Source organism: Labrus mixtus, chromosome 23 (assembly GCF_963584025.1).
Source record: "Labrus mixtus chromosome 23, fLabMix1.1, whole genome shotgun sequence".
NCBI classification, from domain to species: domain Eukaryota; kingdom Metazoa; phylum Chordata; class Actinopteri; order Labriformes; family Labridae; genus Labrus; species Labrus mixtus.
Genome location: NC_083634.1, coordinates 17,028,001 through 17,164,943, shown reverse-complemented (window position 1 = coordinate 17,164,943; position 136,943 = coordinate 17,028,001). Strand labels below are relative to the sequence as shown.

The 136,943-nt window shown below is 41.1% G+C and overlaps 11 protein-coding genes across 17 annotated transcripts; 9 read left to right on the top strand and 2 right to left on the bottom strand.

Moving 5' to 3' along the window:
- The first annotated feature begins 690 nt into the window (after window positions 1-690).
- On the top strand, window positions 691-9,559 carry tox4b (TOX high mobility group box family member 4 b). 2 transcript variants are annotated; one of them, XM_061031714.1, is made up of 9 exons: window positions 691-800; window positions 3,505-3,573; window positions 3,721-4,011; window positions 4,087-4,341; window positions 4,427-4,699; window positions 4,803-4,883; window positions 6,385-7,035; window positions 7,134-7,288; window positions 8,348-9,559. In XM_061031714.1, the coding sequence occupies exons 1-9, from the start codon at window positions 795-797 to the stop codon at window positions 8,403-8,405; spliced, it is 1,839 nt and encodes a 612-aa protein (XP_060887697.1). In that variant the 5' UTR covers window positions 691-794; the 3' UTR covers window positions 8,406-9,559. The 2 variants fall into 2 exon arrangements, with proteins under 2 accessions (XP_060887697.1, XP_060887695.1); XM_061031712.1 differs by lacking the exon at window positions 691-800 and adding an exon at window positions 2,417-3,290.
- A 1,245-nt stretch (window positions 9,560-10,804) lies between these two features.
- supt16h (SPT16 homolog, facilitates chromatin remodeling subunit) lies at window positions 10,805-22,090 on the top strand. 2 transcript variants are annotated; one of them, XM_061030971.1, is made up of 24 exons: window positions 10,805-11,061; window positions 11,985-12,077; window positions 12,167-12,337; window positions 13,225-13,377; window positions 13,458-13,604; window positions 13,715-13,866; window positions 15,477-15,649; window positions 16,046-16,136; window positions 16,237-16,310; window positions 16,387-16,499; window positions 16,597-16,662; window positions 17,203-17,319; window positions 17,688-17,797; window positions 17,894-18,047; window positions 18,139-18,266; window positions 19,193-19,455; window positions 19,547-19,665; window positions 19,974-20,212; window positions 20,306-20,381; window positions 20,909-21,078; window positions 21,173-21,302; window positions 21,404-21,530; window positions 21,643-21,717; window positions 21,954-22,090. In XM_061030971.1, the coding sequence occupies exons 1-24, from the start codon at window positions 10,996-10,998 to the stop codon at window positions 22,058-22,060; spliced, it is 3,114 nt and encodes a 1,037-aa protein (XP_060886954.1). In that variant the 5' UTR covers window positions 10,805-10,995; the 3' UTR covers window positions 22,061-22,090. The 2 variants fall into 2 exon arrangements, with proteins under 2 accessions (XP_060886954.1, XP_060886955.1); XM_061030972.1 differs by having other exon boundaries at window positions 10,807-11,061; window positions 17,203-17,301; window positions 17,682-17,797.
- A 5,962-nt stretch (window positions 22,091-28,052) lies between these two features.
- Window positions 28,053-32,064, top strand: LOC132958944 (macrophage mannose receptor 1). The gene is made up of 6 exons (XM_061032022.1): window positions 28,053-28,119; window positions 28,971-29,309; window positions 29,596-29,649; window positions 29,890-29,978; window positions 30,074-30,164; window positions 31,785-32,064. Exons 1-6 carry the CDS (start codon window positions 28,053-28,055, stop codon window positions 31,820-31,822), a joined length of 678 nt encoding a protein of 225 aa, XP_060888005.1. The 3' UTR covers window positions 31,823-32,064.
- Window positions 32,065-33,613: 1,549 nt separating this feature from the next.
- LOC132958517 (macrophage mannose receptor 1-like) lies at window positions 33,614-38,023 on the top strand. The gene is made up of 7 exons (XM_061031420.1): window positions 33,614-33,794; window positions 33,897-33,932; window positions 35,378-35,713; window positions 36,325-36,681; window positions 37,233-37,324; window positions 37,519-37,636; window positions 37,801-38,023. The coding sequence occupies exons 1-7, from the start codon at window positions 33,761-33,763 to the stop codon at window positions 37,806-37,808; spliced, it is 981 nt and encodes a 326-aa protein (XP_060887403.1). The 5' UTR covers window positions 33,614-33,760; the 3' UTR covers window positions 37,809-38,023.
- A 484-nt stretch (window positions 38,024-38,507) lies between these two features.
- Window positions 38,508-44,291, top strand: LOC132958670 (sterile alpha motif domain-containing protein 9-like). The gene is made up of 2 exons (XM_061031643.1): window positions 38,508-38,589; window positions 41,635-44,291. The coding sequence occupies exon 2, from the start codon at window positions 41,670-41,672 to the stop codon at window positions 43,764-43,766; it is 2,097 nt and encodes a 698-aa protein (XP_060887626.1). The 5' UTR covers window positions 38,508-38,589; window positions 41,635-41,669; the 3' UTR covers window positions 43,767-44,291.
- A 2,132-nt stretch (window positions 44,292-46,423) lies between these two features.
- Window positions 46,424-50,952, top strand: LOC132958406 (macrophage mannose receptor 1-like). Its single transcript, XM_061031217.1, has 7 exons — window positions 46,424-46,505; window positions 46,608-46,643; window positions 48,091-48,426; window positions 49,038-49,394; window positions 49,945-50,036; window positions 50,448-50,565; window positions 50,730-50,952. Exons 1-7 carry the CDS (start codon window positions 46,472-46,474, stop codon window positions 50,735-50,737), a joined length of 981 nt encoding a protein of 326 aa, XP_060887200.1. The 5' UTR covers window positions 46,424-46,471; the 3' UTR covers window positions 50,738-50,952.
- A 484-nt stretch (window positions 50,953-51,436) lies between these two features.
- On the top strand, window positions 51,437-56,731 carry LOC132958943 (sterile alpha motif domain-containing protein 9-like). Its single transcript, XM_061032021.1, has 2 exons — window positions 51,437-51,518; window positions 54,564-56,731. The coding sequence occupies exon 2, from the start codon at window positions 54,599-54,601 to the stop codon at window positions 56,729-56,731; it is 2,133 nt and encodes a 710-aa protein (XP_060888004.1). The 5' UTR covers window positions 51,437-51,518; window positions 54,564-54,598.
- Window positions 56,732-58,382: 1,651 nt separating this feature from the next.
- zgc:92594 (uncharacterized protein LOC436996 homolog) lies at window positions 58,383-68,137 on the bottom strand. Of its 3 annotated transcripts, none has more exons than XM_061030797.1 (8): window positions 67,846-68,137; window positions 65,322-66,149; window positions 65,107-65,215; window positions 63,493-63,591; window positions 62,702-62,935; window positions 62,561-62,583; window positions 60,007-60,155; window positions 58,383-59,773 (listed from the first exon to the last, which is right to left on the bottom strand). In XM_061030797.1, the coding sequence occupies exons 2-8, from the start codon at window positions 65,969-65,971 to the stop codon at window positions 59,481-59,483; spliced, it is 1,557 nt and encodes a 518-aa protein (XP_060886780.1). In that variant the 5' UTR covers window positions 65,972-66,149; window positions 67,846-68,137; the 3' UTR covers window positions 58,383-59,480. The 3 variants fall into 3 exon arrangements, with proteins under 3 accessions (XP_060886780.1, XP_060886783.1, XP_060886781.1); XM_061030800.1 differs by having other exon boundaries at window positions 63,493-63,588; XM_061030798.1 differs by having other exon boundaries at window positions 67,926-68,137.
- Window positions 68,138-69,423: 1,286 nt separating this feature from the next.
- Window positions 69,424-74,155, top strand: LOC132958568 (glutamic acid-rich protein-like). 3 transcript variants are annotated; one of them, XM_061031493.1, is made up of 6 exons: window positions 69,424-69,530; window positions 71,051-71,146; window positions 71,701-71,934; window positions 72,053-72,075; window positions 72,391-72,539; window positions 72,773-74,155. In XM_061031493.1, exons 1-6 carry the CDS (start codon window positions 69,432-69,434, stop codon window positions 73,063-73,065), a joined length of 894 nt encoding a protein of 297 aa, XP_060887476.1. In that variant the 5' UTR covers window positions 69,424-69,431; the 3' UTR covers window positions 73,066-74,155. The 3 variants fall into 3 exon arrangements, with proteins under 3 accessions (XP_060887476.1, XP_060887475.1, XP_060887477.1); XM_061031492.1 differs by having other exon boundaries at window positions 71,048-71,146; XM_061031494.1 differs by lacking the exon at window positions 69,424-69,530 and adding an exon at window positions 70,530-70,713.
- Window positions 74,156-74,674: 519 nt separating this feature from the next.
- mrpl48 (mitochondrial ribosomal protein L48) lies at window positions 74,675-78,497 on the top strand. The gene is made up of 8 exons (XM_061030815.1): window positions 74,675-74,834; window positions 75,142-75,176; window positions 76,917-76,948; window positions 77,095-77,174; window positions 77,515-77,684; window positions 77,811-77,913; window positions 78,019-78,108; window positions 78,219-78,497. The coding sequence occupies exons 1-8, from the start codon at window positions 74,814-74,816 to the stop codon at window positions 78,294-78,296; spliced, it is 609 nt and encodes a 202-aa protein (XP_060886798.1). The 5' UTR covers window positions 74,675-74,813; the 3' UTR covers window positions 78,297-78,497.
- Window positions 78,498-81,630: 3,133 nt separating this feature from the next.
- On the bottom strand, window positions 81,631-129,124 carry LOC132958168 (astrocytic phosphoprotein PEA-15). Its single transcript, XM_061030816.1, has 4 exons — window positions 128,675-129,124; window positions 88,990-89,164; window positions 88,150-88,305; window positions 81,631-86,829 (listed from the first exon to the last, which is right to left on the bottom strand). Exons 2-4 carry the CDS (start codon window positions 89,159-89,161, stop codon window positions 86,765-86,767), a joined length of 393 nt encoding a protein of 130 aa, XP_060886799.1. The 5' UTR covers window positions 89,162-89,164; window positions 128,675-129,124; the 3' UTR covers window positions 81,631-86,764.
- Between the last annotated feature and the right edge of the window lie 7,819 nt (window positions 129,125-136,943).

The window sequence follows — 136,943 nt, the reverse complement described above, 5'->3', positions numbered from 1 at the left end:
TATGTGTGTGTGTCTGAGAGATTGTGTGTCTGTGTGAGAAAGAGCGCTTGATATCAAAAGAGCGGTAAACTTAGAGGTGTTTGATTCCACTTTAATGCTTTTTTTTTTTTTTTTTTTTTTACAGTGTTATCGTGCAGGGATTCTTTTCTGTTCATTGTTTTTACCTAAACATTTGTTTTCTTGCTTGTACATAAAGACGAGAAAGATCCCAAGTTTTATCTTTTTTTAATTACATTAATATAAAAAGAAAGCATAAAAAACTTTGCTTGAAAAAATACTGGAAGAAAATAAAGACATTTTGAAAGAAAATTTACAACTCTGGTGAAACTCTTTTGTATGACCACATAATCACCCATTTTATATTTTAAGTACATGATATAACCTACATATTTATAACATTTACATAAGTGCATGATTGTTACATTTGAAACTTTTGGCTTGAGACCGGATATTAAAAAAAAAAGAAAGGCTAAAAGATTTTAACTGGAATAATACGTTTGTTTTTTTTTAGAAAATTAAATAAAGAAGTCTATTTTTTACTCTTATTTTTAATGCTTACTTTTATTTATTCTGTTTGTCTGGTTTTCATTTCGTTTACACAGAAAAAAAATAAAAAATATAATTATTCCGGAATGACGATGATCAGATTTCTTCGCGTGATGACGCCACTTCCACTTGTACGTACAATCCGGAAGTCGGTTGCCTTGTGATATTTGAGGAAATCCATTCTGGCCGAAGTTCACTTGCAAAAAGTGGGATAAACACAAAATATAATCACTTTTCGGGGGGTGAGCATGGAGGTAAGAGTAGTTGGTATTAGAATCTTGTTGACACAATAAAATAATCACATTTTTCTTGACGTGATAATTAATTACAACATCTTTTGGTTGTCACAAACACAACGATGGCCTTGTTGTCGCGACCGTAACACCGGCTGTCTCATACATTTTACCTTTAATAAGTTACAACAACTTAAACAAACTTCATTTTCTCGCCCAGAATTCATACAAATAAAAGTTTTAATGTTAAATTTAAATTAAACAAATCAGTAGTCTGAAACCTCTCCATGTACTTAACCAGAGGATTGTATTGGACCGTACCATTGTTAAGAACTGGAGGTGAGTTGGACCGTACCATTGTAAAGAACTGGAGGTGAGTTAAGCTGCCGGGCGCAGGAAATAATTTATGTTTTTTTAGTTTAATTAAAATAAATAGTTTTTATAAAAGTATTAATGTGTTTGATTTGCAGTTACACGCAAAAATGTGTCATGAAAACGATGACATTTAAATGTATTTAAATCAGGTTGTAGATATATTAGAAACATTATATTAAAGATGCTTCCTGTCACGGCTTTCAAAATAAACATACAAAAATCTAACATTTTTTTCCAAGATCGCCACAATAACTTAATTAAATCATAATTTGAATCAGAAAATTATTATTATTATTTATTTTAAATTATTATTATTTATTTATTTTTAAATTATTATTATTTTAATCATTATTATTATTTAAAAAAAAAATATATTATTATTTTTATTATTATTATTTAAATTTCTTTTTAATTATTATTATTGTAAATACTTAAATAAAAAAGAACTACAGCTTTAAACACTGAGCTCATAAATGTGAAGTCAAATATTTTGCGTTAGGGTCAAGCCTGTGATATTATTTGATTAATGAGGGTTTGGTTTTATTGACAAAAACTGTTCTTAAATGACCTCAAACATATTTGTATTTCTCTGGTCTGCTTCTTTTTACTCATTATGCCAACAAATGCACCGCTTCCTAAAATAAGCTGAGTTTAAATTGCCTCACAGTTAACCCCCATTTGATTTGTTCAGAGAAATTAAAGGAAAAATAGGATTACAAATTACATCCATATTAATGTGATGTTATTTATATATTGTATTTGCCTTTTACTTTTGTTACCTAACTAGAAAATGATGGATTTCTGCTGTGGTGGGTCGCGTTTATGTCTTTGCATAGTTAAGATGGTAACTCACAAATACTGAACATTTGCGAGTCTGTGGAAGATCATGTTGCCCCCGAAGATGAAACATTTTTAAATCCTTTAACGTGTGTGTTAAGAAGATCCTGGTGTCTTCTTGTTGCTCCTGTATGTCGTTTTGGATCCAGCACCCTCTAAGGCAGGGGTTCCCAAACTTTTCAGCTTGCGACCCCCATTATGATGATGATAGGTACTTGGGACCCCACATTTGACGCACTGTCAAAACACTAGCATTAGGACAGAAAACACCATCATATTATTTTTGTAATTTATTGTAAGAAACTACTTTTTTTACTTACTGTATTTTCAAATTAATGGGTGAAATATCCAATTTTTAACCATTTTTATATGTTTTCGGAAGGAATCTCACGACCCCCCCAGTGGGCCCCGACCCCCACTTTGGGAACCACTGCTCAAAGGGATGTAGCCTACGTGTCCTTTTTTTAAAATTGTATTTTCTGTTGTAGCTGTCTGATTTTATTTTGAAAAACATGTTACCAAACATCCGGTGCTGTCTTCGCGTAAACTTGACTGCTTTGTGCGCTGACTCAATCAATGATCCGTTGCTCGGGGTTTCGATTGAGCAGCCTGGCCCGGGCCAACACGAAGCGATAATATGGGGAGTCGGGTCTGCCCGTCTTTTCTGTCTTTCACCTTTACAGAGTTTATCATCGTTACCTGAAGCTGTCTGCGTTTAACCCGCGTGGCTGTGTTCTCCGTTCACCGCGGCTGTTTGTTCGATGTCGCGTTTGAGGACCGTCCGTCAAAGCATCACCTGGCGTCTGCCGGCGGAGTGAAGAGCGCCGCAGCCTTGCGTCAAAGCCAGCTAAAAGCTAAACCGTGGGTAGGACAAGTCAGCAATAAAGACCGGCAACAGCCACGTTACCCCGAGCTAGCCAGCCAGCCAGCAGACGGGTTATTTTTGGCACGGTTGCGTACACATGCTCCGTTTTAGACGCTAGTCCAAACATCTGTGCAGAAGCTGTAAGAACAAAAAACCTTTCGAGTGTATTTTAGGGTTTGTATATCATCTCACCAGGTACCTGAACATAACTCTGTTTTTAAAGCACAGGTAAACAAAAAAAACCCCAGTTAATTGTGATTAATTGCGCAACATCTGGTTAAAAAAAGGGGCCTCATATCTAACACATGAGGCCCGGTTGAAAAAAGATGGACCTGAATTTTTATTCGGATTTGACGGACGGTACCGGGCAGCACGACGGGGATCCAGAGTTCCTGGATCCGCATTCATTCAATGGATTTGACTCTGACAACAAGGTGACTCTCTGGTTTAATGGTGGTGAACATCCCTTAAAATGACTGTCATTGAACGCATCTTGTTTGTAAAGATGTCACCTTTGTTTTCAGTCTAGAGGACACTAAATGAGGTTTATTATTACTCAATGTCTGTGTTGTAATGTTATAATAAAAGGAACAAGATAGTTTTAAAAATAATATATTTGAATAACTAACGCACCTTTTAATGTTTCAGTTCCCTGGAGGAAGTGACAACTACCTGACAATCTCCGGGTCCAGCCATCCCTTCCTCTCGTCTTCAGAGGTAAACTGAAAGATCTGATCAAACAGTTTATGTTTTCTTATGATTATCGATCAGTATGACTTAAAATTGTAATGATGATAACCTTATAAATGCTGCTTTCAAGTCAAGTCGTGAAAATGAAAACTAGACCTCCTCCCTTCCCTCCAGACCTTCCACACTCCCAGCCTCGGCGATGAGGAGTTCGAGATCCCCCCGATCTCTCTGGACCCGGACTCGGCCCTCACCGTGTCGGACGTGGTGTCGCACTTCGGGGAGCTGTCGGACACGGGACCCTCGGACAGCGTGGTGGTCCCCGGGAACGCCGTGGTGGAAGGGGACGACCCGTCGTTCGCCTCCACCTTCGTCAACGCCCCCTCACAGGGGCTGGAGCACCTGAGTCTGGGGGTCATAGGTCACCAGTCGGGAGGCGGCGCTCTGCTGGGGTCGTCACTGGGGATGGTGAGAAGGGGGCGGGACTTTTAGATTTTAAAGTTCTTTCGGTGTAAATGTCTCTAAATGTTTCTCCGCTCGCAGGACCTCGGCCATCCGATCGGCTCTCAGTTCAGCAGCTCGGTCACCATCGACGTCCCGCTGGGCGACATGAGCCAGGGCCTTCTGGGCTCCAGCCAGCTCACCACCATCGACCAATCGGAGCTCAGCGCTCAGCTGGGGCTCGGCCTGGGAGGAGGGAACATTTTGCAACGCTCCCAGTCGCCCGAACACCGGCTGTCGGCCACGGCGTCGCCCACCAGCTCGCTGCAGGACGACGACATGGACGACTTCAGGAGGGTCCGTCTCAAAACGTGTGGAGGTTAATTACGCGATGTCTACGCTCCTGTTTCATTATTCTCTCTCCTCGTCTCTCCCCCATCAGAGCGTCCTGGTCGAGTCCCCCGTCTCCCTGGCCGTCTCCCCCGGCGTCATCTCCCTCGACCCCTCGCTGTCGGCGCCCCCTCTCTCCGCTCCGGCCTCCAGAGAACAACAGAAGAGATACCCCAACGAGCATCAGAAACCCGTGTCGGCCTACGCCCTGTTCTTCAGCGACACGCAGGCGGCCATCAAGGGGCAGAATCCCAACGCCACGTTCGGGGAGGTGTCAAAGATCGTGGCGTCCATGTGGGACAGCCTCGGGGAGGAGCAGAAACAGGTGAGAGAGGACGAATCTGATCGCAGTCGTGACCTCGCTGTGTCAGCTGGATGAAAGCAGATTCAGTAACCCCCTCCCCTCCTCCCCCCCGTTTGACTTTCAGGTTTACAAGAGGAAAAACGAAGCGGCAAAGAAGGATTACTTGAAGGCGATGGCGGAGTACAGAGGCGGACATTTTTCTCAGGTAAGAGCTCAAAGGAACGCTGAAAGAAGGTCAATGTGTGGTGTCATGAGGTCAGTGTGTGATGTCATGAGTTCAATGTTTGATGTCATGAGTTCAATGTGTGATGTCATGAGGTCAGTGTGTGATGTCATGAGGTGAATGTGTGATGTCATGAGGTCAGTGTGTGATGTCATGAGGTGAATGTGTGATGTCATGAGGTCAGTGTGTGATGTCACGAGGTGAATGTGTGATGTCATGAGGTCAATCTGTGATGTCATGAGGTCAGTGTGTAATGTCATGAGGTCAATGTGTGATGTCATGAGGTCAATGTGTGATGTCATGAGGTCAGTGTGTAATGTCATGAGGTCAATGTGTGATGTCATGAGGTCAATGTGTGATGTCATGAGGTCAATGTGTGATGTCATGAGGTCAGTGTGTAATGTCATGAGGTCAATGTGTGATGTCATGAGGTCAATGTGTGATGTCATGAGTTCAATGTTTGATGTCATGAGGTCAATGTGTGATGTCACAAGGTGAATGTGTGATGTCATGAGGTCAGTGTGTGATGTCATGAGGTGAATGTGATGTCACGAGGTGAATGTGTGATGTCATGAGGTCAATGTGTGATGTCACAAGGTGAATGTGTGATGTCATGAGGTCAGTGTGTAATGTCATGAGGTCAATGTGTGATGTCATGAGGTGAATGTGTGATGTCACGAGGTCAGTGTGTGATGTCATGAGGTCAGTGTGTCATGAGGTCAGTGTGTCATGAGGTCAATGTGTAATGTCATGAGGTCAATATGTGATGTCATGAGGTCAGTGTGTGATCTCATGAGGTCAATGTGTGATGTCATGAGGTCAGTGTGTGATCTCATGAGGTCAATGTGTGATGTCATGAGGTCAATGTGTGATCTCATGAGGTCAGTGTGTGATGTCAAGAGGTCAGTGTGTGATGTCACAAGGTCAGTGTGTGATGTCAATGTGTGATGTCATAGGTCAATGTGTGATGTCATAGGTCAATGTGTGATGTCATGAGGTCAGTGTGTGATCTCGAGGTCAATGTGTGATGTCACGAGGTCAGTGTGTGATGTCAATGTGTGATGTCATAGGTCAGTGTGTGATGTCATGAGGTCAGTGTGTGATGTCATGACTCATCGACTGAGCTGTCTGAGAGTTTTGTTAAAGTGAGATGAGGCGTTCAAAGACAGCAGCAGTGTCGTTCTTTTCCATCATTGCGACTATAGGGAGACACTGAGGAGGATGATCTACGGTGCGCCTTAAGGGGACAAAAAAGCATGAGATTAATCGTGATTTAAAAAGTGTGTGCTTTTATTTCAGACCTTATTAATGAAGATGAATGTCTCTACGGGTGTTTGACACGGTTAAGTCCGGATGAATATGATGTAACTGAGGTTGTAAAGACTCCGCCTCCAGCAGACAAACATCCGTCAGTAAATCTTTAATCTTCACTTCACAGCAGGAGAGATGTTCTAACTTCTTCTTCTCTCTTTTCTCTCTTCAGGCTCCGATTGAAGTCATGGACACCTCCCCGTCGCCCCCTCCTCCAGCCCCCGCCCCCTCCATCAAGACCTCCCCCGCCTCCACCCTGTCCGCTCGCACCACCCGCTCCCAGCACTACAACCCCGAGGAGAACACCATCACCAACATCTGCACGTCCAACATCATCCTGGACCTCCCCCAGGTCACGACGCGCTCTCGGACCGGCGCCATTAAACCCCAGCCTCCACCCGCCCCCCCGCAGAACCCCCCCGCCGTCACCAAAATCATCATCAAGCAGACGCAGCTGCCCTCCGGCGGCGTGTCCGTCACGGCGACGGCCGCCTCCTCGCCGCGCCAGCCGCCGCCCCTCCAGCAGATGCAGAGCAACCCTCCTCCCCCGCGGCTGCAGCAGATGGTGCGCGCTCAGGCTCCGCCCCCTCTGCAGGCCAAACCGCGGGGAGGAGGAGCAGCAGCTGCCGCCGCCAAGGCCCCGCCCCCGCTGCAGATCAAAGTCGTCCCGTCGGCGAGACAGTCGGACGCGAGCGTGCCGATCATCGTGACGTCGTCGGGCGATGCGCCCACATCGGTGTCGCTGCTGGGTCTGAGGATGGAGGTCGGTCAGTCGGGCGATGTGGAGGCGGGAGGAGAGGAAGTGGTGGAGGCGGAGGAAGGGGTGAGACTCATACTGCCACAGTGCTGCATTCACTGTCTCAGAAGAAAAATCGTAAATGTCTGTATTTGCAACGTTCTTTTTTTTTTTTTTCTGTCCAGATGGAGGTGGAGGTGAACATCGCCCCTGTCCCCAGCTTGACCCCCACCGCCAGCCGGAACGTGTGCGTGCGCGCCGGCTGCAACAACCCGGCCGTGGAGAGCAAAGACTGGGACAAAGAGTACTGCAGCAACGAGTGTGTCGCCAACCACTGCAGGTCGGTTCACCACAACGTGCACGACGACCTCATCAGAAAACACAATGACACAAGATGAGCAAAGACAGAATTATTAATATTATTATTATTTCATTTAAATTATAATATACTCACTTATTTATGTAAACACTGTAAATGACTCATCTGTCACATAACTGCATTTTTCTTCTCATGTTACTTCAGCATCTTTTTGCACTGTTTCATGTTTAGTCATGTAAATATTACATTTTTTATTATGTTTATTGTTGATATTTAATGTTGTACCTGTACATAAGAGAGCACAGATCACTGAAGTTAAATTCCTTGTGTGTGTAAACATATCTGGACAATAAATCTGATTCTGATTCTGACAGAAGAGGAACCGTTTTGTCCCCAGGGGGCGCCAAAAAAACCAAAAGTTCCTCATAGATTAATTTTCTTCATTGTTGTCCGCATGATTTCAACCGACAGCTGCAAGTGACAATCACATGGTTTATTATTTAATTTAGATAATCAGGGAATTTGTTTCTCAAAGAATCAAACATAAAAAATGCTCTTCAGGACATTCTTAGATTTGCTTGTTCTGACACAAAAACATTCAGAGTCTGATTTATTTGTATTTATTTATTTTACAGGGACATTGCATATTGATAAACATTTCTGTAAATATAATTTTCATCTGTTGTTCATCATGACACAGGAGGAAATACATAAACCATGCAGGATGCACATAAAGCAGCAATTGGTTAATATAAAAAATGTATATCATGCAGGACAGACATGGAGCAGACGTAACAAAAGAAAAAACAAGTATTAGTAAAAAGCACGTATCCAATGATTTCATTGTATGTCAGCGACGACGCTCGTGCATGTAAGTGAGGGGGCGTGGCTTTTGAGGGAGCACAGAGGGGAGGGGGCGGGTGCAGACGGAGCACTGAGGGAATGCTACTTTCACCTGAACAACTCTGCCTTTAAAAGAATAATATTCTAACCCCCTTTTTTTTCTAATCTGCCTCTACACTTCTGTACGTCTAAAATAACCAGTTGAATTGACCTCTCTTGTTGTTGTCTCCTCCACAGAGATGTGTTCATGGCCTGGTGTTCCATCCGAGGGCAGAACTCCACCACCGTCACATAGGGAAGAAGAAAAACTGACGAGCAAAAAAAAAAAAAAAAAAACCCTCGCCAGTTTATACGCTTCACGGAGAGGAAACACGGACAAGGAACAAAAAAAATAATAATTAACACGAAGGAATGAATGATCAGGCTCAGGTATCGGCACATAATCATGAGAAGAAAACAAGAACTAAGAGGAAGACGCACCTGCAGGGGAGAAAAAAAAAGCTGAAAGTCACTAAGATGCTTTTTTTTTTTTTTCTGGGATCGATTAATCTCCCCTGGCGGCGGCGTACTTCCTGCAGCGGGAGCAACGGCTCACAGTGAGGACGCAAATAATGCACCAGAGGAAACTAAAGACTGGACTCTGACTTCCCTAATGATCCTCTCTGTTGGGAATCTGCATCACAGACTTCTATATATACACAAATATATACATAAATATATCAAATGGATCATTTTTTATGGACTTGGTGTGTTTTTAATTGTCATGAAAAGATTAAAAAAAAGCAGGAAATCATGACCCTGCAGATAAATTCAGCTTCTTGGCTCTGCCCATCACAGTCGCATCGAGGACGGATTCATGTCAAAGAAATCTGAGAAGACGTTATTGTTTCATTTTTTTGTCGGCGGCTTCTTAAAGGGACAGACGAGCGACGATCTGGACGAAGCACAAACGGTCTTAAAAGGTCTCGTTTGGAGGCGAGGTGTTTGTTGCCTTCTGAGCCGCTCGAAGACAAAAAAAAAACGACCGTTGAAACCATTTGAGAGGAAACTTTCCAAACAGGTGCTAACATTCAGGAAACTACAAACTGTTTCCTCAGTTCTCACTTTTCTGCCGAGTCACCTGAAAAACAACAACGCGAGAGTTTTAAAGGTGCAGATTTTGTGGTGTAATGTGTTTGAGGGGGAAAAAAATAAGAAAATATATGAAATAAAGACACCAGCTTCAACAACACTTCTGTAAGAGGAGGGGGAGGGGAGGGGGTGTTAAGGGAATCCAGTGTAAAAGCTTTACTTTTTAAACATGACGGTGTTTTAATTTAAAGAGCTGCCTTCAGGGCGGTTTAATGACGGAGGACAGGACGGTCGATGATGCAGTGATCATGCTGGTTGATTGTAAATATCCTGGAAATGTTTGTAATTGTGAAATAAAATATTTTATGTTTTAATATACATTTTTTTGGGACGCACGTTTTGGCCTCACAAAGACAAGCTGCAGTGACGTTTATCTGTTTTTTTTTCTCAGTGATCAAACAAAATCAGTGCTGATGGATATTTTATATGAATTTAAACTTTCACTGAGATTTAATTTGGTTTCTCTAAATATCTTGAAGAATTAGGAGATTTTAAATCTTCATAGAAGTTTGAAGCTCATTGGGGTGCAGATGGCCTAGCGGTTCGGACGCCCCCCCCCCCAATGGATGGAGTCTTCCAAGCAGGTGGCCCGGGTTCAAGTCTGGCCTGTGTCTCCTTTCCTACATGTCACCCTCCACTCTCTCTCTCTCTCACTGACTTCCTACTCTATCATCTGTCCTTTCAAAATAAGGCAAAAAGCCCAAAATCTTTTGAATATTAAACTGAATCAAATGTTATTATCTTTGTCTTGGAGAATAATTCTATTTTCCTTATTTTTAATGTATGTCATTGATTAAAAACGCCAAATAATACCACACTTAAAAAAAAAAGTGTAATAAAACTCAAACTTTATTCCCAAAAATTATAAATAAAGACTTTTCTTCTTCTTCTTCTGCTTCTTCTTCTTCTTCTTCTTCTTCTTCTTCTTCTGCTTCTTCTTCTTCTTCTTCTTCTTCTTCTTCTTCTTCTTCTTCTTCTTCTTCTTTTTCTTCTTCTTTTAGACATCCCGGCAGTTTAGACCACATCTGGGCGAATCACTGCCCTCCACAGGCGCGGTTTCTATCGCGAGATTGACGTCGGTGCAAAGTTTGATGACGATGGCGGGAAAGGCCACCATGGCGGGAAAAAGCAGCGTGGACCACAACTAGTGAGAGGAGGCGCTGTTGCGCAGTGCAAAACCTGCGCTGAAAATGCGCCACAAAAACCATCAAATACAATTATAAAATATTAAGGATTAAAGGAGAACGAGAACAATAATTGTTTTATTAATTTATTTTTTAATTTAAATGAAGAAATCTTTATGGTAAATAGTGTTTCTGATGAAAGGTGGTTATGTGAAGACTTAGGAGGGGGAGGGAAAAGGAGCCGAGGAGGAAGGGAAAGGAAGGAAGGAAGGAAGGAGGGAGGGAGTAAGGACTAATTACAACAGATTGGAGTGTGCGTGGTTGTTCAGGTGGAGAAAAGCCAGATTGCGTTACATTATATGTTTTAAAAATAAGATTTATTTTAGCGGATGGATTTTGGGATGAAGCTGTTTGTGAGGTTTGTGTTGCATAAGGAAAAAGGCTTTTATTAAAGGTGTGTGTGTGTGTGTGTGTGTGAGTGAAGCAGGCGGGGAGAGAAAGTGCGTTTTTGTTGGTTGACACTGATCATCATCATCATCATCATCATCATCATCATCATCCTCATCCTCATCCGGCCTGCGGAGCAGCGAAGAAGAAGCCGGGAGCTGGAGTTTGAACACGGGACTCACCATGGCGGTAAACCTAGACAAGGAAGCATACTACCGCCGGATCAAGAGATTATACGGCAACTGGAAGGTAAAGCTGCTCGATTCTGAGTTAAAAAAAATATTTTTGTTGGTTAAAAATGTTAAAAAAGTGAGCTGCTGGAGGAAGCCTCAAAGCTAGCGGAGCGAGCTGACAGTGTTGTCGGCGTGAGCGGTGATGATTCCCCGCATGACAAAGCACCGACACCCGGGGACGCACGGAGGGCCTCACTCACCCTAAACCACTTTTTTTTTTTTTTTTTTTAATCCGCCGATTCTCTCACACAACCCCGAACTTGCTCACAAAAACCCCCGCTCCTCCTCTAAACTATAATGCAGTGCTAACTCATGTTAGGCTAATCAACCCATTCACCGCGTTAGCATGCCAGCTAACTTAGCCCGCTCGATAGGAAGTTTGTGCTGGCTGACTTGGCAGTAAAGCACGCTGAATGTGTCAGGAATCAGCGTGTGGTCGTTCAACAAGCACATGGTGGTTCTAAAAAGCAAGGTGTGATTATCGTAACTCTGCTGAACTGTTTAATGTGTCGCTGTATGCTAATGTTAGCACGCTAATTAGCATCAGAATCCAGCATCACAGCAACGTGTGCAGGATGTGCTGCAGGATTACTAGATTTGAAGTCTTTTATTTTTTCTGTGTTTGAGGTAACTTTAGAGAATGTGTGGCAACTTTTCAAAGGGGTCTTCATCTTTTCTTGTTGTGTTTTCTGTGATATTGTGGCTAAAAACACTTAATTTAAGCAGCCTGGTAACAAAGCACTGCTCACATGAATCCTCCTAAACACTAAAAGTTTGACTTAAAAACTTTAAAATAAAAAGCTTTTTGGGACATGCAGCTCCTTTGTGTGTTTCAGCATCAGGTTGTGGATGTTGCCAACTTTTCACAGATGCTCCCAAACTCAGGCTTTTCCTCTCATCTCATTGATTATTCTGTGTGTGTGTGTGTTGTTGTTTCAGAAAGCAGAAGATGAGTTTGGCAAAGTGGACGCCATCGTGGTGTCTGTCGGAGTGGACGAGGAGATTGTTTACGCGAAATCCACCGCCATACAGGTAACGTGCACGTCCCATCAGCAGCAGCATCACTCAGACGTCCCCGATGAGACTCCGTAACTTTTCTGTGTTTTCCTGTTCTTCGTCAGACTTGGCTCTTCGGCTACGAGCTGACGGACACCATCATGGTGTTCTGCGACACCAAAATCATCTTCCTCGCCAGCAAGAAGAAGGTGGACTTCCTCAAGCAGGTCGCCATCACGAAGGGCAACGAGAACGCCAACGGAGTCCCGCCCATCACCCTGCTCACCAGAGAAAAGGTGAAAACAGCTCAAACGCATCGTGATTCCTTCTTTTATTATTTTGTTCGGTGCAAAATTCCCCCCCCCCCCCCGTTTTTCACGACTCACTCACTTAAGTCGGCGTGATCACACTTCAGCGCTCACAGAACTTATCGTCGTGCATCACAGCTGCTTTATAAATATTCACAATTTGAATATATTTCATTTCATATTTTATGTTTGGTTTCAACATCATAAAACACAACAGAAACATATTTTCTCATAATCCTGAAACACTGTTCATGAACAGGAAGAAGAAAACTTACAATACCTGCCCCCCCCCCCCCCCCCCCCCCCCCATCATTTAACTCCGTTTACTGAGATACACATTTTGTTTTTAATGTAGTGCGTGTAAAATTAAAAAAAAATATATATAATCGAATTCAAAAAATTAGAAGAACATTCGGATGTTAAAATTAATATTTCTGGGGGGGAAATATGCAACTTGGACAAATGCGATCCGATCCTAATAGTTAGGCATATTTAATGACTGCAGGTACATGAAATTCAGGGTGGGAGAGTGCTGGTGGAGGAGGGGGAGGGAGCCAGGTGATGAAGAGTCTGAAGTTTGATTTAAATTTGAGTTGATGTACAGAAAACAACACAGCTTTATCTGTTCAAATCTTCTTTTTTAAAATTTTTAAATATACTCTATACTCTAGAAAGAAAAATGTTTATTTCCAGTATAGATCAGCCCTAATTGAAATATAATAATTGAATAAAGCAAGAAGTTTTAACTGTTGTGCTTGATCACAAATCCATAAATAAAAAAAACATCCAGGTGGTGGAAAGTTCAATCTGCTCATCGTGAACTCTGGTCAGATCATTTCCAAACTCTTAAAGCCGTCTGTGTTTGTGCCTCTCAGAACGAAAGCAACAAAGCCAACTTCGACAAGATGATCGAGGCGATCCGAGGCAGCAAAGAAGGGAAGACGGTCGGCATCTTCAGCAAGGACAAATTCCCCGGGGAGTACATGAAGAGCTGGAGCGACACCATCACCGCCGAGGGCCTGGAGAAGGTAAGACGGCGTCTCGAGTTAGGGAGCTTGAATAAAGGAGTTTGGGAGTGTTTTTAAAGCTCCGCCTCTGACCTCTGCAGGTGGACATCAGCGCTGTGGTGGCGTACACGATGGCGGTGAAAGAGGAGGGCGAGCTGTCCCTGATGAAGAAGGCGGCGGCCATCACCAGCGAGGTTTACTCCAAGTTCTTCAAAGAGCGCGTGATGGAGATCGTCGACGCAGACGAGGTGAAACGACTCGTCCTGAAGGGAACTTTAAAGTTCTCATGGATTCAGTTTTCAGATGTTCTGACTCCCCCCCCCCCCCCCCCTCCGCTCCGCTCTCTCGTGTCCTACAGAAAGTGCGTCACAGCAAGCTGGCGGAGTCGGTGGAGAAGGCGATCGAGGAGAAGAAGTACCTGGGCGGAGCGGATCCGTCCACCGTGGAGATGTGTTACCCTCCAATCATCCAGAGCGGAGGAAACTACAGCCTCAAGTTCAGCGTCGTCAGGTAGAATCTCCTCGCTCGGCAGGGACGCACTCAAGCGGGGGGACTAAGTTTCCGTCTGTCACCTGTGGAGAATTTTTTATTTTTTTTTAGCCAGTCGTTCAAGTTGCAAGCTCGGCAAAATAATATATATATTTTTTAAGATTTCTTTCTGGGGGCTTTTTGCTTTTATTTTGAAAGGACAGTGGATAGAGTAGGAAATCTTGACGAGGGAGAGCGAGGTGTGGCATTTCTGAAAGGGCAGCCACAGGTCGGACTTGAACCCAGGCGTCCCACTTAGAGGGCTACACCTCCGTACGTGGGGGGGGGGTGGGGGGGCGGGACCTAACCGCCAGACCAGCTGCGCCCCAATCAGAGAATATTTGAACTACAGTGAAGAAGACGGCGAGCAAGACGTCTTTAAAAATGAATTCTTGTGGCCAATAGAAGGTTCTGACTCGTATTTCATTCATCATCGGGTTTGGACAAAGAGACTCGTCAAATCTCCACTTTAGACAACGTGGAACGGGGATGATTATCTGGGTAGAAAAATATGTTTTTTAAGAATAAACATTCGGCAAAAAAAAAAAAATTACATGAAAAAAAAAAACACGTTTAAGATGATATAAAAAAAAGGTCGTTTCTGTGATGCTATATTTCTTCTTGACCCCCCAAAAAATGCAGCAGAGGAGTCGGTAGCTTGGCGGTTATGTTGCACGCCACATGTACTGAGGCTGCACAGCGGCCCCGTGGGTTCGAATCCGACCTCTGCCCTTTGCGGCATCATCCCCCCCCCCACTCTCTCCTCCCATCACTTCCTGTCTCTCTTCCGTTGTCTTATCCAATAAAAAGGCCCAAAATGTCTCTTTAAAAAAAAATGCAGTTGCGATCGTAGAAATAATAATATTTTTTTCTGTTCTAATACGAATTTGGTGAAGAAAAGGTTTCCACTCGGAGTGTACACGTGTAACCGGTTAGTAAATCATAACCGTTAAAGAAAAATCAGTTTTTTAAAATTATTTTAAAATGTTTTAGAGACACATATTCAATCATCTCTGAATGACTAAAGCTACAAATGTTCCACTTTGACAACGTTACTGCGCTCGCAAATGCACGTGATAAATGTTGGATAACTGACCAGCGGGCATTACGTCGGTTACGTCACGTAAACGAGTAAGTTTCACCTTTGACCTGCGATGGAAGCCAAGACTACTCAGCGAAGTGCGGCGTGGAGGAGCCGCACTCCTGGGGATCGACTCTAGTGCCGGGCGATTGTTTTGGACCGTGCCTGTGCGGGTTCTGGCTTTCCATGTCGCACCCCCTTTCGCAGCGGCGGTAACCGGTTGAACGTAAGTCCGTGAGCCTCTCTCAACTTTGAGTGGCGGCAGTGATGTGGAGGAATCTTTCTGTAAAGCGGCCGCACCCTCCGTTGGTTGTATAGCGCGACTGCGTTCCAAACGGTTAACCGTGTACACAAAAAAAATGACGTTGTGTAACCGTTTACAATTTTTTGTTTGTAGCCGTTCACACCCCTAGTTTCCACTGTCATGTTTTGTTCCTTTTCAAATGTTTGACAAGATGTTGAAGGTTAGCTTAGCATTAAGTTTAAAAAAAACGAACGTCTTCTTTTCCAGCGATAAGAACCACATGCACTTCGGCGCGATCACGTGCGCCATGGGGATCCGCTACAAGTCGTACTGCTCCAACCTGGTGAGGACCCTCATGGTGGACCCGCCCCAGGAGATGCAGGACAACTACAACTTCCTGCTGCAGGTGGAGGAGGAGCTGCTCAAGGAGCTGAAGCACGGTGGGTTCAGGGGCCCGGCTGGGAGAGTGGGAACTTCAGGCGTTTGTCACAGAAAGCTGGGAACTTGTTTGAAGTTACAGGTCAGGTGTAGATGTGTCATTCAGGTTCTTATTTATTAACTATCTAATTATTTATTTTTTAATCATGGTTGGAAGAAGTAGATGGTGCAAAGTTGATGATTTCTTGGAATAACTCTAAATAAAAAATTCAGAGGTTAAATTTTAGAAGCTTAAAAATGTGAATTTGGTTCCTTTTTAAAAAAAAAAAAAAAAAAAATCAGACAATCGTCACTTCAAAGTTCTGTTAACGACCAAACAATTCACCAAGGTGGAACTGATAAGAGAGGAGGGACACAGCCGAGCACGTTTTTAGATTTAACCTCCGTCTCCTCCACAGGCGTCAAAATCTCCGACGCCTACAACGCCGCCGTGGAGTACGTGAAGAAAGAGAAGTCGGAGCTCGTCGCCAAGCTGACTAAAAACCTCGGGTAAATGCACACCTTGTTTTTGTTTTTTTCTTACATCAGCACTTTTTTTTTAGACGTCTGATAATCACCTCCACTTGTCGTTGTTTTTTTTTTTTTGCAGCTTCGCGATGGGGATCGAGTTCAGAGAAGGCTCTTTGGTTCTGAACGCCAAAAACCAGTACAAGCTGAAGAAAGGTGAGCGTTTGACTTCAGTGTCTGTGTCGACGTAACTCCGGTTTTGAAGGCGAGCTTTAACGTGCGTCTCCTCCAGGCATGGTGTTGAGCATCAGTTTGGGATTCGCCGACCTCGTCAACAAAGAGGGCAAGAAAGACGAGCAGAAGAAGTACGCCTTGTTCATCGGGGACACGATACAGATCAACGAGGTAAGATGCGCGCCGAACATCGTCAAACCGCCAGAGTGTCGCGGCACGCTCTCGTTGTAAACGCATTTATTACAAGCCGACATGTTTTGTGTCACAGGAGGAGGCGGCGACGATACTCACACCAGTCAAGAAGAAGATCAAAAATGTGGGAATCTTCTTGAAGGTGAGTCTCCGTCTAAACTTTTTCACTTTTTGTAATAAATAAATAAAATAAATAATAAAAAGTACGCTTGGACCGAGGCGATAAAACGATAACGATAATTATTGTGGTGTCATATTTGTCAACATAAAAAATTTGATAGATTTAACCTGTAATTACACCATTCAGCCACCGGGGGAACAGCAGGGCGCTAATGCCCCTTAAGCGCTAGTTGCCACCCGGCATTAAATAGAGAAGACGATGAACCAATCGTGTCGCAGGGATATGGGTAGGCGGGCTTTACAGAGACGTTTAGAGCGGAATGGAAACAGCCGAAATTAGCGCTAGCCACGCTGAAGAAAACGCCGAGCGTACGGCTCAAAGCGGGAGGAAACATCATCGACAAGACGACGAGAGAGGACGCTCCACTTCAGGAGTTTAAAAGACATTTTGGCGTTCCGTCATCACTTCCAAATATGGTCACAACCCCGCCCCCCTCCCCACTCTCTCTGTCTTAATCTTCACATTTTTGAACGCCGCTTGTTTGTTTTGTTTCCATCTCAGAACGACGACGAGGAGGACGAGGAGGAGGAAGGAGACGATGCCGAGGAGCTGCTGGGGAAAGGGGCTCGGAGCGCCGCCCTGCTGGCAGACAGAACCAGAGTGAGTCCAGACGAGCGCGTGCGTGTGGTTGATTGTTATTCTGTCACCTTGACTTGAGGGTGTGTAACTAAGAGTGTGAATGTCTTTGTACTCTATCAGCTACTGGGGAAGGTAAGTATTTCTCGTTTCTACTCAAACCTCATCAGCTGTGGTTCAGTTCTGAGAATCCACGTTCTGAGGGGAAAACGTTTTTTGTCCTTTTTTCGTTTGAGTGACTCGTTTTTTTCAGTTTTTTTTTTTTTTTTTTTCTGACCATCCGCGCACATGCCTGTAAATCTGCATGTATTTTTTTTATGATTTGATCCCATTTTCTTGTAACCGTTCGTGCTCCCGGGTGCCGGTGTGTGATCACTCAGTTGTTGTCTGTTGTCAAAACTCAGAACGAGATGACGGCGGAGGAGAAGAGGCGGGCCCATCAGAAGGACCTGGCCAACCACCTGAACAACGAAGCCAAGCGTCGACTGACGGAGCAGAAGGGGGAGCAGCAGATCCAGAAGTGAGTGTGGAAAGTCGGCCTTGTTGAATATTTAACCCGAAGTGAACCCGTCGTCTCGACCCACGTTTATTAACCCGACCTTCTGTTTCCTCTCAGGGCCAGAAAATCGAACGTCTCCTACAAGAACGTCTCTCAGATGCCTCGAGAAAAAGACATCCGAGAGATGAAGATCTTCATCGACAAGAAATACGAGACGGTCGTCATGCCCGTGTTTGGTATCGCCACGCCGTTCCACATCGCCACCATCAAGGTTTGCCCAAACGCTCACTCCTCACGCTCACATTTATTTATTTTTTTGTTTATCACAGTGACTTTGACGTTTTCTCCTCTTCCCTGTTCAGAACATCAGTATGTCGGTAGAAGGAGACTACACCTACCTGAGGATCAACTTCTACGTCCCCGGCAGCTCTCTGGGGCGACAGGAGGGAAACATCTTCCCCAACCCCGACGCCACGTTTGTTAAAGAAATGTGAGTCTCAACTTAAAAATGACCGAACCTTTCATTGAAGGTTTCCCAAATTAGCAAATTCAAAGTGACGGTGAAGAGAAACATACTGATATCTCAAGGATTCCTTCATTTGTCTAAAAAATAGAAATGTTTAATTCAGGTAATTATTCAGATTGACACAGTTCAGCAAATTCTCATTTCCAGTTTGTTGTTGCTTTGCGTTTGATCAAAGACAGTACGGGAGTGAACTCCATCCCCGTTCTTACTTATTATAACGGTCAAAAACAATCAAATTATATTAAAGGTGACATATCCTCCTCCTTTTTTAAAAAGTGTAAATAAGTCTCAGAGCTCCTCAAAACATGTGTGAAGTTTCTTGTTCTAAATCCACTCTGATCCTGTATTTGATCATGCCTATAAACCCCTCTATTTCAGCCCTGCTCAGAACAGGCTGTTTCTGTGTCTGTACCTTTAAATATGTAAATGAGCTGTGTCTGACCACGCCCCCTCTCTGGAAGGGCTTGGGTGTACTCGGTGCTTTCTCACTCCATGTCCTATTGTTTACGGTGAGAAGGCAGACTCAGAGGGCAGAACAAACACCTAGCTGTGGGAGTGTCACCCACCTGGGGGAGGGGCTACTGCCCTTTGTGATGTCATGAAGGGAAAATCTCCAAACGGCCTGTTTGAGCACACATTTTCTGAAAAGTGGAGCAGGCAGAAGACGGAGAGGATGGACTTTTCTCATCATTGGGGGGTTTTTAAACAGACTAGGGACACATAATAGAGTTAGAGGAACATGGTGAAGAGGATTTTACAGAATATGACCTTTGACCTTTAAGTATTCTCAAACTGAAAATTTGTTCGAATTACGAAAAACCCTCCAAACTAACCGATTTTAGATCTTTAAACCTCCTTGACGTCTTTTAAATGTCGCTCTTCCCCCTCAGCACATATCGAGCGTCCAACCTGAAGGCGCCCGGCGACCCGTCGGTGCCCTCCACCAACCTGCAGAACGCCTTCCGCATCATCAAGGAGGTGCAGAAGCGCTACAAGACGCGGGAGGCCGAGGAGAAGGAGAAGGAGGGCATCGTCAAGCAGGACTCGCTGGTCATCAACCTCAACCGCAGCAACCCCAAACTCAAAGACCTCTACATCAGACCCAACATCGCTCAGAAGAGGATGCAGGGCTCGCTGGAGGCTCATACCAACGGTGAGACAGCGGGGACAAAAAAAAACGTCTCGCACAGACGAGTGTTGGGGAATTTGAAAAATTATAAAAAAGAGGGCTTCTTCTCTCTCAGGTTTCCGTTTCACGTCGGTACGCGGCGATAAAGTGGACATTCTTTACAACAATATCAAGCACGCCGTCTTCCAGCCGTGCGACGGGGAGATGATCATCGTTCTGCACTTCCACCTAAAGGTACGTCCAGATCGCTGAGTGTGTATACAGATGGACGACGCGCCTCTGCCTTCTCTCGGGGGAAGCCAAAATATCCCCGCAACGAGGGCTGATATGACGTTCTGATGATGTCATTTGTAGCCGGAGTCTGCGCATTAGGGATTGGCTTGTGGGGCTGCAGGAGTCCCGCCCCCACCGCCAAACGAAACGCACACAAAACTAACCGATAAGATGACCAAGATCAGATTCTTGATTCAGTTTTGAAGCAGACTTTATGGAAGAAGAAAAAAAAATAGTTTGGCCTCATTCAGTATTTATTTTCCCCGCAGAACGCCATCATGTTCGGAAAGCGACGCCACACGGACGTCCAGTTCTACACGGAGGTCGGCGAGATCACCACCGACCTGGGCAAACACCAGCACATGCACGACCGGGACGACCTGTACGCCGAGCAGATGGAGCGCGAGATGCGGCACAAGCTCAAGTCGGCCTTCAAGAACTTCATCGAGAAGGTGGAGACGCTGACGAAGGAGCAGCTGGAGTTCGAGGTTCCCTTCAGAGACCTCGGGTGAGTGAAGCTTTTAGAAAACCCCCGACCTTAAAACAACGATATGGAAAGCTTCACAAACAGCTGGAACTGAATCTTTCTTTTCTTTTTTAGGTTCCAGGGCGCCCCCTACAGGAGTACCTGTCTGCTACAACCCACATCCAGTTCACTTGTTAATGTCACTGAATGGGTGAGTACGCAAAGGTGGTCAAAATGTTCAAAACGTCGATACCACATGTTTTAAAACGATGCTCTCTGTCGTCTTAAATATCGAAAAAGCACCGACGCTTTACAGAAACTCGTTCGATCTTTTAATCCAGAAGCTGCTGTGAAAGAGAGAAAACTGTTTTCATCAATATCTACATTTGTGCAGAAGTTCAAAGTATTAGAACCCGACCGATTTATCAGCCAGCCGATAATATCTAATTTGATTACAGATATTTCTCGATTTATTCATCAGACAAAAATCATTTAATTTGAGTTTCATTGTATTACACCAACAGTTCTCTTTGACCAGCAGATGGCGCTAATGCGATGTCTGTTTTTATATCATCTTTCATAGATCTAAGAAAGATATCGGCCGATAAATCGGTATCAGATTTTACAATTACTTTTTTTTTTTTATTATTGAAGTGACATCGTTTAAGAAGCTGTCGTCCAAACGTCTCTCCGTTTCTCGTGATTCATTTGCTCTTCCCGTGTCCCCGTCTTTCTCAGCCGCCGTTCGTGGTCACCCTGGACGAGGTGGAGCTGGTCCACTTTGAGCGCGTGCAGTTCCACCTGAAGAACTTCGACGTGGTCATCGTCTACAAGGACTACAGCAAGAAGGTCACCATGATCAACGCCGTGCCCGTCAACTCCCTGGACCCCATCAAAGAGTGGCTCAAGTACGGAAACCGACGCGGAGCAGATTCTGTGATCAGAACCGGCGGAGTTTGGAACGATTCGCTCTAATTCGGGTCCCACTCTCTCTTTTCTCAGCTCCTGTGACATCAAGTACACGGAAGGAGTCCAGTCCCTGAACTGGACCAAGATCATGAAGACCATCGTGGACGATCCGGAGGGCTTCTTCGAGCAGGGCGGCTGGTCTTTCTTGGACCCGGAGAGCGAGGTGCGTACTTCTGCTCTGAGAAACACATGAACAAGTTCTTCAGCAGAAAGGGAGTTATATATATTTTTTTAATTTCATGGATTTTGCGTTTTTGTTCTCAGGGGAGCGGTGCGGAGGAGGACTCGGAGTCCGAGATGGAAGACGAAACGTTCAACCCGTCTGCAGACGAAGAAGAGGAGGAGGAGGAAGACAGCGACGAGGACTACGACTCGGAGACGGAGGACTCTAGTAGGTTTTTTTTTTTTGTTTGTTTGTTTGTTTTCAGGAGGTTAACTCTGGATTACTGTGATGTGCGGTGAGAGGGGGAGGGGCTTACTGTGTTTTGTTTCCTGTGTGGTAGATTACAGCGAGTCGGTCGGCAGCGAGGAGGAGAGCGGTAAAGACTGGGACGAGCTGGAGGAAGAGGCCAGGAGAGGTCGGTACCTGAATGTGTTTACTCGTCACTTAGCTGCAGACGGAACGTGTTTTTGTAAAGTTAAAGCATGAGGAAACTGAAAACAAAAACCATCTTAAAGCAAATCGGGTCTGCAGCCGTTTGAAATAAGAAGACGTGGAGATGATGTTGCTGACCCTTAAAGTCTGATTTGTATTTCTTTGTTCTATGTAAAAAGAAAAAGTTCAGTGTTAAAGTTGTGATTTGTCGCCCTCTAGCGGACAAAGAGAGTCAGTACGAGGACGAGGACACGTCCAACAACAAGAAGAGGAAGGTCCGGTCAGAGCCTCCGCCGCCGCCCAGCAAGAAGAAGAGACGGCACTAAATGTCTCTCACACACACACACACACACACACACACACTGCCAAATCTAGTTCACCCTTGATCCTTTCTTTAACCCCAACCGGCTCTTTTGACACACACACACACACACACACACACACACACACAGAAAATGTGTATATAGATGTTAGAAGCCCCTTTTTTTTGGTGTTGGTCAGTGATGATGATACGAGAAAGACAGACACACACACACACACATTTGTCATTCATGAGCCTTTTTTTCCCTCCTCATTCTCTCTTTTGTTTCCTCCTCTCGTCTCCATCCTTCAGCCGTCAGGTTTGTGTGTGTGTGTGTGTTTAAGTGGGTTTTTATTGCAAGCGTCCATTTTCTGTTTCTTGACTGACGGATTGATAAATGAAAAGACTTGCGAATATTCTGCCAAGTGTTTTTATATAAAAACAGAAACTTATAATTCCCCTCCCCCCCACTGACCTCCGTTTCACTTTCCCCGCTTCTTTCTTTTCCTTCAGTGTTTGTTAAATTGCGCTTAAAAAAAAAAAAAAGATTTGACTTTTGTCTTTTTTCCAGGGAGGGGCAGATACATTTTCTGATCTTTCTTTTTTTTTTTAAAAGGGGTTTGTAAAGGCACACGCATACATACACACCGTCTCCCTCGCACTCGTCCCCTTCTCCGTTTCTCTCTTTTGTTCGTTTGGAGTAGATTCTGTCTGTTGTTGTACTATTCATTCTGAAAAAAATCCTGTTTTTGTAATAAAATTAAAAGGAACTCTAGTTATTTTTGATTGTCTGTTTTTTTCTTCTTCTTAAAAACTTGAAGGTGTCTCTAAATGTTCACCTCGTTTTCAACATTTCTTTTTTTTTATCGGTTGTCTGAATGTAGAAACTCAGGGAAAAAAACCAAATTGGCTTTCTATGAAACACTTGAGGAAGGCTTGAAAAGTTAAAGTCAACATTTACAACTTCTACGCTTCAGAGGTGATTCTGTCCAGATGGTTTTTATCCATCTATTATGAAGGCACTTTGATTTTATTGAAAAATGGCTTTTTAAATTAATTTTGCTTGTAAACTAAGAACTGTTTCCCTTTCATAAAACTGAACGTTCCTCTCCGCACAAATTATTGGAAATGTTTTTTATTTGCATTTTGTTTGTCTGAATACATAGACATTTTAAATCACACTCTGCCTTGGATTATTTTATTAAACTTTTGGAGTGCGCATGATTTCTGAACTAAGTTGAAAATGCAAAAAAAAAATGTTTTTTTTTCTAAGGTAGGAGAGAAAATTTGTGTGACTATTTAGACTTTTTATTTCTATTGAAAGCTTTTGATTTTTTTTTGTGAACATTTTTTTTTCTCAATAATTCTGAAAAAAGAAAAGAGGTATCTTTAGGTTTAAAGAAAATAAAGAAGCCAAATTATTTTTTAAACAATTACATTTGGGGGTAATTCAAAGTTTTCTGACTTCAAAGAAATGTTTTCACATCAAAAAGTTTTAAGAGTATTTTCTTTTGTTTGATCTTTTTAATCTTTGATCTTTGTTTTATTTGAAAGTCCCACCAGCTGCTTTAAAAAAAAAAAAAAAAAAGTTTAACTAATTTTTAGTGTTGGCAAAATTACAGTTTTGCCCTTTAAACACCTTAAATCAAATATAACTTCTTTTTTTTTTTTTTTAAATTTCTCCTTAGATTCCAACTAATTAAAATGAAAATGGTGTACTGTAGTAGGCCGGCGTAAAAGGGAATGGTTAATGAACAAGAAAAGAAAATTAGCTAATAAAGCCGTAAATCGATTTAAACTGGGCCGTGGTTAAAATGATTATTCTGAAAGGTTGTAAGAGAAGAGCAGCCTTAGTGAAAATGATGAAAGAGGAACCCTCAAAGCCATTTCTTCTGTCCTAGTTTCTCACAGGATCTTCTTTGATTTTTTTTTTTCCATTTCTACAAACTATCTCTTTTGGATGGATTCATTCATTTTGGTTATTTTGTGTTTCTTGTACTTGGAGAAATCAGAGGACCTTTACCCCTTGCCCCACAGCATGCGCATTACACAGTCCCTAACCTTTCACATCCCAACACTGATGCACACGTCGTAATATTCATTGATATCTGAATTGTCCTGCTCAGTTTTTACATGCATTGTTTTTATTGTCTAGTACTTGTACTGTTTTTCACATTTGCACAACTTTAAAAAAAAATTGATAAATGGTCATATAAGAGGAAATAATTCTACACAATATTGTTGCCAAAGTACAACATGCAACATCAATGAATTCCCTTGTGTAATGTCACAATGACAAAATCCAAATGTCCTTTAACAAGTACCCCCCCCCCCCCCCCTACATGTAGTTGTTGTTGTCTGTCCCACCTGGTCTTTTCAAAACAACTCGCCCCCTCATGCTCAGACAAACAACAGTAACCAACAGTAACCAAATGTCTGGTCCAGACATCATGTAAACACTGTAGAGGTCTACTGCAAACCAAAGTTTACAAAGAAACGTCACTCCTACATGCAGACACTTACGACCACATACACGTGTCCATGCCCATCCCCTAACTTAACCAAAACTAAATACCAACCTTCAACTGTTGGCTTTTTCCCATAAACTGTTTAGAAGTACACAAAAATATGAATTTCTGAAAAACAAACGGCATATGACAAGCGCAGAATTTAAACACCTTTATGAATGAACATTTGAAAACGTAAAAACATTAAAGTACACCTAAAATCCGGTGACGTCATGAGCACAGCAATAAGGGTAAATGCCCTCGCTTTTCAGAGATCTCCTCGTACTCCAGAATCAAAAATCCCCAACGGTCCCCACAAAGACATAAGAAAAAGCAGACGCACACTGTTTTCATGAAAGCATTCATTCCCCACAAACTAAATTAATCTTTACCTTTGAATCCTTGATTTTGGAATTAATGAAAGTAGCGTAAGGGGAAATGTCCTCGTTTAGCAAAGTGTCCTCACTTTCAACAATAAAAAGCGTCATTGGTCCCCACAAAGATACATGCACAAACATACACCTTCACACATGCACACTTTTTTCCAGACCTCATTACTTCCCCACAACCTAAATGTGGTCTTTACCTTTGAATCCATAATGTTGTAAGGATTAAAAGTAGTATAAGGGGAAAAGTCAATCAATCAATCAATCAATTTTTATTTGTATAGCATCAACTCATAACAAGTGTTATCTCGAGACACTTTACAAGAAACAGGTAAAATACCTTACTCTTTGTCTGTTAACATTACAAAAGAGCAGGTAAAAAGACCTTATTCATTGTTATGTTACAAAAAGCAGGTAACAGACCTTACTCATTGTTATGTTTCCGGCCTATCCATCATGAGCACTTTTAGCAAAGCAGCAAAAGTTACAGTGGTAAGAAAAAACTGTCTTATTAAAAGGCAGAAATCTTCGGCTGGATCCCCGGCTCATGACGAAACAGCCATCACAGGCCTAGACTGCGCCGGGCTTGGAAAGGGATAGGGGGAGAGATGGGATAAGATGCAGGAAGAGGGATAGGGAGCAAGGGTCCTCACTTTGCAAAGTGTCCTCACTCTCAAGTATCAAAAATCTCATCGGTCCCCACAAAGATACATTCACAAACATACACCTTCACACATGCACACGTTTTTTCTTGAATTCCCCATACCCTAACTCCGGATTTTACCTATAAATCCATACTGTGGCCATAATCTTTCATGGCACATAAGAAAGAAAAATCATGCAAATAGACACAACACACGTTTATATTTACGTATTTACAACACCCCCTGAAGTTTAAAAAATACTACAAATACCGATAAACACTTTATTAAGGCTTCAAACAGATTGGAAGATATGAAAGAAGTCATGAATAGGACTGGGATACTCATGGCTAGAAACAAAAACAAAAAGTACACCTTACAAAAAGTTCTTTTTTATCACTTTTTACCGGTTCCAGTTCCAGTTGACGCCTGCATAATTCAGCATATCTGTACTTTTGTTGTGTTATTTGCATGAAGTCACCTGTGTACTGTCAAATTGGTAAAGATGTTTTCACTATTTGCTTGTTTTTGTCTATTTGCATCTTGTCATCTTAAGTTGGCAGCATGCTGAGCTGTAGACATGTTCTCACATTGAACAAACATGTCTTCTCTGACTATCTTAAACAGACCATCGTTCTCACCAAAAGTGCAAAACTAAAACACACAACCACTGTCCTGTGGTCACGGACCATTTAGTATCCAAACTTGGGAGTCAGGTAAGGAGACTCGAGAGTAAATTTTCTTCAATTTGAAGACACAACCAGAGAAGGTAAGGCAACATTCACAGAGATGCAAGACCTCTGTGTTTGAATTTTCTTTTATATTGCTACATTTGGGTTTTTTTTGTCTGATGACTGCAGAACATGGAGGGACGTTTGAAGAGTCTGCTTTTCTTTGGTTTGTACTCCTCTTATCACCAACTTTGCAAAAATTAAGTAACCAGTTTTAGCTATTTTTAAAGAATACAATCTTTTTTTATTCAAACGCATTTTTCTTGAAAATGGATTTGACATGTAATTTGCAGGGACCTTTTTCATTATTGTGGCAGTCATCCCCAAGACGGGTAAGAAAATACTTTTTCTGTCTAGTTTTCTGAATATTACCGTATTGTTGATAACGATTTGAAATGAAGTCATATAACTCAAAAACCGTTGATGGGTTAAAGGTTAAGTAAATATGGTGACATTAATTTTAAGGGCTTTACACCACAACAGCAGCTATTTCACTACCAATTCCAACACTACCGTTTATTATGTAAATACAAGAGAAAGTCAAATATTTTAGCCCAGTTTTAGTCGTGACTGGCGTTCCACATTTTATATCAGTATCATTAATCTGAATGGATTCAAGAAATTAACACATTTACACAAATTTGAGCCGCATTTTAATGTTGTCAAGATGCAAACACATTTTTATACTGTTGGGTAATGAAACGTCTAAACCAGTGGTGTCCAAACGCGGGTCAAAATTGTTGTGTTAGAATCGCTCGCGGGCCACAGGTTTTGTTTTTTAAAATATAGTTGAAAAAATAGTAAGGCTTTGTAGATCAGAATCAAAAGGCTCGCTAAAGAAACCCTTTAATAAAAGGAAATCAAATATTTTAATTTCTTCGTTCCACTTTATTTGTTTTTTTCCTCAGAGCCTGTAACGTGGTTCATGTTTTTTTGGAAAAGCTTTCTGCATTTAGCTCAGGTCATTAAATGGTTAAACAACAGTCCACTTGTTTGCAAAAACTGTGCATACGTTGTTTTTCATAGTTTACAAAAAAATGTGGAAAATAGTAAAAGCTGTAGATTTAAAGAACAACAACAAACATGTTACTGAACATTTTCTATTTTAGGGATATTGTTCAGCCCTTGTTAACATGAAAAAGAAAAATAAGATAATGTGCCAATCTTAATCAAAACCTTCTGATTCTTCATTTGAAGTCACGGGCCGCAAAAAATCCCCCCAAGGGCCGCAAATGGCCCTCGGGCCGCACTTTGGACACCCCTGCTCTAAACAATGATATCTGAAAAAAAAAAACATAGTTATATGTTTTTTTATTCTCCTTTTTTCTCTCTTAACTTTTCAAATCTTGCAAACTTTAATGACCTGAAAGAGGAACTACACTGCCACATTTTCAACAGTATTTCAAGGGCAGCAGAAAGAGTAACGTTTTTATTCCCAATTTAGACTCCATGTCCGTCTTACATGAGTACACTCTCATCACCAACTTGAAGCTGAACTGGACTGAGGCCCAGAGCTACTGCAGAGCCGAGCACGATGACCTGGCCACCATTTACAACGAGGAGGGAGTCGACGCAATTCACAACATGGCCGTCAACTGGACCACGTCCTTCTGGATCGGCCTGTATGGTGATGTGAACACCTGGAAATGGTCTCTGGTGGGCGAGCAGTTCTACGCAGGACTAGATCCGGACTACAGGCAATGGGAGGAGAGCGGGCCAGACAACGCGGAGTCAGGCGAGTACTGCGCCTCCATGACGGAAAAGGGCGTCTGGACGAACAACAGCTGCACGGTCGAAATGCCTCTCGTTTGTTTCAACGGTGAGCTGTGCGTACAGGAGAGAGCACTCAACTGAATGATTAAAAATACTAATTATCTGTGTGCCATATTCACAATATTCACATGTTGGCCATTTTCCCTTTTGATGTTACGCTGAGGGTGGGAAGCATAGGGGCTATTATATGTTGAGCTGCTGTGTTTATGGCTGTACAGATGACTAATTGTTTTAATTGAACCTCTTTTGATTGATCAGAGACTGAAGACTTCATTGATAATAATAATTTGCGGGGATATTTGCTTTATTTAAAACATTTAAAAAAGATACCTAGGGCTGTCAAACTGATGTTTTAATTTTGATCACAGAAAAAAACACTTACGCAGATAGATGGTACTCTGATGTCATCTGCAGTTATACAGCTACAATTCACTCAGCAGACGCTTTTTATCCAAAGCGACGTACATCAGAGAGTAAGAACAACACAAGCAAGGATCTAGAAAAAAGGGAACAATGTCAGTAAGAGCAAACGATCAGCTTTGAGTCTGATTGGACACACAGGTGCTGACAGGAAGTGACCAGAGGCAAAGCACAACATTGAGGGCAGTTCTTGAGAGCTCTAATCAGTATAGAAACCATCTTATAAGTCGTCGTTATCAAACAAAAACCATCGTCATTACCATCATCATCATCAATAATATGGAGACCATCATCATTAAGTTAGTAGGTTAGCAGTACAGCTGTACACAGCGATTTTGTTAATATGATAAAAATCCACGATTGGTTAGAAAAACAGAAGCCGTTTAAAACAGCAGCCACTTTGCGTCCGGTTGTCGTCCCGCCCTGTCGTCGTTCTATTTCGCAAGTTACATGGTTTTCCTTTTTTCCTCCATATAGATGGTGGTGATGATCACTATGTGCTGGTGGTCGAAGACAAGAGCTGGTTTGATGCTCGACACTTCTGCAGGCAGCACCACACAGATCTGGTGAGCGTGAGGAGTCCGGCAGAGAACCTGGAGCTGAAGCGCAGGCTGCAGGAGGGCATAGGTGTGCAGGAGGCCTGGATCGGCCTGCACAGGGTCCCCTGGAAGTGGTCGGACGGCAGCAGCTCCTTTTTCAGAAAGTGGCTGGCATATCAGCCCAGTAACGATAACAACCCTCGGGCGTGTGTTACTATGCAAGACGGGGGATGGGACGACTGGAATTGTAGCAGCAGATTCAACTTTCTGTGCCACAGTAAGCCCAGACGCAACAGACACTTTTGTACTGTTTGTTTCTATTCGTCGCGCAAAGAACATACAGCGTTTTGGAAACCTTTTTCACTCGCTTAAAAGTTGCTGAAAAAGTCTTTCAGCATGAGGTGAAAAGTCTTTAAAGAAAAAGCTTCAACTATCTCTAGTTGCCTTTTAGATGAAGCTTTGATTCACTATGACCTGGACGACTGAAAACCTTCACAGACAATCGATGGACCAACGCTGACTCGCTTTCTTTTGCACTCTTCATCTTTTCTCTCCTCGCTCAGAAATTACTGAAGTCACTCCAGCTCCGATCCCTGAACCTGCCACCATCGGGACAGGTAAATATTCTTGATAATAAATAGTTTAAACTCATGTTTGTGGTACGGTCTGGACAGTTAAAAAGTTTTAAAAGCTGCACATCTACACTTTTTAAAGACATATTTTTGAGCTTTTTGCCTTTATTTGAAAATGGCCCAAAGAGAACTTTAAATAAAATAGTTTACTATTGGAGTTCATACAAGATGCTCTGTAGTTATTGTTATTAAAGATGTTATGATATGGTGCCACTGTGTTTCCAGATGTTCAGAGAAGGACTGTGATAAAGATGAGGTTGCTGACTAACTTAGACCTCACAGACCCAACCAACCAACTTAAATTCTTCCAGCAGGTACAAGAAGCAGCAGTGTACATGTTTGGCTATCATTTGACCTTTAAATTCACGTGTCACCAAAGACTAACAGTTTCTTTCGTTTTGGCTCTTAGTTTGAAGCATCTATTATTGACCGGCAGGTATTCACCGACATCACTCTGCTCAGTTGGTCTGTGAGGGCAGAGACACAGCCAACAGAGCGAGGTAACCAGAGATTTCATCCTAAAGTTCATATTACTTTACATCAAATTAACCTCAAGCATGACCATCAAGAGATATTCTGTTATATAGCTGGCCAAATCAAACTAGTTTCATTGCTTTTGTCATTGTGCGGAGTGAATTGGACAGATATATTTAGCATCCTTGCAGCATCCACTTTACACATTAAATATCCCATGTGGTGGTTCGCACAAGACTCTGAAACAACTTGCTTAGGTTTAGGAAAAAGATAATGGTCTGAGTTTATTAAAGGTCATATGTAGTCCCAAAAGTAACGCGAGTATGTCATGTTACTTAGGTTTATGTGTTATGTAACAAATGTACTCATATTACCTAAATAATGTAAGCTATATGACTTAGTCAACAGCAGGTCTATACCTCGCTCTTTATTAAACCAATTTATAAAGACCAGGGGTGGGGGAGGGGAGTCTAAAGCATATGGCCATTCACACCAATAATACAGAGGAACCTACGAGACAAGGAAGCTCAGGCACTCCTGAACATTATGGAAAGTGACAGGCAGTAATATGATGTAAATGCACAGAGAGAGAGAGAGAGAGAGGGAGAGAGAGACAGGAGCTCAATGTGCCAGCTCCCCCGGCAGGCGGCAGTCTAGGCTTATAGCAGCATTATTAAGAGCTGGTCCTTACCTGAGCCAGCCCTCAAACTATAAGCTGCTATCAAAAAGGAAGCAGGGGTTTTAAATCTACTAGAGGGTGTAAGTGTACAGAGGGTGTCTGCCTCCTGGACCCTGACTGGTAGATGATTCCAAAAGAGAAGGGCCTGATAACTGAAGGCTCTACCTCCCATATTACATTTAAGCCCCATTTCCACCAAGTTGTCCGGTCCAGTTCGGTTCGGTACGGTACCCATTTATTGGCGTCTCCACAGTCAAAAGTAGGTAATGGTATCAAAATAACGGATCTGTACCGTCCTACTTTTTTGGTACCCTTCTGTTGGTGTGCCAAGGGTACCGATCCGACCCTAAAGGGATCCCTTGTTTACTGCGTCCTTGTTCTTCTTGAACGTTTAACTTAATTCATAACGGGCTACATTGTGTTGGGCTGCTATGATGTCACATTATTACATAGCTGACGCGGCTATCTCCATCTCTGCCTTACACTCCGCTTACTAAATAAGAGTACAGTTGGCTGTGGAAACGCAAGCAAGTTCAGGGTTTACCGTACCGAACTGTACTGAACCAAACCGGACCGCTTCGTGGAAACAGGGCTTTAGAGACTGTAGGTACCACGAGCAGGCCTGTAATCTGGGAGGGTAATGTTCTAGAGGGGCAAGACGGCACCATTAGCTCTTTAAGATAAGATGGTGACCATTATGACCAAGAAATAATACCCATTTTGCCTTTGATTATAAATGTTTAAAAATGCAGAAAATTGCATAATTTTTCCCATTTTTTCCAAGAAGGAACCCTTGACTCCACTATCTTAGCCCCCCATAGGAATTTTGGCTTGCATGACGCCCCTGTGTAGGCACCATGAATTATTATGAGTACTTCAGGAGACAGCAGCATGTCCGTGTGACAGTTACGGATGAATCGTGCAACTTCCTCGTGATAAAAACCTGCTGTGTTTGTTTTGCCAACAGATGAACGTGGAGAAGAAATTAAGAAGAAACTCAACTGAGGCGTCTTTAAAAACAAATTGAACTACAGGGAAGAGTTGGGAAAATATTAATCAAAATAAAACAAAATATATTTCCCCTGTTAGCAAACAATTCATGGTTTTAATTTCTAAAATACTTCAAGTAGTTATTATATTTGTTGATTTTTTTGTTGGCTTACCAACCTGATACAATTCCTTGGAATTGGCAGAATTTGTTGAAGTAATTATGTATTTATCTTTTTCATTATACGTACCTCTTGATTAATAAATCTTTAATCACTGGTATTTTTTGGCTTCTTTTATATGATTGTTCTATGCAGATAATTCAATAATATGTGTCACCTCATTGTACACTTTCCTGCTTTCTTGTATATTGTATATGTAATTGTTAGGGGGCGGGGGGCATTGTTATCCCCCCAAAACGTGACTCAAACACACTTAGTGAGTGTTTGCTTAGTCAAATCGATTATACAAATCTTTTGCCTCAAAAGCAGAGAAGACAACAAGTCAAGGACATTCAGCGGAGATTGACGGATCATGAAGGCACTTTGATTTTATTGTAAAATGGCTTTTTAAATTAATTTAGCTTGTAAACTAAGAACTGTTTCATTAAATTTTGGGTTTCCCTTTCATAACACTGATCATGCCTCTCCGCACAAATTATTGGAAATGTTTTTTATTTGCATTTTGTTTGTCTGAATACATAGAAAGTTTGACCGGATTTTAAATCACACTGCATTGGATTATTTTCATTTAACTTTTGGAGTGCGTGTGATTTCTGAACTAAGTTGAAAATGCGAAAACAATTGATTTGTTTTTTTGTGTGTGCGAAAAATTCATTTTCTCAATAATTCTGAAAAAAGAAAAGGGGTATAGTTAAGTTCAAAGAAAATAAAAGAAAGAAGCCACATTTTTTAAACAATTAGATTTGGGGTAATTCAAAGTTTTCTGACTTTAAAGAAATGTTTTCCCGGTGTGGGCCAAAATATGTAAAGTGGTCTGGTAGCTGGAGAGGGGCCAGGGCACTTCCTGAGTACTGCCGAGGCGTCCTTGAGCTCTCCGAGTGGATATGCATTTAGATCCACTCGCATCGATTACTATAATTCACTTTAAGTTGGTAGCACTCAGTCGTGCCTATCCCATCTTCAGCTCATACTAAATTCAGCAGCCAGAGTCCTAACACGGTCAAAAAGGAGGGATCAAATCACTCCAATTCTTACTACACTGAGGATTGATTTAAAAAATACTGTTGGCTGTGTTCACCGCATTAAATGGACTTGCCCCAGCTTACCTCTCAGATCTCCCGTCCCCATATCAGCCTGTAAGAGATCTAAGTTCATCTGACCAAAACCTTCTGTCAGTACCTAGATCCAGGACAAAGTGCAACAGGGATCGCGCTTTTTACATTGCAGGACCAAAATTGTGGAACTCTTTACCTACAAACATCCATTCCCTCATTAATTAATAAAGTAGATGTAAAAATAAATCAATAAAATAACACTAGCAAAGTAATGCCGACACAAAACAACACAAAGGTGGGGAACCAAAGAAGCTTGTTTGACCACCTGCTGCTGAAGGACCATTAGTAACCAAATCCACTCGTGTCTTCCTCGCTGCTGGCCAAGGTTTTTTGCATAAAACATGAAAAGTAACACAAATTTCCATGAATCCCCCCCCCCCCCCCCCCCATCGTACTTCCTGGACTTCTTGGTGTGGTTAGTCCTGAGAGGTCTCAACAACAAAGGTAGGTCCATGTTAACAAAAAAATGTTTACTTTTTGTAAAAATCCTCCATGCTGTATATCGTATACAACCACGCAAATCATGCAGTCTGGTGTTATGTGATAACTGGATGTTGATTATTCTTTTCTTAAAGTTAAGTGCTCAGTATGTGAAGTCTAAAACAACGCTAAAAATTAAAAGATGTGTAACTTCATTTGTATTCTTCTGACTCAGAGAAATGGCGTGGTTACATTGGACTATACCCTTAATTGGTAAGCTCAGTAAATAATTCACTGTAGCTGATTGGCTTTAAATTCTATTGACACTAATGTATGATAAAAGATGAAACTACCTCAGTTTGCTTTTGTCCACAGGGCTTCTCTTCTTGTTTCAGAGGACCACTCAGCTGAGTATGTATCTTTTCATGAGAAACATATCCTAATTGTTTTTTTTTTTAATAAATTGTAGGTAAATACTTGTCACACTGGTCACATTAATGTGGACAAGTTGTGAATATGCAAGATATTTGGAAGATGCTGTTGCATTAAAAGAGTCACATTTTGAATTTGGCACCTTTTGCATGTAACCATCCATTGACACAGATTTCATTCACATCATTGATGAGATCACAACCTTTCAGATTCGAGCGATGAAGAGACAAACTGAAGTATTTTAAAATCACAGCATGGCATGAGTAAAGTCAATGGGAGTAGATGAGGTTTTAAATTATATTATTTGAACTTTTCTTGGTGTTGTTCATTTTGATTTCAATCAGACAACCTACTACGTTTGTATCGTTTAAAACAGTGGTTTCTCAACTGGTGGGTCGGGGACTTAAAAGTGGGTCGCAGGGGCGGTTTTAGTGGGTCGTGAACATGTGACTGGAAATTGTTTTTGTTCATTCTCTTTGTTCTGTCCAAACTGCACTATTTTTCATTCAATAAATCTGACTGTTTGAAAATTTGAAATTTTGGTTGTTGGTGGTGGATCCTTAGGCTAGACCAGTTGAGAAACCACTGGTTTAAAATATTCATTGCGTCAGAATAAAGTTTGTGTTTGCCGTTTAGGCTTCGACCTCATCACTCCTCACAGTTTTATTTTACATGCAGAAATTTGAGGAGTGATGGGATGATATCTTAAACCCCCGCAGTCGGAGCCTACAGGTGGATGCTGGGGTGGGGGGGTGGGGCTGAGCGAGAGTGCAGTACTGGTTCAGGTCAGAACTGGGAACGACGGAGCACAAGGGAGAGACAGGAAATCTCGCAGCTTAAAGGCTTTATATGTGATTTTTTTGATCCAGCAGATGTCGCCCTTGAGCACCAGCATGAAACCAAAACAACTCGCGGTGCATTGTTGTGTTAGCATGCTAACGCTAGTGATCTTTATTATGCTCGTATCTTCACACTGCATGTAAATTTACCTGAAATGAGCGTGATCTAGAAACACAGTTAAGCAGTGAGTACAGTATGTTATTCTTCTTTTCTCTAGTCCCTCAATTAAACAACTTTTATACGTGAGGGGAGGAGTCAGCCGGCCGTCCTGTCGATGTAAACAAAGTGAAGATAGGACTCTGAAAACTCTGAAAACATCACAGACAGTGGGACTCGGGTGTTACACCCATTGTAGACAGTCATGACTCACAGAGTTATTTTCAGAGGATATACTTGAGCGCATATAAAGGCTTTAAATAGGCCGCTAATTGGAAGGAGGTGTTGTCAGGTGATTGTTGAGAATGAGGCATGTCAGGTGTGAAATCAGAGCAGCTCGAGGCGACTGCCTGAACTAGCTCGCGGGCGGCGCCTCATTGTTGGCAACACAATGTGATGTAAATGTTCCAACTTTTCTTGCCCAAAAGCATCTCAGCAATACCACCTCATCAAAAGCCACCGGAGCTGGTATGACGCTCAGAGGTTCTGCAGGGTGAAGTACACCGACCTCGCCACCGTCGGCAACATGGACGACAACGACGAGCTGCTGACGGCGCTGGGCCATGACTGGACCTACAGCTGGATCGGGCTTCAGAAAGGAGGTGCTCGCAGGTGGATGTGGTCGGATGGCAGCGGCCCAGCGTCGTTCTACAAGTGGCATGACGGTGAACCTTCGGGCGATGAATGGTGCGTGGAGATATCTGAGAAAGGCGGCTGGAACGATCTATCCTGCGCAGACACAAAAGGTTGCGTGTGCTATGAACGTGAGTCGAAGACACATTGTGAATTACGAAGCATGCTAGTCACACATTTCTGATTATTATTGTTTGAATTTGGATTGGATGCCCGTGAAGCTCTTACCAAAGACCTATCCAATGAGTTTATCGTGTTACTATTACGAAAAAAAAACTATACAATAGGCGCAGTCTTTTTAAGTTTTTTAACTGTTGCTGTAACCATGACAACCACGTACGAATTTGGCCCCCGGAAGTCCCTGGCATTCTATGGGATCGTGCTACCCATCGAGACGTGCGTGCTAAGCTGCAACAGGGCGCATTAATTGACGTGGGGCTTTTTGTCTATCGAGAAATGCCTCTTTTAAAATCTTAAAAATAAAGAATTTATTGCAGAGTATAAAAACACGCCTCCCGTTTCTTTACATTGCAAATGCTGTGAGTAGTGGTGGTAAAGTAGGAAAAACAGAAATGTGCTGTTTGCGCTGGAAATATCAGGAGTTTTTCTGGAGTTTTGTGCATGTGTGAAAGCTCTTTATCTTATCCATTTAAAGCAACTTATTTCTAGATTTTTTACCCTGTATCTCCCGTTGACTTTCTTCAATCTTAGCTGCTGTCTCTTTTTCCGTTTGTCTCTTTAGGTCAAATCAATGGTGACAAAAGGTATGTTTATCGTTCTGATGCACGTAGCTGGGCTTACAGTCTGGAGCTGTGCCGAAGTGAGCACACTGACATGGCCTACATCAACAGCGAGCAGGATATGGCTGATGTCATCCAGACAATCAAAACATGGTATGGTAGCATCATTCTGGAAAAAAAAGTGTGGATCGGTCTGTTCAGTGATGCCTGGATGTGGGCCGACGGAAGTCAAACCTCCTTCAGGAACTGGCTGGCTTACAAGCCGGATCGGGAAAACTGCGCTGCAGTTTCAGTTCGTTACAAGGGGCGCTGGGTCGACGCTCAGTGTAACCAGGAGAACACATTCGTCTGTCAGGGTGGTGAGTATCTGATTAGAAAGTTGAATAACTTAAGTGACTTGTTAGCAAACCTTTCATTTCATTTAATTCACAATTTGATTGTTGGTTGAAACTTTAACATCTAGAAAATGGAATTGACCAATTGGAAGGCTTGAAATCGTGATTTTAAAAATGAGTTTAGTAACAGAAATAAAGTATTAAGCCATAGGTATTGCCTTTTTTTTTATAGAACATACCATACTTTATGTGTTCATATTCAACATTTATTTATTATGAAAGATTTGTGCCATGTAGAGATTTATAACCCATAAGATTAGCACTCATGCACCTTTTCTTTTTTTTTTTTTTTGGCTATCACGTATTTGGTTTACTTGTCCTTCTAATCAGCTCCGACACAGCAGGCAGCAGTTTTTAGGAAAACCCTTAAAGATCCACTGTACTTGGAAAATACCAAAGGGTGAACAGCAGATGTTTGTAGCAAGCTGTTGGGGAGGGAAGTGGCAAATTGGTAAATCAAAACTGAATCAAGTGTAAATATTAACCGATTAACTGACTTTGCCTGGATTCCGCAGGTCTCAAAGTAAAGAAGATGGTGATGAGGATGATGGTGCGCTCAGATTTGAACCTGACAGACTCAAAAATACGGGACGCTCTCCTGAAAGAGGTACTAAAGAATGCAGAGGTTTCCTACTGACATTGCAAAAAGTGCAAATTTTAATAGGGCCCCCTACTGGTCCGGGGGCCCATAAGCAATTGCCCCGCTTTGCCTGTTGACAAGCAGCGCCTCTGGGTTTAGCTTGTCAGCATGAAAGTAGAAAATGAAGCTGTGTGTTTTGTAACGCTGGTTTCTTCTCTAAGTTGGAGGCGCGCCTAAGACTCCGGTCGGTGGACGACTTCATTTTAAGTTGGAGAAGTGACCGACATGGACAAGTCTTCCAATACTATGAGGAGTTGAAGGAGGAGGTCGCAGAGACGGGTGAGACTCGCTTCCTAATCCTCAATGTCATGCAAAACCTCAGACTTTTAACACACATGAAGAACATGTTGGTGAATCGGTCGAAATAAAAAAAATATGTTTTTTTTTTTTTTTTTACTATGCATTAAAACGAGTCATTTAATTATAATATTTTCTCTTTACAGGATGCTGACTGTTGAGCAGAGGAACACCTTTTTGATTCAAATCAACTGGCAGGAGGAATTCTTATGTTAGACCATTGTAACACTGTATTTAGCTTCATTCGATAAATGTTTGAATCTGCATCATAAGAAGTCGTAAACGTATCATCTTATAAAATATGTTGTGTTGACGTATAAAACTGTCTCATGAAGGTCAGTGAATAAAGAATAAAGAAGTGGTTTAAGGTGTCAGCTTTTTATTTGGTTAAACTTCCCATACACATGATTTACATTTACATGTACTCACTTCTGTTGATAAGAAATGTAAACTGATTGAAAGACTAAAAACAAAAGTAATGCAGGCTGATATTGTAAGCGTGTGATACACATTCAGGTCTAAGGAGAACATTTATATTCCCACCTGTGGAGTGATGAAGCAGAGAGACTTTACTTCCATTTCTTCGTTAATCTAACTTGAATGTTAAGTTGTGTTTTGTGTTTCAAGGTGTGACTAAAAAACAAGTATCAGGAAGTTAGTATTCTGGGAAACCAGAAGATTCTTAGATAAAGATAATAATGGAATGGCATCTTGTCCTTCCAGCCCGTGGCATTAAAGTAATTATTAATGATGCAATCAATAGAGCCTATGTTGTAATTATATGCTGTATCACCACAGAGAAATGAAACTCAGCACAATGAGATACGCACAATAGATACAGATTTACAGTATGCAAAGGGTGTGGCTAAAATCTGCTAATAAATAAACTGCCTTGGACTCACAGGTCACCCACACAGCGGCTGGAACTCAAACAGGTAAGAAGATTTGCATGTACAGTTTTTATTTGTGTTTGATGGATTTTAACTCGCAGTGTAGATGACGGTGTTTTGCTGTTTTTTACCTGTAACGTTACCTTCATGCTGATTTGTGGCTGCTGATATGATTTTATGTAAGCTTCATTAGGAATTTTAGATAATCATTTAAAAAAAAAAAACATTTCAGTAATCTTGATCTAAAACAACAAAAAGAGCTGTAGATATTTAAGACAATGATAATCATAACCACAGTAATAATGAAAATGACAAAATAATGCAAAGAGAGAAAACATGAACAATACTTTATTTATGAGGATTTATGAATTTTTGAAGTAGCATCGAGATTACAGCAGGGAACAAAGGAAACACACACACACACACACACAATGTAATCTCATGCTGATAAATCCACAAGTCATCACTTTATTGTTAAGTTTTGTTGCTTTCATTATGAGATAATAATAAATCCCACACTGTAAAAAAAACCTGTAATATTCTGTTAGCTGGGGCTCCAATAAATTACTGAAAAAAATATATCTAGGACAAAACAAAGTTGTATTTTAGAAAACAAGTTTACAAGATGCATTTAAACATTTTTAAAAGCGTTGAGAAAAATGTACAAAGTAAAGAATCTTTCTGGAAAGGGAATGTGCTGGAAGTGATTTAGTGAGCGGTCAATTTGTTTGTTTGGACTGAAGACTGCGTTAACTGTCTCAGGTGGGTTCAACAAAACAGACAAAACCTCATTCAGTCACCATAAACTCTGTTTGACACATTAAACAGAGTCTTTCTGCCAAAACTAACTCACCCATTGAATCACTTCAGACATTTGGTACTTTTCCTCCTCTATGAAATTCTGTTGTTTTTAAATTAGTTTCAGCGCTCGTAAAAATGTTTTGCATCTTGTACATTTGTTTTCTAAAAGGTATCTAATAAAAAATACAGCAATTTTCTGTAATTAAAATACACTTTGCAACTTTAATTTTAAATGGGATTTTGTGTATTTTAAGGTTTAATAAAAAAATGTTTCAGGAAAGAAATGTACATGACGTTAAAAAAAAATCTAAAATTATGTTTACATAAGTCACAATTTACTTTTGTAATTTTATCATTATTTTCCCATCATTCAAAAGTAAAAATATGTAAAATAAACAGGATTTTTTTTTTTTTTTTTACAGTGCACTTTTAAATTATAATGCTGAGTTCAGATAACTTCTATTTTTTAGGTTACAACAAAAGTGTGAATGAGGAAGAAGAAACTCTTCTTGTGGCTTCATCATGCAGATAAATATCATGAATTTCAAGATTTACAGCATTCCACTCTCTGAACCCACATCAGAGCACATTCAAAGTCTCATTCAGAATGAATGACTTATTAACGTACTGTAATCTTTAACATGGTTATCCAGAAAGTTAAGCATTGTTACATGTTCAAATCAGTTTTTAATCATGAATAAAATAAACATTTAGGCATTCAGGGAATCAAAGAAACTCTTTCATAAGTCACCATGAGTCAAATCAGTGAAACACTTTTAGTTTTTTTCACTTTCTGTTTAACCAAAAAGGCCTTCAGCAAAATGAGTCATGAAATCATCTGTTACAAATAAGAATGAAACAAGTTTACACACGTCATATATGCAGCTACAAGGTTGTTTTTTTATGACTTAAAACTTGATTTAAACGCAGACAAAACCAAATCATGACGTTGTCTAATCCAAAATCTAAACCATTTTACCTCCTTTCAATCTCCCCTCTCATGGTACACACATTGAGTGTGTTTCCAGATACAGATATCTTGGTATTTTAATTGACGAGTCCCTCTCTTTTACACCTCACATTCAGCAGCTGGTAAAAAGGTTAAAAATGAAAACTGAGGTTGTAGAATCAAATCCTACCTCTCTTTTGAATCTAAGAAGAGGTTTCTGCCACTTTTATGTCTGTGCTGGACTATGCATATGTTTTTTTTACATGTCTTGGACAAAACATCGACTGGTTCTTCAATTCTGCAAATGTGAGTGAATCAATATAGACGATGAATGAAGTTCAGAAATTAGACTGTACAGTTTATTTTTCAAATGGAAAATTACAATAAACACTATTTTTATTACTAAGTGGTGGACTTGACAAACATTTTAAAAGTGGTAGCCAATAAAATTTACATCGTATATATTGTATTATCAATAGAATAGGATAGTGGCCATTTTGGAGTCTTTTGGGACCCTTGTGAAAAATATCTCTAACCAGTGTTCATCATCATTATGTTACAAATAAAGTGACACCATGTTTTATTTTCCAAAGTTCACATTAGTATTATCAATACAACACACATTTGAAAAATAAAAAATTAAAGGGGACGTATTGTGAAAAATCTACTTCTACAGTGTTTTTGAACATATATCTGGGTAACCTGAGAGTCTACTGACCCACAAAATGTGAAATAAACCCATCCAGTCTTTTGTTTGGGGTCTGCATAAGTCTTACAACACAGAGAAACATGCTCTGTTTCAAATGTGCTCCCTTTGTGACATCACAGTGGGATTCTGGTAAAAAAAAAAAAAAAGAAATCCCCTCCCCTCCTGTGTTGTCTCCAGGAGCCATGTTTTTCCAAGGGGGCACGCTGATAAGTTGCCATGGTAGCTCAAAGCTGAACTCGTAAGCACCGGTCGCCGGCAGGGGGGTTAAGGGGGAAGCTCATAGCACTTAAAGAGACACACACACCAAAACGGAGCGTTCTGAGAGAGCTGGTTTATACAGGGTCACAAACCTCCTCTGGTGCTTGATTCATGTTATATTTTGACCAAAGCACAGCACAGATGTTTCATTTAGACCACAGGGGGACTGTTTGAAAAGGTGGAAAAGGGGGATAATATGTCCTCTTTAAAAGATGTCATGTATACCTTTGTGATCTACTGAAAAAGAGCCAGTGCCCGGGGCAGCATTCAGTCAGTTACCTTTATATTAAAATGTTACTATCAGCTCCACTTATCACTATCTTGCCCTCTTTTTCCTCCTTTGACATGGGCTCTGTTTTTATCATCTCTTTAGGGTTGTTTGCCTTTTTGAAGAAGTGAAGACAAAAAATGGATCACCACTCAACAGAAACTTTGACATCTGACAGCGGAGATGAAACCTCTTCGGATGGTGAACAGATGACACTGGAGGAAGCTGATAAAGTCAGAGACTATGTGAGAGAAAACCCAAACTCCCCCAACACGCAACTGTTCTCTTTTCTGGTGCTGCTGAACACCTACGTTCCTGGGTCCTTTCTTCTGATGTCTGAGTGTCAACAGATCCTTGGACCTCCTGATCCCATCCATGGAGGTCCCCCCTTTGAAGAAAGAATGGAGCCTTTTATCAGCTTCATAAACATATCCAGTCCAAACCCTGACCGCATGTGTCACATTAAGCCACTGTTAACAACTGAAGCATTACAGCTACTCACTGACTCAGGAATTTCAAGGAGTAATATTGTGAAGAAATTCATGGATTTACTCTGCAGAGATGAGGCCCAACCAACAACAGTAGAGTTCATCAAAGATTTACTGACCAAGAGAGAAATGGGAGAAAATGGCAAAGAGAAGTTCTCACCGTTAGTTTTAGATATATGTGAGCAGGAGAATTCTTACAACGCTATCTCTGTCTTGAAAACCGCATCAAATATAATGACACAGAACCACATCTATCCCCAAACTCTTTCCCGTTTCTATTACATAAAGAGAGGTATCTATGACAGAGCTGAAACTTGGGCAAAGATAGCCATTAGCAGAGCTCAAAACAACTCTCATGTGGCTGACACTCTTGGCCAGGTTTACAAGAACCGTTTACTGAGGACAGCCAATCAACTGGAGGAAATCTTAGACATGGCTCGAGAGGCCTTGACGGTGTTTAAAGATGTGGGAACAAAAGCTGACAACGAAGAAGGGACTGAAATGATAGATTCAGCGGGCAGCGTAAACATTTCAAAAACTTTTAACGACAGAGGATTGTTTGGCTTCCTCCAAGTGGCAAACATAGCCTTTGAGAAACTCCAAAAGATAAACCGTGATCCTCGATGGACACACCTCCACAATTTGGAAATGGAAGTTGAAGCCAAATTTGGCTTTTTTGAATGGTACCTTGGCTACTCCAAGCCCGACGAGACAACCTCAGAGCCGCCCTACTTCTGGAAAGACGTTGCTCTCTGCTACAAACACTATACCAGAAAAGACGCAGCGCATTCCACCAGCTTTCCGGGCCTCCTGGAGCGTTTGAATCACGGCCTGTTCACGTCAATGGGAAGACGCGCCGGGTTTTTGGAGGCGCAGGAAACCACCTCTGATTTAGAAGCAATCTGCGACGATTTGAAAACCACCCATGAGACAGATGTTGGAGATGTCGAAGCGGCTGGGAGGTACATTCTCTCAAATATCATCTTGAGCAACAAGAAGCATAACTCCTCGAAACTCACTCCTGTGAATGAACTCAAGACCGTTCTGTTCGGATTCTTGGACACTGAAGTGGGGCGTAGAAGCCCTGAGTTTTATCTTTTGGTGCTGCTGTTGTTTTGGCCTGAGGAACATCCTCAGTTGGTTGAAGAAGAGGATGAGGAAGTGAAACAACCGGCAACAGAGGACAACGGGTCAGAAAACGAGACCTGGGAGGATGAGGACAGAAATGAGCAACAGGAATCAGAAGGAGAGCCTGCACAACTGTCGCTTGACGTGATTGGACCTGATCTGCAACAACACATCACATTCATGGAGAAAGCATTTGAGAGAGATGGGTATGCCAAGTACCTCCGAGGTCGATACCTTGTGCCTCTCTTTTTTCTGGGAAAGGGCTCTGGACTGAGCAAGTGGATTCACAAATCAAGGTTGGACGCTATTGTGGAGAGACAGGTCGATGCTGAGCTAGCCGATAGCCGACACAACAGAACAAAGGAGAAATGGAACCGGATCAATGACTTGTGGAGCAAAGGGAACGTGTGGCAAGTCCCAGAGATACAAGACATCCTTCTTCCAGTTAGGACTGAGCTCACACCTCCACAGGAAACAGGCCAGCAAATGTCTGTTTTTCTTAGAGGGATTTGGGTTACGACTGAGTTTGAATCACATGCTTCAGCGCATAGACGTTCCTATCTTGGCTTAACCATTCAGGGTCCAGTTGTCTTGGGGGAGGGGGGGGATGTCCAGATGTGATGGGGCAGGGATACTGTAGATGTTGAACATTTTGGGACTTTAATAGAGATGAAACTTTTTATCAATGTAAGTGCATTTCTTATTTAAACTTGATTTTAGTTGGTTCGGCTTAACCCTATTATTCTGTTAATAATTACATGGGAACCCATTCAGTAGTTGCTGTGATATATTTACTTGGGCCAAAGAGGTGGAGTTAAATCGTCTTAGGTACAGCAATGCTGCTGGAACAAAAGAGTAGTGAAACTTTGTTCAGTTCAAATATTAAGTCATGTTTTTTTCTCCTCTACTTTCCTTTATAGAGTCTATTCAACTTATTCATATTTATACATCTTTGTTCTTGGTTTTATTGGCTGTTCTAATCTGTTCTGTGTATTGTGACATAGATCAATGTTTTCTTTTGAAGAAACAGATTGTGAAAATGAATGAAATGCATGTAATTGGATATCATTTATGTCGTTTTTTTGATCAAATAACAATGAATTTGAGATTTGTTTGTGAATTAAACTAAATTGATGCTGAAAGGTGCCTTGATGTTTTGCATTATTTTCTACATTTCAGCATCTGTATTACTTGACGTATGATCAGCTGGAGTCGGATGTTAATGTTCAAGCCATCTTTTTTTTTAACAGAATAATATGAATATAAATAAGATATTCACATCTGATTGGTTGTTATCGTAATGGTAACAACTCCATTTCATCAAATCTTAGCCACACATTAAGTCGGGAAAAGAAAACATTATAAAGTCATTTCGTAGACCATAATGATGCAGTGATTTGACATCATGCGGAAGATGTATCGAGACAAGGTTAAATAGGCAACATAAAATCTACTAATGTTTTTATAACCTGTAATATTTATCTGATATGACAGGATGTTTAAATAAATCTTGTGTCAAGATGAAAAAGTAAGCAAAAGGAGAAATCCTAACACGCTTGTATTTTTCTGAGGTTTATTAATCACGTAAACATTTTTACTCCTGTCGTGTCTTTTTGAAAGTGTTATTTTGATGTTGATGCGGGAACTACATGGTCTTACAAAGATATGACACTAATAACTTATGTCGGCCACTCTTGCACATAATGGTTACAACGTAAAATAAAATAAAATACTAAACTTCTGATGTGATAAAAAAAGTGTATTGTTCGTGGTGCGTTTACTGGAACTTTTTTCCCCCTCTGAAAATACCAACGCTCTATTAGACTATAAGATACCACTTGAATTTTACTTTTTTACGCTCTCCTGAAAGAGGTACTAAAGAATGCAGATCATTCTGTATATTTCAAATGCATCTGAATTTAAGGGGGAATGGGACTTCAGTCGCTGTTTTGACCTGTAGCCACAATCATGGTAAAAGTATACTACCTGCCTCCTTTCTCAAAAAACAAGAAGAAGAATCAATACAGATTTTTAAAAACTTTATTTAAATGTATCAAAGATCAAAGATGACTTCCTGAGTGTTGTCAGACGGGGCCCCCTTAGGGAGGTTTCCTACTGACATTGCAAAAAGTGCAAATTTTAATAGGGCCCCCTACTGGTCCGGGGGCCCATAAGCAATTGCCCCGCTTTGCCTGTTGACAAGCAGCGCCTCTGGGTTTAGCTTGTCAGCATGAAAGTAGAAAATGAAGCTGTGTGTTTTGTAACGCTGGTTTCTTCTCTAAGTTGGAGGCGCGCCTAAGACTCCGGTCGGTGGACGACTTCATTTTAAGTTGGAGAAGTGACCGACATGGACAAGTCTTCCAATACTATGAGGAGTTGAAGGAGGAGGTCGCAGAGACGGGTGAGACTCGCTTCCTAATCCTCAATGTCATGCAAAACCTCAGACTTTTAACACACATGAAGAACATGTTGGTGAATCGGTCGAAATAAAAAAAATATGTTTTTTTTTTTTTTTTTACTATGCATTAAAACGAGTCATTTAATTATAATATTTTCTCTTTACAGGATGCTGACTGTTGAGCAGAGGAACACCTTTTTGATTCAAATCAACTGGCAGGAGGAATTCTTATGTTAGACCATTGTAACACTGTATTTAGCTTCATTCGATAAATGTTTGAATCTGCATCATAAGAAGTCGTAAACGTATCATCTTATAAAATATGTTGTGTTGACGTATAAAACTGTCTCATGAAGGTCAGTGAATAAAGAATAAAGAAGTGGTTTAAGGTGTCAGCTTTTTATTTGGTTAAACTTCCCATACACATGATTTACATTTACATGTACTCACTTCTGTTGATAAGAAATGTAAACTGATTGAAAGACTAAAAACAAAAGTAATGCAGGCTGATATTGTAAGCGTGTGATACACATTCAGGTCTAAGGAGAACATTTATATTCCCACCTGTGGAGTGATGAAGCAGAGAGACTTTACTTCCATTTCTTCGTTAATCTAACTTGAATGTTAAGTTGTGTTTTGTGTTTCAAGGTGTGACTAAAAAACAAGTATCAGGAAGTTAGTATTCTGGGAAACCAGAAGATTCTTAGATAAAGATAAAAATGGAATGGCATCTTGTCCTTCCAGCCCGTGGCATTAAAGTAATTATTAATGATGCAATCAATAGAGCCTATGTTGTAATTATATGCTGTATCACCACAGAGAAATGAAACTCAGCACAATGAGATACGCACAATAGATACAGATTTACAGTATTTTAATAAAAATTAAAAGATGTGTAACTTCATTTGTATTCTTCTGACTCAGAGAAATGGCGTGGTTACATTGGACTATACCCTTAATTGGTAAGCTCAGTAAATAATTCACTGTAGCTGATTGGCTTTAAATTCTATTGACACTAATGTATGATAAAAGATGAAACTACCTCAGTTTGCTTTTGTCCACAGGGCTTCTCTTCTTGTTTCAGAGGACCACTCAGCTGAGTATGTATCTTTTCATGAGAAACATATCCTAATTGTTTTTTTTTTTAATAAATTGTAGGTAAATACTTGTCACACTGGTCACATTAATGTGGACAAGTTGTGAATATGCAAGATATTTGGAAGATGCTGTTGCATTAAAAGAGTCACATTTTGAATTTGGCACCTTTTGCATGTAACCATCCATTGACACAGATTTCATTCACATCATTGATGAGATCACAACCTTTCAGATTCGAGCGATGAAGAGACAAACTGAAGTATTTTAAAATCACAGCATGGCATGAGTAAAGTCAATGGGAGTAGATGAGGTTTTAAATTATATTATTTGAACTTTTCTTGGTGTTGTTCATTTTGATTTCAATCAGACAACCTACTACGTTTGTATCGTTTAAAACAGTGGTTTCTCAACTGGTGGGTCGGGGACTTAAAAGTGGGTCGCAGGGGCGGTTTTAGTGGGTCGTGAACATGTGACTGGAAATGTGTGTTTTTGTTCATTCTCTTTGTTCTGTCCAAACTGCACTATTTTTCATTCAATAAATCTGACTGTTTGAAAATTTGAAATTTTGGTTGTTGGTGGTGGATCCTTAGGCTAGACCAGTTGAGAAACCACTGGTTTAAAATATTCATTGCGTCAGAATAAAGTTTGTGTTTGCCGTTTAGGCTTCGACCTCATCACTCCTCACAGTTTTATTTTACATGCAGAAATTTGAGGAGTGATGGGATGATATCTTAAACCCCCGCAGTCGGAGCCTACAGGTGGATGCTGGGGTGGGGGGTGGGGCTGAGCGAGAGTGCAGTACTGGTTCAGGTCAGAACTGGGAACGACGGAGCACAAGGGAGAGACAGGAAATCTCGCAGCTTAAAGGCTTTATATGTGATTTTTTTGATCCAGCAGATGTCGCCCTTGAGCACCAGCATGAAACCAAAACAACTCGCGGTGCATTGTTGTGTTAGCATGCTAACGCTAGTGATCTTTATTATGCTCGTATCTTCACACTGCATGTAAATTTACCTGAAATGAGCGTGATCTAGAAACACAGTTAAGCAGTGAGTACAGTATGTTATTCTTCTTTTCTCTAGTCCCTCAATTAAACAACTTTTATACGTGAGGGGAGGAGTCAGCCGGCCGTCCTGGCGATGTAAACAAAGTGAAGATAGGACTCTGAAAACTCTGAAAACATCACAGACAGTGGGACTCGGGTGTTACACCCATTGTAGACAGTCATGACTCACAGAGTTATTTTCAGAGGATATACTTGATCGCATATAAAGGCTTTAAATAGGCCGCTAATTGGAAGGAGGTGTTGTCAGGTGATTGTTGAGAATGAGGCATGTCAGGTGTGAAATCAGAGCAGCTCGAGGCGACTGCCTGAACTAGCTCGCGGGCGGCGCCTCATTGTTGGCAACACAATGTGATGAAAATGTTCCAACTTTTCTTGCCCAAAAGCATCTCAGCAATACCACCTCATCAAAAGCCACCGGAGCTGGTATGACGCTCAGAGGTTCTGCAGGGTGAAGTACACCGACCTCGCCACCGTCGGCAACATGGACGACAACGACGAGCTGCTGACGGCGCTGGGCCATGACTGGACCTACAGCTGGATCGGGCTTCAGAAAGGAGGTGCTCGCAGGTGGATGTGGTCGGATGGCAGCGGCCCAGCGTCGTTCTACAAGTGGCATGACGGTGAACCTTCGGGCGATGAATGGTGCGTGGAGATATCTGAGAAAGGCGGCTGGAACGATCTATCCTGCGCAGACACAAAAGGTTGCGTGTGCTATGAACGTGAGTCGAAGACACATTGTGAATTACGAAGCATGCTAGTCACACATTTCTGATTATTATTGTTTGAATTTGGATTGGATGCCCGTGAAGCTCTTACCAAAGACCTATCCAATGAGTTTATCGTGTTACTATTACGAAAAAAAAACTATACAATAGGCGCAGTCTTTTTAAGTTTTTTAACTGTTGCTGTAACCATGACAACCACGTACGAATTTGGCCCCCGGAAGTCCCTGGCATTCTATGGGATCGTGCTACCCATCGAGACGTGCGTGCTAAGCTGCAACAGGGCGCATTAATTGACGTGGGGCTTTTTGTCTATCGAGAAATGCCTCTTTTAAAATCTTAAAAATAAAGAATTTATTGCAGAGTATAAAAACACGCCTCCCGTTTCTTTACATTGCAAATGCTGTGAGTAGTGGTGGTAAAGTAGGAAAAACAGAAATGTGCTGTTTGCGCTGGAAATATCAGGAGTTTTTCTGGAGTTTTGTGCATGTGTGAAAGCTCTTTATCTTATCCATTTAAAGCAACTTATTTCTAGATTTTTTACCCTGTATCTCCCGTTGACTTTCTTCAATCTTAGCTGCTGTCTCTTTTTCCGTTTGTCTCTTTAGGTCAAATCAATGGTGACAAAAGGTATGTTTATCGTTCTGATGCACGTAGCTGGGCTTACAGTCTGGAGCTGTGCCGAAGTGAGCACACTGACATGGCCTACATCAACAGCGAGCAGGATATGGCTGATGTCATCCAGACAATCAAAACATGGTATGGTAGCATCATTCTGGAAAAAAAAGTGTGGATCGGTCTGTTCAGTGATGCCTGGATGTGGGCCGACGGAAGTCAAACCTCCTTCAGGAACTGGCTGGCTTACAAGCCGGATCGGGAAAACTGCGCTGCAGTTTCAGTTCGTTACAAGGGGCGCTGGGTCGACGCTCAGTGTAACCAGGAGAACACATTCGTCTGTCAGGGTGGTGAGTATCTGATTAGAAAGTTGAATAACTTAAGTGACTTGTTAGCAAACCTTTCATTTCATTTCATTCACAATTTGATTGTTGGTTGAAACTTTAACATCTAGAAAATGGAATTGACCAATTGGAAGGCTTGAAATCGTGATTTTAAAAATGAGTTTAGTAACAGAAATAAAGTATTAAGCCATAGGTATTGCCTTTTTTTTATAGAACATACCATACTTTATGTGTACATATTCAACATTTATTTATTATGAAAGATTTGTGCCATGTAGAGATTTATAACCCATAAGATTAGCACTCATGCACCTTTTCTTTTTTTTTTTTTTTGGCTATCACGTATTTGGTTTACTTGTCCTTCTAATCAGCTCCGACACAGCAGGCAGCAGTTTTTAGGAAAACCCTTAAAGATCCACTGTACTTGGAAAATACCAAAGGGTGAACAGCAGATGTTTGTAGCAAGCTGTTGGGGAGGGAAGTGGCAAATTGGTAAATCAAAACTGAATCAAGTGTAAATATTAACCGATTAACTGACTTTGCCTGGATTCCGCAGGTCTCAAAGTAAAGAAGATGGTGATGAGGATGATGGTGCGCTCAGATTTGAACCTGACAGACTCAAAAATACGGGACGCTCTCCTGAAAGAGGTACTAAAGAATGCAGATCATTCTGTATATTTCAAATGCATCTGAATTTAAGGGGGAATGGGACTTCAGTCGCTGTTTTGACCTGTAGCCACAATCATGGTAAAAGTATACTACCTGCCTCCTTTCTCAAAAAACAAGAAGAAGAATCAATACAGATTTTTAAAAACTTTATTTAAATGTATCAAAGATCAAAGATTACTTCCTGAGTGTTGTCAGACGGGGCCCCCTTAGGGAGGTTTCCTACTGACATTGCAAAAAGTGCAAATTTGAATAGGGCCCCCTACTGGTCCGGGGGCCCATAAGCAATTGCCCCGCTTTGCCTGTTGACAAGCAGTGCCTCTGGGTTTAGCTTGTCAGCATGAAAGTAGAAAATGAAGCTGTGTGTTTTGTAACGCTGGTTTCTTCTCTAAGTTGGAGGCGCGCCTAAGACTCCGGTCGGTGGACGACTTCATTTTAAGTTGGAGAAGTGACCGACATGGACAAGTCTTCCAATACTATGAGGAGTTGAAGGAGGAGGTCGCAGAGACGGGTGAGACTCGCTTCCTAATCCTCAATGTCATGCAAAACCTCAGACTTTTAACACACATGAAGAACATGTTGGTGAATCGGTCGAAATAAAAAAAATATGTTTTTTTTTTTTTTTTTACTATGCATTAAAACGAGTCATTTAATTATAATATTTTCTCTTTACAGGATGCTGACTGTTGAGCAGAGGAACACCTTTTTGATTCAAATCAACTGGCAGGAGGAATTCTTATGTTAGACCATTGTAACACTGTATTTAGCTTCATTCGATAAATGTTTGAATCTGCATCATAAGAAGTCGTAAACGTATCATCTTATAAAATATGTTGTGTTGACGTATAAAACTGTCTCATGAAGGTCAGTGAATAAAGAATAAAGAAGTGGTTTAAGGTGTCAGCTTTTTATTTGGTTAAACTTCCCATACACATGATTTACATTTACATGTACTCACTTCTGTTGATAAGAAATGTAAACTGATTGAAAGACTAAAAACAAAAGTAATGCAGGCTGATATTGTAAGCGTGTGATACACATTCAGGTCTAAGGAGAACATTTATATTCCCACCTGTGGAGTGATGAAGCAGAGAGACTTTACTTCCATTTCTTCGTTAATCTAACTTGAATGTTAAGTTGTGTTTTGTGTTTCAAGGTGTGACTAAAAAACAAGTATCAGGAAGTTAGTATTCTGGGAAACCAGAAGATTCTTAGATAAAGATAATAATGGAATGGCATCTTGTCCTTCCAGCCCGTGGCATTAAAGTAATTATTAATGATGCAATCAATAGAGCCTATGTTGTAATTATATGCTGTATCACCACAGAGAAATGAAACTCAGCACAATGAGATACGCACAATAGATACAGATTTACAGTATGCAAAGGGTGTGGCTAAAATCTGCTAATAAATAAACTGCCTTGGACTCACAGGTCACCCACACAGCGGCTGGAACTCAAACAGGTAAGAAGATTTGCATGTACAGTTTTTATTTGTGTTTGATGGATTTTAACTCGCAGTGTAGATAACGGTGATTTGCTGTTTTTTACCTGTAACGTTACCTTCATGCTGATTTGTGGCTGCTGATATGATTTTATGTAAGCTTCATTAGGAATTTTAGATAATCATTTAAAAAAAAAAAACATTTCAGTAATCTTGATCTAAAACAACAAAAAGAGCTGTAGATATTTAAGACAATGATAATCATAACCACAGTAATAATGAAAATGACAAAATAATGCAAAGAGAGAAAACATGAACAATACTTTATTTATGAGGATTTATGAATTTTTGAAGTAGCATCGAGATTACAGCAGGGAACAAAGGAAACACACACACACACACACACAATGTAATCTCATGCTGATAAATCCACAAGTCATCACTTTATTGTTAAGTTTTGTTGCTTTCATTATGAGATAATAATAAATCCCACACTGTAAAAAAACCCTGTAATATTCTGTTAGCTGGGGCTCCAATAAATTACTGAAAAAAATATATCTAGGACAAAACAAAGTTGTATTTTAGAAAACAAGTTTACAAGATGCATTTAAACATTTTTAAAAGCGTTGAGAAAAATGTACAAAGTAAAGAATCTTTCTGGAAAGGGAATGTGCTGGAAGTGATTTAGTGAGCGGTCAATTTGTTTGTTTGGACTGAAGACTGCGTTAACTGTCTCAGGTGGGTTCAACAAAACAGACAAAACCTCATTCAGTCACCATAAACTCTGTTTGACACATTAAACAGAGTCTTTCTGCCAAAACTAACTCACCCATTGAATCACTTCAGACATTTGGTACTTTTCCTCCTCTATGAAATTCTGTTGTTTTTAAATTAGTTTCAGCGCTCGTAAAAATGTTTTGCATCTTGTACATTTGTTTTCTAAAAGGTATCTAATAAAAAATACAGCAATTTTCTGTAATTAAAATACACTTTGCAACTTTAATTTTAAATGGGATTTTGTGTATTTTAAGGTTTAATAAAAAAATGTTTCAGGAAAGAAATGTACATGACGTTAAAAAAAAATCTAAAATTATGTTTACATAAGTCACAATTTACTTTTGTAATTTTATCATTATTTTCCCATCATTCAAAAGTAAAAATATGTAAAATAAACAGGATTTTTTTTTTTTTTTTTACAGTGCACTTTTAAATTATAATGCTGAGTTCAGATAACTTCTATTTTTTAGGTTACAACAAAAGTGTGAATGAGGAAGAAGAAACTCTTCTTGTGGCTTCATCATGCAGATAAATATCATGAATTTCAAGATTTACAGCATTCCACTCTCTGAACCCACATCAGAGCACATTCAAAGTCTCATTCAGAATGAATGACTTATTAACGTACTGTAATCTTTAACATAGTTATCCAGAAAGTTAAGCATTGTTACATGTTCAAATCAGTTTTTAATCATGAATAAAATAAACATTTAGGCATTCAGGGAATCAAAGAAACTCTTTCATAAGTCACCATGAGTCAAATCAGTGAAACACTTTTTGTTTTTTTCACTTTCTGTTTAACCAAAAAGGCCTTCAGCAAAATGAGTCATGAAATCATCTGTTACAAATAAGAATGAAACAAATTTACACACGTCATATATGCAGCTACAAGGTTGTTTTTTTATGACTTAAAACTTGATTTAAACGCAGACAAAACCAAATCATGACGTTGTCTAATCCAAAATCTAAACCATTTTACCTCCTTTCAATCTCCCCTCTCATGGTACACACATTGAGTGTGTTTCCAGATACAGATATCTTGGTATTTTAATTGACGAGTCCCTCTCTTTTACACCTCACATTCAGCAGCTGGTAAAAAGGTTAAAAATGAAAACTGAGGTTGTAGAATCAAATCCTACCTCTCTTTTGAATCTAAGAAGAGGTTTCTGCCACTTTTATGTCTGTGCTGGACTATGCATATGTTTTTTTTACATGTCTTGGACAAAACATCGACTGGTTCTTCAATTCTGCAAATGTGAGTGAATCAATATAGACGATGAATAAAGTTCAGAAATTAGACTGTACAGTTTATTTTTCAAATGGAAAATTACAATAAACACTATTTTTATTACTAAGTGGTGGACTTGACAAACATTTTAAAAGTGGTAGCCAATAAAATTTACATCGTATATATTGTATTATCAATAGAATAGGATAGTGGCCATTTTGGAGTCTTTTGGGACCCTTGTGAAAAATATCTCTAACCAGCGTTCATCATCATTATGTTACAAATAAAGTGACACCATGTTTTATTTTCCAAAGTTCACATTAGTATTATCAATACAACACACATTTGAAAAATAAAAAATTAAAGGGGACGTATTGTGAAAAATCTACTTCTACAGTGTTTTTGAACATATATCTGGGTAACCTGAGAGTCTACTGACCCACAAAATGTGAAATAAACCCATCCAGTCTTTTGTTTGGGGTCTGCATAAGTCTTACAACACAGAGAAACATGCTCTGTTTCAAATGTGCTCCCTTTGTGACATCACAGTGGGATTCTGGTAAAAAAAAAAAAAAAGAAATCCCCTCCCCTCCTGTGTTGTCTCCAGGAGCCATGTTTTTCCAAGGGGGCACGCTGATAAGTTGCCATGGTAGCTCAAAGCTGAACTCGTAAGCACCGGTCGCCGGCAGGGGGGTTAAGGGGGAAGCTCATAGCACTTAAAGAGACACACACACCAAAACGGAGCGTTCTGAGAGAGCTGGTTTATACAGGGTCACAAACCTCCTCTGGTGCTTGATTCATGTTATATTTTGACCAAAGCACAGCACAGATGTTTCATTTAGACCACAGGGGGACTGTTTGAAAAGGTGGAAAAGGGGGATAATATGTCCTCTTTAAAAGATGTCATGTATACCTTTGTGATCTACTGAAAAAGAGCCAGTGCCCGGGGCAGCATTCAGTCAGTTACCTTTATATTAAAATGTTACTATCAGCTCCACTTATCACTATCTTGCCCTCTTTTTCCTCCTTTGACATGGGCTCTGTTTTTATCATCTCTTTAGGGTTGTTTGCCTTTTTGAAGAAGTGAAGACAAAAAATGGATCACCACTCAACAGAAACTTTGACATCTGACAGCGGAGATGAAACCTCTTCGGATGGTGAACAGATGACACTGGAGGAAGCTGATAAAGTCAGAGAGTATGTGAGACAAAACCCAAACTCCCCCAACACGCAACTGTTCTCTTTTCTGGTGCTGCTGAACACCTACGTTCCTGGGTCCTTTCTTCTGATGTCTGAGTGTCAACAGATCCTTGGACCTCCTGATCCCATCCATGGAGGTCCCCCCTTTGAAGAAAGAATGGAGCCTTTTATCAGCTTCATAAACATATCCAGTCCAAACCCTGACCGCATGTGTCACATTAAGCCACTGTTAACAACTGAAGCATTACAGCTACTCACTGACTCAGGAATTTCAAGGAGTAATATTGTGAAGAAATTCATGGATTTACTCTGCAGAGATGAGGCCCAACCAACAACAGTAGAGTTCATCAAAGATTTACTGACCAAGAGAGAAATGGGAGAAAATGGCAAAGAGAAGTTCTCACCGTTAGTTTTAGATATATGTGAGCAGGAGAATTCTTACCACGCTATCTCTGTCTTGAAAACCGCATCAAATATAATGACACAGAACCACATCTATCCCCAAACTCTTTCCCGTTTCTATTACAAAAAGAGAGGTATTGTGCACTATGACAGAGCTGAAACTTGGGCAAAGATAGCCATTAGCAGAGCTCAAAACAACTCTCATGTGGCTGACACTCTTGGCCAGGTTTACAAGAACCGTTTACTGAGGACAGCCAATCAACTGGAGGAAATCTTAGACATGGCTCGAGAGGCCTTGACGGTGTTTAAAGATGTGGGAACAAAAGCTGACAACGAAGAAGGGCCTGAAATGATAGATTCAGCGGGCAGCGTAAACATTTCAAAAACTTTTAACGACAGAGGATTTTTTGGCTTCCTCCAAGTGGCAAAGATAGCCTTTGAGAAACTCCAACAGATAAACCGTGATCCTCGATGGACACACCTCCACAATTTGGAAATGGAAGTTGAAGCCAAATTTGGCTTTTTTGAATGGTACCTTGGCTACTCCAAGTCCGACGAGACACCCTCAGAGCCGTCCTACTTCTGGAAAGACATTGCTCTCTGCTACAAACACTATACCAGAAAAGACGCAGCGCGTTCCACCAGCTTTCCGGGCCTCCTGGAGCGTTTGAATCACGGCCTGTTCACGTCAATGGGAAGACGCGCCGGGTTTTTGGAGGCGCAGGAAACCACCTCTGATTTAGAAGCAATCTGCGACGATTTGAAAACCACCCATGAGACAGATGTTGGAGATGTCGAAGCGGCTGGGAGGTACATTCTCTCAAATATCATCTTGAGCAACAAGAAGCATAACTCCCCGAAACTCACTCCTGTGAATGAACTCAAGACCGTTCTGTTCGGATTCTTGGACACTGAAGTGGGGCGTAGAAGCCCTGAGTTTTATCTTTTGGTGCTGCTGTTGTTTTGGCCTGAGGAACATCCTCAGTTGGTTGAAGAAGAGGATGAGGAAGTGAAACAACCGGCAACAGAGGACAACGGGTCAGAAAACGAGACCGGGGAGGATGAGGACAGAAATGAGCAACAGGAATCAGGAGAGCCTGCACAACTGTCGCTTGACGTGATGATTGGACCTGATCTGCAACAACACATCACATTCATGGAGAAAGCATTTGAGAGAGATGGGTATGCCAAGTACCTCCGAGGTCGAAACCTTGTGCCTCTCTTTTTTCTGGGAAAGGGCTCTGGACTGAGCAAGTGGATTCACAAATCAAGGTTGGACGCTATTGTGGAGAGACAGGTCGATGCTGAGCTAGCCGATAGCCGACACAACAGAACAAAGGAGAAATGGAACCGGATCAATGACTTGTGGAGCGAAGGGAACGTGTGGCAAGTCCCAGAGATACAAGACATCCTTCTTCCAGTTAGGACTGAGCTCACACCTCCACAGGAAACAGGCCAGCAAATGTCTGTTTTTCTTAGAGGGATTTGGGTTACGACTGAGTTTGAATCACATGCTTCAGCGCATAGACGTTCCTATCTTGGCTTAACCATTCAGGGTCCAGTTGTCTTGGGGGGGGGGGGGGGGGGGGGGGGGGGGTCCAGATGTGATGGGGCAGGGATACTGTAGATGTTGAACATTTTGGGACTTTAATAGAGATGAAACTTTTTATCGATGTAAGTGCATTTCTTATTTAAACTTGATTTTAGTTGGTTCGGCTTAACCCTATTATTCTGTTAATAATTACATGGGAACCCATTCAGTAGTTGCTGTGATATATTTACTTGGGCCAAAGAGGTGGAGTTAAATCGTCTTAGGTACTGCTGGAACAAAAGAGTAGTGAAACTTTGTTCAGTTCAAATATTAAGTCATGTTTTTTTCTCCTCTACTTTCCTTTATAGAGTCTATTCAACTTATTCATATTTATACATCTTTGTTCTTGGTTTTATTGGCTGTTCTAATCTGTTCTGTGTATTGTGACATAGATCAATGTTTTCTTTTGAAGAAACAGATTGTGAAAATGAATGAAATGCATGTAATTGGATATCATTTATGTCGTTTTTTTGATCAAATAACAATGAATTTGGGATTTGTTTGTGAATTAAACTAAATTGATGCTGAAAGGTGCCTTGATGTTTTGCATTATTTTCTACATTTCAGCATCTGTATTACTTGACGTATGATCAGCTGGAGTCGGATGTTAATGTTCAAGCCATCTTTTTTTTTAACAGAATAATATGAATATAAATAAGATATTCACATCTGATTGGTTGTTATCGTAATGGTAACAACTCCATTTCATCATATCTTAGCCACACATTAAGTCGGGAAAAGAAAACATTATAAAGTCATTTCGTAGACCATAATGATGCAGTGATTTGACATCATGCGGAAGATGTATCGAGACAAGGTTAAATAGGCAACATAAAATCTACTAATGTTTTTATAACCTGTAATATTTATCTGATATGAGAGGATGTTTAAATAAATCTTGTGTCAAGATGAAAAAGTAAGCAAAAGGAGAAATCCTAACACGCTTGTATTTTTCTGAGGTTTATTAATCACGTAAACATTTTTACTCCTGTCGTGTCTTTTTGAAAGTGTTATTTTGATGTTGATGCGGGAACTACATGGTCTTACAAAGATATGACACTAATAACTTATGTCGGCCACTCTTGCACATAATGGTTACAACGTAAAATAAAATAAAATACTAAACTTCTGATGTGATAAAAAAAGTGTATTGTTCGTGGTGCGTTTACTGGAACTTTTTTCCCCCTCTGAAAATACCAACGCTCTATTAGACTATAAGATACCACTTGAATTTTACTTTTTTGTTCTGTTTTTTACCCTCATAATTCTGACTTCAAACTCAGAATTCAGAGAAAACAAGTCACAACCATGTGAGGCAACAAGACAGGAATTCACCTGGAAAATAATGTCTGCTGCTGGCTTAGTTATACACAACTAAACAGTTCATAAATGCTTTATTTATCCATTTCTACTTAGTGTTATGGCTGTATGTTTTTACCTTTGCCGTTTGTCCCTTCTCAACGTCATATTTTGTTATTGTTTTGATTGAGAGCCCCCTAGTGGTGGATTTGACATACTGTGCCTTTAATATTTGAATTATTAAATTTTCTTTCTTTACTGCCCACATTGGATTCTTCTCTCATATGAGCAGCGACTTTTTTTTAAACATCTTAGATCAGTCCTACTATCGAGCAAGTCCTTACCTCTAGTGTTGTTAAGTTTGCAAAGGAAACACTGAATGCGAGTGCACATTTCAACAGACTTTATTATCATTTATTAGCTTTTTGAACTTGTATCAAAATAATATTCCACTTTCAACATTCAAAGATATCAGGCCTTACATAGTAGGTTTTATTTTATAGGAAAGTGCAAAACGTCCCATCACCTAAAACGGATATTTAGAGAATAATGTATGAACTGTGCATAGGAATATTTCACTTCTTTTTAAATAATGCATCAACTACTTTTTTTAAAGCACATCTATGAAAAGCAAGGTAACCTGTCGCCTATGGAAACGGTTATTACTGACACATTGCATTTTTCTTTTTTTTCTAGCGTCATGCCAAGCAAACAAACTTCAAATGATCCATGCACGCACACATCCTTACTCTTTGGCTTGCAATGTTTAACTAGCATGAAAAAAACAAAAACAAATGCATACCTGCAGTTCCACTCAAGGAGATTGTTAATAGAATAGTTTGCTCTTATCCAGGGCATACGTGTTAGCATGTTTACAAGAATACTGTTCCTATCAAAAGGCTTTCAATGGTGATAAAAACTGGGCCGTTCAAGGACTTGAATTCTTTTTTAAGTAATGGTTGGCGTACTGAAGCTCTCTCTGTTTAGCACCTCTTGTATCAAAAAAGTTCCGGGGAAAACTTATTGGATCAAATTTGTAAATACTGCTTCGGCAAATTGCACATATTTTTGTAAAATATTTAGCAAAGTGGTAGAAAATCTGTCATCACAGGCATGCAGAGGTTTCGCCAAATTCACCTACAAGTGTTTTGAGTCTTTCCTGCCACATTCTAGTATTTCACATTCACATTCAGGTGTGTGCAGCGAGGTCTTCGACGACGAAGCACCTTAATGAGGTTCAGCAGTATGCGACACAAGGTTAAGCGTAAGATTCACACTGGCAGATTCTCAGAGCGTGTTAGTTTAGCGTCCAGCTAAGTCCTCATCCAGTGTATCCAGTCGGGTTTGAGGCAAAAATGTGTTAGCTGCTCGAGTCTGTAACCGTACAGGGACATTCAGAGTTAAGCCGTGTGTAACATCAGGAACATCTGTTACACACATCAGAGCCAAAGTGCTTCAAGAAAAAATTAAAGTTTCAAGTCCTTCGTCAAACCCCTCGCTCCTCCTCGTCCTCTCCCTCCTCGTCGTCCTCATCCTCCCCTTCTTCTTCCTCCTCCTCTTCCTCCTCCCCCGGGCTGTAGAGATCGTCGACCTGCCCGCTCCGGTCCTGTCCGTCGTCTTCGTCGTCCTCCTCCTCCTCGTCTTCCTCCTCCCCCTCGCTCCTCATCTCCTCCACGCTGCTGTCGTCCAGGTCGTCGTCGTCGTCCTCCTCCTCCTCCGCCGCCTCTTCCTCCTGCTCCTCCTGCTCCTCCTCCTCCTCTTCGAGATCTGAAAGATGACCTGATGAGTGGACAGGGAAAAAAAAAAAAAGAATCGGAAAACTCTGACATTAAGCTCTCGTAAAAAAAAAACAATATCGATACCACGGCAACAGAAATAAAAGCCCTGACTGTGCGCCGATTAATCAGTCGGGCTCTAATGAACACTACACAATTTTTAGTTGAAGTTAATAGTTGATATAATTTTTGGACAGGGACATCAGAGGATGTGTAATTCAAATGAAAGCTTCTTACACAAGGTGCTGATGGCTGCTACAATATGACCAGGGAGTTCTTCAACCAGGAACTTCCTCATCTCTTCCTCCATCATCACCCCGAGAACCTCGGTCTCCATGTCCACATATTCTGGATAGAACATGTTTTTCCTCAGCTGCCTACGACACCTAAACACACACAGACTCTATAGTATATAACATAAGATATTCATCGTTTTTCTATCTCTACATAGAATATAGACACATCAAGAGTTAGAATCATTTGATTGATTTTGATAACTCTGTGGATAAAGATCATGCAGCTTGTCAGATATCAGACTTGATGTGTTTTAGATCAGTGGTTCTGAACTGATCGAGCCTCAGGACCCAACAACACAAAAGCAATCCTAGATACCTTTTCAGCACTGTAGCCAGGCTGACAGAGAGTCATAGCTCCATTGAGCCTTGTATTCCTCTAGCCCTCAGCAGTAATGATTTCCTGAGCTTTTTCAACGACAAAGTTCTAGACATCAGAGACAAAATTGGTAACTTCCTGCCCTTACCTGGTGCAGATACGTCTGATACAGCAGAGACAGTTCCAGGACCTGATATTTTTCTCCAATCGACCTTTCAGAGCTAAATTCAATTATATCTGCGTCGAAAACCGTCAACCTGTCTTTTGGACCCAATCCCAACCAAGCTGTTTAAGAAAGTCTTTCCCTTAGTTAGCAACTCTATATTAGATATGATCAATATGTCTTTACTGGCAGGCTATGTACCACAGTCATTTAAAGTAGCGGTAATCAAACTTCTAATCAAAAAACCTACTCTAGATTCAGGAACTCTAGCTAACTATAGGCCTATATCCAACCGTCCTTTTATCTCAAAGATCCTGGAGAAGGTGGTAGCTAATCAGCTGTGTGACTTTCTCCATGACAACAGTTCATTTGAGGAGTTTCAGTCAGGATTTAGAGTCCACCATAGCACTGAGACTGCACTAGTTAAAGTTACAAACGATCTACTTCTAGCTTCAGACAGGGGACTTCTCTCTGTGCTCGTCTTGTTAGATCTTAGTGCTGCTTTTGACACTATTGACCATCAGATCCTATTATACAGACTAGAACATTTACTTGGAATAACAGGTACCGCTTTAAGTTGGTCTGAATCCTACTTATCAGACCGATCTCAGTTTGTACATGTTAATGATGAGTCCTCTATGCACAACAAAGTTAGCCATGGAGTGCCACAAGGTTCAGTGCTTGGACCAATTCTCTTTAAATTATATATGCTTCCTCTGGGAAATATTATGAGGAAACACTCCATACAGTTTCATTGTTATGCAGATGATACTCAGCTTTATGTCTCAATGAAGCCCGATGGCACCAGTCAGTTACGTAAGCTAGAAACGTGCCTTAAGGACGTTAGGACCTGGATGACCAGAAATTTTTTGCTACTTAACTCAGACAAGACTGGAGTTATTGTGCTAGGCCCTAAAAACCTCAGAGAGACTTTCTAGTGATTTGACTGTCCTTAATGACATCAGCCTGGCATCTAGCGCTACTGTTAGGAATCTAGGAGTTCTATTTGATCAAGATATGTCCTTTAGCTCTCACATCAGGCAAATTTCATGAACAGCCTATTTTCACCTTCGTAATATATCCAAGATCAGGAATAGCCTGTCGCAAAACTAGTTCATGCATTCGTTACCTCCAGATTGGATTATTGTAATTCTCTTTTGTCAGGGTGCTATGGTGGATCTCTAAAGACTCTTCAACTAGTCCAGAACGCTGCAGCTCGTGTACTGACTAGATCTAGGAAAAGAGACCACATTACTCCTGTCCTGGCTTCTCTGCACTGGCTCCCTATACAGTCTAGAATATAATTCAAGATCCTTCTTCTCACTTACAAAGCTCTAAATGGCCAGGCACCATCTTATCTTAAAGAGCTACTAGTGCTGTACTACCCTTCGAGAACATTACGGTCCCAGAATGCAGGCCTGCTCGTGGTACCTACAGTCTCCAAGTGTACTATCGGGGGTAAAGCCTTCAGTTATCGGGCTCCTCTCCTCTAGAATCGCCTTCCAGCCGGGGTCCAGGAGGCAGACATAGTCTGTATTTCTAAGAATAGACTTAAAACTTTCCTTTTTGATAAATCTTATAGTTAGGGCTGGTGCTAGTGTAGACCAGCTCCTAGTTATGCTGCTATAGGCTTAGACTACCGGGGGAACTGGCACCTTGAGCTCCTCTCTCTCTCTCCTGGGAGCTCTTGAGCTCTCTTAAGCTCCTCGAGGTTGACGGCCTGCCAGAACAAACCCCCCCCCCCCCCCCCCCCCCCCCCACCGGATTGTTGATGGACAGCTTGCCAGAACAACCCTCTCCCCACCAGATTGTTGATGGACGGCTTGCCTCCCCCCACCCCCTTGCTCCCTATCCCTCTTCCTGCATCTTATCCCATCTCTACCCCTATCCCTTTCAGGACCCAACAACACTTTACAGACATTACTAATGGATCAATCAAGAACAGAATCAGAAGTTTTATCCATTACAAAATAAAAGTTAGTTGCAGCCAGGAACAATGATAAAAGGCGTGCTTACTGTTTTCCTGTTGTCTTGTAGGCCTGAGAAGAGAAACACAAAGAGATGTTTGGAGACAACAAAAAGCTTTCCATAAAAAGCGGTACTTTACCGTAATACAGTACTCTGTGTACTCTGTGGGAAAGGCTCCACCTGTCTCACCTGGATGAAGTGGAAAGGGTCGTTCTCCTGCATGAGGCTCTCGATGCCGCAGCGCACCTCCTGCAGACGGGCCTGGTCCTGGCAGATCCTGGAGATGTTCTTCTGGATGGCCGGGCCGTTGGTGTCGCAGTGAGTGCGCGTGCACTCCCGCAGCCTGCCAACGAAGCGCAGCACTTTGGCCTTCAGCTCGTCTCCCAGCCGGGCCAGGCCCTGATCCGAGTCGTCCATGAACTTCTGGATGAGGGAGGTGAAGAAGGAAAAGGGCTGATTGTGATGGACATCATTTAAAGAGGACATATTATCCCCCTTCTCCACCTTTTCAAACAGTCCCCCTGTGGTCTAAATGAAACATCTGTGCTGTGGTTTGATCAAAATATAACATGAATCAAGCACCAGAGGAGGTTTGTGACCCTGTATAAACCAGCTCTCTCAGAACGCTCCGTTTTGGTGTGTGTGTCTCTTTAAATGAAATGAGCCCGCCCCCTGAGTTTTCCCGGTAGACATCACTCCTCTGTAGCGAAAATGCCGGACCAGCGCAAAAGTTTTGCTCTAGGCTGGGGGGGTGGAGTCCATGGGTGGAGATACCAGGGAAGGGGAGGGGATTTTTTTTTTACCAGAATCCCACTGTGACATCACAAGGGGAGCAAATTTGAAACGGTGCATTTTCCTCTGTGTTGTAAGACTTAGCAGACCACAAACAAAAGACTGGATGGGTTTATTTCACATTTTTTGTGAGTCTGTAGACATCCAGGTTACGTTCAAAAACACTGTCAAAGTGTGTGAACTCTTACCTTGTTCTGCCTCTCCTTCTCCTTCTGCTCCTGGAGCTTTCTCTCGGCCATGCTGTACTTCCTCTCCACTCTGTACAGCTGTTTATCCAGCGTGCCCTGCTGAACAACACACACATTTCTAAAGTCAAGGCAAGATTCAAAAAAACTTTTATCTTCTATCACAGAGCGAGAGAAAGATTGCCTTTGATTGAGGCTCAAGTAAGAAAAACATTCACACCAATAAGACTCGCAGAAAGTCGTAAAATCACATAAATAGGTCGTAACACATGTTAACAACAATGATGTAGAATACTTCATCTTGTCGCTGATGGTCTTGTTTGCTTTTGTAGCTCATTAAAAAGGCGTCATTATTCATTTCAGTCTGTTTTATAACCAGTCAAAAACTCCTCACAGGAGCTTTAATCAAATCATTCCCTGAATAATAAAGCTTCACCTGTTGTGTTTTGATACCAAACAAACTGCTGTTCAAAGATGTTAAATTATCTCAAAGTAAGGCTGGGAGAAAAAAAAAGAAACCTGGTTAACGTTCACTCAAACCCGACGTGAAGTTCAACAGCTTGTAGCATTGAACCGGTTTCTGAACAGAGAAGTCATGGCAACAACCTGGAAGCCTCTCAGCTGCACACTGTGTGCAGGACAATCAGAGCACAGGATGTGGATCACGTGACTCATTCAGTCACTCACACACACACACACACACACACACTCATTCATAAGTATTCTAGACTCATCACAGGACTGTGTGGGAGCTGAACGTCAGAAGGAGGTTAAAATCAATAAAGCAGACTCCTCCTCCTATTTGTTTGTGTCTAACCTCTTAAATACTTTTTAAAGCTCCTGTGAGGAGTTTTTAGTTGTTATGAAACAGACTGAAATTAACACTGATGCGTCTTTATGAGCTGCGAAAGCAAATGAAACCATCAGTCACAAGATGTAATATTTCTATATCACCATCATTAATGTCTATAAATGATGCCACAGGGTAGGTGTCAGACGACTGGGAGTGAAGGATGTGAAAACACTTCTTAAACACAAGCAGGACAGGATGTAAAAGAACTGCTTTGTCCACAAGTGGCGCCAAAAAACAACACAAACTAAATGTTTTTCACAGCAGCTTTAAATTAATTATTAGAGCCCGACAGATTAATCGGCCAGTCGCTTATATCGGCCGATATTAGCCAATCAAGTGAATATCGGTATCGGCTTATTTTGTCACAGATATGTGCAGATGTTTGTCGATTTTTTTTCACCGGTCAAGCAGCATTTCATTTGAGTATCGTTGTATCACACTAGCAGTTCTCTATCTAGCTGTCACCAGAAACGTTTGCTGTGTGGATCCGACAAGCATCATCACTCTCCAGAGTTATTCACGTACATGCTCATTTACTTTACAGTTGTGTTTGATAACTGCTTTTTGAGGGATCAAAGCAATAAATGTGTATATGTATCGAAGATAAATCTAAGAAAGATATCGGTATCGGATGTTTTTTCTCCATAATATCGATATCGGCCCCAAAAATCACATATCGGTCAGGCCTTAATAATTATCACTGAGAGAAATAATAATTCAGACTCTGATACAATGAGCAGAAACCGTGATAATGAAAAGTCTACCTTTAGATCCTTCATGGTGTTCTTCAGGGTCTTGATGGTGTGTCCCAGGTGACCCCCTTCGATGGTGCAGGCGTTGCACACACATACCTTGTCATCCATGCAGTAGTACCTGGAGTGACACACATGACAGCGGTGACAAAAACTGATTCTTTTTTCACAACCACATTTTTTTTAAATATAAAAACAACAATATGTGAGCGCAGCGTGCCTCCTACCTGTATATCTCATCGTGGTCAGGGCACTTCCTCTTCCAGAGGTCGTTCATCGGTTCGGTCAGCGGATGCTCCCTGAACGCCGGCAGTTCCAGGTGTGGCCTCACGTGCTCCTGGCACATGGACACCTCACACTTCAGGCAGGTCTTGACTGCGAACATGGAGACTGCAGCAGCAGCAGCAGCAGCAGCAGCTTCCTGCTTGTCGCCCGTTGCCAGAGGAACAGGAGCAGCAGAGAGCCCGTCCGCTGCAGCGCTGGCGCCTGATGCCTCCGCTGCCGCTGAGGGGCAGTAGTCGCAGGGAACAGAAGAAGCGCTCCTCGCTTGCTGCACTGCCACAGACGACAGCAGCAGTTCCCTGGATTTTAAAGCCGTGGCCGAGGAAGTGGTAGCCCTGCGCCGGTGACGGTAATCGTCGGCGATGTTGGCTAGTTTGAAGTTTTTCTGAAAGCTGGCGCCGCACCGGTGGCTGTCGCGGCACTCCGGGCAGCGGAAGCGACCCCGCTCCGCTTGTCGTTTTAAGCGGTCCAGGCAGGTCTTGCAGAAATTGTGGCCGCAAGGAAGCAAGTAAGGGTCCCGGTACAAGTCCAGGCAGACTGGGCAGGTGAGCTCCTCTTGCAGGACCCTGGACTGATCTGACTGAGCCGAGGCCATGTCGGGGATTCAGACCGTGAGCTCACCGAGGGAGAGGTTGGATAAAAAGGTAGGAAGCAGGGAAGACGTGGAGGCGTTAAGGGATGGAAGAAGGCGAAAGGTGAGAAAGATGGAGGTGGGTAGAAAAGGGAAAAGAGAGGGAACGGAGGCTGCAGGTTTCCTGGTGCACAACGTCTCTCTGTGTGAGAAAAAAAACATTTTAAAAAGGTGTCAAAAGCATCCAGTCATTTATTTTGTTAACTGGTTACATAAGTCATTTCTTTGTTTTTAACAACTTGACTGTTTAAGATATTAAAAGACATATATACCTTTAAGATCAGAAAAATCACAGCTGTCATTTTAACTCGTGAATGAAACGTTCTTTTCATTAAAAACGCTCCCAGATGATGCCTTTAGTTACATTTTCTGTCAGAGAGACATTCAACTAACTTTGATGTGAAACAGGAAAACAGCAGATCTACTTACACTTTGGCTTTTTTTATTTTCATTGACATTATTCATCTTATCTCTCCATGTTTGAACGTTCATTTTTCTGATGTTTAATTAAGCAGAAATCTTACATTTATAGAGCTGTCGCCGAGTCAATTCACAGATTGGATAATCTCTGTTTTTAAAAGGAGGTGATCGCACATCTGTCCAGTGTCACTGGAAGACGGTTCAGAGGGACAGAAACTTTGTGATTTTTTTTTTCTTCGAATAAATCGGTGATGCCCTGCAAGAGTCGTGTGCGGGATGTTTCTTTTCAATTAATTCTACAATTCACTTAGCAGACGCTTTTATCCAAAGCGACGTACATCAGAGAGTAAGAACAACACAAGCAAGGATCTAGAAAAAAAGGGAACAATGTGAGTAAGAGCAAACGACCAGCTTTGAGTCTGATTGGACACACAGGTGCTGACAGGAAGTGACCAGAGGCAAAGCACAACATTGAGGGCAGTTCTTGAGAGCTCTAATCAGTATAGAAACCATCTTATAAGTCATCGTTATCAAACAAAAACCATCGTCACTACCATCATCATCATCAATAATATGGAGACCATCATCATTAAGTTAGTAGGTATTCATGAAAGAGCTGGGTCTTTAGCTTTTTCTTAAAGGTGCTTCTTCTTCTTCTGCAGATCGAATGGAGTTTGGAAGTTCATTTGACCAATTAATTGGACAATCAACCAAAAAAAAATAGTTGGCAACAGATTTCAGTTCCTTTTGAATGAGGAGATTTTCTGCATTTTTTTCTGTTCTGGGAAACGTAAATCAAACGTACATGTTTTGCATGTAAACGTGTGTATCGATGTGTTTTGCGGGATGAAAACAAAAATCAAAGTTCTTACACACATCACATCATCATGAAGAATATTTTGATAGTTTGGGCTGCTGAGAATCTAGGATGCTTACCTGGAAAATTAGTTATTAAGTCAATCATGAAAACAAGTGTGTTAGTTAAAAAATATGATGATTGGTGACCACGGTGTTCACTGATGTGACACTGATTTACAAACATCACTTCCTGCTTGAAATAAAAAGGACATAAAGTTAACTTGTGCAGATGAAGGTGAGCTGTCCTGCTGCTCACTTAGATAAGCTGTTTGAACCCAGTCTCTTGATCAAAGGTCATGACCTCCTGATGACCTGCCAACCTGCTCTGTGTTGTTCACATGTGACCCCCCCCCCCCAAAAAAAAAAAAAAGATGTGTTGTCCCCAGTTTGTCAGTTTTCTAATCATTAACCTACCAGCAATGGGAAGGTGACATAAAACCAGGTAAGTCTTTGTTTACCTGGGATGTTTTCTCTAAGTTAAGGTGACCAGCAGCTAACTTTACCTCCCTGAATGATGACCTCATCAATACATGACAGACAGAAAAGCAGGCTGTTCTTACCTGTTGTAATGCAGATGCTGAATCCAAAGATTTCCTCACCTGTAAAACGCTGTTTGTTATGCTAACTGTTAAACATGCACCTGTCTTGCTGCTATGGCTAACACGTTACCGCGACGCTAAACCAGCTTTTCCTTTGCCCACAAACAGTCCAGTCCGCTTATAAGTCCGGGGAAATATTCCAGTTACCAGTTTTCATCTGGAGGTTTCGGCATTTGGCTACAAAAAGAGGCGAGTCGACGAACTCACCTGTGCGACGGACGAACGGGGACGGCTAGCTGATACTGAGGGCAGGTTGATGCGGGGAAAACGGTGCCTTCAGGGTCGACTCGGAAATTCCGGTGTTTTTTCTTTCTGTTACCTAAAGTACGGAAGAGTATCAGGGACGCGGAAATGTTTTTGTTTCAGTTGTGACTTGTTTTCTCTGACTTATGAGGGTAAAAAACAGAACAAAAGAATAAAATAAAATTCAAGCGGTATCTTATAGTCTAAAATAGTATCTTATAGTCTAAAATAGTATCTTATAGTCTAAAATAGTATCTTATAGTCTTATATCTTATAGTCTAAAATAGTATCTTATAGTCTTATATCTTATAGTCTAAAATAGTATCTTATAGTCTTATAGTCTTAGAAAATTCAAGTGGTATCTTATAGTCTAAAATAGTATCTTATATCTTATAGTATCTTATAGTCTTATAGTCTTATATCTTATAGTATCTTATAGTCTTATAGTCTTATAGTCTTATATCTTATAGTATCTTATAGTCTTATATCTTATAGTCTTATAGTCTAAAATAGTATCTTATAATCTTATAGTCTTATAGTATCTTATAGTCTATCTTATAGTCTTAATTATAACTTATCTTGTCTTGCACTTTAACTTATGTCAATACTGTCCATTTACATTTACATTTAATCTTTCATATTTAATTTACAACCATTTACGACTCTGTTTTGGCACATTTACATTCAATCTTCCATATTTAATCTTCCTATTTAAGACTCGTAATGCTAAGTTAAATCCTGGTTGTATATATTCACATTCTTATTTTTGATATTTTTAGTACTTATTTACTTTGTATTTAATATTATATTGTGTTTAGATTTGCTAACATTGTGTTTTTTACTCATATTGTGTGTTTGATAACCTGCTGCTGTAACGCCACAATTTCCCAGTTTGGGATCAATAAAGTAATTCTATTCTATTCTAAAGCGTTGGTATTTTCAGAGGGGGAAAAAAAGCTCAGAGCTTGAAAAGTTCAAGTAAACGCACCACGAACAATACACTTTTTTATCACATCATAAGTTTTAGTATTTTATTTAACGTTGTAACCATTATGTGCAAGAGTGGCCGTCATAAGTTATTAGTGTCATATCTTTGTAACAACTAAAACAACACATTTCCATGGCCCTAATACTCTTCCGTACTTTAGGTAACAGAGGAAGTTAGAGAAAAGGCACCGTTTTCCCCGCATCAACCTGCCCCAGTATCAGCTAGTCCGTCACACAGGTGTGTGTCGTTTACAGGTGCGGAAATCTTGGATTCAGTCCTGTACGAAGCAGTTGCAGTCAAGACCAGGTACTACTGCATGGATGACAAGGTGTGTGTGTGCAACGCCTGCACCATCGAAGGGGGTCACCTGGGACACACCATCAAGACCCTGAAGAACACCATGAAGGATCTAAAGGTAGACTTTTCATTATCATGGTTTCTGCTCATTGTATCAGAGTCTGAATTATTATTTCTCTCATAGTGATAATTATTAAGGCCTGACCGATATGTGATTTTTGGGGCCGATATCGATATTATGGAGAAAAAACGTCCGATACCGATATCTCTCATAGATTTATCTTCGATCCGTAGAGATCCATATACAGATTTATTGCTTTGATCCCTCAAAAAGCAGTTATCAAACACAACTGTAAAGTAAATGAGCATGTACGTGAATAACTCTGGAGAGTGATGATGCTTGTCGGATCCACACAGCAAACGTTTCTGGTGACAGCTAGATAGAGAACTGCTAGTGTGATACAACGATACTCAAATGAAATGCTGTTTGAGCGGTGAAAAAAATCGACAAATATCTGCACATATCTGTGACAAAATAAGCCGATACCGATATTCTTGATTGGCTAATATCGGCCGATATAAGCGACTGGCCGATTAATCTGTCAGGCTCTAATAATTAATTTAAAGCTGCTGTGAAAAACATTTAGTTTGTGTTGTTTTTGGTGCCACTTGTGGACAAAGCAGTTCTTTTACATCCTGTCCTGCTTGTGTTTAAGAAGTGTTTTCACATCCTTCACTCCCAGTCGTCTGACACCTACCCTGTGGCATCATTTATAGACATTAATGATGGTGATATAGAAATATTACATCTTGTGACTGATGGTTTCATTTGCTTTCGCAGCTCATAAAGACGCATCAGTGTTAATTTCAGTCTGTTTCATAACAACTAAAAACTCCTCACAGGAGCTTTAAAAAGTATTTAAGAGGTTAGACACAAACAAATAGGAGGAGGAGTCTGCTTTATTGATTTTAACCTCCTTCTGACGTTCAGCTCCCACACAGTCCTGTGATGAGTCTAGAATACTTATGAATGAGTGTGTGTGTGTGTGTGTGAGTGAATGAATGAGTCACGTGATCCACATCCTGTGCTCTGATTGTCCTGCACACAGTGTGCAGCTGAGAGGCTTCCAGGTTGTTGCCATGACTTCTCTGTTCAGAAACCGGTTCAATGCTACAAGCTGTTGAACTTCACGTCGGGTTTGAGTGAACGTTAACCAGGTTTCTTTTTTTTTCTCCCAGCCTTACTTTGAGATAATTTAACATCTTTGAACAGCAGTTTGTTTGGTATCAAAACACAACAGGTGAAGCTTTATTATTCAGGGAATGATTTGATTAAAGCTCCTGTGAGGAGTTTTTGACTGGTTATAAAACAGACTGAAATGAATAATGACGCCTTTTTAATGAGCTACAAAAGCAAACAAGACCATCAGCGACAAGATGAAGTATTCTACATCATTGTTGTTAACATGTGTTACGACCTCTTTATGTGATTTTACGACTTTCTGCGAGTCTTATTGGTGTGAATGTTTTTCTTACTTGAGCCTCAATCAAAGGCAATCTTTCTCTCGCTCTGTGATAGAAGATAAAAGTTTTTTTGAATCTTGCCTTGACTTTAGAAATGCGTGTGTTGTTCAGCAGGGCACGCTGGATAAACAGCTGTACAGAGTGGAGAGGAAGTACAGCATGGCCGAGAGAAAGCTCCAGGAGCAGAAGGAGAAGGAGAGGCAGAACAAGGTAAGAGTTCACACACTTTGACAGTGTTTTTGAACGTAACCTGGATGTCTACAGACTCACAAAAAATGTGAAATAAACCCATCCAGTCTTTTGTTTGTGGTCTGCTAAGTCTTACAACACAGAGGAAAATGCACCGTTTCAAATTTGCTCCCCTTGTGATGTCACAGTGGGATTCTGGTAACAAAAAAATCCCCTCCCCTTCCCTGATATCTCCACCCATGGACTCCACCCCCCCAGCCTAGAGCAAAACTTTTGCGCTGGTCCGGCATTTTCGCTACAGAGGAGTGATGTCTACCGGGAAAACTCAGGGGGGGCTCATTTCATTTAAAGAGACACACACACCAAAACGGAGCGTTCTGAGAGAGCTGGTTTATACAGGGTCACAAACCTCCTCTGGTGCTTGATTCATGTTATATTTTGAACAAACCACAGCACAGATGTTTCATTTAGACCACAGGGGGACTGTTTGAAAAGGTGGAGAAGGGGGATAATATGTCCTCTTTAATAATGTCCATCACAATCAGCCCTTTTCCTTCTTCACCTCCCTCATCCAGAAGTTCATGGACGACTCGGATCAGGGCCTGGCCCGGCTGGGAGACGAGCTGAAGGCCAAAGTGCTGCGCTTCGTCGGCAGGCTGCGGGAGTGCACGCGCACTCACTGCGACACCAACGGGCCGGCCATCCAGAAGAACATCTCCAGGATCTGCCAGGACCAGGCCCGTCTGCAGGAGGTGCGCTGCGGCATCGAGAGCCTCATGCAGGAGAACGACCCTTTCCACTTCATCCAGGTGAGACAGGTGGAGCCTTTCCCACAGAGTACACAGAGTACTGTATTACGGTAAAGTACCGCTTTTTATGGAAAGCTTTTTGTTGTCTCCAAACATCTCTTTGTGTTTCTCTTCTCAGGCCTACAAGACAACAGGAAAACAGTAAGCACGCCTTTTATCATTGTTCCTGGCTGCAACTAACTTTTATTTTGTAATGGATAAAACTTCTGATTCTGTTCTTGATTGATCCATTAGTAATGTCTGTAAAGTGTTGTTGGGTCCTGAGGCTCGGCCAAGTTCAGAACCACTGATCTAAAACACATGAAGTCTGATATCTGACAAGCTGCATGATCTTTATCCACAGAGTTATCAAAATCAATCAAATGATTCTAACTCTTGATGTGTCTATATTCTATGTAGAGATAGAAAAACGATGAATATCTTATGTTATATACTATAGAGTCTGTGTGTGTTTAGGTGTCGTAGGCAGCTGAGGAAAAACATGTTCTATCCAGAATATGTGGACATGGAGACCGAGGTTCTCGGGGTGATGATGGAGGAAGAGATGAGGAAGTTCCTGGTTGAAGAACTCCCTGGTCATATTGTAGCAGCCATCAGCACCTTGTGTAAGAAGCTTTCATTTGAATTACACATCCTCTGATGTCCCTGTCCAAAAATTATATCAACTATTAACTTCAACTAAAAATTGTGTAGTGTTCATTAGAGCCCGACTGATTAATCGGCGCACAGTCAGGGCTTTTATTTCTGTTGCCGTGGTATCGATATTGTTTTTTTTTTACGAGAGCTTAATGTCAGAGTTTTCAGATTCTTTTTTTTTTTTTCCCTGTCCACTCATCAGGTCATCTTTCAGATCTCGAAGAGGAGGAGGAGGAGCAGGAGGAGCAGGAGGAAGAGGCGGCGGAGGAGGAGGAGGACGACGATGACGACCTGGACGACAGCAGCGTGGAGGAGATGAGGAGCGAGGGGGAGGAGGAAGACGAGGAGGAGGAGGACGACGAAGACGACGGACAGGACCGGAGCGGGCAGGTCGACGATCTCTACAGCCCGGGGGAGGAGGAAGAGGAGGAGGAAGAAGAAGGGGAGGATGAGGACGACGAGGAGGGAGAGGACGAGGAGGAGCGAGGGGTTTGACGAAGGACTTGAAACTTTAATTTTTTATTGAAGCACTTTGGCTCTGATCTGTGTAACAGATGTTCCTGATGTTACACACGGCTTAACTCTGAATGTCCCTGTACGGTTACAGACTTGAGCAGCTAACACATTTTTGCCTCAAACCCGACTGGATACACTGGATGAGGACTTAGCTGGACGCTAAACTAACACGCTCTGAGAATCTGCCAGTGTGAATCTTACGCTTAACCTTGTGTCGCATACTGCTGAACCTCATTAAGGTGCTGCGTCGTCGAAGACCTCGCTGCACACACCTGAATGTGAATGTGAAATACTAGAATGTGGCGGGAAAGACTCAAAACACTTGTAGGTGAATTTGGCGAAACCTCTGCATGCCTGTGATGACAGATTTTCTACCACTTTGCTAAATATTTTACAAAAATATGTGCAATTTGACGAAGCAGTATTTACAAATTTGATCCAATATGTTTTCCCCGGAACTTTTTTGATACAAGAGGTGCTAAACAGAGAGAGCTTCAGTACGCCAACCATTACTTAAAAAAGAATTCAAGTCCTTGAACGGCCCAGTTTTTATCACCATTGAAAGCCTTTTGATAGGAACAGTATTCTTGTAAACATGCTAACACGTATGCCCTGGATAAGAGCAAACTATTCTATTAACAATCTCCTTGAGTGGAACTGCAGGTATGCATTTGTTTTTGTTTTTTTCATGCTAGTTAAACATTGCAAGCCAAAGAGTAAGGATGTGTGCGTGCATGGATCATTTGAAGTTTGTTTGCTTGGCATGACGCTAGAAAAAAAAGAAAAATGCAATGTGTCAGTAATAACCGTTTCCATAGGCGACAGGTTACCTTGCTTTTCATAGATGTGCTTTAAAAAAAGTAGTTGATGCATTATTTAAAAAGAAGTGAAATATTCCTATGCACAGTTCATACATTATTCTCTAAATATCCGTTTTAGGTGATTTTGCACTTTCCTATAAAATAAAACCTACTATGTAAGGCCTGATATCTTTGAATGTTGAAAGTGGAATATTATTTTGATACAAGTTCAAAAGCTAATAAATGATAATAAAGTCTGTTGAAATGTGCACTCGCATTCAGTGTTTCCTTTGCAACCTTAACAACACTAGAGGTAAGGACTTGCTCGATAGTAGGACTGATCTAAGATGTTTAAAAAAAAGTCGCTGCTCATATGAGAGAAGAATCCAATGTGGGCAGTAAAGAAAGAAAATGTAATAATTTAAATATTAAAGGCACAGTATGTCAAATCCACCACTAGGGGGCTCTCAATCAAAACAATAACAAAATACCAGGGCAGAGCTGGAGACAACGGAAGGGGAGAAGGGACAAACGGCAAAGGTAAATAGATAAATAAAGCTTTATGAACTGTTTAGTTGTGTATAACTAAGCCAGCAGCAGACATTATATTCCTGTCTTTTGTTACCGAACATTTCCTGTCATATTAGACTTAAAGAAATGCGATTTTGTTTTTTAAATTTAGGTCACATATTTAAACCACAGACTGTGAATATTAATTGAACGTAGCCCCGGAACCTTCGCTTCGACGAGTGTACGGCACGGACTTTTAAGACGACGGAGGGATTTCGCATGAGCACTTCCAGGTCAGTAGCCGCAGCTCGGCAGCAGACATGCATGTGTTTTGATATTTTAAAAAAAATCATTTTCATGTCGCTAACTTTACCGACTCACAGCGCGACGCCCTGATTCTGTTTGAGAGGTTGAATCATGAATCCCGTCTTTCGAAAGGTGAGCTTCCTGTTGTGTGTCTAGGTGTTCGGTTTCTCTGCAGAGGTCACACAGCAGTGATCGCTGCACACACTCACACAGGGTTACTCAGATTTATTAACTGTTTACTTCTATCATATGTATGTGAAAACTGTAGTTTATTTTAAATGATATTAACCACAGAAAGCAGCTGGATAGCTACCGGAACTCACACGGGTCCGCTTCTGTTATGGAAGGAGAATTTCAAAATAAAATGAGAGGTTTTACAGAATATTTAGAAACCTTAAAGAAAGAAGCTGATTTAATCTTGTTTTTTCTCTCTCTCCAGTTGCAGGCAGTCAATCAAGTGCTGACATTATGCCGGTAAGTCCCAACATTCATACTTCCTCTTATATGTTAATTTTTTTTTTGTTGTTGTTGTTGGGAATTTGAAGTATTTTATTACTGCTTGTATTAGATTTTATTTTTTTTAACTTGTGTCTCTTTTGATGTTGCTTATGATTACATTACATAAAAGACTACTAATAAAGTCATTTTCCTGCCTTGGAGGGCCTTGGAAACAGGAACTGTGTGTTACCATGGTTACTCAGCGGTATCTTGCGGGAACGGCTTTTTTTTTTAGTAGCTAATGCATTCTGTAAAAATATTTATGTAGCCTAGATTATTCTTCCACTTTAGTTATATTAGTGTAGACTTATAACAAAACTATTAGATTGAGCCGACACTGTTTATTGTAATTTATAATTTAAGTTAATTTGTTGTAATTTTTAGATCAGGGTGTCCTAAAGTAATGCAAAGACAAGGAGACTATTGTTGAACATCAGAGCAGCAAAAAGTGTATTTTTTATTGTTGAATTGAGATTTCACAAAGACATCAAAAGTAGAAAAATAAGAAATAAATTAGGGCTGGGCACGTTAACGCGTTATTTTAGCGTTAACTCATTAATTAATTATCGCCGACAATTATTTTATCTCGCATTAACGCAGTTTTTATTTTTTATTTTCTTCTCTGTTGCTCACTGGCTTTTATTTTGTAAAATTCCATCGTGAGCGAGCCTCGTATGTTGCTTACTGCTGCGCATGTCTGCTGCAGCGCTCACAGGGAAGAGGAAACAGTGTTGCCAACTTGGCGACTTTCTCGCTAAATCTGGCGACCTTCCAAACCCCCTTGGCGACTTTTTTTGTCAACAGCTACTAGCGACAAATCTAGCGACTTTTTCTGGTGTTATTGGAGACTTTTTTGGTGTTAGAAACTGACGTGAAAGCACGTATTGCTCTGCAGTTACTGTCCTCAACGAGCAGCGGGTGCTGCCGTAAGCCCCTCCCCCTTCCAAAAGCTCTCACAGGCTGTCAGTCAGAGAGCAGAGAGGAGACCCACACCACTCTGCGTCCAGACTGCAACCAATACAATAAGCTTTAGTTTTGTATTTATTTGCTTTGATTACATTGTTTAAGTTGAGAAGTACATTTACAATAAAAGTGCGCTATACACTACTTTTAAATTCATTATTGGATTTTGCGTATAACAATGCGATTAATCACGATTAATCACAGGAACTCATGCGATTAACGTGATTAAAACTTTTAATCGTTGCCCAGCCCTAAAATAAATATTAACAGCGAAAAGTTGTCTGCAACATGATTTAATATTCTTTTGTTTTTGCAACAGTCCCTGTAAATATAAAACACTTTAAATAAATAAACATATATTTGATCCTCAGTACACATTTGAAGTTGTTAACGTCTGTATGATGATATTAAATGTCTATCTTAGTTGGAGCAGTGTTTGAACTCACAGGTTGCTTCATCCATGACGACCGGACACAATAGGCGCTGCACGTGATCTGAAAGTCGGCATCGGTGCTCACTCGCTGGTGGAGGGTTTTATAACCCACTACCACTCCCCGCTAGTTGGTTTGGGATGGACTTAATATGGCGGACCCTCCGCGAGGACGCGCAAACGGAGGGGTAGTGGGTAGTGGGTAGTGTGTAGGGTGTAGGGTGTAGTGGCCGGGTTGAAAAAGTCCCAAAGTGTGTTGCCCCATGTTCACTGTTTCTCTCTAACACTGTTCCTGACTGATACTTCTACTGTTGTATTTAAAGGGCCACACCGTGTATCCAGCGTCCTGTGTGGGGTAAGTGATTCAGACTGCTGTGATTGAAACTCTACATGTTCACTTGTTTCTTGTGCATAACTTTAAACTGTTACATTTGCACGTACCATAATGTTGGCATCAGTAAACACAACATTTACGTGTATATATCTTTCCTTCATCTGCAGATTCTGTCGACAAACGACAATACAAATCCATGCCAACACACGGGATTGGTCGGTGGAGACATTTTATACCTAAAGAACCGGTAAGACTCTGGAAGCAGGTTACGTTTATGGAAATAACACAGTTAGTTATTTCAGCTGCAAAGCCAATACCCTTAAAGGAGCAGTATGTAACTCTGACACCTAGTGTTTAAAATGGGTACTGCAGTCCAAATTCAAAACATTGGAGAAAGCTGTTTTTTTCCCCCCTCCTCCTCTCTAGAGTTGATGCGCAGAAGTGTTGCCATGCCAACCTTTCTGCGTTCTAATCTCTCTCAATTAATACTCTTACTCGCTTCCATCGCTGCAGCACCTGGTTGGTTTGACGTGAGAATAAAAATAGTTGCATTAAATGAGCATTTTTTTCTCTCTCTTTGTTTTCAGGCAAAGAAAAAGAAAGACAAACACCAGATGAAGCCGATCCTGGCGGCGACAGACACCGCGTACGGGTCTCTGAGTGTCCGAGTGTCGGGTCATGACATGACACTGGTGGAGCATTACTCGCAGTACATCCACAACCTCTGCAACCGACTCGGCATCGAAGTGGCCGAAAGGTGAGGACGGTTTAAAAAGTACAGTGGACATTCAGGGTTGGCTAGCAGGTGCGTTGAGCGTTATCCATCTTTGCACTCAAGGTGAAACGATCATGGTCTTTGTGGTGGGGTTTTTTCTTCCTGCAGTTACGCTTTGCCGACCGAGACCACAGAGGTCATGCTGATGCAGGAGCAAGGCACCAAGATGTTCGTCGAGGCCGTTCTGAAAACTCACCACAGAGTCGTTCAGGTATCATCTTCCACTTTCCCTCCTGAATCCGCTGCTTCACGCGCCGTTGTTTTTTTCCCGTTCTGCAGGATCTGACCTGACTGTGACCTTTGTCTGTTTGCGTAGTTGAGCAGTCTAGACGCCACACTGTGTCCGCTCTTCATGGGCGTTGCTCTCAAAAACCAACCGGAAGGAGTTCGACTCTCTGTGAAGGAGGTGAGTTTAACGTCAATGGAACGCTCCTTTCCTACAGGCGTCAGTGAATACGCTCAGTCTTCATTTCATTCTAACTCTTTTTTTAACGGTCTTTCTACTTTTCCTCGCAGCACATGGAGGCCGACTTCCACGCACGTTTCAAGGGTCGTCCAGAGCTCGAGGGGCTCATGGCTCAGATAAACCAGTAGGCTCTTCAGACATTCAACGTTATTTAGTGTATTTATTCTGCAGCATTCTTTCTTCGAATGCTTTAAAAGGTGATACCTTACATTTCAAATTGCTGTATACTTCAAGTTCAACTCTGCATTGTGACTTCTTGAAGATTAAACATCGTCTCATTTGCCTTTGAAGTTGGAAACAAGTCTGTAATAAATGATTTATATACCGTACTATGTCACTGTATTCACTTTGAGTCCAAGAGCAACCATAAAAAAAAAAAAAAAAAAGCTTTAAAAAGGTCTATAAATGTGTTTCTAATGTTGTTCGAAACAATGCAAAGGTCTTCATAAACGTCTTGGTCTTGGAGCATTCTGGTCTCGGGTATGTCTTGGTCTCAGTTGGTCTTGACTACAACACTACTGTCAACCATATTTGTGGAAAAAAAGCAACTCCAGGCACACAGCTTAGGTTAGCAAATATATTTTAATATATAATATTTATGTTCATTTTAGCACAATGACAAAATGGCATATTTTCAGTTCAGTCCCATTTAAATCATGACAAAAGCCACACCTTTTTATATCGGTTTTGAATAATACCTCATATCATATTTTGTTGCAGTCATTGTTAAATCAATTCTGAAGTACTTCTCGCCCCATGAGAGGAAAACGTTAGCAAACATTTCGAACAGCATTGAGCCCGATGGCGTCCAACAGGGTTGTGTTGTGAGCTGAAAAACATCAAAATAAAAACTCTCCAAAACCTCTTCAGTTATGCTGTCACTGTCGATGAAAAGGATCAATTCATTGTCGCCAACCAAATCAACTGTTTGCATCCTCTTACAGGCCTTTATTTAAATGATTACATTTGTATAAGGAGGCGTTAACTAAAGAGATGGATTGACCCTGTGAGAAAACACACACCTGTCACTTGCTACACCAATTTAAGAAGAAACACATTAAAACATTATCCGGCAGAATACAAGAGATACCATCCCACTGTTCGACTCACAAGGCAGTGACTGACACACAGGGCAACTTCTAAGGAAAGTAACTCAGGTTATTGAGCGTTATGTCACACCTGCTGTTGAAGCGTTAACATTAGCTTGTGTCCTTCTAGCTAGTTCAAAATTCGGCTAATGCTAACAAAAAAAACCTGTCAACCATTGAGCTAGCTTCTGAAAAGTACGACTTCTACGTGTCACACCTGCTGTTGTGTTATTAACATTATCTTATGTACTAGCTGGTTCCAAATATGGCTAATGTTAACAGAACAAAACTTGAGCTAGCTTCTGAAAATAAGAATTTTAATTGGAAATTGGAAATAAATGTCATGAAAATTCAGAGGTTAGTTATCTAAAGACTAGATCAGTCCATCGTTGAAAACACCGCCATTAATTAGTAAAAAATAAAAACTTAATTAGACTTTTCCAAGTTCTGTCTGACACGTTTGCGTAACCTCTCTTTACTTTAAACTTCGCCCTGCTGAGTCAAACTGAAGGATGCTTCTAAATTGTAAACCGGACTCCAAGAACGTTTTTTCTTCAGCCTTACATTAAACCTCCTCTTTCAACGATTAGCGCTGCAAACACAACACTTCAAAAAAGCGCATACTGAAAAACACACTTCAAGAATCACCGATCTAGCCACAAACATGAGTGGGACTTTATGAAATAAAGATTGTTCAACACAAACACGATGAGAAATTACTAAACGTCAAGCATGGCATGATGTCAAGTCCATCCACCCCAGCAGTCTGCAACTGAATCAAGTTGGCACGTTCACCTGTGGTGCTTTTATTGTGCATGAAATGTAAACTTTATTCCTCAAAATTAAAGATTTTTTTTTTATTCTGTGCAGCTCTTGAGAAAGTTTAATAGGTGTGGTTAAGAAGCTTGTGCATAATATTCAGGAAAGCCTAACTTAAGGTGACAGACAATTCCTTTGAGGCTGAGGGTGCGAAGAAAACTAAACGACATCGCTGCACAACTTCACCCCATAAAACCGAGCAGACATTCAGCATTCCCAATATCAACACACTCTGCTACCATTAATCACATCTCTCAGTTGTACAACATTCTTGTGCAAGACTCGCCACATTCAAAATGAAACTACCTAAATGCAGATACAACAGAGATGTAATCCCAATTTCTGAACCTACAGCACATATTTCTCTCTGTTCACGCCTCTACATTTCATCTGTTAGAGCTTCATCTTAACTACTCACATTACTCGACCCAGCACTTATACTCCCACCTCTTCATCACGCCATCCACACAACCTTTTCCTACTCACTAACACCTTACTTTAAAAAAGAAAAAAAATCTAATGAAACTATGGAGCCTTAAGAGTTCAGTATTTAACAAATGGTATTGGGAATTGAATGAGCTAATAATGGGAATCGATATAAAGTTTAATAAGCCCAAAAAACGTACATTATTTAAAGAAAGATACCGAGTTCAACTCCGTTGGTATGGAACAACATTTTGAATTTGTGCTAAATAAGCCACGAACAGGTCTCTGTTAAGCTAGCATACTGAACAACCGCTACCTAATTTAGCTAGTTAGCTTAAGTGAGCTAAAGCAAGAACATCGCCAAAGTAAATTTTTAAACTAACTAGAATCTGCTGCTGTAAAAAAAAAACACAGTTCAAAGAGTAAAGTAACACCACGCAACATGCAATCTACCTAAGCTAGCTAACTTGCTTTGCTAGGTTGTTAAACAGTAGCCTATTAGCTAGATCCCCCGTTGGTCTGAGTCAATATACAGACTTTGTCTTTTTGGACTTTTGGCTAGCTAGCATGCAAGGTAGTTAGCATGTGTATCCATGCTAAGCTAACTACGTATATATTGGCTTTGTTTACGCTTACAAAATACTAGGTTCAGTTGAAATTACATTGTTTTGCTTTAGCTAATAGAAGCTAACTGGCTAAATTCAGTAGCTCTTTGCTCAATGCCTAATTTACACAACTGTTTTATGATGTGATGGCTAATTCTGGAATCTATTTCTTAAATACTGAAGACTTAAGGCTGCCATGCAAAACTATAATGCTACCTATTTTTCAGTCAAAGTTGTTATTTCTTTGTAAGTAGAATGATAAGTAAATTATTTTTTTTTGCTAAAGATTTGTCAAAAATAACTGCTACCTGTAAATCATTGGTGAACATTTCTTGAATTTTCTGAAATTCACGTCGCTAACAAAAAAAATGTCCGTCTCGACTTTGCGACTGCTTTTATCTTTTGTCATGATTTGGAAACTCTGAATAAAATCATTTTACAAGCAGTGACCACGACACATCTGATCAAATACAACACAGTAAAACATAATATGTTACATATCCGTAAGTACAATGAAATGAATATCACTTTTTGTTTGTTTTAATAAATCATCACTCGAAGCCGAAACAGCCAAACATAAAAGAAAAGAATAACATGAGTTATAAAAGTGTTGATGCATGGATGCTTGATATTGGATAAGCAACACGTTTTTATCCCCCAATGTTTGTTTCCAGTTAGTAACACAAAATCAGGACATGTCAAATCAACAATTTTATAAGCATTGAATAAATTAATCAATTTCAAAACAAACACGGTGATATATATTCAAAATACATATTTACAACCTATCAAAAGGAAAAAAAGAAAACAGACTTTTCTAAAGGGAAACTGATACTCTGTTTGGATGAATTTGAATCGACTGTTACATGATGTTTACCTTCACACAATATCTGTCTTTTATTTCATATTATTATGTGTTAGTTATACTCAGGTATTCACCATTAATAAACATATTTTAGACGGTTTATCCTTTTGCAGCATTTCGTATGGTTGATATGTACTTGGTACGTGGAAATCCAAATTTGACATCATTTGTGGCTGATATGTTGATATATTATGCGCCAATTGGCAACAGAGTAAACGCTAAGCAATGCCAAATACAACATCTGTTTGGTGATGACTTTCTGATTGGGGTTGATATTAGATGAGTAGGAAACCGGGGGTTGATGTGAAAACAAAATAATGGACTGCAGCTGCATTTCGATGCTTACAGAAATCTTCACACTCCAGTGAATAAGCTGCTAACCAAGAGCATCTAGGCCATCACACAGACGTTTTTTTTTTCTTTTTTTGATGTATACTGATTATTCGGACAAAGTAGCGACTGACAAACTACCACAAGGTTGCTAACAGGACTCGATTGCCTACTGAAATTCTGAGAGCGAGGGGGGAAAAAAAAGTCACTTGGTCACATACATCTAAATTCACAGGATACGATTCAAATAGCACTTTAAATAAAAAGAAAATAAAACAATCAAAAAAGAGATACAATCGCCCAAATCCTCCCTTGCTGATATTTTGTATAATGATGAAAACTCATGCTAACATCTGGAAAGAAAAACCTTTTGGTTCGTTAATCACCAAACGTCTTTACTAAAAATCTACAGTCATGGCCGATGTTCACATCCATTTTAACGCTGAGAAAGACCATTACCCACAGGTCATAGCAGTAAGTATAGCTGCCTCCCCCTGCACAATACTCTTAATACTCTTAACTTCAGCTCTGGAATAAATCCAGTGGTCCCATATTGTTTTCAACAGGCTCGAGCTACAGGAGGTCAGCAACCGCTTCTCTTGGGGTCAGGCCTAGCAAGGGCTAGTCTGGACGCTGAAGGGAAGTCCACCCAGAAAAACGTAAACACTGTAATAAATTACAAATCTGGGAAGAATCGTGCAGATACCAGAAGTTTTTTTTAGGGAGAGAGGGCTAAACTAAGCATGTCTTCAGTCTTCAGCCTGATTTGGGGTATTTTCTACCTGTTTGTTTCTCTTTATAACACTGCGTTTAAAAGTAGCCCTTTCTTTGTATATTTAAGAAAAACAATTGGACGGTTAACGTTGTGGAAGAACAAAACAAAAATGTAACTAAAGTCAGATTTGGACTCACTAAGTTAACAGGTTATGGGCTGCACTTAGGCAAATGGGTGATTTGGGCTTCAAGCTAATTATTGGACTAATAAAAAATGTCCCAATGAAGGTGCTTTTAAGTTTTGAAGAAGTTTTTATGATTTTCCCTTAGTTAATGGCGCTAGAGAAGGAGTCAGGTAATCCCTTAGTCATCAGGATTTCTGCTCTGGTGACCAAGAATCTGTGCACCAAACTTCATGATATTAAATCAAATAGTTGTTGAGATATATTAGGCCTGGCAAAGTGGTGGTCCAAGTCACCAGCAGTCCATCGTCATTGGATAAACCAATAGACTAAAAAGTGTCCTCTGTTCCATAGCAGTGTTTAAGTACTTATGGGTGGACTATTCCTTTAACAGTACTATAAAAAGCTTGATCTGGCCTAGATTAACTTGATGTTTTATGCAAAGAAACATGTCCACTTTTTGTAAACTTTGAAATGTCCCCATGTAATTGCAGGCATTAAAGGTCTATTGTATGTTTTCGTTACCTGAAGACTTTGCTTGCAAAACAGTAGAATGGGAGTTGTACAGTATAGTTGGTCTAACTATTTTTTACCCCTCAATGTATTGTCTTTCCGGACACTTGCAAATACCTCTTACCAAGTGCCACCCAACCATGAATATCAGTCATGCAGATTCAACACAAGAATCTTGTAAAAACACCCTGCGTTTACGATGGAGTTTTTTTTTTTTTTTTTCAGATTAAGTGATTTGTTGGGAGGATATGTTACAGTGCAGTTTTTTTTTCCTACAAACATAAATGCATAGGATACAAATCAGTCCAACACTACAATATACGTCAAGCAATACAAAAGAAAAGAACAAAAACAGATCACGGGATCTGTTAACAAAATAAAAAAAAGTCTTGGTCGTTGGCACTGGGGTTGGATCGTGATGAGGTGGGGGAGGGGAGGCAGCAGGACGAGGGGAAATGGATCAGTCATACACTGATACTGTTTTTTTTTTACGATGTCGTCAATTTTTGATCCTACAACGTTAATCACACCAAAGATGGGGGCAATAGACCCACAGACATTCTGTACACGCCAACATCGAAGTCCTTAGCAAATTTTGTAATAAAAGAAGCATCCCTCCCTGTAAAAGTGGGAGTTTTGATTAACTTGGCGTTTGTGTGTATGCATCGGTCTCTGCTTCACACGTTGTTTGTCACAGTTTGGAAAAATTTTGGGGTTAACAAAAAGTCTGCTAAGGCTTCAGCGCAGAGCATAAAGAGACACAGTGTTCAAATAGCGGTTATTATAGTTTAGTTTCAACAGTCTTGCTAGCTTTTTATGTTGTTGCATGGCGGGAATGGAAAAGTTTGTGCGGGTTGTTAGCCGCTGAGTTCATTGCAGATTTTTGTTATAATCTGTTGTATGTACAGTTTATTGAAGGACATGTTTCATCACCTCATGCCAAGTACACATTGCTGATACTTTGATTTGCGCCAACTCCAACTTACTAAGTTTGTCCTCTTTCCAAGCTGGTCAGTTTTTTTTTTCTGTAACCAAATAAAATGGAAACAAAGGGGTAAAAAAGAAAGTTAAGTGTCTCTTTAAGTGTCACATAAACAGACATTTTACACGCTAAATATATATCCAATATGCTTTTCTTCAAAATATACTTTTATATTCTTTAATATAGTCCATAGTAGATGTAGTTTCAGTTCTCAATATTCTTTTTGTCATCTCTATCCGTCACAGACACTGAGTAGTTTCAGATTAGATAAAATCGAGGCAAAAAATCCGACATGGTGAAACTGAACGTATCGTGGAAATTTGCTGTTAGAGCCGCAGGCCAAAATATGATTTATGCTAACTTTTCCTGTAATATATTATTTGTATATTTACATCTCCAGTCAACTTATATATCAGACTTCAGAATTATTGTCCATAACTTTCCCATCAAAATAGCTTCTCTCAATAACTCTTGCTACGACTCATAAGCTGAAGGCAAATATTGGCTTATTCAAAATCAACTTTAAATATCGTCCTCTAAAATATCAGGCTTTTTTATTTGGCTCTTGAACATGATATAATCATCTGCATAAGAGTAAAGGGAATGGTGAAAGAACCTCTAGCTGAGGAACACTAACTGTCCTGACGTTTCAGTTTCATTCCAGGTTTTGTTTCAGATACAGCCCCATGCTAATGTAGCCAAAAGAGGCGATACGGTGGTAATTTAATAACTGTAGTACTGTAATTAACAATGCACTCATTGTAGCTAGGTAGATAATTAAGCTAATTGTTTCATTTGCGTTTTTGCTGAGACTTTGATGAGAAGATGGATACCATTCCCATGTTTGTATGCTAAAAATTAAATGGGTTAGCTTGGCCTGCTAGCTTTGTTTTGTATAAAGGCTGAAAACAGTGTAGCCCAGTTGTGTCTAAAAGTATAAATATGCCTTCTATAACTGCAATACAACAACATAATACAAATTAATATATGTAATTATTTGATTTAAACACGTTAAAAACTAAAGCATAAATACAAGGCTGGCTAGCTAGCTAGCTGTTCCACCTGTTCCCCATTCAAAGACTCTAATGAGCTACGCTAATCAGCTAATGACTTTAGTTTTCATGTCTTAGACAGACATGAACTTTATATCCACCTTCCCATCTTCTCATAAGTTATACAAACTCGAATAAGCTCTTTTTTTTTTCAAGCTAAATTTAATTATAGGCTATCTTTTCCAAAATGTCAACTACCTTCTTTCACCTTCTTAATAAACAACCCTTAACAAGCACCCTCGTCAAAACACATCAGTCAAAGGTGTGAGATTTCAAATAGTTTCACTCATTACTAACGTTAGATGAAGATGTCTTATCTCAATTTTGACCTTTTTAGACTAATTTGCCCAATAAAACTGAATGCATTATTAATATTAAGCTCTGCTAAGTTGTGTTAGTCATATGTATATTTGTACATACAATACATGGTTAAATATTTTCCATTGTTAACTAGCAGCTTTCTCACATTTTCAGATTTGCTTCAAAAACTTCCCCATTTCAGTTTGAAGGTAAGTTTTGAGGGCAGGGTTCATCTTCTACATGGGCAAAAAAAAAAAATTGTACTTCATGGTTATTTGTTTGAACATTCAACAACACACACACACACACACTCTGATGAAAACAGCATCACAGATTGAACAGTGTCTACAGATTACACTCATTCAGAACTGACCCGCTCAGCCTTTGAATCGAGGGAGGGTCCACATTGGCTCTCTCCTCGCACACAAACACTATCACTCCCTCTCCAGATTTCGTCTTCTTCTTCTTCTACTGTCTTTCCCCCCCGAGGCTTCCCGTCTCCTCTCGTCTCGGGAAGAGACTGCGTCGCTACTCTCTGATTGGTTGCTTTGTAGGTGGTATTTCCCATGGTTTTGTGGCTGGATGCGTTTGTGTCTGTGTGTGTGTGTAGTGAGTGTGAGGCGAGGGTGTGAAGGGTTGGTCAGAAACGGTCGGTCGGTTGATTGAAGTGCCAGGAGTGAAGCAATCAAGGTGCAAAGATTAGGGCTGGGGGTCATCACCTCACACTTTTTTAGGGGGAGGGGCCAACTTGATGATCTCATCTTCAGAGGGCTGGCGAATGATGTCTTAGAGGGGAAGGGGGTCAGAAACAAGGGGAAAAAGAGAGAAAAGAGAGATATGAGAAAACTTTACAGCTGCAGCCAGACATGTAAAGGAGATCTTTGGCTCCCTGAATAGAGATACAAACTGCTGTACAAAGAATAAAACAAGGAGAGTCGCTAACTCCTTCATGTGAGCGCGAGGAGAGAGGGTTTGGAGGTGTTTTCAGTGGAGGAGAGCGGAGGCTTCAGTATGGAGGAGGTGTGGCCAAAGAGCAGTTTGTTTTGGTTACATGCTGGTGCTCAAGGGCGACATCTACTGGATCAGAAAGTTGCATATTCTTCGTTTAATACAGTTCACTTTGGAGCATTATGCGCTAAGTGTACGTTGTGGAATAGTGATGACACAGAAAGAAATTACGGCTGTCAAACAATTACAATTTATGTAATTGCAATTAATCGATAAATTTCAAACAAGAACACGATTAACTATTGAAATCCCGTTATTTCGCTATCAATAATAAAACATTGTTAGGCTTTTATTTTGATTTTTTTTTTGTCTTAAGCTGAAAGTACTTTATTTGCTGTTTTAGTTGAACCCTGCTTTTATTTTGAAATGAAGAATAGACCTTCTGATTGATCGAAGGTTAGACATTAGCTTCAGGAAAAGGAACTCGTTAAGGATAAAAAAACGAAATAAAAGCAGCTCACAGGAACGGTAACAAAGGTCAACGTTTGATGTCATAAGGTGGATATAACTGTTTGTCTGAGACGCAGCAGTGTCATGTTTTCCATCACTGCGACTACTGGGAGACACTGCGGAGGCTTGTATGCGATAAATTGTGATTAAAGAAATGAATGCATTCATTGCAGATCTTAATTAAAGAAAATGAACATAAAATAAGTGGTAAAAAAAGAACACAAATATCCGAGCTGTCGTCCATAAAGCAACGCCTCCTAACAGAACTGAGCAGACTTTTCATTATTACTGTGTCATAGAGGAAATAAAGTTGTTTTATTATTTGGCTGTTGCACCTGTGTTTCTGTCGGGCTGCAGGCTAAATTTCCTCTGAGAATTCAACGGAGCTACGAAACAAGAGTAATAACCCAATAACGGCAGCAAAAGAACGGCTGGGAGAGAAGGAAAAATAACTTTTTATCGCAACTTGAATCTCTCTGAAATCAAGCTCGCCCGTCCACAGATTATTGTCTGTTTCTTTATTTACACTTCGGTCCTATAATGGCAGACTAATATTCTTACGAGGCAAAGACCCAGTAATTAAAAAAAATAGGTTCGTGTAAGTCTGATTCTCACATGAGTCTCTTTTCTTTTCCAGAGTGTGTTACCTTTGTATTTCTTGGCTGAGGGGATGCGTGTGAGCTTGGTGTCGATCTCGTCGTCCTCAGAGATCTTCAGCACAGTGGTGCGGTACTCGATCACCCTCGTCAGCAGGTCCGGTCGCCGTGAAATCTCAAAGATGTGCTCGATGTACGACAGATTATCTGCAATGAGGAGTCTTATTAGATGGCTTGTTCTTTGAAAACACCTTAAATCTACAGTATATCGGAAGATTGAAGAACTCGGCTTTATTTTTTACTAAATTGAAGCCCAGGCAAATTATTAAAGAGGACATATTCTCCCCCTCTTCCACCTTTTCAAACAGTCTCCCTGTGGGTCTAAATGAAACATCTGTGCTGTGCTTTGGTCAAAATATAACATGAATCAAGCACCAGAGGAGGTTTGTGACCCTGTATAAACCAGCTCTCTCAGAACGCTCCGTTTTGGTGTGTGTGTCTCTTTAAATGTAATGAGCCCCCCCTGAGTTTTACCAGTAGACATCACTCCTCTGTAGCGAGAATAAAAATGACCTGCGCAAAAGTTTTGTTCTAGGCTGGAGGTGGAGTCCATGGGTGGAGATACCAGGGGAGGGGAGGGGATTTTTTTTTACCAGAATCCCACTGTGACATCACAAGGAGAGCAAATTTTGAAACAGAGCATTTTGCTCTGTGTTGTAAGACTTATGCAGACCACAAACAAAGGACTGGATGGGTTTATTTCACATTTTGTGGGTCTGTAGACACTCAGGTTACCCAAAATCCAAAACACTGTCAAAGTGGATTTTTCATAATATGTCCCCTTTAAATCAATTCAAGATGAAGCAGTGGACAGAGGATTTGATCACTCACCTTGGGCCAGCTTGTCGTTCTTCTCCAGGTAGCTGAACCACTCCTTGGACGAGGTGATGTTGTTGCTCTGGTCCTCGGGGATGTCCTCCTTGCAGGCCGACTTGAGCTGCTCCAAGTCTTCGTTGGTGATGTTGTCAGAGAGGTCGCTGAGCAGAGAGCTGTACTCCGCCATGGTCTGAACAAACACAGAGAGAGAGAGGAGGGAAAGGTTAGATGTCTTTATTAAAATGATGCCAAACGTTAAAAAAAAGAAGATCAGAGCGAGGTTCAAACTGAAAGGAGAAGGAATTGAAGAACAGAGACTGAAAATATCCTGATGCGTTTGAACGTCTCGGTGTGCAAACAGCCCACCTACTTCCCAGACTCCAGAGTGGAAAACAGTTTGGGAATCTTTGCTAATGACTAAAGCATACGATCAGAGGGGAACAGAGAGGAAACAGAACACTAAGAACCAAATATATCCAACACAATAAAGATCATCTTTTGTTTTTTATCAGACAGTTGAAAGAGGAAAAGAACTACAAATGTCTTGTATCTTGTGTTTTACACATCCCCAATAGAGGATCTTTGCAGACATTGAAATACTCATTAGTATTCAGCTTTCGTTTTCCACAAGGATACAAAGTTATACATATTTAAACTGATGCTGAATAAATACAGGACAACATTGGTGATTATTTAGTTTTCTTATGAACAGAAATTCACAAAAAAGGCAAAAGAAAAATCAAAACTGTGGAGACTTTTTTTAAACGTTTAAGGTCGTGCCCATGAATCCAAAGCTCCAAAAAATAGCATTCCTCCATGCCATAGACTCTTATAGTTGTCCTAAAACAATTAAAAAGCACTTTAAAGAGTGATGGACTCAGTCGTTTATTTTGAATTAATCTGACATAAACCTTCCTACCGCTTTGAATTTTTGCAGAAACAATAATAAAAGGTATTAATCCGCCACTGAAAGTAGTCCCAGTGAAAAGCAGCATTTTCTCTACTTTATGCAACATTTGCTCTAAAGCACAGTGGCGACCTTTTGTGGGAAATAACATGTTTTAAACAAATTTAAAAAATATGCAGGCTGTCGGTTTGGTATATATTGTTCTCTGTCTCCCTCTAGTGGGCGGACTGAAGAAGAACATTTCTAAACTACTATACCACAGAATCAAAGATGCAGGTCTGAATCACAGACGTTTTATTCTGAGGGTCGTTCTGTGTGTTTTTAAGATTGAAAAAAATAAAAATAAAATGGATTGGCATCTTCAGGTAACTTCTCTTGTAAAACCAAAAGTTCAAATCACAAATACTTTCCATTAAATGCAAACCTTGGACATCAATCAGACAAACCATTAAAGGTTGTCGTACAGCTTTTTAGATGATCTACATGCTAAAGCTGAACAAACATGGTTTCATTTTAGAGCAGAAAATGGTGAACTATATTGGCATCAGGAGAAAGAAAAATGATCAGGACATTATCCTGATTATTCATGAAACATTTTATTCCAATCAAACGAAAAATTACACGAGCGATTCGATACACAGCCTCCACAAAAAAAGGCAGACTTTTTTTTTTTGGTCGTCTCCTTCCATCGTGCAGCTCCCCACAACAACTCGCTGATACGTGTGGATGTTTGCAGATCTGAAGATGCAAATGAAAAGCTTGACCCAAATCTGTTAATAACAATAGAAATGAGCTGCAGAGAGGAACATTGTGTTCATGAAGTAGTGCCTACACACACACACACACACACACACACACACACACACACACACACACACGCACACACAGAGCAGACGGCCTCACTACATGTCTGTTTTTCTCTCTTTCAGTTTTTTATTTTTCACACTCCGTGCCTGTTTTTTTTTATGAACAGCTTGCATGCAAACACACAAACACTCCTACACACACACACACACACACACACACACACACACACACACACACACACACACACACACACACACACTCACTTGGACACATTCTCTATCTTTATAGGAGAGGAGAACATAAACCCTGCGATCTCGATAACACTCACTCCTTAACGCCAACCCCGATCTGTAACCACTGCAGTGGACTTTGTACTGAATCCTAAACCCACTGAGCCCACATCAGGTCTGAATCCAATCTAAAGTCCAGTGGAGTTCCATCAAAGTAAAACGTGTAATAAAAGCGCTCAAACATGGACCTAATCCTTGAATCATGAATCACTAAACCTAGCTGAAAGAAGACTTCAGCAGAGAAACGTTTTGAAGTATCCAGAGTGCCCGCCCACTTACATAAGTAATCTAAGTAAAATACCTTTGTTGCATACATTTCCCAATAATTGGTAAAATATGAAATTTGAAGTAATTTTTGTATGTTTTTGGAAGGAATCTTGCGACCCCATTCTCACTGTCTTGCGACCCCCAATGGGGTCCCAACCCCCATATTGGGAACCATTGGCCTAGTGGTCAGTGTGTGCGTTCCCCATGTGAGGAGGCTAAAGTCCTCCAAGCGGGCGGCTCGGGTTCAAATCCAACCAACTCTCTCTCTTCCCGATTTCTAACTCGGTTCACTTCCCTATCGCTAAAATAAATTCATAAAAATCCCCAAAACATATTAGATTACATTTTTTTTTTAAAGTAATAATCGAGATTCTTATCTTCTGAAATTTTAAATAGATTCATAACTTCCAACAAATTAAATGTTAAATATGTGCATTTCTTTCTGCAGCCTCCTCAAATGACAAACACATCGTGGCCTGTTGTCAAACACCTTCAACTCTCACATCCAATCAAATTGCGGCCTCGGGAGGATTTCCCCCAAAACGACCTTCTCTCCTGCATGTAGCAGAGATCACCCCCCCCCCCCCCCCCCTCCCCCTGCACGCCTGTTATCTGCGTGGAAATGATTAAGGTCACCTAAAAACAGCTGCTCCGAGCTGAATTCGAAACAACGCTTTTGCTCGGGGACACTTTGGAAACTTTTTTTTTTTTATTCCCGGGAGCGTCAGAAGTTGCAAAAGGGGGAAACACATTTCTTCCTTCAATTTCGTCTCGCATGAAAAATAATCTTCCTCTCGACATTGCATGCGTCTGAGCACATACATCTCTATCTATGTCACCCACCCTCCCTCGCCCTCCCTCGCCCTCCCTCCCCTCCTGGCATCCATGCATCTGTTCGAGAAGCTGCAGTGCATTATGGGCACTGGCACAAAGCTCAGTCTGCCTCTGATCCCCTCGGTCTCATCGCAGATAAACACGGAGAACAGAAAGCCCAGAAGAGCAGAGCGACGAGCGCTGTGACCTAAATAACACATGCTGCTGTTACCCACAGCTGCCACCAGAGGGCGACCATTCACTGTGACGGTATGATACAGCTCGTCTTATTTAAACATCTAATGAAGCAAAAAAAAAATCCCTCTCTTCTGAATCATTTGAGCATGTTCATAGGGACATGTGGAGACTGTTTCATGATTTAAATCTTAAATAAATGATTGATCTACAAGTCTGACTCCAGCTCAGGTTGGTGCGTCCGCTCTCTAAAAACGAATGATGGGTTAACTTTGTCTGATCCACCATTCTCCAGCCTCGAGGAATAACAAGACGAAGACAGAGCGCTTCTTACAGTGCAGGTGGTGTGTGTGTGTGTGTTATTACAAAGCAGTGTGTGTTATTACAAAGGAGTGTGTGTGTGTGTGTGTGTGTGTGTGTGTGTGTTTTAACAATCTCAAATGTCACGTTCATCTCCTCTCTAACCAGAACAAGTTGCTCAATCAACACAAAGCGCTGCGTGGGAGTGAGCAGGGATATGCACCTTAACTAAACGGTCTCAGTGCTGTGTGTGTGTGTGTGTGTGTGTGTGTGGGGAGGCAGACTAAAAGAATGTGTGTGTGTGTGTGTCACCCTGCGTGCTCTCTGTTTTGCACCATAATGGACCGCCGCTGCTTTTGTGTACTCTCAGAGGAGAGAGGGGGAAAGAACACAACAATGGATCAAGTGGCTACATTTAGTTTTAGTCTCCCACAGCCTCCCGCCCCGTCCCCCTGTCCCCCTCCCTCCCTCCATCCCTGTGAAGCCTTTTTTGTTTCTAAATATCAAAATAAGGTATTTGGGGAGAGCGCTAGTTCTCAGTACGTGCATGCCGTCGAATTAAAAAAAAATGCTCTTCATGCTATCAATTTTGAAATTTGTTTCCTTTATTAACTTTTGTTCAGTCAATATTAAAGACAACTTTTTTAAATGTTCTTTCATTCTATTATTTTTCTCTCCTGTTGTTACTACATCAATCAACGTCATCCTACCAGGTAACCGTAGAAGTTCACGTCTGAAACTTTTGAATGGAAATCTTTTCGGTCTTTAAAAAATAAAAAACAATAAATAAAATACAAAATTAAGTTTTGCATCGTCGCAAAAAAAAGTTTCCAGACCAGAGAAAGATGAAATAAATTCAACATTTTTTGTGGCACAAATTAGCCTCCATACAACACGTCTTCTCCCCAATGTCATTCTGTTGTGAGGATAACCTTTACATTTAAAAACAATTATTAAACTTGTTTTTTAATTCCTAAAAATGGTGGGCTTTATCCATTCCATGAACCTGTTCTCATAATTACATAGGGGGTGAAAGAACCCTGTTTTGTTGGCACTAATTTGCCTCCATACATAATAATGGTAATTTAAATAGCCTTGATGCTTTTCTGTTAAATTGAACCTAAATAACTCCAGAGGAAGAAATATTTGAGTGTTCATTCTTTGGTCATATGGCTGCATTAAACTCAACCAATTTATATTCATGGATTTTCCTTGAATGTTGGACAAAGACATAAAAATATAAGACATAATGAAAATACCTGTTTTGCATCATCATCAGATCCAGCATCAGAGAAACAGATAATAAACTTTCTGTTTCTCTGACGTTACTTTCAAGGCGGGCTACCAATGCATCAACGTTTTGTAAGAATAAACGAAGCTGAGCTACACATCAGTATTTTAACATTCCTGTGCACATTGTAGTCATGCTTTAAGTGCATGAGTTGGTGAAATCCCCTCTAACAGACACCCCCCCCCCCCCCCTTGGTCTCTCTGGGACGAGCCTGACACTGCCTCCATACATAAGAGCCCCACTGTGCTTCACATTCTCATGAACACAAACATGCTTTTGTCTGCTCTGTCCTCTGTCCCCGCTGCCAGCGAGCGTGAGTGTGTGTGTGTGTCTTTAAATGGGAGAGAGAGAGAGAGCGAGAGACAGGAAGACAGAAAGAGTTGTAGCTGAAACCATAATTGAGACGCTATGTTGAGCTGTATACGAGTTTTCATCCAGACAATAAAAGGTAACCTGGAACAAATGTTTGAAACACGAGGTAGAAAAGGGAGACAGAGATTCAAATATGTAGTTTATAACCTGTTATCTGTCGTCTCCATTAATATACACCAAATCAACTGTTTATGTATGGAGGCGTATCAGTGACAAAACATGAACCAAAAAAAATAAAAAAATAAATAAAAATTCTTAGTGTTTTATGTCTAAATGGTATTTGTTAGTTTTTTTTGGTGTGGTGTTTTGACTGTGATTTCAGTTGCTGCAAAGGATTAATAAAGTACCTACCTACCATATAGGATTTAATAAAGTTGTAATTGGAGCCCGACTGATTAATCAGCCAGCAGACAATATCGGCCGATATTAGCATATCAAGTGACTATCGGTATCAGCTTATATAAATCGCAGATATGCGCCGATGTTACTCGATTTATTCACCAGTCAAAAAGCATTTCATTTGAGTTCCATTGTATTACACTAGCAGTTCTCTTTCAACCAGCAGAGGGCGCTACATGGATTACAACAAGCATTATACTGTACATCTTTTCCCCAAGTGATTTATATTTGAGGGATAAAAACAAAGAAAGATACCGACTAATTTACGGTATCAGATTTATTTTCCTTCCTAATATCGGAATCGGCCCCGAAAATCTTCTATCGGTCGGACACTAGTTGTTTTTGACCATTTGTATCCTATTAAAAACACAGAGGTTGGCAAAGATACGTTTCTAAAGCAAACTGAGATACAGTCAGACATTACTCACTATGCAGGGATCAAACAGGAGGATACCTTCGTGTCCGGTCAAATCCAGTTTTTTTGTTGCTAAAGCTGAAAACATTGCATCTCTGACAGTAATGAATAATACTTGGGAGCTAAATCATAATCTATCCTCATGCAACCCCTTTTACTGTAACCAGCTTAGAGGCAATACAAGGTAAACGAGCCAGAGCTTCCAGGAAATGTGCTTCAATTACACAACTGAAACTTTTTTTTTGTTGCAATATTTGATCCAAATCGGCTACAAATAGCAAATCCAGAGGATGTGGTTACATAGCAAGTTAAGGGGTCACTTCCTAAAGCAGAATTATCTTCCTTATTTTCATCAGGAGTCAAGTAGCCCTTTTTACACATGTGCAAACTCTGGAAAATTCCCTGAAATTTTAGGGGTGGCCTGCATGTGTAAATGCATACAAGCAGATTTTCCAAATTTCCCCCTTTTTTTCCCGAGTCCATTTGTGAACGCAGCACAAAATATTCAGATAAAAATTCAACGTGAGTGAGTGTAAAGTGCAAACATATATCACATGACCACAGATTACAGGATCTCGGCGCAGGTCATCACCAGTATGACACTGCGATACATCCCATCACATGATGTAGCATTGAAATAAAGTGAAAAATAGTGTTGACTCTGTTGCATCATCGCCTTATTAGGTATGTTTTAAACATTCATTATTAGCTCAGTTATGAACCTCCATATATTTAAGGTTTAAATGAACGAAGGAGACTTTTCAGTGTGCATAATCCATCCAGAAGAGACTCCCTTTGTTTCCCCTCTTCAGCCTTTTTCCCGCCTTTATTTCCCCTCTTCCTGTTATCTCCGTTCTCTCACGTCCGTCTTTATCTCCGTGTCGGATCACAAAGGGGGGTTTCATAAATGTGCAACAGCATGCAGAGTTAGAGCCCGGGCCTTGCCACACATGCAACACAAAAGCGTTGGATGGTTTTCATTCTATCAAGAATCACGAGCTCAGCGCGGAGGCAGCGTGTACAAATAAAGATGACAACACGGGTACGAGTGTAGAAGACCTCGGAGTGAAAGGTGGGAAGATCTCGTCTGAGTGTTTCTGCACTTAAAGGGATCCGAGCCATTATTCCACGACCTTCATATCTCACAACATCTCCACTATTACCTTTATTTTCTGTTGAACTGATGCTCAACCTGAAGGCACGCGCACGCACACACACACACACACACACACACACACACACACACACACACACACGTATGTATAAGACACAGACATGTATACCCATACCACTAAAACTCCATTCACCCTCCACATCAATGACGTTGCCATGGAGCCGCGGAGACTGTTACCTAGCGACAGGGCAGACACCATCCTCCCTCCCTTCCTTCCTCACTTCACCTTGCACCCTTTCTAAATAAAAGCCTCCAATAAAATGATGGAACAATTTCATGGCGGGTGCTTAACGATCGATTGAAGTCACATGTCGTCATTTTATTTTCTAAACTTTGTTATCTTTGATTTAAAATCACTGAATTATTACACTTTGTTATAACCTCAACAAATAAATCCGACAATCCAACGTTCTTTGTTAGACTTTAGGATCTGACTTTTAAGCAACATTATGCACAGAATTATAAAATGTTGTTATTTACGGCCTCCGTTTTGCTTCATAATAAAAACATTATGAAATATTAACAATAAAATGGCAGAAAATACATTCAAGGTTATGCATTTTCAAGTCACATGTTCATATTTTATGTCTCAACAAGTCAGGAAAAACACTAAAACACACACAAACACACACACTAGAGTGAGTACAAAACGATAACACTGGGTTGTTGATCTCTTGACTTTCACATTGTGACGGTCATATGATCAATACACACACAACTCTGTCTCCTCTCTCTCTTTTTATCAAAGCCTTACATAAACAGCATCACACACACACACATACAAACACACACATACAAACACACACACACACACACACACACACACACACACACACACACACACACACACACACAGCGCTCGCCAACTCTGCTGGTCTGCAGCATGAAGACAAGCCTTCAGAGTCAACCATGGCAACCGAAACACCGGGATAGCAGCTCAGAAATCTCTCCAACAGAGATGTGGAGGACAGAACAGACTCCGTTGAACTGTTTTCTTTACAATACATCCAGGCTTTTTCTTTTCTTTTTTTTTTTTTAAAATTCTTGCTATTCTACTCGAGCCCTCCTTCTTATTTCTTATTTATTGTCCTTTTGTCTCTAAAAACTGAAAATCTCACAAAAAGTCTTGCGGCCAGACGCTACTTTTTGAGTAAACAAACTACGACAGGCAGGAAGAATTCCTGAAGGTTTTGGACGACTTTCAACTGAAAATCCATGAAGAAAAAAAGTAAAACTAATGGCTACTGATGTAGAGAAGTCATGAACAAGGGCTGTAAAAGTTGCAGCGCGAGCTAGAGATGGGTATAAATGGATTTGCTGCGGCTGTTGTGCTTCCTTCTTCAGTTAGCTTACTTCACAATTGGCTAAAGTTTTGTGGCAATCCGCAGGGCACATGTTTGGGCACCCTCTCGGTTCTCTTCACACAACAACAGATCGCAATCGAAAACGTTTACGATATGAAAGTGCATCTCCGACATCCTTCTGAGCAGATCAGGTCTTTCTTAGCACATCTCACACCATAGGAAACTCTGTCAAGATAATTTTTTGAGCCATTAAAAAAATCATGACTGGGGCGCGGGTAGCCTAGTGGTAAGAGCCCGGGTTCCAATAAGACCTGTGGCTCCTTTCCAGCATGTAGTTCCCCACTCTCTCTCTCTCCCAGTTTCTGACTCTATCCACTGTCCTATCTCTGCATGAAGGCTTGTCAAATTGTCAGAAGGAGGGGATATGGGGCCAAAATCGCCCCGATTATTTGGTAGGGTATACCCAGCTTTACCCTGCAGACAGAGTAGTGTTCGACTCAGTCGCGGTATTGACAAAACAGTGGAGAAAAACATACTGGCGGCCATGACGTCCTTCTGAGCAGAACGGATCACTGTAAACACACCTCACCCCGCAAAAAAGAAAATCTGTCAGGATAATCTTTAGAACCATAAAAAAAAGCGTGTGTAGCCTACCCCCGCTGAAGCAGACAATAGCGCTCGAGGAAAGTAAGATACTGAAGTGTTAAAATATGGTGAAGACTTTAAACACTGCACAACTTCTCTCTCCTGCTTCTTCCTTTTTTTATTCTCCCTCTGTCTGTTTCTTCCAACAGTCGGAGTCTACTCAGCAGCTCGTTAATTTCTCCTTCATTAAAAAGTCTCTCATTAAACATTCCCTGACATTTTCCAACCTCCTATCCTCTCGTTCTTTTCTGTATTTTTTCTCTCTCTTTTTCACTCGTATGGAGCGAGAGGCAGCGTGTAGGAGTCTCACCCACTCTCCATCTTTAAATCTCCTCTGAAGCTCGACTCGACTTCATTCTAAAACCGCACAGCTCGAAATCAGACAAAAGAATAAACAATTACCTCATTTAATCTCACTCTTAATTCTGGGGAAAATAGACAGTATTTACTCTTAAAACATCTTCTATTTTCTGTATCTGTAGCTCAGTGTTCAAACCATCTTCTTACTCGGAATATATCTTCTGTGTTGCAGGAGCAGCAGGGGGGAGGGGGTGAGTGGGAGGCAGAAGAGCTCGCAGTCACAGGTCGAGGCAAATGTCCGCCTCCAATATCTACCTCTCAGGTCAGAAGTCTCTCCAACCGATGAACGAAGATCATTTAACACCTCCAAGCTGCATTTTCTCATAAGCGTTTTACATTATCAAACTGCGCCATTCTGAGGTTTTTCACATGTTCCCCAAAATCTTTAAAAACCAAAGAACTTTGAAAACTCGCAAAGCAATACCATGTTTCTTTTAACACTTATATGCACCCCTAGTTTGTCTACAAACCCCCAATTATGAGAAAAGACAATCCTATCTGCTCCACTTTTCAGAAAATGTGTGCTCAAACAGGCCGGAGATTTTCCCTTCATGACATCACAAAGGGCAGTAGCCCCTCCCCCAGGTGGGTGACACCCCCACAGCTAAGTGTTTGTTCTGCCCTCTGAGTCTGCCTTCTCACCGTAAACAATAGGACATGGAGCGAGAAAGCACCGAGCCAACCAAGCCCTTCCAGAGAGGGGGCGTGGTCAAACACAGCTAATTTACATATTTAAAGGTACAGACACAGAAACAGCCTGTTCTGAGCAGGGCTGAAATAGAGGGGTTTATAGACATGATCAAATACAGGATCAGAGTGGATTTAGAACAAGAAACTTCACACACATGTTTTGAGGAGCTCTGAGACTTATTTAAACTTGTCGAAAAGGAGGAGAATATGTGACCTAGTCTAGTCTAGTCCTGTATATTTCCATTAGTAGAAGAACAAGCCTTTCCTCAATGCTCAGAACTGTGCTGGGCGGTTATCCCCTCTATCCAGCTGATTTGGGGTTTTGGGTTGAATACTTCGGTTGGTGGAAGTGAGTCATTCTAGCTCAGATAATTACAGGCTATCTGTTCACAAACACGGAAGTTATTTGCACTGGATGTGGTTACTGGCCGTGCAATTAAAGTTATTGGTCGAAAATGTTGGTTTTTCATACTTCATAATTCAAAGCTAAATTCTTCTAAAATTCTCAACCAATGTCTCCAAATTACAAGTACAACAACTTTAACCTCCGAGGTTTACACACCAGTAAGCTGTGTTTTTTTGAAGGACGGAGATGCTTTCATTTCAGTATAATAAAGACACTGAAGTAAATACTGGCCCTTCATATCAATGGGGACCTTGTGGGGAATGGACAGCTTGCTAAACGTTTCATACCTTCCTGCTCTGAGGAGGAAAGGAAAACCCAACATCAACCCAATTCACTAATAAATGCATATAATCTGATGTTGAATTTGTTTCTGCATACACTGAGGATTTCAATACAAAGAGTGTAACATCCAACACTGCTTATCTGATGATGTATATTCCTCTTTGTTCTGTAAACTCCTGCAGAATCTGACTTGACTCTCAGGAACAGCCAGACATCGATCGGTGTCCGATGCCTCGGGCAATCCAACCTTCCTCTCAGCAGGTTTCCATTCCAATAACAACAAACAGACGCCCCCTGCAGACGGCGACCAGGGAGGGGTGGAAACACTGTCCGGTCGCAGCAGGGCTCGACTAGGCCTCGCTGCACATCGACACCAAGAAAGATTTACCCGCTGCCTCTGCACCGCAGTTTCCTGCTGCGCTACAGAACGGTGCCCCATTGTTTGGCGTGCAGCTGTGTCTGCTTTTTCATTTATACTGAGGTGGTTGGGCGCAGTTTGAGTTTTGATTTCCTGCCTGTGCTTATCTTGGTTTCCGTGTGGTTTCTAGAACCTCTGCAGTTGTCTCTGAATTACCACACACACACTGAATCAATACGCAGAATGCTGCAGTGACAGCACACAGGTTGTTAACGCCGACATGGCGGACACTGGCATGGCGGACTCCTGAAAATTCGATCTGAAGTCTAAATAATTTCTTCACAATCACAGCTATTAAAACTAATTTGCTTCAATCCCACAGACTGCAGCTTTCTGTTGGTGACCCATTAGAAGAAAACAGTGCCTTACACTATTGGACTATAAGACAAATGTCCGACACTTACATCTAAAGACATCACAAAATGTAAGGTTTTTCAAAGACTAAGAATCTAGCTGGGTCACTAGCAGAAGAGTGTTGTAGATATTTCCCAGCATGCAACTGGTGGATATTTGCATGAAGACAAACAGACAAAGAAGTAGAAACAAAGGCAGCTTTTGAAAATGCTTTTTTATGTCCATTGGGTTTTGTGTTACCTGAGGTGATTCAGACCTCCATGTTTATGATTTCAAAATTCAGGATAGTCGTTTTCCTTACGTATCTACTATACAAAAAGAAGCCAAGGACAGACCAAGAGGAAGAGGAAAGACCAACTTTATAAATACCATCAAAAGTAGTATAAGAACAAGTATTACTAGATATGTTTGCTTTGCTAATTACGCCCGCCTTCTTAAGCGACTGTGTGCCGAATTTCTGATTACTTGTTTGCTAGGTCAGGCTAAACTCAACCCTGTGAGAGGACTTGTCAGATAAAAAACACAACCATTTCATTTCACATGTAGAGCTCACGTCCATCTTTTTCCAGTTAGTGGAAGGATCTCTCTGGAAGAAAAAAAAAATACTTCAAATCGTGGCTTAAAAGTCAGACTTCTTGCTTTGTCAGGTAAGAACTCAAGGCAAATGTTTTCTTTTGAATGTGATTGGTTTGATCCCATCTGATGAAATCTAAGTACATCGCATCCCAAACGTTGATTGGATTCACAACAAGACATCGAGAGGAACTCTACCTGTGAATGACGTACATTTGAGTCACTTGATTTGCGTCATCTGGCGAGAGTTTGTGACTTTTTTTTTTGGTTTTGTACAGGCTATTTGGTTATGATGCAATACTTTGTTTTATGGTCTGAAGGAACAAATCACAATGCATCTCCTTTCATAAGCTTATAGGACGTTTTGTAACCAACGTGTAGAGTAACCAGTTTCCACAATTGTTGGAAAAAAAGCAAATAAAAAGTTGTCGACGATGGTAGGCTATGAGAAGAACATCTGCTTCTTTAACATCACACTCTACAACCAGGTAAATGCACTTTAAAGGCCAGTAAAAATTACCATTTTGCTGACACGATTTAAATAAATCACATCGCTGATGCTTTAGAAATGGACTCAGTAATAGACACATTTATGATTTAGTCATACCAGTGATGAGCTAACAGTTCAGTTAGTCCACTAATGGTGAGGCACTCGCTTTGACTTCTGGCTATTAATAGCAGATGTTCCATTTTGCCACATGGATGTTTAAGTGAGGTGGATTTGAAACGAAGATGACATTTATGTCGCTTGTAAGGATTGTGGTTTTTTTTTTCACTGCTAAGCCGTTTGGCAAACACACACACACATGGACACACTCACAAACACAAATGAAGCACAATCCTGCCGTGGAAAGGTCAAGCTCAATGCTCCGAGGTTGCGTGATTCGCCGCCTCTCCTCGTCCACATCACTCCCAACTGAAACACCACTTCTCTCTCGCTCATGCTTCCCCGCTTGTTGTCTCATTTTCATCAGCACCACCCTGCCATAGCTTTCCCCCTTGTTATGCCTCCCGGGGGTCTTTCTTCACGGCCTTAAAAACGGGGAAGGAAATGAAGTTGGAATCATCACACGAGTACGCTGCTGCGGGGAAACGTTAGAATTGATTTCTGACCATTAATCTTACTTTGATGTCTCTCTCGCTGCGATCGTTGCCCGTGTTCGCCGGCCAACTAAAACACCTCGTGTAACAAAATCTTTTCTTGTTTTGTTCGCTCTCTCCTCCTCTTGACTCTTTCTCTAAATCCTGCTGTTTCTGTCTGGATTGCTTTTGCACGCTTTGTAAGAGATTGCACATTACCACCAGATTAACCCTCATCTAGTCGGTCAGTTTTCCTCACAGCTCTTTTTTTATTCCCCCCCCCCCCCCCCCCCGTCACACCACCACAGGCTCGGACGGGAAAAAATGAAAAGATAAAGAATTACCAGAGGAAGAGCAGAGAGAGCAATATTGTGGACGGGATTATGGGATGAGAGGAGAGAAAAGGGAGGAAGAGAAAATGAGAAGCTCGGTTCTTTTTTCCTTACAGACGGCCTCGTGTCCAATGAGGCAGCGAGGACTGCCAGCACTTATCAGTTCAGAGGCCCAGAGCAAAGAGAGAGAGAGAGAGAGAGAGAGAGAGAGAGAGAGAGAGAGAGAGAGAGAGGGAGCGATACGGAGGGACGGAGGAAGCGCTAATCTGGGGAGAAGCAGCGAAGCGCCGGAGAATATAGGCCACTGGCCCATTTTTCATTGAGGAGAAAAGAAGATTTGCTGCGTGTAAAAATAGTGCGGTTTGATTCAAACAGCTTCATCTCTAATTTTTTCGCTGTTTTCTCTCGTCTTCGCTTTGTCCTCTCCTCTTCTCCTCCACGAAGGCTTTTTTATTCCCCAAACTTGGCGTCTTCATTTCAGACATAGTCAGTGACATTTTCAAATATAATTAGTCTTGGCAGCTCCTCCAGCCGTACAATACTTTTGGGGGGTTTTCTACTTTAAAAGGTTGCTCTTTTTTTTACGGAAAAGGGATGACAAATGTGATACTTTGATTTAGATAAGAGTGAGTTAGCATGAGTAGAAATAGCTGGTGAACAAGAAAAAGATAAGAAACTTTATAGACAGAATGCTAGCAGCACTGATCGGCTGTAGCCTCACAAAATCTGTCAGATGGTTGCATCATAGTTTCCTAAAGCAGTCTCTCAAAGTCTGTTCCTACTGAAGACTAAACTTTTACAAAGGAAACAAAAACCTGGAGTGTCATTTTTGAAAAAAGGGATCGTATTATCCTTAAAGAGCTGGACCTTGTAGTCTTCATAAAACGTTAGCCTACAAAAACAGTAGCTAGTAGCCTAAGCATTTGTTTGGGAGTTTGTTTTTAATAGTTTCTGGACAAAAAAGAACATAAATTCGTCAGCCTTTCTATTGTGAGGATGCTTCTCTGCTAGCGTTAGCCGCTTTGTCAAAGTGAATCCGCTAGCTAAAGATGCTATGGCTTACTTAAAGTACAGCGCAAGAGTGCTGCTAGCATATCCGTCCCCTTGTTTCTTCGGTGTATAAAGTTTCAGTCTTATCTTTCTCAGTCACTTCACTATTTTTTCATGGCAGTTGTTGCTAACTCTTTAGTTTTTATTGTACCCACAAGCTAGCATGACATGGTGAGAAAAGATCAAAGTCTGTTAGCTTACTTCTATGATAGGATTAGCTGCTGGTGTCATAGTGAAGCAGCTAGCTTGAACTGCTATGGGCCTACGTTAAGTAGCCTATCTAAGTCTCAAATTTAAAATGCTTGTAAAGACATTTATTTTGAAGGTCTAAAAGACAACCAGGTGACTTCATCTGTTGTGGAAGATCCTTAAATCATCTACTGCGTGAACCTTTTGGGATATTTTTGTCATGAAAACTAGTATAGCGTTCTAACATAGACTACCAGTATGACATAAGCATAATCCTTTAAATCCTCAGCTGCTCCTCTTATTATGCAACCAGTTGTTAATTTCATTCATCTGTGTTTTTTTTTTAGCACAACTTGAAAGCTGACATATATTTAGTAGGCTACATAACAAGGAAAATCATTTAATCAGAGGCATTTTTCAGAGTCCAAGTGCGGTCATTTCCTCCACTCGGTCATCAAACTTGATCCACATCGTTGTCGGTCTGAATGAGACGTGATTAGAGCTGAATGCAGAGCTGATTGAAGCTTTATGCTCCCTGTAGAGAGCCAATAGTCAGAACTGATGGGTTGTTGTTGGACGTGTTCGTCGAAATAAAAGAGAAACAAGTTTCATGTTACTCTCCTTAATCAAGAGCCTTTTAGTTTTACCTCTCAAGAGGAATGACAAATACGGTCTGAGAATTGAGCAAAATGAATTTATGTTATTGAGTTCTGACTGGGTTGGAAAATTGCAACGAAAGGAGTCACAGTGGGAGGAAACTGGAACCACAACTTTTATTTTTTTGTTAAGAAAGATGCAAACATTTACTCCAGAAACAAAAAAACCATCATCATCATCATCGAGGCTTCTGCCAATGTTCCAGTATCTACTGAGGCTGGGAATGGGGATGGGGATCGTTGAACCTTATTGATAATGATACTCTGATCGATTCTCCTTAACGAAACCAGATTTATTGATACCACTATCGATACTTTCTATTTTTTTGCGAGGGAAACAGCATAATGTCTCCTCCGCAAAGCTTTATTTAATCAAATTTAATCGCCATGACCCAACATTTTCTTTTTCTTAACGTTACCTTTGAACACATCATGACGACGTTTTGTTTGCCTTTGCCTAATAGTCATTTTACTGAACCAACCTTGAACGCGTCATCATGTAAACCGTGTCACCTTGATAAGTGGCTTTTATCCTGCCGATTTCAAACCCAGATTAAAACATCGGATTACTATGTTTAACTATCAGGACTAACCCTAACCCTACAGTTGAGGGTTTTGCATTTTGGTTTAATTTGATTCACAGCTCTGCAAAACTTTAGTAGACAATCGATGAATGTTCGTGCACCAGGGATTTGATTGAAAATTTATGAAATTTAGTCTTTCCACAAAGAGTTCCAAATAATCTCTGGACAATCCGAGAAAGACTTTTCTTTGAAGAGTTTAAAACATTTTAAACCAATTTGAGTTAAAATAGACCAATACTTTCTGCTCTACAAATCATTGCATTGTGTCACATTTTTCCATCTGTTTTGCTAAATAAGGCTTATTGACTGTTGACTTTTAATGTATGTTGAAACAGTTAGTCGTATACTTTGATTTTTTTTTATTCCCTTAATTATTCAGAAGTAATCACAGCTCATTGTGTGCTCTTGTGGTTACATGTATGTCTGTGTTTTCCACCCTCTCATTTTCCTCTCAGCTGTAGAGGATCAGCGGTGGGGAGTTTGTGTAGGCAGAGCCAACAATCATTCCTCCCAAGTGACACAAAAAAACACACACATACCACACACACACTGTAGGCACTGTGTGTGTGTGTCCTGCATACAGATACCCCTTATTTTTTGGCACAAGCTGGCGTTACGCTGGAGGGTAAAGGTTACGGAGAGAGAAAGAGAAAAACAGAAAGGGAGACTTTCAGCAGCTCACTGAACACTCCAATAAGTACCAACATGTAAAATGTGAATGTGTTAATGGATGAAAAGAGTGCTGGAGTTGTTGTTCAGAAGTGGAACAGATGGCGCAAAATGTGCTGTTCTTTACAGAGGAGGAGTGATTCATCAGAAAAACACAAACATTTAAAAACCCACATCACTGAGTGAGCAAACAAGCTCAGACACCAAACCCTGACTGCATTTTCACAACAAAAAAAAAAAACAATATGAGAAAACCAGATATACAGTATGAAGGAGCTGCAGATTTTTTGTTGCATGCCGTGCAGACCTGGCTGCAACTGGCCGGCCGAGGCTTTACTTCCTGCCGTCACCATGGACACACTTCCTGGCCCCGAGTTTAAGGCAGCGGAAAAAACAGGAGAGAGAGAGAGAGGGAAAAGAAGAGAGTGAGCAGATAGAGAAAGGAGAGCAGAGAGGATGGAGGGAGGAGAAGGAGGAGGAGAAGGAGGGGGAAAAAAAAGCAGCAGCTGGACTCAGCATCCGAATTAAATCTGGAGCTAATCCCTCCTGCATTGTTGAACACAACCCTCTTCCTCTTCTCTCCCGCTCACTCTTCCTCTCAGGGATTTATGGAGAGACATTTTGCAGACACCTAGGCTCTCATTTGTGGAAGAAAACACAATTTGGAAGAGGCTTCAAATGTCCCGGTTGCATATTTAGCTTTGTAAAGCAACGTCTTTGACAGCAGGCTCGCTGATCCGTACAGGTGTCATTGATGATGTAGGTTAACATGTTACGCTGATGGTAGACTTCTTTAAATTACAGGTATGACTGGATAAGGTTGTTACATCTGCATGTGGTTGCTTCGAAAGGTCTATTTTTATTCAAACTCAACATTTTCAAGATATTAGCTACTATAATGTTTCCTGCAAAAATGTCACCCCTGTAACTGGCATTCAGGGGCGTGTCCAGACCAGGCCACCCCAGGTTTTGCAAAGCTGCAAGTATTTTTCTTTACATATCAATAGAGCTTTTTTTTGTTTGTACTTAAAAATGTAAATCAAAACTTTGTACATCTATTTTACAAGACAGGTGCATAAGAAAGTAATGCACTCTGTCTTACTTCACAAGAGCTAAGTGGCATTTACGGGACCAAAACATTAGACTGTGCAGGAGTTTGCATGCACTTTTTTAAAGTACTTAATTGTGACTTTGCAGCTTTTCATTTCACTGGTGAAGTTAGAAAGGGTTTATAATCAATATTTATTTGTGTGTTTTTTACATATCACACTTCAGGCCATCCCTGTCAGTGCTCCTGTTGGGCCACCCCAGTCATAAGAGTCTGGACACGCTCCTGCCAGCATTGATCTAAAAAAATCCCATCTTTCCAGCCTGAATTATTACACATTCAGCAGATATGAAAAACAGTAGCAGTATTAGAACTTATGTTCTTCATGTCTGTACAACAGCTGATCATATCCTAAACTGGGTTCATAAAGCTGTTGTAGTAGGAACAACATGTGTCCAGCACTTTTTTTTTAGTATGTGAAGAAGAGTCATAGAGACACAGGAGACACGGGAGAGCTGAGTTCCTTGAGCTGCCTTCTGCTTCATCTAAATGGCAAATGCTTCATGTGGCGTCTGGAAAAGAGCAGATGGCCGCGACTGAAACCAGAGAGAGAGGGACAGAGACAGATGTGATGTGCAGAGACACAGGAAGAGACGAAGAAGAAGACTGAGGAGATGAAGGTAAACTGGTGAAAACGTTAGCAGAAATACCGTGTGTGAGTTATTGAGCCCTTACATGTATGAACACACACACACAGGTACACAGTCCTCTGTGCTTCCTGCAATCAAAGCCAAGCCTTGTTTATTCCTGGACAAACCACACTGGCTCAGTGACCCAGAAGGGACGACGGTCGAGCCAAACGAGACGGCGGCGGCGGCAGTGGCTGTGCAGTCACGCAACGCACCCCCCACAGAGCTGCATCCACATCCAGGTTTAATTCTCTAATCCATTAGAGTCCTGCTTCTCTGAGGCAAAACAAGTGTGTAACCTTGTCTAACTGATCAGTAGACGATACAAGCTGTTTATGCTTCAAGGTGCTTTAAAGCTCCAATGCTGCTGTTAAAAATGTGATTTAATGATGCAGGTGTCGATAAAGAGAGGTTTAAGTGACATTACTTCTTAGCAGAGCCCTTAAGCTGGAAATGAGGCCTCTAAAGAGAATGTTTAGAACAACCACAAACAGTGTAATTTCTGAAAAAGTGAGCATGCCCAAATCTTTTAAGTAAACGTTGCCTTTAGCCATGAGGTAAAAACCAAAGAATCTATTTTGTCAAAAAGTTAATAAAGAAAACAGGACATTTCCTGGATATATCGGCCTTGTTTGCTGTCTTTTCCATGCGCTAGATTTGGAATTGGAGTGTAGAGACATTTTGTTTTTGTCAGGCTAATGACCTTTCCAGAGAATGACATGATGGGTGTGGTATTAGCAACAACAACAAAAAAAAGATTCTCAAAAACAGGAAGACACCCACTCCACTGGGCGTCAGAAACTGGTTGCATGAAGTGGTTTCGGTTAGCCACATTCAGAAATTGTGAACCAATCATTTTTTGGGTTATTTGTACCCAACCCAAGGGTTTTTATTTTTGTTCGATTTACTGTATATGTTATCGTCAAAATATGTCAATAAGAACAACATGCAAAAAATATATATTCAACATATAATACTTACTGAGAGTTTCATGCAAAGCTCAATGGTAGCCAAAAACAGCTTCAGCAGGAAACCTCTTTCAAAACTACAAGTGGTACTTCTTAACACTGTTTCTAAGTGGATAAACTACATTTCCCCTTTGAGTGTTGTGAACCACCAAAATAAGAAACACACATTGTTCAAACAAATCGAGTTGAAATTGGGTTCTGATACATTATTTGTTGGATTGTGCACAAGACGAAGTGAGATGTACACTAGAGTGTCATCGGCTAATTGGCACACACTCCATGAAGAAACAGCACACGCACTCTAGAGAGTAACTGTACAGGCAGATGCACAGCGAGGGAATGCGTCACACTATGTTGGCAGAGGATTATCTGACATTAATCCTAGCGATAGATAATCAGAGAACAGGTAAATCACATTGTCTTAACACTGATATGATAGCGCTGACGGGGTTGATATCATGAGGTGTCAGGGTCTAGACTGTGTCCTACATGTTCTGTCTCTGGCTGACGAGTTGAAATGTCTCCAAACGTCAAACCCGGGGACAGTCCGTTGCATTATTCGGACTGAATGACTTCCCACCCGTCCACACTCCCAATTTTTCAAAGAAGCAAGAGTGGTCCGTCGCCAAACATGTCAAAATGTGACACTTATGGAATCCCTTGTGGCTTAATTTCTGGCCTCTATCTCCAATTTTTTTGTTGGGATTGATTTGATGTATAATGTATAACATGCTGGGGTCACAGACGGGGGGAGATGAAAGAGTCAAACCTACAAAAAACGTTCCTCCATGGAGCACGATTCCTAGGACTCATCCGAAACCAGTCATCATTGCTATCCTTAAAAGAAGTGGACTTTTAATTGAGCTACGTTATGTACGATCTATGCATCATAATTTGTTAATGTATGTTCGCTGCGTAAGTAGCATGCTTCGATTCAACATCTTTTCGGCATTTTTTATGCCTTTACAGTTGACAAGAGTCCAAAGCAGCGATTAGAGTGGGGGAATAACATGCAGCAAAATCACGATGGTTGGAGTTAAACTCGAGCCACATGCTTTAATGACAATAGCCTCTGTACATGGGGCATGTGATATAACTGAAAGGCCATCTGCAGCCCTAATTAATAAATTCTTTAAACCCAGCACATCATATCGTAGTGTGTACCCAGCTTTAGGGCCACTGACCATGCTCATTTAAAGAGTTGGGAGTTAGGGTTTTTTGGCGATCTGAACATGAGTTTGTATACATGTGTCTAAAATTCAAGTATCAGATGATTGATCAGGATTTGAAGAGACAGCATTCAGAGTAAATTCCTGACTGTATTCCTTTGCATCTGCTCTAGATTACGCTCAAATAACACCACCACACATACACAGTGAATGCCATTACTAGCAAAGAAGACTTACCTCTTCTAGCCTTTTATCCAATCACGCCAATTTATTTCCAATTTTTAACTTCAAAACCAACTTTTTGAATTGATTACTTCGTTTCCCCTCGTTCCCAATGCAAACACTGTCGTTTCAAGTGTTCCCTTGAATAAAGTGTAGTATAACGTGTCGGCAGAGCTGTCGGTCTTGTTTCATGACACTGTCAGCTGTCTCACACTTAAAGACCGGAAACAAACAAATGGACTGGAAATAAATGGAATCATCTCAGCTCGCTGCCTCGCTCACATCATGCAACTTCAAGACCGAGGTTTTTGATTTCATGTTTATTTTGAATGTACAAAAATCACTGAAAATGCTTCACATAGTACTATGATGATCTATACTTGCGTGCACTGTGACAGCCAGTGTTCACAAAAGAATGCAGAGATGCAGCAGTGTGTCAGAGCAGTGTGTGGTACGAGCCAGATTTGAGAAATCATGGAAATGTATTTGTGTCGTCGACGCTTCATTAGCGTTTGGGCTCTATGGAAGATAAAAATATCTCTGTGCCTCCGGGAGGAGAAGGGATGAGGAGGGGAGGGGCTGGATGTGTGTGTGTGTTTGTGTGAGTGTGAATATGTGCAGAGACGACATGAGGAAGCAAGATTTTTTTTCTTCTTGTTGCTGTGAATGTGTGTGTTTCCGGTCTATTTGTGTGTTATGTGCACGAGCGAGACTGCAACATCGTTTTTGAACAAAAGCTGCAGGAGAAAAAGGTGCAAATTATGAGTTGACGTCAGCCTCTTCAGACTTCCTGCTGTGAAGTCAAAAATATCTCTCCTTTCTTCAATCTCTAGCTCTTCCTCACTCCTTCTTCTTCTTCTTCTTCTTATTTTGTCTCTTGCGCCTTCATCAAAACCACACTGCAGGCTTTTGTGCGCATGAATGCAGCGGAGCATGAAAACATGTTTGTGACTGCAAGACCCGAAATATTCAAATCAAAAACACGTCTGCTTCCATCTCTGCTTTCCAGGCTCCTACTAGAACATTTTCCCTTTCATGTAACCTACTGTATGACTAATACACCTCTGTGAGCTGCTCTGACAGAGAATGAAAGACCCTAAGTGAGCGTCATTACAGAAAATTGTACTCATTTCAAGTCCATTCAGTTTGCAGCAACCTGTTGGAAAATGACGGTGTTTTAACGAGTCTTTAACAACTAGCTGCCATGTCTACAAATTGCCGAGCAGCTGCACACTTTGAAAAGTGACCTAAAGACTCTGGATGCTCGACTGTTTCACATCCTGAATACCTGGAGAACAAATGATTTGGACAAGCACGTGCTGTTCCTGTAGAGTATGAACAACACAAATATATGTTCACGAGTTCAACTTTTGGAAATCAAACCTACAGAGCCAAAAGGCAAGCTGTAGCCTAACATCTGACGCAATGTTTCGTCAGGGAGCGACTTTTTGGGGTGGCCCTGAAGGTCAGCTGCAAAAGCATTTCATGAAACGTTTTTTTCTTTTTCACACATTTTTTGGTACCAATCTGTTTTGCGTTTTGGGAAATGATTTTGATTCATGAAATGTTTTCATGTTTTACACCTTCAGGGCCACCGTAGCTTCAGGTGTTGCTGGCGGTAAATACATCCTTTAATTCCCTCCTAAAATCAACGTTTCTGCACTCCGGATTATGTATATTTTCCCCCTGAATTTGAAGCTCTACTTCAAATAACGTGTGACAAAGCCAGGCAGACAGGTGGCCAGGTAGTGAAGCAGGAAAACTAATTAAGAGCCAAAAACACTGCGACACAGTCAGCCTGCAGGGAAACTCTGTCAGATGTTTTGATCTGTTGTCCAATAATCGAGAAAATCAGATCAGGAGTCTGGCTGGTCTCTCGTGATCGGCCGCTGACGTGTCTGGCTGTGTGTGTTACAGAGGCATGACGAGAATGAAATTTAAGAAGACAAGCGAGGAAAGGCCTGAGGCCGAGGAAGAGAGAGGGGGATGAAGAAGAAGAAGAGGGGAGAAGGGCATTGAGATGTTAAACTCAGGCAGCCTGTCCTAAGTTACGCTTTAACTGGGCTCCGACGACAACTCGTCTCCTGAAGAGAAGATGAGAGCCAGATGGCGGAGCAGTTACTCTAATGGTTTCTCATTTCCTCGAGGGGTTGAAGTTCACAGAGCAAATTCATCATTTGAAGAGGAACAAGGTGAAAAGAGGAAATCCACTGTGGACACGACGCAGGACGGGAACATTAATTTTTAACTAAAAATCTGATGACAGAGTTTAAAGCCCGCTTCAGTTCTTACTGTAACCACAGCAGAGCAGCCTGTATGAGGAAATGTAGACAATGTATAGATTCACAGTCTCTGTGGTGGAAAATGTAAAACAAAAAATGAAGTATCTGCATTGTGCTGTTAGTGCTGGGGGCTTTTGTAAATGACGGAGGACCGCTCCCTTTAAAGAAATATGTTTGTGGAATTTGCTCAGTCAATTTCTTGCAGTGAGTTTGGTGAGAAAATTACTTCCTCTGTGAAACTAGCTTTACTTAGCATGTAGCATAAATACAAGAGCCAAGAGGAGACAACCAATCAGGGCCTTCATTCATTTTGATCCGAAAACTCAAGGAAGTCTCTCCTAATCCTAAAAATGGTCAGGCAAATTGTAATGATCTGTTCATTTTTGTACATTTTGTTTTTTACAGAGCGAGAATAGCTCCCTGTGTTTCTAGTCTTTATGCTAAGCTAGCTAGCTTCTGGTAGCAGCATTATATTTAGTGTACATACACAACATTGGTATCAATCTTCTCGTCAAATCCTCGACAACAAAGTGAAAGAACAAACTTTCCAATACAACCAGTGACTAAGTCGTTCAACTTTCTCTTCTTTCTGTCTTTAAAGAGAAAAACACGTGTAACACTTACGGTGACGTCAATCCAGACGACTACTGCAGAAAAACCACGTGTAATTTTCTTTTCTCACATCCTCAGTCTCCAACACCAACAAGCCTTCTCTTGTTGCTTTTCTTCTTCCATTCACCCCTCAGAACATCTCCACCCGCTCCACCCTTCCCTTGCGTTCCCTTCTGTTAAAACATTTCTCTTTTTCCTCATCGCACTGCTCACCAAATATCACACTTTCTATTTTTTTTCCTGGTTTCTCTTTCTGGGACTCTTTCAAACATCAATCTATTTCGTGTGATCCCTGTATTCTACACTCTTGATCTTGTCGGCTTTGTTTCAAACGCTTTCTGACACACTTTGAACTCTAGAAATCAAAATGATGCGAGTCAAGCTACAACAAGCTCTGTGTGAAGTAAAATGTGAACGAACCCTGAATGTCAGACTTTCATGCTGAGGATTGAGTTATGTCAGACAGTGTCTGCCTAAAATTGCATGTTGTTTATTTATTCATAAAAGTTGGATTTTAAGGGCCCTTTCATTAGCCTTTAACTGTACACATGGATTTATACCACAGTTTAGGAAGACTCTCCTGTGTTTACGGTTGTTGAGACACAAAAACACATTTCGTCTGTATAAAAGAAGGTAAAGTTAGGACCATAATGTTGTTTTTTCTACCCTTAAAAAAGAAAACTAACACCTCCACCACTCAAACAGTTTACTCGATCTCGACTGTTTGTCTGCAATAAGGAAACAAAGCCAAAGACACAAGCACAGAGGCCAACTGACACACACAACTGGGTCAAATTGTCTTACTGCGCAGACATGCAAAGCTAAGCTAATAAAAGGCCTGCTTTGACTTTGATGGTGCCGGGTTTGTATCCCACACAACACCTTTGCATAAATAACTTCAAGCGGCACTAACTGAACAAACAGGGAAGAAAAAAAAGAATGTCCTATTTGGCTACAGATGGAGAAATGGCTAGATGGAAAAATGCAGCTAGAGAGAACAAGACCAGAACGATAGACAAGAGAACAAAAATATTCTTGATCTCGTGTTTCCATATCATGCCAATGAATGAAAGCGTTGCTAAGCGTTGGGAAAAACCAAAGCAGCTCAATCTTTTAAATAAGAAATACAGGTTTCCTCCAGCTACCATCTCCACTCCATCAGCTGCATATTGTAACACCTTGTAGGTGTAATCATATGTTTTCTATCTGTGTCTCTATTTGATGGACAACTGCACAAACCCACTTTCTCACCTTTTTTTTCGAGCTGTTACCAATGTGTGAACGTTGCACCTTCAGCGATGTTTTTCTTTCCCTTAACGTATCAGCCTTTGTGGTATTTGTAAGTGTGAAGCAGGCAACTTGTTGTTTTGTTCAGCTGCTGTTTTTACTTGTCAAAAGAGATTACACAGAAGGGATAACCCCCACTCAAACGCTTGAGTTTAAAATACTGAACGTTTTTTTGTAATCATCCCCAACCCCCTTCATCTTAAAGTGATAGTCAAAACTGAAACAGATTGTCCGTCAACCATTTGAGAACCAAATGGCTTACCAAAACAGCCCGTTGTCATTCCCAGGTCGTCAGATACAGATGTTTTATCACGGCTTTTGCGTCTTATACGCCCTTGAGCGTCTGTGTGAGATCCATTGAGCTTACCTAACATCAATGTCGACCCATCTGCCGCAATATTAAACCCTCAAAGCAACGATTCCAGCTATCCAGCATGTTGGAGATTAGTGGATGAAGAAGGACGGTCCAGTTGGGTGGCGATTCAAAACGACGGATTGGCCAAACAACCAAGAACTTTCAACACTGGGAAACTGGGGTTCAAGTCATGTGGGGCAACGAAATCCAACACTGGGGTAGTACTTTAACCCACAGCCTTATGTGTTTTTAACCTAGCGCAATTACATTTTTGAACCAAAACAGAGACTTTATCATGATGTTATACTTGTTGAATAACTAAAGATTTCAATAAAATCTGAATTTCAGGGCACCTTAAAACATACACGTAAGGAAACCTTAAGCCTATAACAGACGTACTAAAAAATCCACCGTAGGATACAAAAGAAACACTTCAAAGAGACACTTTAAAAGACGTTTAAACACCTTCGAGTATACTCTCCAAAGACTAAAGGATACCTTGAAATAGATATAAAAGAGTGTCTTTCTAATGGCATCAAAGGTTACATTAAAAGTGAAACTCAAGTGTATTTAAAAAAAGACATAAAAATTGGCCCCTAAAGAGATGCTAAGTGATACTTCAAGGTACATGAGATGCATTGGGGGCACTGCCGGTGATTACATGGGATGTGAATGTTTGAAAGGTGACTGTAAAATGTGTGGTTTTCACAGAGACGAGTAGCTGTGGCATCTTGAATTTTGCTTCCAAAAGGGATCACAATTTAAGGGGCGAGAAAAGGCATATCAACAGATACGTAGAGCTCAGAACTTATTTCGCAGCGCATGACAAATGAGCGCAAGGGCCGCGGTCCGGATGGCCGGCATTCTCCACAGTCGATAATGGGGCTGTAGCCCACTGTAACGCACAGTTCACTGATGCTGGCTCCGCTCCAGATGGAGAGGCAGCGCGGAAAAGGAACAGGATGCCATAACCTCCGCTTGCAACAGTGGACAAGAGACACAGCTGCAGACACACACACATACACATACACACAAGGATGAACAGGCCAGAGCACCCACGCCTGCATCAACCCACATGAATGCTTGCATCTCCCGAGAAACAGACACACTCGACATATCTGCGGAAGCCTATATGTTTTCATGCAACACAGAAAACAGACGCAGGCAAGATCCGCAACATGCATAATGTTCCACAAAATCATTAATATTTGCACACAACCTTACGTAACGCACACTTGCTAGTGTTTGACAATAGAACAAAGTAAAGGTGGCCGTGGTGTAGAAAGTGGTGGAGGAGTGAGAGGAGGAGAAAATGCCTTTTGTTGTATTTTAAGGCTCCATGTGACAAGCCTGGATGTGTTAGAGGATTTGTCGCTGAAAAGTAATAATGTTATTCCGCCTTATTCTCACCCGTTTAGACGAGGAAGCCAGAAAAGCAGAGATGGTTTACTCCCTCAGAAGCTCAGAGAGGGGAAAATGGAGCTCATAACAAGGACTGCACAACTCTCATTTCAGCTTCTCCCTTCAGCTGTTTCACTGCTGCAGGTTCAAATCTCTCTAGCCATATCAGTAAAGTCTGCAAAAAGTCTGGTTTGTTAGGAATGAAATATGATGTAGTCATGGTCTTTGGTTTGTAACATGCCCTGTTGTAATAAAACCAAATAATTTAAAATCACTCTTTACAAAGTTTAACTGAGTACCGAGTTAATTAACACTGCTGCCAATGTTTTAATGTTTAGTAATCCTTCTGGCAATTTTAAATTAATTTTTTCCTTCCATGGATGGGTTTTAGTGTCTAGTCATGCCTGCAACCTTCACGCACACAAAAAGCAAGTGCACATCTGAGACCTTCAGTTACATAATAACAATTCTGTGCCTCTTTGTTATTTTTGCAGGACTCAAAAGTACCTGCAAGTGAGAGAACTTGTATTTTTAGACAGTGTTAACTTGCATTCTGCCTTTTAGCCAACATAAAAAACACACTGCAGCATGGTTAACAATCATGCTTGGAATGTAAGATTCTGACTGACTGGTAAACTGACTGATAGGACATATGGTAACCATTGTTATTTCCCCAAATTCATCGTAAAGGGTTTTATTTTTGTTCATGTAGAAGCACTCATCATAGAGCTTTTAAAGCACAAAACATTAGGGCCCAACAGATAGAAAAAAGGAGGGAAGGGTGGGTCGTAGGCTGAGTCATCTTTAGTTACAGCCATCATCTGAGCCGAAGGGGGAGAAAACACACGTCTGTATCTCCGTACTTGTGAGGACTGTAAATTTAGGCTGTGCGATGTGACCAAACTCGTACACTGAATTCACTCTGTACGCTGTGTTGTCTGTGATACATTTTGTTGGCTGAACTACTCGCAAGATTTCCGTGAAACTAAGTGAAATCAAAAAGTAAACACCCATTGAAAACTGGAGCAGATCTTGGACTTTTGTGTTATCCGTCTTGCATTTCTAAATTAAAGGACCAAAAAAAAACCCAATACCAATAAGTGCCTTTTATTTTCAAGTATTTAGTTTAAAAGTAGAAACTACATAGTGTGTCCACTTGACAAAGAGCTGTTCGGAGGTCTCCCGTTCCAAATGACCCTGTTCTTTGTAATGTTACTCTCCTATTTGTTTGTTTGTGCTGCTCAAAATCCAGCTATGCCTCTCAACACAAAAGCAAAGCAAAGCATTGTTCAGATTACAAAAAAAATAAAAAATAAGAGATTTTGAGTACAATATGGATACAATATTTTTATCATCTCACAATACAAGCCCCAACACAATTAGCATAATGCAATGTCTACACAGACCTTCAAAAGAGAGGACCAGCCAAAATGTCCTCACTTTACAAAAAGGTCCTCGGTCCCCATGTCTAAAACTGGCAATGGTCCTCTTATGAATAGATATATAAGTACGCATACGCACACACACAGACACACAGAGGAGAGGCTACTCTAATGGCAGCTTCCCCCCTATTTCACTAACAGGGACACGGAGTCAAATGGTCAGGGTCTGTGGGGAATCGCTGTCTATATTCGAGGCATTGACCCCTCTCTAACTCACAAACTAACACACACACTCAAGTTGTTCAGTCTAGATGTTTCAGACTCCAGGCGTGACTCAAAATTTCAGATTACTTTGCCTGCTGATCTGCCTCCACCCCTTCCCACTCGCTCTCTCTCTCTCTCTCTCTCTCTCTTTCTCTCAGTCCTCTCTGTTGCTCTATTAGTGGATTGAGCACTCTGGTACCAGGGCGGAAGATGGGTGCAATTCATAGGAAATGAAACTCAGTCAATCATCCCGGCTATGGGGAACATTAGACATCTAACTGGTGTAATTTACCCGCCTGCATTCATCGCCTCTGATATGGATTTCCGTAATAACACAACGGAAGATGAATTCACAGCAGGACTACATGTGCAGTCCTGCTCCACATTACTGATGCGATAACTCCGTCTAATGACTGTTCCTGTTGCAAAGCAGGTCTATTAAGATTTTTTTTTTTTTATAGCCATGTTGCGCTAGGAACCTGTTGACTGACGAGTATTTAACAGCAAGAGCTTCGATGTATTTTGGAAAAATAAAATTAACAGCCAAATGGAAATGCTAGCATGGATGTAGCTTCCACTCACTAACAACGGTGGCCTGTACCTAGATGGTAATAAGCTCAAACTGTGCCTCGCGCTAATAAATATGCTCATAACAACCATGCTAACACAGATGTCTGAAGGATACAGCAGTCAACATCATAGTCGAACGTGTTGCATGGTAGCATGGTAATTAGCATTTAACACAAAGTATAAATGAGGCTGATGGGTATCTCAAATGATGGGTGTCATATTCCATAAATTACATTATTTAATCTTAGTTATTTGTGTTTTTCTAAATCATTACAAACACATGTGAAACAAGGAATTACAATAACATTGAGTAGTAGTAGGCTATCATCATGAAAGATAGCTAATTAGCATCTTGGTTACAGTTTGTTTCTAGTGTTACTTTAATCAAAAGAGTTGCTTTGATTCAATCGCTGCTCATTTAAGGGAACCAGCAAAGACTAATTTCTTTAATTACACATCCTTGTACTGTAATTGTGCAACTCGATGCCGCGTGAGGCCTTTTAAAAGACGCATGAACAAAACGCTGCAAGTACAATTTACTCTATCTACCCAACCTGTCAGGAAAAAAAAACAACAGAAGACCTCGTGTTAACATGAGCAACAAAGCAGCGCCATGATGACTAAGAGGGTTTTTTTTTTTTTTTGTGTGAAATGAAGGGCAAATACAGTAGCGTGTGAGTCAGTCTACTCAATTTTTACACAGCATGACTCGAAGTGTAAAAGGCTTTCATATAATTAAGAAAACACAGATGATGGATGACTGGAAGCACATTTGAAAAGTGACGACATTTTGAATCATTTTGAGCATGGGGTTAAATATTGCTAATGATACATAATTAGTTGGCTAACTAGGTAACATTTTTAAACACAAATACCATCACTAAATACCATTTCTTAACAGTTGTAAACTATTTAGGTTTGTTGCAGATGTATCATTGCTATACATATACGTTCATGGTAAATAAAGCTGCTTTTTAAAGGTATCAAACCTCACTACCTCCTACGGGGAGAATCAAGTATTATACTTAAAAAAATAAAAAGATTAATGAAGATATTCCACTTGAAAAGAGGGAGCATGCAAGTACTTTCAACTTGGTCAAATTTGATTAAACTAATGAATAAGAAGACGTTTCACACCTTGAATTTAAAGTGTTGTAAAAAAAACAAAAAAAAAAACAAAAAAAACGGGAACCTAAAATGTGACCAGGTTGAAATTAAATGACTTTGTGGCTTGTTGCTTCCCTCAGGTTTACGAGACTCTGTGAAAAAGGTCTGATGTTGATGCTTTGAGTCGTGCCTTTGTGAAATGGTACAATGCATTAGTGCGACTGCGGCCCCTCCAGCTCTGGGTAGGTACACAGGTCCCCAGAGGATTACGTAAACCTCATGTACATAGAGCGAGTTTGACGCCTGCATCGCATTTTATCAGTGTGAGTCATGGAGAGAGGGTACACGTTGGATTCGTGCATGAACTGTGTCGGCTTTTTCATCTCTGTGGTGGGGAGGGTAACCCTTTTCCTCGGGCTTTTTGTTTTTTTAACCACGCACACAGCTGCATGAGCACAGAATCCCGAGCACAAGGGATGGAGACGCAGGTAATGACGTTAAGGCAGGCAAAGACACTATCTGTTCTTCAGCTGATAAATTCAGGAAGCAGACAACTTTTTGAGATGCTTGGCACAGATGGACGTCTGTGACTGCTGCGTGAGGGAGAAACAAACAAACAAACAAACAAACAAACAAACAAACAGCAGTAAAAGCCAGAAAACAGGTTTTTAAGATAATGTTAAAGGCTTTACATGCAATTTTTTGATCCAGCAGATGTCGCCCTTGAGCACCAGCATGAAACCAAAACAACTCGCGCTGCATTGTTGTGTTAGCATGCTAATGCGAGCGATCTTTATTATGCTCTTATATTAATAACTTCCAAAATTTAAAAAAAAAAAGGCTAATCAGTCACTCCCTGCTAAGTGCTAAAGAGGTTTTTTTTTATTGGGGCAGAGGAAGTCACCTGTTGGACAAACTCTGATTTGTTTTCATTGTCAAACATGAGAGACAATGTTGGCATTATGGGAATCAGAAGAAGTTATGAAACAACATCAGTATCAGCCCTGTTTTTCACAATGAGTGCATCTCTAGTTTGTATATCTGAAGCGCAGTGATGTGCAGTGATTTATTAAAAAAAAAAAAAAAAAAAATCCCCAATACCACAGAGGTTAAGCCTTTTTTTCCCTCTGTCTCCAGCCGCATGGATACAGTAAAAAAAAAAAAGATCTTATCCCTCCAGCTTGGTTGCGTGGTAGCTCGGTTGCTGTGCTACAAGCGACGCCTACACCACCTCAAAGCTTCTTTTAAATGCTGTTTATCTGCCCTGTGTGGTTTTAGCATCTGTGCTAACACAACATGCTGCAGAGTTTTTTTTCACATTTCTATTCAGGGGCTGAGCATAAATGCATCATGAGGTATAACTTGAGTGTGTTTATTTGCAATTGGTGAGTGATTCTGTGGATTTCATTTAGACATTGAGGGGTTGTTCTTTGCTTTAATACAGTTGTAGAAGTGTTTCGTAAAGCCCAATCTGTCTGACTGGCAGCTTTTTCACAGTGGCCACAATAATGGATGAAATGATTCACACATACACACACAAAAAAACTGGAATACACACATACAGTACTGTACACCTAAGCCTTCACAGACGGGCAGAGCCACACAAACAAGAACAGTACAGATGGGCTGACGCGCACATTCACACACACACACACACACACACACACACACACACTCTGTTTAGCGCACTTTGATTCAAGCCGTTCCCCGTCATCCGTGTGCATAATCTACTCTGCCGCTCGACTCCAAATGAAATGCCTCAGTGGGTCTGATTGGATTTGATAAGAGCTGATTCGATAAAGCAGGAGGGGGGCAGGTGGATGCAGCGCTGCAGTGTGTGTTTGTGTGTGGATGTTCAGGTGTTGCCGGATACACGATTGCAGAATTTATCCAGCTGTTTCCCCCGACTTGTTTCCCCGTGTAAATCCAGCGTAAAAACCCCGCTGTTTCGATCAAAGTTGTTGAAGTCTAATAGAAAACATCACGAGGCTGGATGTTCTGAAGTCAGCTGCTCCAGAGAGGCTCTTCAGCCCCTCGCAGTGCTGTTGTTGCTGATGCATTCATCGAGGCTTTCTCATCTGCATCAACACTAACTTTACCATTTTAGGTCAATTTCCGAAAGTAGCTTTTCAGGCGAGCCACTTATTTCCAGTAAATTCAGTAATCTGAGAAAATAAACCTGTGGTGCATTCAGGTGTCAGCAGGAAAGTCCAGTAACTGAGTTTTAATGGTTGTGTTCATTTGAATTTAAAATTGGTACTTTTAAAACAATGGAAGTGGTGTTGTTAGAAAATGCTACCATACTGTTCTCATAGGGACTATTTCTTTGGTAGAAAGACGTTCTAAAACTCTTCATCTATGCAGCTTGGCACAAGCTAAAGTACTGTGGTATAAAACCAAGCCTGAAAGAAAAACAAATAGTACACTTTGGGAAGTCTTCAATACATTATTTAAATTAGAAGTTTCTTTAAAAATCATTGAATTCGACTCTTTTACAGAGTTGGAGGCCAAGAGCCTTACAATTCAAATTCAAAATTTAAAAAGGTACAGTAATGAGAAAATTGGGTTAGTAACAATTGAACTGGAGAACTAACTTATTTACCAGTTTTGGTTGTTATCGTGCGATAGGCGAGGACTTATAGCCTGTGCTGTTTTGGTTTGAATCTGGCTGCTAAAGTAAGCGTTGTAGCTTAAAGTCTTTATATGTGATTATTCACACTTAAATATAGAAATCAAGTATATCCTCTGAAAATAACTCTGTGAGTCATGACTGTCTACAATGGGTGTGACACCCGAGTCCCACTGTCTGTGATGTTTTCAGAGTTTTCAGAGTCCTATCTTCAGTTTGTTTACATCGCCAGGACGGCCAGCTGACTCCTCCCCTCGTGTATAAAAGTTGTTTAATTGAGGGACTAGAGAAAAGAAGAATAACATACTGTACTCACTGCTTAACTGTGTTTCTAGATCACGCTCATTTCAGGTAAATTTACATGCAGTGTGAAGATACGAGCATAATAAAGATCGCTAGCATTAGCATGCTAACACAACAATGCAGCGCAAGTTGTTTTGGTTTCATGCTGGTGCCCAAGGGCGACATCTGCTGGATCAAAAAAATCACATATAAAGCCTTTAATCAATTTTAAATTTTAGCAGAGAAGAATAAATAAACATACATAAATCGATTTTTTTGTCCCGCCTCTATAATATGACCATTTGTGATAAAGCAAACGTGAAGCATGGAATAAAAACCAGTGATGTAACTGGAAATGTGGACTTCCCCTTTAAAGGCATGACTTCCTTTTTTGCTGAACAGCCGATCATCCATGTTTTGTCCGAGAAACAAAACAATAAACTGTGTTTCATGTGGACGTTTTTTTAAACAGTGGGGGTGGTACGCTCGACTCCTGGAGCTGGTTTCACTGCGGACCTGAATGCGAGTCCTGGTCATAGATCATGAAAAAACAACAACTAGAAAACAGAAGACTTTTTTCTGTTTTCCTGTCCTGAAGAATCAATCCCTCTGGACAGCTGGAGGTTGTACCAGTGTCTCGTTCAGAATGAACTTGCTGTGATAATGCGTGGCTTTGTGTACAATGACGCAGCTAAAAAACAAGAAGTTATTTGACTAACAAATGAGGTTCAGCTCCGAGTGCTCCGAACTGATGATTCATATCATTGCAGCCTTTTTAATACAGTTAGGGCCAATGGGAAAACAAGTCTCTGAGATCATTATTTTAAGAAGATCAACAGTTTGCTCTGTGTATGAGAATGGATAATGTTCAGTAAACAAGTTGTTATCATGTAATGATCGGGTAAATGATCACTCGTATCGCACGATTACAAAGGCAAAATAATTTGAAACTAAATTTAGACTTTGAGACGTCCATTATTGTTTTTTCCTTCCTTCCTTAGCTTCTTTTAAATAATAATCCCTCTTTTATTTTCTCTGCTGTTTTTATTCTCTTTTCTTTTCCCCTAGAGAGAATCATCCAGAGCAGCAGGCTGTTTTTCATAAGAGACAATTTGCTATAGAGAAACAGCAGACCTGGGGATGCTGTAATCGACCAATCAAAAACAAGAATTTAAAGGTTGCATATTATGCAAAATACACTTTAACATGTTTCTCTAGTCTGTCTACAAACCCCCCAATGATGAGAAAAGTCCATCCTCTCCGTCTTTTGCCTGCTCCACTTTTCAGAAAATGTGTGCTCAAACAGGCCGTTTGGAGATTTTCCCTTCATGACATCACAAAGGGCAGTAGCCCCATCCCCCAGGTGGGTGACACTCCCACAGCTAGGTGTTTGTTCTGCCCTCTCAGTCTGCCTTCTCACCGTAAACAATAGGACATGGAGCGAGAAAGCCTGAGCCACCCAAGCCCTTCCAGAGTGAGGGGGCGTGGTCAGACACAGCTCACTTGCATATTTAAAGCTACAGACACAGAAACAGCCTGTTCTGAGCAGGGCTGAAAACGAGGGGTTTATAGACATGATCAAATACAGGATCAGAGTGAATTTAGAACAAGAAACTTCACAGACACGTTTTAGGGAGCTCTAAGACTTACTTAAACTTTTTAAAAAGGAGGAGAATATGTGACCTTTAACACAACTGGGTAATGCTCTATCAAAAACACAGGAACAGAGAAAGAACATGAATATTTCATTAACCCCAGAGAGGATTTTTTTCACTCTCACTCTGCTATTTACACGGAAAATGCACATAATGCACCAACAAGATCCTATGGACCATTTACTGAAGGAGCGATGTCAGAGTAATGGGACAGCACACAAAAGGGCCTCAGAGTTAACGGTTTGGTACCTTGCTCAAAGGCACCTCTCCAGCTGCCAAGATTACAGAAAGAGTTATTAATAGAAAATAATTTCATATACTAGAAAACTTTCAGATTGTTGTTTGAAGGTGTTACACATGAAGAGGATTCAGAGCATTATACAAACTATTGTATTATTTATAAAAAAAAAGGTTGGCATCTGTTCCACTAGAACACATTCAGTTTGTTGTAACCCCAAGATCCGTTGCTCGTTGCTGTCCAGAACATTTTGTGTTTGTTTACATTTTCCCTGACCGAGTTAGACGGTAGCATCTGCTCCACCAGTGTAATCTGTAAATGGATACCTACAACAGAGCCCTGGAAAAAAGGAGGCGGCGGCCGAGCGGGAAGGCGATGTAAGCGAGCCGCCTTAGCGCAGATTAAAAAAAAAGGAGGTGATGTAACGTGGCCGACTGACATGGCGACCTCGCTGTAACTCGTAGCTTCCTGACATCCACATGGAGAAAAGTAAACAGGCGGAGGCACGGGGAAACAAAAGGCAGGAATGGCGTTCTCTCTCTGTGTGCGCCAGGAGACACATGAGGGAATTTACTGCTGCAGGAAGCCATCTTTTCAAGAGCCACGGGGAGGCTGCTCTGCTGAACACTCACTTGCTGTTTTTTCAGTATTTGTCCTGTTTGTCCAATTTGCTTTGTTGACACGCCGCATTGACATTACTAACACTGGGTTTTATTCAATATGAAACGTTGGCCCGTCAGCATCTTCGGCACCTGTATCTTTTTCTTCAGAGGCTTTTGTACACTCGCAACAATGCGGCGCTATAGTCAAACTTCTCTCCAAACGGGGACAAGGACTCACTTTTTAGTGCTCGTAAGAAAACAACAGAACAAAGGGAGCTACTCTGAAGGCATTGAAGGATGTAATGTTATAAAATCATACAAAGTTTATTTATTTATTTTTTTCCAAGGCTCAGTCTAAGAGTGTAAAAAGCTTTCAGGACTTAGATAATGGGAATGAAAGACTCTCGTTGCTCCTTGAAGAGGGCCAACGCCAAATGCAACATTACATTTAAAGTGTTTTTTGTCACTACTGAAACTTTTTTTTTTTTGATCAAAAAACAAACAAACAAATTCCTTCCAAATTCCAAATTTTGCATGGTTGATATAATCACCCGTACCGGTTCTGTGATGTTTCACGCCAAATGAAAGCAAAAGTGGGTAAAGAGGAAACAGATCACATGATGGTGAGTACAGTTTTGTCTGCGAGAAGCTTTGATTCCTCTTTGTGGTTGCAGAAGTCCATGATCAACAACAGACATTAATGTTGGGCTAAAGCTCTACCTCGCAGACTTTGGTGGTTCCACCTTGTTCCTATGGTTACGGTGAGCTAAACAGTCAATATCCGAACATCTGATAATTAACTGCTTGCTGGAAAGAAAAAGCAGTAATCAAAACGGTCATGTTTTTCCTTTGTTTTGATCGTTTAACCAGTTTCTTCTTCTTCTTCTTCTTCCCGAAACAGTGTTTGACTCAGCGCCTACAAACACTCGACCACAAACATTCCCTTGGCGGCAGCCTGGGGACAACCGACACCACAAACACACACACACACACACACACACACACACACACACACAAACACACACAGGAAGTGAACCCGAGAGAGGAAGCTCATTTTTGCTGCGCTGCCCAGTTTTCTTACCCCCCCGCCCTTCTGTCCGAGAAGACAGATCGATATGTATCAGAGAGGAGAGGAGACTGGCTCCCAAAAAGCTGAGTCAAGGCACACACACACACACACACACACACACTTTGTACCAACACATGTAAAACACCTCTAAATTTGACCTTAATCATAACTTGGTCTTGTCCCTGAATCAATTTCTTAACCCTGAACAACGTCCTTTATGGTTCAGTGAAACAGTCCGCACTTTCCAACTAAATTTATCTTCACATTCTACCAAATATTACAGACGCTTCAGAGAGAGTAAAAATACTCTCTCACTCATTCTATGACTAGAATTCACCATGGACTGTATAAAAAAAATGGACAACAAGACAGCTTACACAAAGTGACGCCAAAACATTTTAGCTCCTCGTACTGACTGATGGAAGTAGGATAGGATAGGATAATACTTTATTGATCCCCAGAGGGTAAATTTGGGCGTTGCAGCAGCAAGACAGAGAAAGAAGTTATAGTACAAAAGTAACCTCCAATACCTGACCTTCAAATCTGACCTCTAAATCTGACCACCGAGACCTGACCTCCGAGACCTGACCTCCGAGACGTGACCTCTGAGACATGACCTCTGACAGCTGATCTCTGAGAGTTGACTCAGCGAGACACAGAGAGATGGTGACGATGACGATTTAAAGACTGTTAAATGACGAAGAGCTACGTTAAAAAGTACAGGTAATAAGCCCCGCCTCCTCCATGATAACAGATTGGAGGGGGACATGGGATCGTGTTGTTTGATGCTACGATAAGTGGGGAAGCTGCATGTATGACATTCACGTTTACAAATGCGATTTTTATGTATTTATTTAGAGATATGACGGGGGAGAGAGAGAGAGAGAGTGGGAAATGACAAGCGGTATCCGAGCAACAGGTCGGATTAGAAGTCTACAGGGGCGCAGACGCTAACCACAAGGCATCCTCATCATTTTAGCATTTTATTGGGACGTTTATGTGTGTTTTTATGTACAGCCAATGAGAATGTACTGCTATAGCTGCGATTTAAAGTGACTGTCCCAACATAAAAAAAAAAAGTTGTCTCATCTTTTATTTTGCTGTTCTGGAATTATTTATCAGCATGTAAAATGTGCACGCTGCGGACGGATGACATGACCGGAATGCAACACAACAGGAAATGGACTGACAGCTGTCGTGCTGTTTAAGACATTCTAGTACTGTAAATGTTCAGGACACAGGAGAGGGAGGCTGATTAGATGCAGGCATGACATCTAATGTATCTCGAGAGCTTTCTAGATCAGCAGCAATTTCACGACGATTGATTCGCCCTGCAAGTCATTTGCAAAGCTCCTGTGTTGATTTTGGCGACCCCCTGTGGACAAAGTGGGAACTTGTGTGTCGATTTGCTGATCTTTCAAACATTAGGTAGTTATCTCCGCTGTTTCAGACATGAAAAAAATACCAAATGTAAATCTGATGGTCTTGTTTGCTTTTGTAGCTCATAAAGAGGCATTAATAGTCTTTTTAGTTTGTTTGCTAACAGCGCTAAAAACTCCTCACAGGAGATTTAAGCAAAAATGCTAATTCATCTTTTTTTTTCTTCTTCTGGTCAGAACAAACAAGAAACTGGATGACACACCCTTGGGCTCTGCATCCAATTTTGGAGGATTTTTTCATTAGTTTGATGTTAAAATTAGCATTAGCTTCAATGCTACTTATACACAAAAATGGGCTAATCAGGGTTCTTTGTTACCCTCAAACATATGAAAACACTCTCACTCAAAATGGCCTTTACAGCTTTATTTTTTACTTCAACCTTTCTACTTTATTAATTTGATGTGTTTAAGCGTATTTTGAGCAAAAATGTAAAAGCACAATTTCTTGACCGTACAAAACCGACCAACTTTGCCCGTCCTTTAAAACTATTAGGAGGTTGGATAACAGACAAAACAGGGATACTAGGAGACGTCCGAGTCACACCCCCCCCCCCCCCCCCCCCTCCCTCTCCTTGCAGCTGCATACAAACATGTTGGCAGGCCTGTTACATCCATTCATAAAAGACCCTCTCCCCTTTCCCCATCCGTTTACACACACAAACACACACACACATCCTGACACACGCAGCCATCCGGGACGGTCACAGGTGGTCACCGCTGGTTTCTAATCTCCCCTTTCCTCTTCCTGGATACTGGGAGAGTGTAAAGGCAAGCACACTGCTGATAATCTGATAGAGCTGCAGTTATCTTTTTTTTTAATACAGACACGGAGGGGGCAGTAAAAGCATCGCCCACACATCGGGGGGAGTAACACAATGAAGGAAAAAACATGATATAAATAAAGTTATATTCAAAAAGAGATGTAATACTGCCACATCACTTAGTTACCTCTCTGACCGAGCAGCATGAAAAGGACAGTTAAGATACTTGAATGCCTTCAGGGACACTAAAGGAAATCCAATTAGCTTAATCAATGGTGTGTTAAATGCCCCTCTTGAGGATGGGAAATTCCCCACTCAACCATTCAAAAAGGTCACACTTATGACTGAGGGGTGTCAAATCGACAAGACGCGGCACGTGGTTTTGTTACTTCACAGACACACAAAAAAAATCGTCCTCAAGTTTTTATTTTTGTGATTTTTTTTTTTTTTTTTTTTTTACAGCTATTCTGCATCCACACAACAACATGTTCTCCCAGAGTTTACACAGCAGATTAACACACCCCTGAGGGACTTGAACGCCCCGTTTCTTCAACTCCTGCCATCCTCTGTGACTGTGAGCATTTGAAGGCAGCATCAAAAAAAAAAAGCACATTTTTACAGGCAGACTGTGAAGTGGCACCATGTAACGGTATGTGAGGAGAGAAATGATCCATATCTATGAATGGAGGAGGCTGACTCACTCACAGCTCGGTCCCATTAATGAACGACACCCTTGAGAATTGTTTTTGTCTTAAAGAAATAGTCCCCCCCCCCTCTCTCTCTCTCTCTCAACACTTAAAACAAGCAGCAAGAAAGAAAGGAGTTAAAAAAAAGAAGATGTACTCACCCTGAGCGCAGCAAATATGAGTCAGCTACAGACAGGGAGAGATGCGAGTGTCTACGGGAAGATAATCTCCTCTGGATGTCACAGAAAAACAGCTCTGTGGGGGGGTGGGGGGTGGTGGGGGGGGGGGGATGAATGTCGCTTTTTTTTTGGAGAGGAAAAACGTTCTGCAAAGGAAACGAGAAAAAGTCCACTCTTGTCCGTTTCTTGTTGTTCAGTTGTAGTTTTTTTTTTTAGTGTTTCATGAGACGAGGCCGTGATGGGGGGGGTGGGGGGACACACGGTGTGTAGAGGAGCTGTCAGTCAAGTGTTTGGAGAGAATAAAAAGAGAAATGGTAAAAGGGGTAAAAAGGAAGGTGTCGTGACTCTTTCCGTAGCTCTCTGTGTCCCTGTGCTGCTCCGCTGTCCGGCTCGCTCTGTCACCGGCTGCTGAAACGTGGAAACGCCTTTTCCTCTCTCTCTCGACCACACACTCTCTCTCTCTCTCTCTCTCTCTCTCTCTCTCTCTCTACCACACACACACAAACTCTCTCTCTCTCTCTCTCTCTCTCTGTCCCGGTTAAGCACGCTGTCTGATTCATCCACAGATCGTCTATTTAAAAAACGATGGCTCACTCTCTCAGTAGCTACACCAAAAATGCAACGACTGCAGGAGGGTCTTCATCCCCCCCTAAAATCTTTTTTTTTTTTTTTTTTTAACTTTTACTTGTACCCAAAGTAAATTAAAGGCTTAATATGTGATTTTTTGATCCAGCAGATGTCGCCCTTGAGCACCAGCATGAAACCAAAACAACTCGCGCTTATTATGCTCGTATCTTCACACTGCATGTAAATTTACCTGAAATGAGCGTGATCTAGAAACGCAGTTAATCAGTGAGTACAGTATGTTATTCTTCTTTTCTCTAGTCCCTCAATTAAACAACTTTTATACGCGAGGGGAGGAGTCAGCCGGCTGTCCTGACGATGTAAACAAAGTGAAGATAGGACTCTGAAAACTCTGAAAACATCACAGACAGTGGGACTCGGGTGTTACACCCATTGTAGACAGTCATGACTCACAGAGTTATTTTCAGAGGAGATACTTGATTTATATTATATTTAAGTGTGAAAAATCACATAGAAAACCTTTAACAATGAAAATATGTAGGCTATTTGTTAAATCCGTCATCGATGTGGTATATGTAAAAAACGATATGTAACATAGGCTACGTCCACTTTAAGTTGTGATGTTAAAGTGACACGCAGTGATGATAACATTTGGACTTTTGGATCTCGGAGCTAGGAATGACGTCACACCCGAGTTGACCGCCCAGTTGCGAGTCGGTCAACCAACATGGACGCCTGTAGGAGAAGGCCTTCAGGCGTCCATGTTGGTTTAGGTTTTAGGTTTATTACGTGGCTTTGATTTAATTGATTTTTGGCTCTCTTGATGCATGTTCTGGATAAACTTTTGTTAAAGCAAAATTACCGCAAACTCACACAATCAATGTACCAAACCAGCACAAGAGTACTGGTTGCACTTGACCCAGGAACTTGGGCGGTAACAGGTTCATGCTGTGCACTGTGCGGCATTCATTGGTGGAGGGGTTGAAACGGCTTTCAGCAGTAATTCTGCAAACTGTACATGGCTCGCCCTCTCAACGTGTTGGCCTTTTTAAAGACGCTTCCAAATCATGTTTGTTTCCTGTCCTTGCCTTTGGTTCTTTTAAAAAAAATGAACAGAGTGAGACCTCTGTCTTTCCTGCTGCCTCCTGATTCCACAGTTTCCCCAGACACACACTCAGACACACACATACCCCTGCACACACACATTTTTCAAAGCTGATGTCACCGCGCTATCCGGTCCACAAAATCCCTCCTCCTGTTTCTTTCTCTCCATCACACCACGATCCCAAAACATAGACTCCCCCACCCCATCCTCGCCCCCCATACCCCTATACACCCCATCCTCGCCCCCCATACCCCTATACACCCCATCCTCACCCTCCAAACCCTCCAAACCCTCGATACATTCTTTGAAAAGTGACAGAGAGCTAATGGCTGCTGCGCTGCAGGCTGTTGATCCCTCAAAAGAAGTTTCATCTTGCGTCAGTTTCTCTTCTTTTGAGAGAATAAATGAGTTCCAGCACGAATGCATTGATACAAAACACAAAACAAGACTTTATTTTATTTTAGTTTTTATGAATAGAATATGAATATGAAGTCTTTCAGTGGAGAGGTGAAACATCTTCAAGATCTTTAGCCAAGCCTTTGGATTCCACAAATTGAGTTTTTCCTTTTCTTATTGACACCAAACTCAACTTTGTTTTTGTTTAAATGTGAAGATTCTTTCTCGACCGTCTGAGGATGAAATCAGAGGTCTTCACATGTCCAAAATGACGGACACAAATCCCAATGAATTTACTGTTTTTGCCCATGTTTTACAAGCCCCGCCCACTGAATGGTATTGACCCCAACAAACATGGTATTGAAAATTGCTGTTAACACATTGTTCTGTAAGTTTAAGGTTAAGCTGGATCCCACAAGTTTCATTTCACCAGCTTTTGACCTTTGACCTCATGTGTTGACGTTTTATTGTTCGAGCATATTGACCGACGCGCTCCTGTTTGTCGTTATAACACATCCAGTCGACTGTGAATCTGTAACATTTGCTGCAAATCTCGTTATTTATTTTTTCTCGCAAAAGGTCAAATTCTTCTGTGATTTTTTTTCTTCTTCACATATCTTGTGAATTGCTCACGCGTGGGTGTGAAGTGCACAGCTGCTTCAGCTCTTGGGTGAGTGTAACTTAAACCTGATGGTTCACAGGTGACGGAGACAAAAGGCAGACACAAACCAACGCGTGGAGACTCTGAAAGACGAGGTTCAGCTTACGGGCCACACGGCGGTGATGATGATGGTCTCTAATGGTTCCACATACCTCAGGTGTGTGTGAACGAGTGTGTGTTTGATTTATTGTGCCTACCTTTAACCAGGCTATATCAAACAGAGCTGTGAATACAATTAAAAATGGTTTTAGATGGATGAGTTGGAGTCTTTTTGACCTCATTTTACTTTCCTCCCCTCCCCCGTCTTTGATTTTGACTCTGGATTCGCAGTGGGAGATGTTTTTGAAATAACTCACACCAAGCCCCACTTTGTTAGTCGAAAAATGTCCCGGTATTTGTTTGTGCATCTGACAACCTTGAGTCTTTCACAGAGTGCTCCATTCTTCATCAGAAAAAAAAAAAAGACATGACTTCAATGTGTTGGTCTTAAAACTCGTGATCCAGTGCATCTCCAAATTTATAACATGAATGAGACTTCTGTTGCGAGCCTGTGACCCCCCCGGAGGGGAGAATAACTTCACTGGCAGTAATCACCCATTTCTGTCGAACACAATTACAAGCCTGTCGATGTCAGCCTGCAAGGAGGACCAATGGCTGGTGGCGCAGCAATCTCGGAAAAATTAGCCGTCGTTTACCTGCGGATGCTGTGATCCTGTTTAGCCTTGTGAATTAACTGTGAACAATTTTGGAGTGTTTTTGATTGGTCGGAATTTGAAGTAGCATTTAATTGAATGGGGAAAACTTCTGCAGGCATTTAGCGAAACAGGTTGTTAAAAGATGGAAAATACTCACGCCTGCGACTGATGGGTGGAGGACATTCAAACCTGGTTTCGGCAGCAGTTGTGATCATTTTTCTCCATTCTGAAACCATTCTGTTTGAATGTCCTCTACCTGAATGAAAAGACTCGTCTCCCTGGCTGCTTTCACTGAAACAATAGACTCAGTGTTGTTGGCGTATGCAAAAGAAGCACAGGGTCGTTTAGAGCAACAGAAGATGCCCTTTGGACTCACAATGACACAAACATCCCTGCCTATGTGTAGAAATGAAATCTGGATCCACATGATTCTGCTGGCTTCCATCATTTAGCACGCAAACAGAAAAAAACAGTTCTTACTGAAAAGTCAAATGAAGAGAGAAACAACAACCTGTTTCGCTAACTCGCACTTCAAATAGCTCTCGGCGGGTGACGCGTGAGTCAGACGATGATCGCCGGCTGCCCGGGAGGCCATATGTTGATGAGCATGCTGGGATATATGGATATATATGGAGTTATATGGATGATAGACGGCAGCTCGACCATCTCCGTCTCCTCTCCTGGAATAAAGAATAAACACATAGAACCAAATATGTTCTGTCCTCTTCATCCTGCGACACTTAAATCAAGCTAAATCTGAAGTGCTGCTGACATCATTAATTCATGCTTTTTTTTTTTTTTCTTTGTTAGTGACAAAAAAAAAGCTTTCACACGGGAGGGTTGAACTATAGCAACTCTGAAGTGGAAATGGGCACCTTACAGTGCACAGCGTGAAGCATTCATCCATTAGCGGTTCTATAAGACTCTCACAACGTGCTCGGATTGCAAAGTACAAACAGAAAAAAGTGCTCAACTGCACATTTATGTTCATACTTGAATCCCTTAAAACATCTCTGATTATGTGCAGCTCTGGGGGATACACGCTGTTGTTCAGTCGGTCCCATGTTAAAACCGACTGCTACAGAATAGATTTTGCAAATAAGACAGGGTGCAAGAATCTGTAAGCATTTTTTTTTAAAACAGAGTCATTTGTGTTTATCTGTAACTAGCCTATTTAAAATGTATGCAAAGCAGTAGGTGTGTGTGTGTGTGTGTGTGTGTGTGTGTGTGTGTGTGTGTGTGTTTATTTCCCCCCCGGAGCAGGCTGAAATAGGGAAGTTCTTGTTTCCCATCACAAGACCAGCTCGTTTTTTTTTTCTGAAGTACAGGGGGAAAAAAACACAGAGAGGAAGTTCTCCCAAACAAAACGGCTCTGAGGATTCAGCCGGAAAAGAAAGGAGGGAGGGAAGGAAGGAAGGAAGGAAGGAAGAAAAGAGTCACAGAAGAGAGGCAGAAAGATAAAACGAATCAAGTAAGACAAAAGGGTGAAGGAAGGACAGAAAGACGATGAATGGAGAGAGAGAGAGAGCGAGAGAGAGAGAGAGAGAGAGAGAGAGAGGGACTGTTGTGTCAGTCTGTGTGAATGTGCTTATTGAAAGAGATGAGTCAGTGGAAAGAAACAAAGAAAACGTCGAGTCACTGCACTCTTCATTTAAATCTCTTATTCGGCGGCTCTTACTTTCTCTACCTCTGCTATTCACCTGTTTTTCTCTCGATTAAAGGCTTCATTCATTCTCGAGCTGAATGCCTTCTAATTTTAAGCCTCACCTTGTGACCCCGCACTGAAGTTTTAAAAAGTTCCAAATAGTCTTAGTCTGGCTGTTATGCCTCTGGTAGACGTGTTCAACCACAACAAAACCCTTCAGATAGAAATGACCTCTTACATTCAAGCCAATCAGAATTACAAAATGACATCTGTCGTGCGCTGTGTGCCTTACTGCCCGTGTTCATCTAGCGTTTTTTTTCCGAGCGCTCTGCCATTTCGTGTGCAGCCGCTTCGAGCGCTCTAGTTGAAAATCTTTCAAATATCCAGAAAGGTGCCGTTGACGTCCCCGGCAGCTCTTTTTCCAAATGATATGATATTCCCTTGTATTTTTGCCGATCTCAAATACAGAACATGCAGTAAAAAGTATCGGAGCCGTTTCGGTCACACAGCGGGCGTTTGTCAACAGACTGTTGTCATAGAGACGGGACGGACATGCAGCGCTTTTTCTTCAAACGCTTCACGCAAACACTCCCCGAGCGAACAGCCGGCGCTTTTCTGCCCGGGAAAGAAGCGCTGCAGGTTTGACACGGGGTCTCAGGCTTAAAAATATCAGCTGGCAGGCAGCTGCTAGATAGCGCAGGTCGGGATGTTTTGCTTATCGTTGTTTGTGATCTGTATTTGACTCGTTTCTTCTGCTGTTTTTTCTTCTGTCAAGTCTGATTTATAAGTTCAGCGCTGTGTTTTTCAGTTAAATATCATGGACAGTCTAGAGAGTCTTGATTTTATTTGTTGAGTCAAAATCGTTAGCACCTGATATTAACAACCCTCCACCCCTAACACACACACTCATATAGCTTCCCTATTTATCTGGCGCTGCTGCTGAAAATGTAATTCTGGTCTCTAAACAGATCAGTGGTGTTCCTTTAGGAAGATATACAAAAGTGTTGTAAGTTATTCACAGTGTTTCATTTACAGGGTTTAAAGTTTGGCATTCATTTGGTCCTAAATTATAAAGCTGTATCTTTCCTCTTTGCTTTCTTTCCAGTGGATGCCCATGGTCATTCATCATTCTGCCGTTTCACCTTCCTGCAGTCTTTCCACACTGCCTCCTCCCTTAAGGACAGTTCCCTCCCTTCTCTCCTCTCACAGTCACACTTGGACGGTCCTCACCTGCATTTTCATCGAAACCCTTTTTCGGCATCTTTCCCGCTCTTACCCACAAACCTCTCCTCCCCTCCCCCCTCTCCCTCTTCTTCGCCCTTCGTCGTGATGACACTGACTCTGCAGCAGGAATTAAAGGACACGCTCTAATCACTCAGCTCGGGGCATCAGACCCCATTAAAACACGAGGACAGATGAGCTGAGAGCAGTAATCACAAACCCCACCCGGCAGCCGCTTGATAACCGAGACATAACCCTGCCCTCTCTTGTTAAACCTTTTTTTTTTCTCCCACCCACGTAATGCTGTCTTCTGTGTTTGCTTCTATGATTAAATACTACAAGTGCACTATTGTTCCTACAAGGAACTATAAAAACAGTTATTATGATGACCTTTCAAATTGTCGTAATTACTTTTAGCAATTTCCAGTCAACAGGAGAGAATGCCCTTCATGTAAATGGTGCTGTGCCCTTCAATTAAAGGGCAATTAGAGTTTACTGCCGCTTTCTTCTTTCTGTGTTTTTTTTTATTTTTTAAAAGGAAGCCATCAGTCATGTCAGTTATAATGACTTTATACTCAACAAGTGAACAGCTGAGGTCAGGGATCACAGCAACATCGCTGAAAAGCAGAAGATTCACGTGTTTGCGACTCGTTAAACGGATGTTATAGATCACGGCGCATAGATATTTGGTACTTATAGGCCCTATTGTCCTTGAAGACAGGGAGGTAGAGTTGTTTCCGTTTAGCATTTATTTATTGGTGAGACTCACGCTGTAGTGCTCGAGGTTGTTGCTAGATACTCATTAGGGGTGTAACGGTTCACAGAGGTCCCGGTTCAGTTGGGTCTCAGTTCAGTACAAGCTCGGTTCACCAAGAAAAGAAATAGCAACAAAAAGTCCCAGGCGCGCGATTCTAGGTTTATCTGATTATTTTGAACTGACCTTTAGTACAAGTTCGAGTTTGTTCCATAAAGTGTTATAGGAACCACCTATGGGACCAGAGGCCAACTTTTGGGGGCAACCAATATGCATTCACCGGTTAGCAATAAAGGACTTCCTGCCAAGACTTCCTGTCATTGCATTGCCATTGTTCACAGTTGGATGAGCAACTGGAGGAGGCAGAATGGAGTTAGCCTTTAGAGACGACCTCTAATAGTGTATCGTTGGCTGCAAATGCATGCGGACTTCTGCTTTACGACCAATTGCGTTCCGCCTCTTTTGTTTTCCACATTGATTGTTTTTCTGCATACAGAAATGCGAGCTTCTCGGTATGTAAGTTGTAACCAGAACACTTTCGATTTGTTGTTTGTGTTCACACATACAGCTCTTTTTTTCAGGAGTTTTCTACAAGTGTGAAATCCCTATTGGAGTTACAAAGGTTAGTTCTTAATAATGAAATAAAGCCCATCTTCTGGGGGGGGCATCCATCAGAGGAAATGTCGGAAAATACAACTCATCTGTTGAAATCCTAATTTTGGCTCTCCTGTTTTGTCAACCTCACATATGTCTGATTCAGCTTGACAACACGAGTGAGTTTTCAGATAAAAACACATCCTTTAAAATGCTAGTCACGAGTCGAGATCCAATTCTCCTCAGGGTGACCTGAGTCATTCAGAGCTTTGTTTGCCCTCTCTTTAAATACTCCGGCCTCGTCTAAATGTGTCAGACTGTTGTGACTCCTCAGCACGGTTTGCTAATTGCATCACTGTGACGTCGTCCGGTGCTGTGATGAGTAATGACTGATCAAACTAAATTACTTTTATTTTCGGTCCGCGACAACAAAAGGCTCACGACATATGACATTAGTACACATGGCACGTATTTTTAGACAATAAATATGGATGGTTCTGGGGCTTCTATGTCATTGTCGTCAGGCAAATAATCATCCCGATGAAGTCTTTATTCATGTCTTTGTGTTCTGTTAGATACGTCAAAGACGCCTTAG

Excerpts from the sequence above, each read along its gene's own strand:
- tox4b (XM_061031712.1), top strand. The coding sequence starts at position 3,183 with ATGGACCTGAATTTTTATTCGGATTTGACGGACGGTACCGGGCAGCAC. Across the intron at positions 4,700-4,802 it reads TCGGGGAGGAGCAGAAACAG|GTTTACAAGAGGAAAAACGA; the intron begins GTGAGAGAGGAC and ends TTTGACTTTCAG. Across the intron at positions 7,036-7,133 it reads TGGTGGAGGCGGAGGAAGGG|ATGGAGGTGGAGGTGAACAT; the intron begins GTGAGACTCATA and ends TTTTCTGTCCAG.
- supt16h (XM_061030971.1), top strand. The coding sequence starts at position 10,996 with ATGGCGGTAAACCTAGACAAGGAAGCATACTACCGCCGGATCAAGAGA. Across the intron at positions 12,078-12,166 it reads CGAAATCCACCGCCATACAG|ACTTGGCTCTTCGGCTACGA; the intron begins GTAACGTGCACG and ends GTTCTTCGTCAG. Across the intron at positions 13,605-13,714 it reads AGATCGTCGACGCAGACGAG|AAAGTGCGTCACAGCAAGCT; the intron begins GTGAAACGACTC and ends CGTGTCCTACAG.
- LOC132958944 (XM_061032022.1), top strand. The coding sequence starts at position 28,053 with ATGACGGAAAAGGGCGTCTGGACGAACAACAGCTGCACGGTCGAAATG. Across the intron at positions 29,979-30,073 it reads AACTTAAATTCTTCCAGCAG|TTTGAAGCATCTATTATTGA; the intron begins GTACAAGAAGCA and ends TTTGGCTCTTAG. Across the intron at positions 30,165-31,784 it reads GACACAGCCAACAGAGCGAG|ATGAACGTGGAGAAGAAATT; the intron begins GTAACCAGAGAT and ends TTTTGCCAACAG.
- LOC132958517 (XM_061031420.1), top strand. The coding sequence starts at position 33,761 with ATGGCGTGGTTACATTGGACTATACCCTTAATTG. Across the intron at positions 36,682-37,232 it reads CACATTCGTCTGTCAGGGTG|GTCTCAAAGTAAAGAAGATG; the intron begins GTGAGTATCTGA and ends TGGATTCCGCAG. Across the intron at positions 37,325-37,518 it reads GGGACGCTCTCCTGAAAGAG|TTGGAGGCGCGCCTAAGACT; the intron begins GTACTAAAGAAT and ends TTCTTCTCTAAG.
- LOC132958670 (XM_061031643.1), top strand. The coding sequence starts at position 41,670 with ATGGATCACCACTCAACAGAAACTTTGACATCTGACAGCGGAGATGAA.
- LOC132958406 (XM_061031217.1), top strand. The coding sequence starts at position 46,472 with ATGGCGTGGTTACATTGGACTATACCCTTAATTG. Across the intron at positions 48,427-49,037 it reads AGGTTGCGTGTGCTATGAAC|GTCAAATCAATGGTGACAAA; the intron begins GTGAGTCGAAGA and ends TTGTCTCTTTAG. Across the intron at positions 49,395-49,944 it reads CACATTCGTCTGTCAGGGTG|GTCTCAAAGTAAAGAAGATG; the intron begins GTGAGTATCTGA and ends TGGATTCCGCAG.
- LOC132958943 (XM_061032021.1), top strand. The coding sequence starts at position 54,599 with ATGGATCACCACTCAACAGAAACTTTGACATCTGACAGCGGAGATGAA.
- zgc:92594 (XM_061030797.1), bottom strand. The coding sequence starts at position 65,971 with ATGGCCTCGGCTCAGTCAGATCAGTCCAGGGTCCTGCAAGAGGAGCTC. Across the intron at positions 63,592-65,106 it reads ACACCATGAAGGATCTAAAG|CAGGGCACGCTGGATAAACA; the intron begins GTAGACTTTTCA and ends TGTGTTGTTCAG. Across the intron at positions 62,936-63,492 it reads AGAAGGAGAGGCAGAACAAG|AAGTTCATGGACGACTCGGA; the intron begins GTAAGAGTTCAC and ends TCCCTCATCCAG.
- LOC132958568 (XM_061031492.1), top strand. The coding sequence starts at position 69,432 with ATGGATGACAAGGTGTGTGTGTGCAACGCCTGCACCATCGAAGGGGGT. Across the intron at positions 72,076-72,390 it reads TACAAGACAACAGGAAAACA|GTGTCGTAGGCAGCTGAGGA; the intron begins GTAAGCACGCCT and ends GTGTGTGTTTAG. Across the intron at positions 72,540-72,772 it reads AGCAGCCATCAGCACCTTGT|GTCATCTTTCAGATCTCGAA; the intron begins GTAAGAAGCTTT and ends TCCACTCATCAG.
- mrpl48 (XM_061030815.1), top strand. The coding sequence starts at position 74,814 with ATGAATCCCGTCTTTCGAAAG. Across the intron at positions 75,177-76,916 it reads CAAGTGCTGACATTATGCCG|GGCCACACCGTGTATCCAGC; the intron begins GTAAGTCCCAAC and ends TTGTATTTAAAG. Across the intron at positions 77,685-77,810 it reads GGCATCGAAGTGGCCGAAAG|TTACGCTTTGCCGACCGAGA; the intron begins GTGAGGACGGTT and ends TTCTTCCTGCAG.
- LOC132958168 (XM_061030816.1), bottom strand. The coding sequence starts at position 89,161 with ATGGCGGAGTACAGCTCTCTGCTCAGCGACCTCTCTGACAACATCACC. Across the intron at positions 88,306-88,989 it reads GAACGACAAGCTGGCCCAAG|ATAATCTGTCGTACATCGAG; the intron begins GTGAGTGATCAA and ends TCCTCATTGCAG. Across the intron at positions 86,830-88,149 it reads CTCAGCCAAGAAATACAAAG|ACATCATTCGCCAGCCCTCT; the intron begins GTAACACACTCT and ends TTCCCCTCTAAG.